At 38.2% G+C, this 144179-nt stretch overlaps 1 protein-coding gene across 1 annotated transcript; it reads right to left on the bottom strand.

The window, feature by feature from the left end:
- Positions 1-60372: 60372 nt before the first annotated feature.
- On the bottom strand, positions 60373-106392 carry LOC149259157 (uncharacterized). The gene is made up of 6 exons (XM_089453459.1): positions 106030-106392; positions 105387-105509; positions 104298-104494; positions 64087-64525; positions 62304-63571; positions 60373-60525 (listed from the first exon to the last, which is right to left on the bottom strand). The coding sequence occupies exons 1-6, from the start codon at positions 106390-106392 to the stop codon at positions 60405-60407; spliced, it is 2511 nt and encodes an 836-aa protein (XP_089309585.1). The 3' UTR covers positions 60373-60404.
- Positions 106393-144179: the final 37787 nt, after the last annotated feature.

Below are 144179 nucleotides of genomic sequence, written 5' to 3' on the forward strand. Positions count from 1 at the left end.
CATCTATAAAAAAGATAAATTGATGCAAATAATATTGTAAGATTAACATTCGAAAAAAAAATGTTTTTAATGTGATCTATCTCACCAAAAACGTATGATGAAGACAAAATGTCCTATAAAACTTTGACCCAAATTAAAGGAATTTTTTGTTCGAAAACTCGAAACAATCCACACAACAAAATTTTAATATGAAAAAATGATAACAATATCCATACAAAATTGAATTACTATTAAAAAATGTGAATGAATTACTATATATTCTTTTATCTTGAAAATTAAGCTAAATTAAATGTGTAGGAAAATGAAACTAAAATATTGTATAAGGTCATAAAAAAAAATGTTGTTGGGTATGGAGCTTGATTATCTTCTATATTGAAAGTATCACTGCATGGGGGGTCCGGGGGGGGTGGTTGTGACCTTTGGGAGGCCCCCCCGGCGAGGGGATCGGGGGCAGCACCCACGAAGCTAAGAATAGATGTAAAATTGCCTTGTAAAATGTTGTAATTTTGTAGTCAATCTGGGTTGTTTATTAGGCAAAAATTTGATGGTAGAAGCTATGTTTAATTTAGGTTTTTTTGCCCTAGAAGGCAACCCCTCGCTATATATGAGGGAATTGTATTGCGTCTATGTATATATGTATTCTGAGTGAGGAAGAGAGAGGAGATTGAGAGCGAAGAGGGAATTACAGTAGTTTTGTTGTAGGTTGTATCTCTTCAGTTTGTTGGATAATATAAAAAGAAGGATTGGCTGTTTCTCCGTGGACGTAGCCCAAACTGGGTGAACCACGTATATATGTGTCTCTCTTGTTTTATGTTATTTCTGTGTTTATATTTTTGAAATATTTTATGTGTTCCATTGCTATGTAATATATAATTCTCTAACAACTGGTATCAGAGCCAAAGGTCTATTTGGCTGATAAACTCATAGGAGAGAAGGGTTCCTGGTTCGAGTGGGAACAATGGCGGAAGATGGTAGGTTTAGGGTTGAAAAATTTAACGGCCAAAACTACCAGCTGAGGAAGATGCATATGGAAGATTATTTGTACCAGAGAGATCTATACCAACCATTGAGTGGAAAGACAAAGAAGTTGATGAATATGACAGACACAGAATGGGATATTCTCTACATAAAAGCACTTGGAACAATATGGTTGTGCCTAGTGGCATCAGTAGCGTTTAATATTTCATAGGAAATGACAACAGAGGGTTTAATGTCGACATTGGCTAAACTATATGAAAAACCCTCGGCCTCAAATAAGGTATTTATTATGAAGCATTTATTTAATATGAATATGTCAGAAGATGGATCTATTTCTAATCATTTAAATGAGATTAATACAGTTACCAGTCAGTTAAGTTCTGTAGGGGTAACTTTTGATGATGAAGTTAGGGCTCTGTTATTTCTGTGCTCATTGTTAGAAAGTTGAATGGTTTAGTTATGGCCATTAGTAACTATGTCTCTAGATCTAGTACTTTGAAGTTTGATGATGTTGTCGGTGAAATTCTTAGCGAGGAAATGCGACGAAAAAGCTCCGGTGAGACATCAAGTAATGCTTTGACTGCAAAGACTAGGGGGAGAAAAATGGAAAGAGGAAAGAGCCCTGGATACCGCCGTAAGTCAAGAAAAGGTAGATCCAAGTCTAGATCTGTTATAGACATTTTTGTGCCTTACAGCATTGAGCATGAAATGTCCATAATCTAAGGGATCCAAAGTCCCTAAACATGTTGTTCCTACCCCTAGAGGAATAAGGCTAACAAACCACAACAATTCACAGAAGTTCTCCACCTGAAACTGCTCAAAAACAAGTCAATTCAGGATCATTTCAGTGGCTACACTAGCTGTTTGCACTGAATGTCAAAGCCAACACTGGCTACCTGCGTTGAATGTCAATTGGAACAAAGGCTACCTGCGCTGAACGAGAGTGGACAAGTGGCAGGCTCATTTCTCAAGGTGTCAAAACCCAGGAAGCTTCCAAAATGACACTTGCCTCAGGGAATTCGACTGGTGATGAGTAAGAGGTTCCAAATCTCCAAGTGGAAGCAAGAACCTCCAAGTGGACTCAAGAATTGACAGAGGGAGAGGACACTAGTCAGATCTCAAGCTGACTCATCCTCTCTCCAAACATCTATATATGGATCTCTCCTCCATGAGATCTAAAGGCTGGAATTTTGTTATTGCAAAGAATTGTTGTTGGTTTGAGACTGGAATCATTGGGTGCTTAATGCTTTGAAGGGGCTGAAGATAGCAATTCCATTTGCTAGGAAGGAGATGCTGGATTGGAGCCCTCTGGGTTGTATCTCTTCCCGAACCTTGTTATTCATCAATAATGCTATCTTGGTTTCTCCTATATGATGATGTATTTTGATGTATGAATGTATTAGTGCATTTGGTTTATTTCTAATCCTAAACTAGTTATGAATGTGAACATCTGTCTTTGTGTAGTGTTCTTCTCTTGTCTCAAGTAGCTGTTCTCTTGTCGCAAGTAGCTATTCTCTTGTGATCTTGCAGGAAGTTGTAGCTGGATAAGCAAGAAGGCAAGTAGCTGTGAACACCCAAAGAGAAGGGAGATTGGATCGAGGGACAAACAGAAGACACCGGTAAGTCTATTGATCTCTCTTCTTTCACATTTCATAAAGGAAGAAACTAGTATAGCTGTACTCGTTTGTTGCTAAGGCACTGTCACACCTTAGGTGGATAGGATCGTCCTGCATAGGCATTTTTCCCCACAACAAGATCGGGGATAGTGTGCTGGAAATGCGGGAAGAAAAGACACCTAAAAAAATACTGCAAGTCGCGAAAGGGAAAAGAAGGAGACGCGCAGTAAGAAAATAATCATGAAGTGAATGTAACAGGTGATGTGTTGCAAGATGATTTGATTCTTTCATTAGAAAATATTATTGATGTCTGGATGGTAGATTCAGGGGCTTCATTCCATGCCACACCTGATAGGAAACATTTTTATGATTATGTTCAAGGAGATTTTGGACAAGTTTGATTGGGTGATGATAAACCTTGTAAAATCATTGGAATGGGTACAGTTTTCATAAAAAAGCAAAATGGAAATCAGTGGCTATTGAAGGAGGTAAGGCATGTTCCAGATCTAAAGAAAAATCTGATTTCAACAGGGCAATTGGGAGGTGAAGGTTGTGTAACTACTTTCACAGATAAAACCTGGAAGCTCACTAAAGGATCCTTGGTAATAGCGAAAGGAGGGAAGGTTGTTACATTGTATTTATGCAATGGTATTTCTAATTCTGTCAATGCTTTAGCCTCTACAGGAGAAGATACAGCATTGTGGCATCATAGGCTCAGGCACATGAGTGAGAAGGGGATGCAGATTCTTCACTCAAGAAATATGTTGCCAGGTTTGAAGCATGTTGATTTAAAATTCTGTGAGAATTGTGTTTATGGAAAACAAAAGAGAGTCAGATTCCTTAGAGTTTGGAAAGAAAAGAAGAGCGAAAAATTAGAGCTTGTGCATACAAATGTATGGGGACTTGCTCAAGTATCATCCCTTGGTGGCTCTCATTATTATGTTACTTTTATTGATGATGCAACTAGAAAAACTTGGATTTATTGTATTTGAAATAAATCTGATGTATTTGATTCTTTCAAGAAATGGAAATCTTTGGTTGAAAATGAGACAGGAAAAAGGTTGAAGTGTCTTAGATCAGACAATGGAGGTGAATATTGCAGCAAAGAGTTTAATAGGTATTGTTCAGAGAATGGAATTCGTAGAGAGAAGATAGTTCCAGGAACACCACAATAAAATGGTGTGTCACAAAGGATGAATAGGACAATCATGGAGCGTGCAAGGTGCATGAGATTGCATGCATGATTACCTTTACAATTTTGGGCAGATGTTGTAGATACTGTTGTTTATCTAATAAACAGAGGGCCTTCAAGTTCCTTGGATGGTGGTATTCCAGAGGAAGCATGGATAGGTAAAAAGGTAAACTACTCTTTTTTAAAGACTTTTGGTTGTGAAGCCTTTGTCCACATTAATAAAGAAAATATAACAAAGCTTGAGGCAAAATCAAAGAAATATACCTTTATTGGATATGGTGTTAATGATTTTGGTTATCACTTTTATGATTATGAAAAACACAAAATTATTAGGAGCAGAGATGTCATATTCAATGAAAAGGTTTTGTATAAGGATCAACTGCAGGAAAAGAAACAGGAAAAAGAAAACAAAGAATACACAGTGCTTGACGAGATCACAAAAAAATGATGGTGCTTGAAAATCATAATGATCAACAGCCAGAACAACAAACACAACAGCAACAAGCACCTCAAACACCTGAAAGTGGTGTGAGAAGATATACCAAGATAAGTAGACCCCCTGAATGATACTATCCTTCATTATATTATGTATTGTTGACTTATTCTAGTGAACCAGAATGTTATGAAGAAGTAGTGCAGGTAGAAACTAGGAAGAAGTGGGAGCAAGCCATGAAAGAAGGGATGGACTCCTTAGCACATAAACAGACTTGGGACTTAGTTAGGTTGCCTACAGGTAAAACAACATTGCAAAATAATGGGTTTACAAGTTGAAGGAAGAAGATGGAGGTAGAAAAAGGTATAAAGCTAGACTTGTGGTGAAAGGGTTTGCACATAAAAAGGGTATAGACTTTGATGAGATATTTTCTCCTGTTGTTAAAATGACCTCAGTCAAAACTATTTTAAGTCTAGTAGTAGCTGAAGATTTGCATCTTGAGTAGTTAGATGTAAAAACAACCTTTCTCCATGGGGATTTGAAGGAAGAGATATATATGCAGCAGCCACAAGGATATGAAGTAAAAGGGAAGGAGAAACTAGTGTGCAGGTTGAAGAAGAGCTTGTATGGCCTAAAATAGGCTCCAAGGCAGTGGTATCTAAAATTTGACAGGTTTATGTCTGAACAAGGTTATACTAGATGTCACTCTGATCATTGTGTTTATCTCAAAAGGAAAAATGATGGCAGCTATATTATATTGTTATTGTATGTAGATGACATGCTTGTTGCAGGTTCTAACATGCAAGAAATAAATGTGCTCAAAAGAAAATTGGAAAACTCATTTGCAATGAAGGATTTGGGTGCTGCAAAACAAATCCTTGGTATGAGAATAACTAGAGACAGTAAGAATCGCAAATTAAAATTGTCTCAAAGTGAGTACATAGAAAAGGTGTTGAAAAGGTTTAATATGCAGAATGCAAAACCAGTTAGTATACCTTTGGCTAGCCATTTCAAATTAAGTAAGGAGGAATGTCCCAAGACTTAGGAAGAAATGGCTCATATGTCTAAAGTTCCATATGCATCAACAGTTGGAAGCTTAATGTATGCAATGGTTTACACAAGGCCTGATATTGCACATGCAGTGGGAGTTGTAAGCAAGTACATGAACAATCCAGCAAAAGAACATTGGATGGCGGTGTTGGGTTGTGTTATATTCTTTCCACGACTAACCTACGGGGGGGGGGCCGGGAAAAAAAAATTTGGACCCTATATTAGGTTGGGCGAACCTACCTATGGTTTTGTGCATGATTTTGGCACATGGTATTGGACGCGGTGGTTTTTCGGTCCATGGTATTGGATGCTTCGGCATGTATAAATATGTATTGTAACATTGAAAGGAACATAATGAAAAATCAAGCTAGTAGTCCCGGTTTTGGGATCCAGGGAAAAATCTCTGTGCATATGTGTTTTATGGGTTATGCTCTCACATTGTTTATTTTCTTTGTTTAAGAATTCGTATGCAGGTAATTTCTGTACAGGGTTAAAACCTACATTTGGTATCAGAGCTGTTTTGGCTTCAAGGGGACGCCTTTGTTGCTGAGGGTTTCGCTCGGGCCTGTGGTAGACCCTGTTCAGTGGGAGATCTGCGAGATCGATTCTGGTGGTGAAAGAAGATGGAGAGCAGTGGAAAGATCGAGATTGAGAAGTTCAATGGTCAGAGTTTTGAGTTGTGGAAACTCAAGATGGAGGATCTGTTGGTCGATAAAGATCAGTGGATCGCGGTAGATCCGGGTACTAAACCATCGGGAGTGACCGATGAAGAATGGAAGAAGTTGGATCAGAAGGCAAAGAGCACAATACGATTGTGTGTCTCAGATTCAGTATTGCTGAATGTATCAGGGGATGCTACGGCAAAGGCTTTGTGGGTCAAGTTAGGGACTTTGTACCAATCTAAGTCTCTGGTGAATAAACTGTTCCTGCGGAAAAAGCTGTATAACCTGAGGATGAAAGATGGAGACTCGGTGACAGAGCATCTGAATGAGTTTAATATTGTGGTAAGTCAATTATTATCTGTTGATATTAAAATTTCAGATGAAGATAAGTGCATCAGTCTATTGTGTTCTCTACCAGATTCGTGGGATAGTCTGGTTATTGCAATAGGTAGCAATGCAACTGCTTTGCAGTTTGATGAAATAGTCTCAGCCTTGCTGACGGAGGAGATGAGACGGAAGAATATGGACAACCAGAATGGTGATGCCTTGTCTGTACGAGGACGGTCCCAGAACAGGAACAAAAATAAGTCATCGAGTGGGAGATTTAAATCTAGAGGGAGATCTAAATCTCCAGGAAAACCTACAAAGGTGGCGTGCTGGAAATGCGGAAAGGAAGGGCACTTCAGAAGGGATTGTAAATCTAAAGCTCCTGATAAAGGAAAGGGATCTGATGATGCTCCTTCTGCAGAGGCGAAAACCACCTCAGATGAAGGTGGGGATGTGTACTTGGCTTCTTCAAGTACACATGTAGATCATGAGGCATGGTTGATTGACTCAGGTGCATCCTTTCACTTCACTCCCCATAGAGAGTGGTTCTGCGAGTATGAGAAATACGATGGTGGTGATGTCTTCTTAGGAGATGATAGGAAGGCTAGAATCATTGGTCGGGGAAAAGTAAACTTGAAGTTGCAAGGTGGAAGGGTTAGAACACTTCCGGGTGTTCTACATATTCCTGCATTGGCCAGAAATCTGATTTTTGTAAGCAAGTTGGATGATGCAGGTGTAAAGACGGTGTTCGAGAAAGATACCTGCAAGATGGTTCGAGGAGCACTGATGTTGATGCGGGGAGTTCAGACTGGAACTCTGTACAAGCTGCAAGGTAGCACTGTTGTTGATGGGTGCAATAGTTCTATGGTTCCTGAAAATGGAGTAGAAAATCTAGTGGTCTCTGGAGAGAAGACCATGTTGTGGCATCAAAGGCTTGGACATATTGGAGAGAAGGGCCTTCGAATACTTCATGGTAAAGGTATGGTAGAAGGTATGAATGATAGCTCTCTGGATTTCGATTTCTGTGAAAATTGTGTGTATGGGAAGCAGAATCGAGTGAGTTTCCCCTCTGGTGGTAAGAGGACGAAACAGATATTAGAGCTTCTGCACAGTGATGTGTTTGGACCTGTGAAGGTTCCATCACTGGGTAAGTCTGTGTACTATGTATCATTCATAGATGACTTCTCAAGGAATACATGGATATATTTCCTTAAGAATATATCTGAAGTCTTTGATAGGTTTAAAGAATTTAAGGCTCTGGTGGAAAATCAGACAGAGAAGAAGATAAAGGTGCTGAGGACAGATAATGGTGGAGAATTTTGCAGCAAGGAATTTAAAGAATTTTGTAAGAAGTGTGGTATAGCACGGCAGAATACTACTCCATATACACCTCAACAAAATGGAGTCGCAGAAAGAATGAATAAGACGTTGATGGAAAGGGCAAGAAGCATGCTCAGTGGTGTCGGGTTAGGACAGGAATTCTGGGCAGAGGCGGTGGATACTGCACGTTACCTGATCAACAGATCACCCTCATCAGCGTTGGAGGATAAGACTCCACAAGAAGTATGGACTGGTAAGAAACCCTCTCTTTCACATCTGAGGGTATTTGGATGTGATGCATATGTACATGTTCCAAAGGAGAAACGAACCAAGTTGGATAGTAAATCTGAAAAGTGCATCTTTATTGGGTATAAGGATGGTTTAAAGGGTTATAAGCTTTGGAACCCAGTCACACGGAAGGTTGTGTACAGCCGAGATGTGGTGTTCAGAGAGGTAAAAGATGTTATTCATCTGAAGTCCAGCCAAAGGAACCTGAGAAGATAGAGTTTGAGCCAAAGGAGGAAGAATCAGACTCTGCAGCAGAGGAGGAATCAGAAGATGAAGAGCCACAAACTCCGGCTATGAGAAGATCAGGTCGAGAAAGAAGGAAGCCAGAAAGGTATAGTCCATCTGCTTTCAGTTCAAATTTTTCTTTGTCTGTTACTGATGATGATCCCAGAACTGTGAAGGAAGCAGTGGATTCAGAGGATGGAAAACTCTGGAAAGAGGCCATGGTTGATGAAATGGCATCTTTGCACAAAAATGAGGCTTGGGATCTGGTAGAGTTGTCGGCTGGAAGGAAACCCATTGGCAGCAAATGGGTGTTCAAGAAGAAGACTAATGCAGAAGGAAAGGTGGAGAAATACAAAGCTCAGTTGGTAGCAAAAGGTTATTCCCAGGTGCCGGGAATTGATTTTGGTGATATTTTTTCTCCTGTTGCCAAGGTAGCTTCTATTAGATTACTTTTATCTGTTGCTGTTGCTTTTGATTTTGAGGTAGAACAAATGGATGTGAAGACAACATTTCTTCACGGGGATTTGGAAGAGGAAATCTACATGAGGCAACCTGAAGGCTTTGCAGTGAAGGGTAAGAAAGAACTGGTATGCAAGTTAAAGAAGTCTCTGTATGGGTTAAAACAGTCACCAAGGATGTGGTATCAGAAATTTGATACATTTATACGGGGACTTGGCTTCACCAGAAGCAAAGAAGATCATTGTGTGTATTTTAAATTAATTGGTGATCGTGTTATTTATCTGGTCTTGTATGTGGATGATATGTTGCTGGCTGGAAATGACAAAGAAATTATCCAGGATTTGAAGACCCAATTGTCCTCCAAATTTGACATGAAAGATCTTGGTGCTGCAAACTATATTTTGGGCATGGAAATTAAAAGAGATCGGGCAAAGAGGAAGCTCTGGTTAAACCAGAGGAAGTATGTCAAGACAATATTGCAGAGGTTTAATATGCAGGATAGTAAACCGGTGAAGGTTCCTATTCCTGTAGGTGTGAGGTTATCTGCTGAACAGTGTCCCAAGACACAAGAAGAGGAAGAGGACATGTCCCGTGTTCCATATGCAAGTGCAGTCGGTAGCCTGATGTATGTAATGGTCTGTACTAGACCAGACATTGCACATGCAGTGGGAGTATTGAGCAGGTTTATGTCAAAACCTGGGAAGGAGCACTGGACAGTAGTGAAGCGGGTTTTCAGGTATTTGCGTGGCACTAGTGATTATGGTTTGTGCTACCAAGGAAGACCAGGATTGGACAGAGTGTTGGATATTCATGGTTTTGTTGATGCAGACTGGGCTGGAGATCTGGATCAGAGAAGATCTACAAGTGGGTATGTGTTTAACCTATTTGGAGGTGCAGTCAGTTGGATGAGTAAGAAACAATCTGTAGTGGCACTATCAACTACAGAGGCAGAATACATGGCAGCCACTCATGCAAGCAAGGAAGCAGTTTGGTTGCAAAGATTGTGTTCAAGTATGGGGTTAGTACAGGGAGCTATAAGAATAGACTGTGACAGCCAAAGTGCAATTTTCTTGGCAAAGAACCCTGCTTATCATTCAAAGACAAAGCACATAGATGTTCAGTATCACTTTGTGAGGGATATGATAGAAGACAAAAAGGTGTTGCTGGTAAAGGTGGACACTTTGAAGAATACTGCAGATGCGTTGACAAAATCTGTGAGCTCTGAGAAGTTCTCTTGGTGTAGATAAGCAATGGGTGTTTCAGGGCTGGAAAAATGACTAAGCTCTCCTGTGGCCCCCTGTGGAAATAAAACAACAAGTGGGAGATTGTTGGGTTGTGTTATATTCTTTCCACGACTAACCTACGTAGTTAAACGGGGGGTTAGAGGGGGGCGGTAGCCCCCCTTCGTTGCGCCGATTGCGTAGCGGGGGGGTCACAGGGGGGGCGGCAGCCCCCCCTGTCCGGGGGGTTTGAGGGGGGCGGGTAGCCCCTTTTTTGGACCCTATATTAGGTTGGGCGAACCTACCTATGGTTTTGTGCATGATTTTGGCACATGGTATTGGACGCGATGGTTTTTCGGTCCATGGTATTGGATGCTTTGGCATGTATAAATATGTATTGTAACATTGAAAGGAACATAATGAAAAATCAAGCTGGTAGTCCCGGTTTTGGGATCCAGGGAAAAATCTCTGTGCATATGTGTTTTATGGGTTATGCTCTCGCATTGTTTATTTTCTTTGTTTAAGAATTCATATGCAGGTAATTTCTGTACAGGGTTAAAACCTACAGGCGGTGAAGTGGATTCTCAGGTATTTGAGAGGTACCACAAATCAAGCATATAATTTGGTGGTTCAAACATTGCTCTATAGGGATATGTTAATGCAGATATGGCAAGTGATAGAGATAACAAGAGAAGCACAACATGGTATGTGTTTACTATAGTGGAACAACTATCAGCTGGGTCTCAAAACTACAAAGTGTTGTTGCACTCTCAACAACAGAAGCAGAGTATGTTGCTGCTACAGAGGCTAGTAAAGAAATGATTTGGTTACAAAGGTTTCTGGATGAATTGCGTAAGAAGCAGGAGTTGGGCAAGTTATACAGTGACAGGCAGAGTGCCATACATCTTGTAAAGAACTCTACTTTTCATTCCAAGACTAAACGTATACAACTCATGTACCATTTCATACGGTTAGCGTTGGAAGATGGACAGTTGAAGCTGGAAAAGATACACGCTAGCCAGAATCCTATAGATATGTTAACAAAAGTTGTAACTAGGGAGAAACTGAGAATTTGCTCAGTTTCAATTGGTCTTCAAGTATGATGAAGAAGATGAGAAATAGTCAGGTCTAAAGTGGAGTCATTGTCTAGCAAATAAAGCAACGGTGGAGTTGTTATAATCAGTCTCTAAGTGGGAGATTCTTGGGTATGGAGCCTAATTATCTTCTATATTCAAAGGTATCGCTACAGGGGTCCATTAGGGGGGGGGGGTGGGCAGCTGCGACCTTTGGGAGCCCCCCCCCCCCCCTGGCGGGGGGATCGGGGACAGTGCCCCCAAAGCTAAGAATAGATGTAAAATTGCCTTATAAAATGTTGTAATTTCATAGTCAATCTGGGTTGTTCATTAGGCAGAGTCTGACGATAGAAGTTATGTTTAATTTAGGGTTTTTTGCCCTAGAAGGCAACCCCTCGCTATATATGAGGGAATTGTATTACATCTATGTATATCTATATTCTGAGTGAGGAAGAGAGAGGAGATTGAGATCAAAGAGGGAATTATAGCGGATCTGTTGTAGGTTGTATCTCTTCAGTTTGTTGGATAATATAAAAAGAAGGACTGGTTGTTTCTCCATGGACGTAGCCCAAACTGGGTGAACGTTTCAGGATCCATCATTAGGACTTCTTGAGGAACATTGTCTTCGCATCCATCTGATGGATCTTCCAACCCATCTGAGATGATAATGCCAACATTGATCTGATAAATGAGTACCTTGATATAGGAGAAAAAGTCTCATCATATTCGATCCCCTCGACCTGTGAGAAACCACGAGCAACAAACCTTGCCTTATGTTTCTCAACACTACCATTAGCTGCCTGCTTTACCTTGTAAAGCCATCTAGAACTCACCACTGACTTGTCCTGAGGTCTTGGGACAACATCCTAAACGCAGTTTTGAATGATGGAGTGGTACTCCTCCACCATTGCATCAACCTAGACTAGTTGCTACATGTCTTCCTCGAATGAAGAAGGTTCAGACTCTACACACTCCCCAACCAGGGCCATGTAACCAGTGTACCGCTTAGGTGACCTCCTCTGTCTGCGCTGAGAAGATGGTTGTCCCACATTCTCTCGCACATCCAACATCAACTTGTCAGCTTCCCTTGAGCATTTCCACCCATCTCTGGAAGACTCAGCATGGGTGGATGTCTCCACTCTCAGATCCTCTGCATGCAGCTGCTCCACATCAGTCTGAGGCTCCTCCTCCTTAGGAACTGAAATTTCCTCCATTGCATGCAACTTGAGCTCCCTCTCAAGTGATACTCGCATTGCTTTCTGCTCGTCGAACTTCAAATCTCTGCATACGACTGTCCTCTGACTGGTAGGCAGGAACACCCTATAGTTGTGGGGTGTATCAGTGTACCTCACAAGTATCCCCAACTCAGTTATTGGATCTAGATTCTTCCAGGCATCTTTGGTCACATGGTAATAAACCGATGATCCAAAGATTCTGAAGCGACTCACATCTGGTCTCTTCCCAGAAAAGGCTTCCATTGGTGTCTTCATTCCCAACATACGGTGTGGGCTTTTGTTTTGCAAGTATACTGTATTGCATGCCTCAACCCACAAATGAAGTGGTAGGCTTTGGTCAAGCAATATCGCTTGAGTTGCTCCCAAAATTGATCTGTTCTTCCTTTTGGCTACCAAATTTTGTTGTGGGTTATGGGGTGTCGTCAACTCCCGTTTAATTCCTTCTACTACGCAGAAGTCCTTAAACTATTGGGATACATACTCTCCACCATTTTCACTATGCAAGGCCCTTATTTTCTTTCCAGATTCTTTCTCTGCCAAGGCTTTAAACTCACAAAACCTTGAGAAGGTCTGATCCTTCTTCTGCATAAAGTAGATCCAACATCTACGAGAAAAATCATCAATAAAAATAACATAGTACCTTTGTTTAGCGGTGGAGGCTGTAGAGAATGGTCCACAAACATCTGTGTGAACTCGCTCCAGGATTGCTCCAGCTCTACTATCTCGATCCTGAAAGGAAGATTTCGCATACTTACCCAAGGTACAACATTTTCATGTATCCGTCTGCTCCAGTTTTCCCTTGGGAATTCTGGTAGAAATATATTGCATGATCTTCAAGGCTCCATGGTGCAAGTGGCCCAATCTTCTATGCCATATCTCCCCAACATCTTGGCTCTACACCAACTTTGCTTTGGAACTCAATGAAGCACAGTCGTCTACCTCCAGCTTGTAGAGATTCTTTACTCGAATCCCAATCCTCTTGGTTTTTCCAGTGCTGATATGCCTCAGGAATACCTTTCCTTTACTAAATACTACATCATAGCCTTTGTCTTCTAGCATAGCAACAGAAACAAGATTCTTCTTCAGAACTGGTACATACTTTACATCAGTCAGGGTGAGAGGAGCTCCATGCTCCCTTTGAAACACAACCATACCTTCACCTGAAACATGGTACTTTCCATTATCACCCATCTTGATCCGCATCTAGAGATCCTTCTCCTCCAAGGTACTGAAAAGATTCTTGTCACCGGTCATGTGGAATGAAGCTCCACTGTTCAGGTACAAAACACATCCCACCATGGATGAAACCATGCATGCAACGAGAGAGAAATCCAATTCAAATTGTGAGGCCAGTGCCTCACCATCTGATCCCTTCGAGGATCCCTTCTTTGATTTCTTCTGTGGACAATTCGTAGCATAATGACCCACCTCATGATAATGAAAGCATCGCACTTTCGATTTGTCAAACTTCTTCCCACCATGGGAAGAACTAGATTTTTAATGGGACACCTTCCCTTTCCCTTTCCTCGCCTTACTCGCTAAGGCTAGATTTTCTTCATCATCTTGCTTTGATGAAGATCCATCTCTGGTGCTTCTTCTTATCTCCTCCTACATCAGATCCAACCAAAGTCATTCCCAATCTAGCAATTTATCTCTTCCATTTACCGAGTCTTGGTAGCTATGCCAGCTCTTAGGAAGACCAAGGAGAGTAAGACTCACCATGTCATCATCGACTATCGTGATCCCTACACTTCCAAGCTCATCCCTGCAGGTGGTGAGCTTGTTCAGATATGTAGAAATCATGTTGCCCTTTTCACACTTGATTTTCCAAAGCTTGTCTTTCAGCGCCAAATTCCTCTGATCGTTGTTGTTCTGACATAGATCTTGTAATGTTTTCCACATTGAAAATGGTGTCTCCTTCCCATGGAGACTCGAGACTATATGGTCTCGAACTCCCTCCAGAAGGATTCTCCTCGCTCTAGCCACACATTTCTTCGGTTCCACCAATTCTGTAGCATTAGATGCTGCCGGCTTGGGGACTTCTTGATCAATGAAGTCCTTTATACTGTTGTCCTCTAATACTATTTCCATGCGATCCTTCCAGGCTATATAATTCAAGTTGCCATCAAGGGCATACTCAATTCTTAAATCGTTGAACGCCATTGGTGAAATTTGAGATGTGATAATAATTCAATTTCTATAATCAGGAACTTCAAACTTCGAACTTCGAACTTCTTTCTATACTATTATTCGCTTTGATCACCTTTGCTCCGATACCATGTATAATTTCTCATTGTAGATCAACAGATTATGAAATATAGTAAAGCAAAATACAAGATCTACTTCTACAACAAACTTGCGGAAGCTTAATCAATTTTGAGCAAGATCAAATAGAACACATAAAACTAATAATGAGAAAACAATCACACATGAACACAGAAGAATACTCTGGGAAAAACCTCAGCTAAAAACCCCAATATTTGTAATCTCATACAAGTGGAAATATGTCCAAATTACACAAATCTTTAGCTCACAAGCTATCCAACTCTTAGTACAATCCTACAATATAGCTCACAGACTGAATAGACACAACATATGCCTTCCCTTAGCCCTCCAAGCCTCCTATTTCCTTGCGCATTTTCTCCTGGGGTCCAATGTTGCCACATGTGTGATGTTCCATTCACACAGCTCATCAAACTCAAAAGTAACTATGAAACTCCAAGGAATGAATTCCTTCTGCATGCAAGAGATATCCTCCATGGAATATTCCTACAACTGATAGTACATTGTCCCATCATCTGATCTCAACTGGGTCTTTGACTGAACTGACATGCATGAGTTATTTATGAGAGAATATTCGGTTATCTGAAGTGCATCAGTTACATGCATGCATGCATTAACTAACTGAACTCACAATTAGTTCCACAAACTATTGGAACTAATCTAATTGGACTTAACTCAGATAACTGAGCTAACTAATTACAACTCAAAGTACAACTCATCTTGATTTCCTTAATCAATGGATAACTTCCTCAATCAATGGAGAAACTGTTGCATGTCTTCACATAGACTTCATGCTTGATTTCCTACAACCAATTAACTCAAGATGAATTAATTACTTATTTTGCAAACAACTGCTAAGATCAAATTCGGATTTTAATTCTCAATTTTAGTACAGGGACTAACAAAAATTGGAATGTATCCCAAAATGCTATTTATGGTAGTGCTATTTTTAGCACTTCTATTTTTAGCATTTCTTGTTGCTATTTTCAACAGAAGCATGCCACATATGGGAGAATAGAGAAATACAAGGCCATATTTGAGGCCAAGGGTTCTCTCAAGTTAAGAGAATTGACTATGAGGAGACATTTTCTCTAGTAGCAAGGTACTCATCCATCAGACCAATTCTAGCACTGGTTGCACGGATGGGGTGGAAGATCCACCAAATGGATGTGAAGACAACATTCCTCAATGAATTTATTGAGGAGGAGTTGTGCACCAAGCAACCATAAGGTTTTGAGACATTTGAAAGAGAGTCACATGTGTTCAGACTCAAGAAAGTTTTGTATGGATTGAAGCAAACACCGTGGGTTTGGTACACTAGGATCGATAGCTATCTCACTGGGTTTGGATTTACCAAAAGTGAATCAAATGAAAACCTTTATCATATTGTAGTTGAAGGTAAATTATTTATTAGTGTGTTATATGTTGATGACTTAATTTTAACCGGTGATGGGAAGTTGATGATATCTTGCAAGGAGGACCTTGCAAGAGAATTTGAAATAAAGGACATGGGACTCATGCATCATTTCCTCAGTTTAGAAGTATGACAAGGAGAAGGGAAACTATTTGTCTCTCAAGGAAAGTATGCCAATGATATACTGAAGAATTTCAACATGGAGAGTAGCATACCTATGGAGACTCCTCTAACAAGGAATTGGAGGAAAGAGGATGCTACTTCAGGTGAAGTAGTGGAGGCTATCATCTATCAAAAAATTATGGATTCACTAATATATTTTTTGAACACACGACCAAACATTTTTTATGTAGTCAACCAACATATTTAAGTTATGGTTAGCCCAACCAAACTATATTGGAAGGCAACAAAGCATGTGTTTTGGTACCTCAAAGGCACCACCCAGTTTGGACTATGGTATAAATGGACAGAGGGAGTAAAGCTTCAAGGATTCAAAGATGAAAATTGGAAGGGGCTTTTATCAAACTGGAAGAGCACATCATGAAGAATTTTCAATGTTGGTTCTGTATTAGTTTCTTCATACAGCAAGAAGCAAAGATCTGTGGCACTTAGCTCAGCAGAAGCATGGTACATGTTTGCCAGTTAAACATCATGTGAGGCAATATGGATGAGAAATATTCTTGTTGGGTTATTTGGTAAGATGGTGGATCCTACTATGGTTCACTGTGATAATCATAGTTGTATCAAACTATCTGAAAATCCTATATTTCATGATCAACCCAAGCATATCAATATCTGGTATCACCATCTACGAGATTGTGTGCAGAGGTGGATTATGTCCTTGGAATACATTCCTACATAGGAACAAGATGTAGCTATTTTGACAAGGCTTTGCCAAGAGGCAAATTCGAGTTCCATGGACGTAGGATTGGGGTATTTGATAATCCCTTTCTTTCTAAGAGGAAGTGTTGAAAACACAGCAAGAAAATCTAAGTTTGACTTTGCCTTGGTCAAACTAGATTAAAATTTGAATTTCCATTTCGGCGGAAATCTTGGAGGTAGTTAACTGAGGTGACATGGCACTTGCCACTTAGTTAAATTAGTTAATTCGAGTTGGGAAAGTTTGAGTTCAGTTCATTATGATTGATTGCTAATTTCTAGAAATCTATTTCAGTTAAATTGAGTTATTATTAGTTAAAGTAGTTTTAACTGTTAGAAGAACAAGTGGAATGTCCAAGTGTGGAAGTGTAACTTCAGCTCAATCTTTGATCAACTAGTTAAGTAATAAATCAACCCAAAATAACTTATGCATGCAGAGAATTTGATTTACCAAGTTGATATGGAGATTTCAAAGTAGTGTATTATGAGTTGTAGACTATTCTAAAGTGTACATGTGGTGCATGTAGTGAGAGGATGGGTCTAGATGGATTGCATAATTCTCATTGAGGAATTTCCTAATTAATAGGGGCCTAATCCATCAAGGAAGAACACAAGGAAATAGGAGCTTGGAGGGCTTGAAAATTAGCTAAGTGTTGACCATATTCGGTTAGTTAGGCAGAGCGATAGACTATATAGTTGCAGGTTGTGCTCAGGCTTTAGAAAGCATTGTATTTCTTCTCTCTTATTTGATTAATGCAATATAGATATGAAGGGGTTTTGATTAGTTTCTTTCCCCTAGATATATCTTTGGGTATGTGTGATAAATATTGATGCATGTTTATGATTTGTCTTCTCGATCATGAATTGAATTTCGTAGATGAGTACAGTAGATTTGAGTCTTGTGTTTTAGTAAATTACATGAGCAATTTCATATCTACACATTAATTTCTACATTGTGCCTTATTTTCTAGGGATTTTCTTAGAGATAAAATTTCTTCTTTGAAGCCTTATATCTTTATTGAGTCTCTATTTCAAATGAAATCTATCTTGATCACTTTGTACCCTATACCTAGCATATCTATTCTAGGTGATCAAAATCATAATGGGACTCATTCCATCTATGAAAGTGTGTAAAGAGTAGGGGACCTTTGTTGTGATGATTGTGGGCAATTGTACAATTATTAGCACTTAGTCTAGCTCCTTTTCTATAGGATTTTCCTCTTTAGGGCCTACTATATTTTGTGGTAATAGTCTTGACATGACATAAGGCTTGCAGATCCCACTGGGTCATCAAGCTATCATGCTACTAGTCCTTCAGACAGGTTACAATGAAGGTGTGTTGATACTGATGGGCTGACTTACCATGATGTATGTCAGGGGTGGACCCAACCAGGCCTTTGGGTCTTTAGCCATCATGATTTCAAAATAATGGAAGCTTTATGAGTAGTTTTTCTCGAATTTGAGTTTTCTAAAAAAAATCCTTCATATGATATTATGTCATGGTTAATTATATTTATCTTTTTCACATGTTTTTATTCTAATACAAAATGACTAGTAACCTATAGGAGTTTACCAATTGTGAGTGAGGTGGCTATAATAATGATCTAGGTGGATATTGGTGGCCACCCGCCAATTCCACTTGGAACCCCACCATTGTTTCTTTCAGCTTTTCAGTTTCCTTATTTGTAGCACAATTTACTATTTTTGGAATTTTTTCACGTCCTAAACTTTCGGAGCCGTTTTGAGTCCCTAAACGATGTTTTTTGGGAAATTTGGGAGTGACATGGGTCTATGGATAGATTTTCCTCATCCAAAAGTTGTAGTTCTCAGATAGATCTTTCTAACGAGGTATTGTGCACATCAAACATAGATCGTATGCCATAGTTACGACCCCGGGAAGTTGATGTACCAATTTACCCAAAACGGGGCCCATAGTTTGGCACTTCATCTCCTAGGGTTAGGGTTTTGGATGTTTAGGGTTCGCCATGGTTTCTTAACAATAAATAGGCCTTCAAGCCTCATTGTAAGATATTTCATAGGCATGTAGCTACCACATCTCTCCTCAAAGATAAGCTACCATCGCCCGAGCTAGTTTATTTCCATTTCTATTTGTAAGCATATTTCATTATTTTACATTAATGAAGTGAATTATTATTTTTGTTGTATCTCTGTATTTATGGTTATCTTTTTAATTTGCTTTGTTCTTGTTTAAATTTGGATCAGTGGTATCAGAGCCATCTACTCTTTCTCTATTTTTCTTTGGATGTCCCAAACAAGGTCGGGATATAAGGAGTTAGGGCTTGTACTAGTCGAACCTTTACAATAGTAGCCTCACAAATCCCGATGGACTCCCATAGTGGAGGAAAAGAAAGATGAGGGGGCAGGAGATCCTATCAAAATCTTGCTCGAAGAGGCCCTCGAGTGACAAAGGAACACAATGATGGACAACTTTTCCCAGATCCTTCAGTGGCTACCCAGGGGTGACACATCTACTTCCAGTAGCTACTTTGGAAGTGCCACACCCTTTAAGGTACAAGTTAACTTTGACATTCTCATATTTGAGGGTCAGATAGATGCAGGCATTGTAGATAAATGGTTAAATCTACTGGAAGGGTATTTTTCGGTTCATGATTTTTATGACCGGGAAAAGATTAGTTTCGCTCTTCTCAAAGCCACCCCCCATGTCAAGGACTAGTGGAAAACCTACTGCAAGTAGAAGGATGAAAGTATGGCCTCACTATTTTCAGCCGCACCCACTTGGAATTCATTCAGGAATGCCATCAAGGAGCAGTACTACCCTGTCAGAAGCTATAAGGATAAATACATAAAGTGGACCATGCTGTGGTAGGGAAGGGATGAATATGTGTCGGAGTTTACCAATATTTTTCATACCCTTCACACAAAGTTGGGTATTAAGGATTCTGAGCCGCATTTGGTACTCAAATACTGTGGCTACCTACACAGGTACATCCAGGATGAGATGGAGTTCCTAGACATCTCCTCGCTTGACACGGCGTACCGATACGCTGTCAATATCGAGAAGAATTTTAAACAGAAGAAGCGAGAATTTGGATCTGCAAATCCGAAGCAAGGGAAAGGTGCCCCCAAACTGTTAAACAAAGGAAAAATCCATGGAGAGGTGGACCAGGACAACCCGCTAAAGCCACAAGAAAAGAAAAACACTGCGAAGCCGAAGAAGGACATGGGAGAGTGGTGTGAGTTCCATAAGAGTTCCACTCACAACACAAGTGAGTGTCGGGCCAAGCAGTCATTGATGGCCAAGCTAAAGTCTTCAAAATCATATGCATGTTCAGACTTTGAGTCAGAACCTAATAAGGGGAATGATAAAGGGAAGCAGATTATCGATGTGGATCCCAATGCAACTGTTTCCACCATGAATATCTGCAAGGAGGAACCCAAAGATCCAGAGGAGGAGGAGCACCTCTTCCACTCCCAAATGTGGGTAAAGGGATCCCTGCTACAGTTCATTGTTGAGAGCGGGAGCCAAAAGAACCTCATTTCGGTAGAGGTCATGAAGCGGTTGGGCTTACCGACCAGAGCACATCCACAATCGTACACCATTAGGTGGCTTCACCAAGGACGGGATCTTCATGTAAGCCAGAAGTGTCACCTTCCATACAACATCAAGACCTTCATGGATGAGGTATTGTGTGATGATGCTCCCCTAAATGTTTGTGATGTATTATTAGGCCAACCATACTTGTGGAAGTGACATGATGTATATGATTCAAGGCCTCGTGCTGTTATTGTTACTTTGGAAAATAAGTTGTACAAGATACCGGAGGTAGCACCACCTACTACCATGTCTTTCGTTACTGCAAAACAATGCAGTAAGCTCATTTCCAAAATCAGGAAATTTGTTTTCCTAATGATATGCCCTCAAGGAAAGAAGAAGATGGTGGCCACGACCTCCAGACAGGGCCCCTCCACACGACAGCTACAGATGGACAAGGTTATGGAGGAGTACGAGAACATCTTCACCTCCCTCGCGAGGGTTCCTCTACATTGTCAGGTCAAGCACTCCATCGATCTGACCCCAGGTGTGCCGCTACCTAATGGACCAATCTATCATCGCTCCGTTCTGGAGAACAATGAAATCAAGAGGTAGATTCAGGAGCTGGTGCAGAAAGGTCACATCCGACCAAGTTCATCATCCCGTGGGAGCCTGATCGTGTTAGTACAGAAGAAGGATGGGACTTGGAGACACTGTATTGACTATCAGGCGCTGAACAAGATCACTGTCTGGAATAGGTACCCGATCCCACGGATTGATGACATTTTGGACCAACTGAAGGGGGTAAAATATTTTAGCAATATCGATTTGAAGTTAGGATATCACCAAGTACCAATAAAACCATCCGATGTGTGGAAGACAGTCTTCAAAGCCAAGGAGGGCCTTTTTGAATGGTTGGTTATGCCTTTCGGGTTGACGAATTCTCCTGCAAACTTCATGAGGCTAAGGATGACATCTTGCAGCGATTCACCAACTCGTTTCTAGTGGTATACTTGGATGACATCCTGATCTTCATCTAGAGTTGGGAAGAGAACCTCTACCACATCCGACAGGTTCTCCAAACATTGCAGCAACACAAGTTATGTACCAACTTGGAGAAATGAACTTTTGGCATGACCCAAGTTAATTATCTGGGATACATTATTGGTGAACAAAGGGTGCATGTGGATCCATCCAATATCCAATTCATTCGAGATTGGCCATCTCCAACCACTCTGACAGAGCTCCACAACTTTCTGGGTCTTGCCAACTTCTACCACAGGTTCATGTTGGGATTTTCCCATATCACTTGGCCCTTGAGTCAAGTCTTCAAGGGAGGAGCAAAAGAAAAATTCTTTTGGTCTAAATCTCAACAGAAGGCATTCAGAGAGTTGAAACATCACCTCTTCTTGGCACCAGTTCTCGCATTACTAGACTTGCAACAACCATTTGAGGTTGAGACAGATGCCTCTAACTATGCTATTGGGGCAGTCCTTATTCAACACGGGCATCCAATGGCTTATCACAGTGAGACACTTTCAGACATAGTCAGGAAGTATCCCACTTATGACAAAGAAATGTATTCCATTGTGCAAGCCTCCTGATAATGGAAGCATTACATTTTGGGCAAGGAAATGGTCAACCACACAGACCACCAGCCCATGCAGTGCATACAGATGCAAGGGAAGTTGCAGAATGATCGCCATCAGAAGGGGTCCACATACCTACAACAGTTCCATTTGAATATCAAGTATAAGAAGGGTAGCACCAATATTGTTGCAGATTTCCTCAATCGACCACCGATCATGGCATTAACCACCATGCTCAACTCTTGTGGTAATGAGACTTCTAATTCACCACTTCTCTACAAAAGTGACCCAGAATTTAGCCACACACACCAAACACTCTTGGAGGGTCAGCATGTTCAAGATTTTCACCTCCAGGATGCGTTGTTATGCCACCTGGGTCACCTTTGTGTTCCTTCAAGCGAGCATGCCAAGATGATTTGGGAAACACAATATAGTTGGGTTGCTGGGCATTTCGAGGTGAAGAAATTGGTGGCATTACCATAGAAGTATTTCTATTGGCCGAATCTTCGACAGGATGTCGGGAAGTACATCAGATCCTACACTCCCCGCGCCATTGCCAAACTGACCATCAAGAAGAAAGGCCTCTATACTCTATTTCCTACCCCTAGTCGACCTTGGGAATCCATCTCCATGGATTACATGTCAAGCCTTCCTTCTACTAAGCATGGGAATGACTGTGTTTTTGTGGTCGTCGACAGGTTCTCAAAGATGGACATTATGGCGGCCTGCACGAAGAATATCACAACAGAAGCCACTGTTAAATTCTTCTTTGAACGAGTGTGGGTACACTTTGGGATCCCATAGTCTATCATCTCAGATCGAGACAATAGGTTACTCAGTACATTTTGGTCTAGTCTTTGGTCAATGCTAGACACCAAACTCACTAAGTCCACAGCCTTCCATCCCCAAACTAATGGCCAGATAGAGGTTGTCAACAGGATGATCGTACACATTCTGTGCATGTACAACTCAAAACATCCACGCACATGGAATGAGAGCCTCCCCTATGTTCAGCATAGTTATAACCGGGCTCTCCATGGCTCAACTGGCCATAACCCTTTTTAGGTGGGCTTGGGATTCCAACCACTATGTCCCATTGATATGGCCATGCCATTTGTAGCTACTTAGGCAGATTCAGCTCAAGTCCAGTCTGAAACAGATAAGGAAAACAACTTCATTAAGCACATCCAACATACCCACCATCAGGTCCACGACATTATGGAGAAATCAAATGCCAAGTACAAACAGCGACATGATCAACATCGGGTGTCACACAAGTTTCAAGTGGGCGACAAAGTCTGGTTGCATTTGCAAAAGGAATGCCTTATCAGACCACTTTGATATGGTCCTTACACCATTACCAAGGTTGTGGGAGACAATGCATTTGAGCTCATAATTCCCCCATTCCTTGGCCTACACCCAGTGTTCAATGTGGACTTCTTTTGGCCATACTTTCCACCATTACTAGACACATCGGACATTGCAGAACAGCTCACACCAACAGAGTTTAATCTAGATTGCATGGAACAAGCTGCAACTAATCAGATCATGGACACGTAGATCAATCACACTTGCTAGCAGGAGATCTAACTATATCGAGTTGTCAAAGCAGGCCATCACCTTCACCAGGGCAAGTGGCTCACCATGGACCGAGTTCAGCAGAAGTTTCCTCATCTCATGGAGGAACTCAACGCAGTGGGTACCATTGCTTCCTAAGAGGGGAGGAATTATCCAAGTGGATATTGGTGGCCACCCACCAATTCCACTTGGACCCCCACCATTGTTTCTTTCAGTTTTTCGGTTTCCTTATTTGTAGCACAATTTACTATTTTTGGCAGTGTTTCGGGAAACTTTCGAAGCCATTTTGAGGCCCTAAATGACATTTTTTTGGGAAAACTAGGAGCAACATGGGTCCATGAACTAATGTTTCTCATCCCAAAGTTTTAGTCCTCAGATAGATATTTCTAACGAGATATTGTGCGTGTCAAACGGAGATCGTATGCCAAAGTTACGACTCCTGAAAGTTGATGTACCAATTTACCCAAAACGGGGCCATAGTTTGGCACTTCATCTCCTAGGGTTAGGGTTTTGGATGTTTAGGGTTTTCCATTGTTTCTCAACAATAAATAGGCCTTCGAGCCTCATTGTAAGACAGTACAAAGGCATGTAGCCACCACATCTCTCCTTAGAGATAAGCTACCATCGCCCAAGCTAGTTTATTTCCATTTTTGTTTGTAAGCATATTTCAATATTTTACATTAATGAAATGAAGTATTATTTTTGTTGTCTCTTTGTATTTATGGTTATCTCTGTAATTTGTTGTGTTCCTGTTTAAATCTGATCAGTGGTATCAGAGTGATCTGCTCTTTCTCTGTTTTTATTTGCATGTCCCCAATGAGGTCGAGATACAAGGAGTTAGGGCTTTAAGTAGTCGAACCTTTGCAAGACCAGCCTCGCAAATACCAATGGTCTCCGATGGCAGATGAAAAGAAAGATGAGGGGGTAGGAGATCGTATCAAAATATTGCTCGAAGAGGCCCTCGAGCGACAAAGGAATGCGATGATGGACAAATTTGTACAGATCCTTCAGCGATATCAGACCATCCATATCAGACCACTTTGATATGGTCCTTACACCATTACCAAGGTTGTGGGAGACAATGTATTTGAGCTCATAATTCCCCCATTCCTTGGCCTACACCCAGTGTTCAATGTGGACTTCTTTTGGCCATACTTTCCACCATTACTAGACACATCGGACATTGCAGAACAGCTCACACCAACAGAGTTTAATCTAGATTGCATGGAACAAGCTGCAAATAATCAGATCATGGACACATAGATCAATCACACTTGCTAGCAGGAGATATAACTATATCGAGTTGTCAAAGCAGGCCATCTCCTTCACCAGGGCAAGTGGCTCACCATGGACCGAGTTCAGCCGAAGTTTCCTCGTCTCATGGAGGAACTCAACGCAGTGGGGACCATTGCTTCCTAAGAGGGGAGGAATGATCCAAGTGGATATTGGTGGCCACCCACCAATTCCACTTGGACCCCCACCATTGTTTCTTTCAGTTTTTCGGTTTCCTTATTTGTAGCACAATTTACTATTTTTGGCAGTGTTTCGGGAAACTTTCGAAGCCATTTTGAGGCCCTAAATGACATTTTTTTGGGAAAACTAGGAGCAACATGGGTCCATGAACTAATGTTTCTCATCCCAAAGTTTTAGTCCTCAGATAGATATTTCTAACGAGATATTGTGCGTGTCAAACGGAGATCGTATGCCAAAGTTACGACTCCTGAAAGTTGATGTACCAATTTACACAAAACGGGGCCATAGTTTGGCACTTCATCTCCTAGGGTTAGGGTTTTGGATGTTTAGGGTTTTCCATTATTTCTCAACAATAAATAGGCCTTCGAGCCTCATTGTAAGACAGTACAAAGGCATGTAGCCACCACATCTCTCCTTAGAGATAAGCTACCATCGCCCAAGCTAGTTTATTTCCATTTTTGTTTGTAAGCATATTTCAATATTTTACATTAATGAAATGAAGTATTATTTTTGTTGTATCTTTGTATTTATGGTTATCTCTGTAATTTGTTGTGTTCCTGTTTAAATCTGATCAGTGGTATCAGAGCGATCTGCTCTTTCTCTGTTTTTATTTGCATGTCCCCAATGAGGTCGAGAAACAAGGAGTTAGGGCTTTAAGTAGTCGAACCTTTGCAAGACCAGCCTCGCAAATACCAATGGTCTCCGATGGCAGATGAAAAGAAAGATGAGGGGGCAGGAGATCGTATCAAAATATTGCTCGAAGAGGCCCTCGAGCGACAAAGGAATTCGATGATGGACAACTTTGTACAGATCCTTCAGCGACTACCCAGGGGCAATACATCTACTTGCAGCAGCTACTCTGGAAGCACCACACCCTTTAAGGTACAAGTTAACTTTTACATTCCCATATTTGAGGGTCAGATAGATGCAGAAGTTGTAGATAAATGGTTAAATCTACTGGAAGGGTATTTTTCTGTTCATGATTTTTTCCGACCAGGAAAAGATTACTTTCACTCTTCTCAAAGCCGCTCCCCACGTGAAGGACTGGTGGGAAACCTACTGCGAGCAGAAGGATGAAAGTACCACCTCACTATTTTTAGCCGCGCCCACTTGGAATTCATACTACCATCAAGGAGCAGTACTACCATGTGAGAAGCTATGAGGATAAATACATAAATTGGACCATGTTGCGGTAGGGGAGGGACCAAGACGTGCCAGAGTTTACCAATATTTTTCATACCCTTCGCACAAAGTTGGGTATCAAGGATTCTGAGCTACCTTTGGTACTCAAATATCACAGCTTCGTAAACAGGTACATCTAGGACGAGATGGAGTTCCTGTACATCTCCTCGCTCGGCACGACGTATTGATACATTGTCAAGATCGAGCAAAAGTTTAAACAAAAGAAGCAAGACTTTGGATCTGCAAATTCAAAGTGAGGGAAAGGCGCCCCCAAATTGCTGAACAAAGGGCAAAGCCAAGGCAGGGTGGCCCAGGACAACCCACCAAAGCTGCAAGCAAAGAACAACACCGTGAAGCCAAAGAAGGACACAAGAAAGTGGTGCACGTTCCATAGGAGCTCCACTCACAACACAAGTGAGTGTCGGGCCAAGCAGTCACTAGTGGCTGAGCTAAAGTCTTTGGAATCAGATACATGTTCAGACTCTGAGTCAAAACCCGTTAAGGGGAATGACAAAGAGAAGCACAACCCCACCGTTGCCACCATGAAGCTCCAAAAGGAGGAACCCGAAGACCCAGAGGAGGAGGAGCACCTCTTCCACTCCTAGATGTGGGTAAAGGGCTCCCCGCTATAGTTCAGTGTCGACAGAAGGAGCCAAAAGAACCTCATTTTGGTAGATTTCGTGAAGCGGCTGGGCTTACCGACCATAGCATATCCACAACCGTACACCATCGGGTGGCTTCACCAAGGACAGGATCTTCGCGTGAGCCAGCATTGTTGCCTTCCATACAACATCAAGCCCGTCACGGATGAGGTATTGTGTGACGTTGCTCCCCTTGATGTTTGTGATGTATTATTAGGCCAACCATAGTTGTGGATGAGACATGCTATATATGAGTCAAGGCCTCATGCTGTTATTGTTACTTTGGGAAATAAGTTGTATAAGATACTGGAGGTAGCATTGCCTACCACCATCTCTTTTGTTATTGCAAAACAATGCAGTAAACTCATTTCCAAAACCGGGAAATTTGTTTTCCTGATGATACACCCTCAAGGAAAGAAGAACATGGTGGCCACGACCTCCAAACAAGGCCCCTTCGCACGACAACTACAGATGGACAAGGTCGTGCAGGAGTACGAGGACATCTTCACCTCACCCGCAGGGGTTCCTCTGCACTGTCAGGTCAAGCACTCCATCAATCTGACCCCAGGTGCACCACTGCCCAATGGACCAATCTATCGGCGCTTCATTCTGGAGAACGATGAAATCAAGAGGCAGATTTGGGAGCTGCTACAGAAAGGTCACACCTGACCGAGTTCATCGCCCTGTGGGATCCCAGTCGTGTTTGTACAGAAGAAGGATGGCATTTGGAGACTCTGTATTGACTATTGGGCGTTAAACGAGATCACTGTCTGGAATAGGTGTTGGGCCGTTAATATGCCATTATTATTATCACTTTTGAATGCTTATTCCACCCATTCTTAATCATGTCATTTATCATAATTTATTATATAATTCCATTTTACAATGATTTATGCTCTTATGAATAAATATTACTTATTCTCCTTTATTTCTAATAAATTGATGATTATGCATGATTTTATCAATGATAGTTTTAATAAATTGGTTGTAACATTATTTCACCATTTTTAGCCTCTAAGATAATTTCTAGATTGAAGATTTGATCATTAAAAGTGCCAACTCAGAAATTCGCTGGAATAAGAAGTGACAGTTTTACGGTTGAGATTCTGAGCAAATGAAGCAGAATCTGGAAAATCCGGAACATGGGTTTTGTCCAAAACAGACCCAATTAACTTTATCAAACAATGGTTTGCCCAAATTCGGCTTGTAGTGAGAGGAACGCAGGGTTCTTTGAGCACGATTTTATCATATTTGTTGTTGCGGCCGTCCTGCAAATCTCAGCTGCAAAGCCAAATTCACCTTGTTCTTGTTGATGAATTGGTTGGAAACAATCCAATTTTGTAATAGAAATCATGTTGTACTTATCTTTATTGTAACTTCTCTCTGATCTCTCTCTATTTAAATGAAAATAGAGATCAGAGATGGGGGTGGAAAAATGATGGGAAAAATATGGAGAATTGAGGATTTAGAATTAAAGATTCATGATTCATGATAGGATAGGAAGAAGAAGGGGTTGTTGCATGTTGTAATTCTCAAGCTTTTGCTGTTGTAATGATTTCACAATTTGATGATTAATACATGATTTGGGAGTTTTTTTTCATTATGTTCATCTGAAGTAACCCAGCAGCATCCGCTGGTGGCTAAGGGCCCAGCCTCTGGTGGAGTACATTGCTGCTGCTGTATATTATCTTTTTGATTTATGCGTGGTTTGTATTATCAGCTTGAATCAGTAATCTGGTGTGTTTTGTTATCTTATATTGCAGCTCTGTTATATTTCATATATCGTTCTCTACAACAAGAAAGTCGTAATGTGCATTCTGATCTTATAACGTATTGCTATTCCTTTAAAGTCGTTAATGTAACATTGTTGTTCTCTACAAAATGCTATTGCCATTTAATTGTAGAGTAATCAAGCTATAACCTTCTTAAGATGGTATTATTGTATTTGTCTATGGTTTATACTTCATACGATTGTTGTTCAATTGACATTGTGGTTCCATTATGAATTGTAATCGTTACCCTTTCTAACTAGGACTAATACTTGCGGTATCAGACTCAGATTAGTGCTTTTCTTAATATCTTTGTATGTTGTGTGTATTATATTTATTTCAGCACCGTAGGCTCTAAGCACTGTTCCGTATTTTATCATTAATCAGTGATGTTCTATTTACCGTGTGCTATTCGATTCATCTTTAAAGATAGGGGATTTCCATTTGATTTCTGTAGAACATGATTGTTGCATTTATTCTTGTAGACTAAGGTGTGGTTTCTTATTGAACTCAGTTGTTGTTATAGTTTCCTAGCTGCTGTTCCATTTCCTGTTATTCGCATTATCTTTGCTTTGGTGTTCAGAAGGTCTGAGACTGTAGCAAACATTGACATATGTTGTCTAGTTCCCAGTTTGATGATCCTTCTTTTGAGTGCCTTTTTAATTGCATCAGTTTACAAAGGGATGAGTTATTGTTACTGTAACCTTGACTGATAAATTGCTGTGGTTTCCTGAATGCATGGTTTAAGTTTCAGAGTGAAGATTTTATTTTAATTGTAAGTAGATTTTATTTCCAGCTTTCATTTACTTTTGGATTTTAAGCACTATACTGCAAAACATTACTCTTGAGTAAATAACCGCCTCAGACTGAGTACACTCTTGAAATAAAAAGTCGTCCCTGGGTTGACAATTAATGTGAAGGTAATTAGGAGTTAAAAAGACCCTTTTTATCGCTCGACAATAGGTACCCAATCCCAGAAATTGATGACCTTCTAGACCAACTAAAGGGGGAAAAATATTTCAGCAAGATTGATTTGAAGTCAGGAAATCACCAAGTACCAATCGAACCCTCCGGTGTGTGGAAAACTGCCTTCAAAGCTAAGGAAGGCCTTTTCGAATGGTTGGTTATGCCTTTTAGGTTGACGAATGCTCCGATGACATCTTGTGGTCATTCACCAACTCCTTGTAGTGGTATACTTGAATGACATCCCGATATTCAGCCAGAGTTGGGAAAAGCACCTCCACCACATCCGACAGGTTCTTCAAACACTGCGGCAACACAAGTTATGTGCCAATTTGGAGAAATACACTTTTGGCATGACCCAAGTTCAGTATCTGGGATACATTATTGATGAATAGGGGTTGCATGTGGATCCAACCAAGATCCAAGTCATTCGGGATTGGCCATCTCCAACCACTCTGATAGAGCTCCGTAGCTTTCTAGGTGTTGCCAACTTCTACTACAGGTTCGTGTTGGGATTTTCTCATATCACTTGGCCCTTGAGTCAAGTCACCAAGGGAGGAGAAAAAGCAAAATTATTTTTGTCTGAATCTCAACAGAAGGCATTCATAGAGTTGAAACATCGCCTTTGCTCGGCACCAGTCTCGCATTACCAAACTTACAACAACCATTTGAGATCAAGGTAGCTACCTCTGACTATGTTATTGGGGCAGTCCTTACTCAACATGGGCATCTAGTGGCATATCACAGTGAGACACTTTCAGACACAGTCCGGAAGTATCCCACTTATGACAAAGAAATGTATTCGATTGTGCTGGCCTGCTGACAATGGAAGCATTACATTTTGGGGAAGGAAATGGTCATCCACACAGACCATTGTCCCCTACAGTTCATACAGACACAAGGGAATTCACACAATGATCACCATCATATGTTTTCCACATATCTGCAACAGTTCCATTTGAATATCAAGTATAAGAACGACACCACCAATAATGTTTTAGATTGCCTAATTCGACCACCGATCGTGGCGTTAACCACCGTGCTTAACTCTTGTGGGCACGAGACTTCTGATTGGCCACTTCTCTACAAAAGCAACCCAGAATTCGACCACACATACCAAAAACTCTTGGAGGGTCAGCATGTTCCAGATTTTCACCTCCAGGATGACTTGTTATGCCACTTGGGTCACCTTTGTGTTCCTTCAAACGAGCGTGCCAAGATGCTTTGGGAAACACACTACAGTCGAGCTGCTGGGCATTTCAGGGTCGAGAAAATGGTGGCAGTACTGCAAAAGTATTTTTATTAGCCGAATCTTCGATAGGATGTCGAGAATTACATCAGATCCTGCATTGTCTTTGTCATTGCCAAATCGACCATTAAGAAGCAAGGCCTCTACACTCCGCTGCCTACCCCTAGTCAACCTTAGGAATCCATCTCCATGGATTACATGTCAGGCCTTCCTTCTAATGAGCATGGAAACGACTGTGTTTTTGTGGTCGTCGACAGGTTCTCAAATATGGCCATTATGGCGACCTGCAAGAAGAATATCACAGTAGAAGCCACTGCTAAACTCTTCTTTGAACGAGTGTGGTTACACTTTGGGATCCCACAGTCTATCATCTTAGATCAGGACAGCAGGTTCCTTAGTACATTTTGGTCCAGTCTCCGATCGATGCTGGACACCAAACTAACTAAGTCCACATCCTTCCATCCCCAAACTGATGGCCAAACATAGGTTATCAACAAGATGATCGTACACATTTTGCACATGTACAACTCAAAGCATCCACGCACATGGGATGAGAACCTCCCCTATGTTCAGCACAGCTATAACCGAGCTCTCCACATCTCGACTAGCCACAACCCTTTTCAGGTGGGCTTGGGATTCCAGCCACTATGTCCCATTGATGTGGCCATGTCATTTGCAACTACTCAAGTAGATTCGGCTCATGTCCAGTCCAAAATAGATAAGGCAAACAACTTCATTGAGCACATCCAACATACCTGCCAGCAGGTCCATGACATTCTGGAGAAATCAAATGCCAAGTACAAGCAGTGACATGATCAACATCGTGTGCCGCACAAGTTTCAGGTGGGCGATAAATTCTGGTTGCTTTTGCAAAAGGAACGCCTTATCAGACCACTCCGATATGGTCCTTACACCATTACCAAGGCTGTGGGAGACAATGCATTTGAGCTCAGAATTCCTCCATTCCTTGGCCTGCACCAAATGTTCAATGTGGACCACCTTCAGCCATACTTTCCATCATTACTAGAGACATTGGACATTGCAGAACAGCTCACACCAATAGAGTTAAATCTAGATTGCATGGAACAAGCTGCAACTGATCGGATCATGGACATATAGATCAAGCACACTCACTAGCAGAAGATCCAACTATATCAAGTTTTCAAAGCAAGCCAACTCCTTCACCAAGGCAAGTGGCTCACCAGGGACCAAGTTCAGTAGAAGTTTCCTAATCTCATGGAGGAACTCAATGCAATGGGGACCATTGCTTCCTAAGGGGGGAAGAATGATCCAGGTGGAAATTGGTGGCCACCCACCAATTCCACTTAGACCCCCACCATTGTTTCTTTCAAATTTTCAGTTTCCTTATTTATAGCACAATTTACTATTTTTGGCAGTTTTTTGGGTCCTGAACTTCCGAAGCTGTTTTGAGGCCCTAAGCAACGTTTTTTGGGAAAACTGGGAACAACATGGGACCATGGACCAATTTTTATCATCCCAAATTTTTATTCCTTAGATAGATCTTTCTAACGAGGTATTGTGCGCGTCAAACGAAGATCGTATGCCAAAGTTACGGCCCTGGGAAGTTGATGTACTAATTTACCCAAAACGAGGCCCATAGTTTGGCGCTTCATCTCATAGGGTTAGGGTTTTGGATGTTTAGGGTTTTCCATTGTTTCTCAACAATACATAGGTCTTCAAGCCTCATTGTGAGATAGTTTAGGGGCATGTAGCTGCCACATCTCTCCTTAGAGATAAGCTACCATCGCCTGAGCTAGTTTATTTCTATTTCTGTTTGTAAGCATATTTTAGTATTTTACATTAATGAAATGAAGTATTATTTTTTTGTATCTCTGTATTTATGGTTATCTTTGTAATTTGTTGTGTTCCAGTTTAAATCCAGATTACATAATTTAGTAGTAATTTTAATTATATTAGGTTAGAGGTGTTTCATGAAATAATGAACAAACATACATTTTGAATAGCCCTACCAGTGCAGTGAAAAAGAGAAAATGATTGCATTGTTCTTGTTCATTTACCTGGGAAATTATCCACATGATAGTACTAGAACGTTAACTTCAGTATGGTTGGTTTTGGGATGACTGAAACATTTTACAGAGCTGGGTTGTGAAATGGCCCTATCCATGGAACCATAGTCACATTACTTATTATTGAACTCTTATTTTTAACTTTCATTGGATAAGTATAATGGTCTTACAAAGAGGTCCCTTCTACCAAGATATTACAAAATCTGTCATGAGGCTTCTGCATACTCCACTTTGATTTTGACCCCTTCTACCAAGATATTACCAGATCTATCATGAGGGTTGTGTATAGTCCATTATGATTTCAATCATAGTTGTGTCATAATGTTACTAGAAGGGGACGAAATGTGGAATGTAGATGACGAATTAATATCTTACCACAAAGGCTTTAATTATCTTAAGAACAAGCAACAGGGTCACATTTTGTAGAATAAATACTTTTTGGTTACAAGTTGGACCCCCTACCTACATTCAAGGTGCTTCCAGACTATTTAGTATGAATGACTTTCTTGATATGTTGAGTCAACCTACTTTCTAGTTTTTAAGGGGTAATTACTTTCTAACTGTTGAGTGTGGAATGACAATTCAATTTGTTGTTGAATCGAAGTCCAGTGGAATAAGAAAATAAGTTATTGAGTATGGCCTCAACTATAGCAAGATAAATAAATTATTTTGTGGAACAAATAGACCCCTGATACAACCAAGTTGCTTTCCAATGATTGAGTAAGAAAAATTGTGGATGTCAAGTCAAGTTGCTTTCCAGCTGTCAAATAGTTGATGTCGTAGTGATCATAAAATAAGGCAAGTAATATCCATGTCTTTACATGACATTTAATATTGCAATGTATAGTATATGCCATTAGATTCTAATTCCTTTAGAATCTAACAACTATATACTACATATTGTGGCATTAGATGTTGCATAGCAACGTAAATGTTGGCTGCCATAAAACAGGCAGAATCATAACAGAAATGACTATAAAAGCAAAAACAAATAATATGGATATTTTTGAATGATAAATATATTAATTATAGGACGCTCAAAGTATAATGGGGTTTAATATTAATGGAATCGCCAAATATTTTACATTCATAAAAAGAAATTGCTTTGTTTTTAAAAGTTTAACATTAATTGGAATTGAAGATAAAATTCCCTACTCTATAATGGTCTTATCATTTAGTTAATAATAACAAATCATAAAAAGAAATTGCTTTGTTTTTAAAAGTTTAACATTAATTGGAATTGAAGATAAAAATTCCCTACTATATAATGGTCTTATCATTTAGTTAATAATAACAAATTTACTTTTCCACCATTTTGAAATAAATATAAATACCTCAATGTAATTATTAATAAATAAACATATGTAAATATTAATAAATAAAAATAATAATGTGAAATATAATAGTAAATGTAATCATTGAAAAACATCTAGATTATAATCAATTTTAATCTAATCAATTTGCTTCTAACTTTTTAATAGTTTAATAATGTATTTATATAATAAATTGTTTTTATTTTATTTTATTTTATTTTTAATTTTTAATTTGTTATTTTTTGTATTTTTAAATATGCATATTTTCATTATTATTATTAATCATATTATTGTTTAATTTTTAAAAACAAATAATTAAAACACATAACAATTGAAATAATAATATTATTAACATTTTCATATTATTATTTTTAAATATTGAAATAAAAATAATAAAATAAATATAAAATATAATTTTAATATTTTTTTTAAATATTAATATAAAAATAATTAATTTAAATAAAATAAATATAAAATATAATTTTAATATTTATGTTATAAATAATTAAATCAATATAATAAAGTAACATTAATATAATAAAAACAATTTTCTATTCTATTTGGTTGATTCTAAAAAAGTTTTTCATACAATGAGAGATAGCAATGGGAACATATTAGAAAAGTTAAGGGTTTTCTGTGACTCGAATAAATAAATGTTAGATAATAAAGTTATTACTAAGTTTTGATAAATCGAGGGTGTTATGATTCAGATCCTAATTCACAATTGCAATATGAAGGAAACTACTTTGATACTAATGGGATGGCTCTAAGTTTCGGTACGAATCTCTCCGACTCCCGAGACGTTGAGTGAAGTTGCTTCCTAGCTGTGAAGCATCGGTAAGTCTTTCCCAACCTAACTTTAATATTTAATATTATATGCTAGGTTTTTTTTCGAAAGATTATGTTTAATTTATTATGGATTATAGAAATTTGAATACAGAAATATGACGTATAATTTTATATATTTAAATAAATCTGAAATGATTTTTATAAAGCAAAAATTTAAATACAAAAATATAATGTATAATTTTATATATTTAAATAAACCTAAAATAATTTCTATTTCAAATTACCTAATAAAAAAATTATTTTTTACTAAAATTTTTAGTTAATTCATTATAAATCATATAAATTTGAATAAAAAATATAACGTACAACTTAACATCCTCAAATGCATCCCACTCTCCGACACTCAACTTGCTTCCCAAAAATTTGAATGCGAAAGACACTGTTGACGTCCAGTCAACATCTTTCCAGCTGTCCACTATGAATGTTTCTCTCAAGGCCTAACGTTTCCAGCTGTCAACTAAAAATGTTTCTCTTTCTCGACCTCACCAGAGTTATTCTTCTTTACTTATTTGTCAGACAAATGTTTTTGACGTTTTCCCAAGTCAAATATTCTGTGAAGAAAGGTTAGGTTTAAAATTGATATTTTGATAATAAATTAATTTTTTATTTTAAAAGTGATATTTGGTTAATAAATTAGTTTTTGGTTTAAATAAATGAAATATGTAATTCAGTGATTTATTATATATAAAGAAATAATTTTTATGTAAAAAGTAATTATAGATATTTTATATTAATTTAAATAGTTATAGAATTAAAACCTTTTGCATATAAAGTATTTTATATAATATTTATAAATTTTAATTTAAGGTAGCTTTAGATTTATAATTTTTCGTATAGTCAAATTGTTAGACATTAATTGTACAAAATATATTATGAAGGTAATGATAAACGATAATTTAAGGCATCTACATATAAAGTATGCTACATAGTAATCATAAACCCCAAGTTAAGGTGATGCAGGAGCATCCAGCTCCGAGGAGACAGAAAGCGGTTGACTATCTCGTAAGGAGAGCAAGAACAAGAAAAGACTACATGCAATAGCTAGACAGGTTATTAGACTTGTCGTTGTTTTTATTTTCTTTATTATTTATTTCATTTTTCCAGAAGGTCGGTAGAGACCATAGAATTACTATTGTGAGTTGTTTTAGTTTAGGAGATAAACAACAGTTAATTAACGTTTTTGTAAAAAGAAACTAGTTGGCAGTTGTACAAGTTCTGGTTGGACAGTTCAACCGAAAAGGGAAGCAGTTATGCTTTTCAGGTGTTAAAAACAGAGAAACAAAATAGTGAGGGGGAGAACCTCCGGCACAAGAGAAAACACACAGCAAAATAAATCCTCTGTAATACAAACAATCAGATATTTTACTTTTGCCAACAAATGACCCACTGTTAATTACTCTGTACGTATGCATAAATTCTTTCTGTATGTTTTAAACGCATTTGGAACAACAAGCTACTAGCTGTAACAGGACACGAGAAAACCAAAGGGAGATTCCACAGATATTCATTTCCAGCCAATAAAAGTGAAGAACCATTCAACTGTCGCGACAACAACCAGGTACCGAGAACACAATCTTTTGTTTCATTCCATTTAAAAGTTAATATAAGTACAGAATGCGAGGAAGGGAAAATAACTTAACGTGATTCACCACACAACCGTTGGTTGTTACAAACAAAATATATTACAAAACTTTCTGAGCACTCGCCCAAAAACAAACGTTTACAAAACGCGGCCATTCAAATTATTACAGTAGAGCAGGGTCATACAAGTCACGGAACGCCGGGAGAAGCACGGCCAGCTACGACTAAAAGAAATTGTAACCACAACAGAACCAGAACCAAGACTTCCAAACCCTCCATAGCCTAGCAACTAAACTAATGTCGGAAAAGACCCTACCCATTTTGCGAGACTGGTTGGGTTCGAACCGATGACCGAGTGTTGAACGCGGCAACCCCTCGACGGCCAGCCACCATAGCAACCTGCAAGTGAAACAGAACAAGGGTTAGTGCAGAGCATGGGTAACGAAAGGCAAGCTAACGCAAACGGAAGATTGGAACTATGAAAACCCACAACACTTACAAATAGTTGACAAGGCGACCCGGCGGAACCGAACCCAACAAGCCAAGCCTGAGACAAGGAGCAGGGACCGTAAGAAGTTGCAACAGAAGCGGAGGCAGAGTAAAACATAGAGCCATAGCTTACCTTTGGAGGCGAGGACGAACGCAGCGAACCGGAAGCACCAAGGTTGTGGATATCCTGTCACAGTGCAAACAACTAATTATCAAAGCGAGGAATACCCAGGTGACCGAAAACGCCACAAAACAATAACCTACCATTACTTATCAAAGCGAGGAATACCCAGGTGACAGAAAACGCCACAAAACAATAACCTACCATTACACAGAGTAGGGAACCAGCGAGGCAATGCGTGCCTAGAAAGTTCATATTCAGAGCAGAGAAAGCCCGAAGGCGCAGTAGACCATCAGTAACCGCAACGGAGCAGCATTCAGGAAATGAGTACAGTGAACCGCCAATAAAAACCACCGCGGAGCAGAGTCTAGGGCCGAGCATGGTGAATCACCAATAAACCCACAGAGCAGAGCTCGAGTCGAGCACGGGGAGAAAGCAAAGTGACACGAAAACGAAGATTAGGGTTTAACAAAAGGCGGGAGCAGATAGACCGGAAGAACCGACAGTTGGCAACCCTTAACCGGAGCAGAGGGACAGTAATCAAGACATACAGATTGCAACCGAGGCGTAGCATACGGAGATTAATATCATTACATGTGGATGTGACAGTAAACCTAACCGAGTGTGGTCACCGAAGGGTCGAGAGGGCCTGTAAAGTGTTGGCGGGATTCCAGTTATACACGTCACGTTTCCACACGTTGGTAAACGTTGGGGCTGGGCCATCAAAGTGGTATCAGAGCAAGGTTTGTTGAGTAGGAGCAAATGGAGGTTGGCAGAAGAGGAAGAGGAAGAGGAAGAGGGGTCCAGAGGATAGCAGAAGAGGGACTCCGTGAGGAAATTCGCGCTTTGCGTGAAAGATTGGCAATAGTGGAAGCTGGGGGAAGGAGAGACCCAGCAGATGATAGTGATGAAGAAGTGGCTGAACCAGAAGACGAGTTTGAAGGGGTGACACCAGAATTTCGATTATTAAAGTCAGTTTTGTTGTCCAGTCATAAGCCAAGGCATGAGCTACCCACTTATGACGGAAGTTTGTCTGCAGATGTGTTACTGGATTGGTTGAGTGAAGTAAATAAATATTTTGAGTTTGAGGAAACCAGTGAGGACAAACAAGTGAAGTTCGCCGCCACGAAGCTGAAAGGACATGCGTCCTTGTGGTGGGACAGCATTCAGGCGGAAAGGAAAAGGCTACACAAACAGCCTATAAAGAAGTGGGCCAGAATGGAGGCAAAACTGAAGGAAAAATTTCTGCCGAAAGATTATCAGATCATGTTGTATAGACAGGTGCAGAACTTGAAACAAAGAGGGATGACTGTCAAGGAATTTACAGAAGAATTCTATAAGTTGAATCTGCGAGCAGGGTATGTGGAAGATACCCCAGAAAAGACAGCCAGATTTGTGAATGGGCTGAGAGGGGAAATACTGGATGAAATCGGTATCCTCTCGCCCAGAACCTTGGATGAAGCTTACCAGTTTGCACTAAAAGCGGAGGAGAAAATTAACAGAAAACAAAATGCCAGGAGAGGAGGCGGAACTGGCAGAGGGAAAGGAAAGGTTTTTGGCAGAGGTAGAGGTACAGGTTCAAGTGAGGAAGGCAGCAGTTCTAAGTCTGCTGGCACAGCAGAGAAGGACAATAGCACTAGAGGAGGACGACCAGCTCAGCGAGGGCGAGGAAATGGTCGGGGCAGGGGAACTGTCCAGTGCTATCGTTGCCACAAGTTGGGACACAAGTCGTATGACTGTCCTGAAGGTGAACCGGTAGGTGGAAGAGGAGCCTATGTTGCTCAGTCAGAGGATGCTGAGGTAGCGCCTCAGGAAGTGGAGAACGCACCAGAGACGGGTGAAGCTTTGGTGTTGAATAAGGTGCTGTTAAAACCAGCAAAAGAAATTGCAGAACCTGATCAGCGAAAGGCTTTGTTCCGAACTGTTTGCAAGTCACAGGGTAAGTGCTGCAAACTGATCATTGACAGTGGAAGTACCGACAATTTAGTGGCTGTAGAGATGGTGGAGAAGCTGGGATTGAAGAAGTTGAAGCATCCCACTCCCTACAAAGTGTCATGGCTGCAGAAAGGACATCAACTGTTAGTTGATGAACAGTGTGAGGTGGAGTTTCAGATAGGCAGGTATAAGGATAAAATTATCTGCGACATTATGCCCATGGATGTCTGTCATATACTGCTAGGACGACCCTGGCAGTTTGATAGAAGCGCAGTTCATGACGGAAAAACAAATTGTTATAAGTTCGTCAAAGATGGGATCAAGCATACGCTTGTACCCATCAAAGAGGAAAGTGCAGCTGAAACCAGCGGAGTAAAAGCACTGTTGATGGGGGGAAAAGAATTTATAAAACAGATTGAGGACAGTGATGTAAATTTCGCTGTCATAAGAAGACCAAAGGCAGTGATATTGCATACACAGATTTCAGATTTGCCCGAAGAAATTCAAAAGATGTTGCAGGAATTTGGAGACATCGTGGTGGATGACCTTCCAGATGAACTACCACCCAGGAGAGGTATTAGTCACTGTATTGACTTTATACCAGGGGCAAGTCTGCCAAATAAAGCAGCTTATCGTATGAGTCCTAAGGACCATGAAGAAATCAGGAAACAGGTCCAGGAGTTGTTGGACAAAGGGTTGATTAGAGAAAGCATGAGCCCCTGTGCAGTACCAACCGTTTTGGCTCCAAAGAAAGGAGGAGAATGGCGAATGTGCACAGATTCCAGAGCCATTAACAAAATTACTGTTAGGTACAGGTTTCCCTTACCGAGAATGGACGATATGATGGACTGTTTGAGCGGGGCGGCTTATTTCTCGAAGATTGACTTGAAGAGTGGATATCACCAGATCCGAATTCGGGAAGGAGATGAGTGGAAGACAGCTTTCAAGACGAATGAAGGCTTATATGAGTGGCTGGTGATGCCATTTGGGTTGAGCAATGCTCCCAGTACGTTCATGCGCCTGATGAATGAGGTGCTGAAGGAATTCATTGGGAAGTTCGTAATAGTTTACCTGGATGATATTCTGATTTTTAGTAAGACTAGGGAAGAACATTTCAAGCATGTTCGAAGTGTGTTGAGGAAGCTGCAGCAAAACAAGCTGCTGATCAATCTGAAAAAGTGTACTTTTTTCCAGCGGGAGCTAGTGTACCTGGGTTTCGTAATTGCAGAAAATGAACTGAAGATGGACCCAGAAAAGGTGGCAGCTATAGTTAGCTGGCCTTCTCCAAAAAGTTTATTTGAAGTCCGAAGTTTCCACGGACTAGCAAGTTTTTACAGGAAATTCATCAGGAATTTCAGTGAGATCTGCGCACCTATGCTGGATACGATCAAGAAGGCAAATCAGCCTTTTCACTGGACTGAAGCAGCGGAAAGTGGTTTTCAGATTTTGAAAAGGAAGATTACCGAAAGGCCGATATTGAGGCTGCCTGACTTCAACAAACTCTTTCAAGTTCGTTGTGATGCCAGTGGAACAACCATTGGGGCAGTACTTAGTCAGGAGGACAGACCAGTCGCGTATTTCAGTGAAAAGCTGAACGAGAGTAGACAGAAATACTCAACCTATGACAAAGAGTTTTACGCAATTGTACAAGCGTTAAAGCATTGGAGGCATTATCTGTTAGGTAATGAGTTTGTTTTATTTACGGATAACTCTGCATTACAGTATATTATGCAGCAACATAAATTGAACCATAAGCATGCAGCATGGGTTGAGTACCTGCAGAATTTCACATTTGTACTAAAACATATTAGTGGGCAAGCGAATAAGGTGGCAGATGCACTGAGTAGGAGGACCCTACTCTTACAGGAAAGTATGATGCAGGTTTTAGGCTTTGAGCACCTGAGGGAACTGTATCAAACAGATGCAGATTTTAAGGAGGCCTATGAGGCTTGCCAAAACCCTCTGTTGAGAAACAGTAGCCTGTGGTTGGACTACAATTTACAGGAAGGGTTGCTGTTTAAGGGAGGACAGTTATGTATTCCCAACTGCTCTATGCGAGAGAACATTATTCAGGAAAAACACAGTGGGGGTCTGGCTGGACACTTTGGTATAGACAAGACGATTGCTCAGGTACAACATTTCTATTTTTGGCCAAAATTGCAGCGGGATGTGCAAAGGTACGTGAGTAGATGCAAAGTTTGTCAACTGGCAAAGGGTCACAGTCAGAATACAGGTCTTTATTTACCATTACCCATTCCGAGCCGACCGTGGGACTCCGTCAGCATGGATTTTGTTCTGGGTTTGCCTAAGACACAGCGGGGTTTCGATTCAGTAATGGTTGTGGTAGATCGATTTTCAAAGATGGCACACTTTGTACCTTGCAAGAAAACCAGTGATGCTACTTATATAGCACATCTGTTTTTTACTGAGATCGTTCGACTACATGGACTTCCAAGGTCCATTATCTCTGACAGGGACGTAAAGTTCACCGGTCATTTTTGGCGAACCCTGTGGAAAAAGTTGAACACCCAGTTACAGTTCAGCTCCGCTTATCATCCGCAGACTGATGGTCAAACGGAAGTTGTAAACAGGAGTCTGGGAAACTTACTTCGGAGTTTAACAGGTGAAAATTCCCGGACGTGGGATCGTGTACTAGCTCAGGCGGAATTCGCATATAACGATTCACCTAATCGCAGCACTGGTTATAGTCCTTTCCAGATTTTGTACGGCATGCATCCACGCGGAGTGCATGAATTACGAGATTTGGGGAAGCTCGAAAAACGAAGTGCTGATGGAGAAGATTTCGCTCAAGCAATGAGCAACTTACATGAGCAGGTCAAGCTGAAATTGCAGGACAGCAGTCAAAGGTATAAACAGCGAGCTGATTCAAAGCGTCGGGAAGTTCAGTTCAACGTTGGAGATGAAGTCCTTGCGTATTTACGTAAGGAGCGGTTTCCAAAACGGGAGTACAACAAGTTAAAATTTAAGAAGATCGGTCCCTGTAAAATCATTCGCAAATTTTCTGCAAATGCCTATGAGCTACAGTTGCCACCAGGGATCGGTATTTCTCCCATTTTCAACGTGGCAGATCTGTTCCCTTATGTCGCTGATTCGGAAGATAATACAGCAACACAGCCACCCCGGGACACCAGCTGTGAGGAAAGTTCATGGATGAGACAGATGCCAACGGCACAACCCCTTGAGATCGACAGGATTATTGACACACAGGTAGCTAGGCGCACGCGCAGGAAAGAATATCTGCGATATTTAGTCAAGTGGAAGAACCGTCCGATAGAGGACAGTTCGTGGCTTAACGCAACGCAGATACAGAAAGCAGGCTATTCTGTCGACGACCTCATGGAACGGAGCCATGACTTTTTGCCACCCCGGGAGCCTGATGCAGGAGCATCCAGCTCCGAGGAGACAGAAAGCGGTTGACTGTCTCGTAAGGAGAGCAAGAACAATCAAAGACTACATGCAATAGCTGGACAGGTTATTAGACTTGTCGTTGTTTTTATTTTCTTTATTATTTATTTCATTTTTCCAGAAGGTCGGTAGAGACCATAGAATTACTATTGTGAGTTGTTTTAGTTTAGGAGATAAACAACAGTTAATTAACATTTTTGTAAAAAGAAACTAGTTGGCAGTTGTACAAGTTCTGGTTGGACAGTTCAACCGAAAAGGGAAGCAGTTATGCTTTTCAGGTGTTAAAAACAGAGAAACAAAATAGTGAAAGGGAGAACCTCCAGCACAAGAACACACACAGCAAAATAAATCCTCTGTATAAATCCTCTGTAATACAAACAATCAGATATTTTTACTTTTGCCAACAAATGACCCACTGTTAATTACTCTGTACGTATGCATAAATTCTTTCTGTATGTTTTAAGCGCATTTGGAACAACAAGCTACTAGCTGTAACAGGACACGAGAAAACCAAAGGGAGATTCCACAGATATTCATTTCCAGCAAATAAAAGTGAAGAACCATTCAACTGTCGCGACAACAACCAGGTACCGAGAACACAATCTTTTGTTTCATTCCATTTAAAAGTTAATATAAGTACAGAATGCGAGGAAGGGAAAATAACTTAACGTGATTCACCACACAACCGTTGGTTGTTACAAACAAAATACATTACAAAACTTTCTGAGCACTCGCCCACAACAAACATTTACAAAACGCGGCCATTCAAATTATTACAGTAGAGCAGGGTCATACAAGTCATGGAACGCCGAGAGAAGCACGGCCAGCTACGACTAAAAGAAATTGTAACCACAACAGGACCATAACCAAGACTTCCAAACCCTCCATAGCTTAGCAACTAAACTAATGTCGGAAAAGACCCTACCCATTTTGCGAGACTGGTTGGGTTCGAACCGATGACCGAGTGTTGAACGCAGCAACCCCTCGACGGCCAACCACCATAGCAACCTGCAAGTGAAACAGAACAAGGGTTAGTGCAGAGCATGGGTAACGAAAGGCAAGCTAACGCAAACGAAAGATTGGAACTATGAAAACCCACAGCACTTACAAGTAGTTGACAAGGCGACTCGGCGGAACCGAACCCAACAAGCCAAGCCTGAGACAAGGAGCAAGGACCGTAAGAAGTTGCAACAGAAGCGGAGGCAGAGTAAAACATAGAGCCATATATTACCTCTGGAGGCGAGGATGAACGCAGCGAACCGGAGGCACCAAGGTTGTGGAAATCCTGTCACAGTGTAAACAACTAAATATCAAAGCGAGGAATGCCCAGGTGATCGAAAACGCCGCAAAACAATAGCCTACCATTACTTATCAAAGCGAGGAATACCCAGATGATAGAAAATGCCACAAAACAATAACCTACCATTACACAGAGTAGGGAACCAGCGAGGCAATGCGTGCCTAGAAAGTTCATATTCAGAGCAGAGAAAGCCCGAAGGCACAGTAGACCATCAGTAACCGCAACGGAGCAGCATTCAGGAAATGAGTACAGTGAACCGCTAATAAAAACCACCGTGGAGCAGAGTCTAGGGCCGAGCACGGTGAATCACCAATAAACCCACAGAGCAGAGCTCGAGTCGAGCACGGGGAGAAAGCAAAGTGACACGAAAACGAGATTAGGGTTTAACAAAAGGCGGGAGCAGATAGACCGGAAGAACCGACAGTTGGCAACCCTTAACCGGAGCAGAGGGACAGTAATCAAGACATACAGATTGCAACCGAGGCGTAGCATACGGAGATTAATATCATTACATGTGGATGTGACAGTAAACCTAACCGAGTGTGGTCACCGAAGGGTCGAGAGGGCCTGTAAAGTGTTGGCGGGATTCCAGTTATACACGTCACGTTTCCACACGTTGGTAAACGTTGGGGCTGGGCCATCATAAGGTAGCCTTGGGATTTATAACTTTTCTTATGGTTAAATTGTTATATATTAATTATACACCATATAATACATAATAATCATAAACCCTAGTTTAGATACCCTTCGTATTTATAACTTTCTTAATTAATGTTGAATAAAATAAGAATATGAAGTTTTTGATTCATTGACTAAAACTTTGATTAATTTGAATTGTTAGAGAGTTAAAACCTCAAAAACCCTGTAAAAGTGGAAGTTTATTCACATGACCCTTGTATATATTATGAAAATTTTAGGTTGAATAACATGAGGTTTGGACTAGCTAAAGTACCATAAGGGTGAGTCAGTTATGCACTTTGGAAGGATTTCATTGGTACAACTTCCAAGCTAAAGTTCGACTTATAAGGTTGAGACAAGTATGTACCTTGTAAAGGTTTCATTAGTATAATTTCTAATTAAATATGAAGATAAAGTGAAATATATATTTCTTTAGCCATTTAATTTATGTATGTAATTGGTTATTTATTGAGTATGAATTTGAATTGTTAAAGATTTTTAAACTATTTGATAAGGTGAAAATTTATAGAAATTTCATTAACAAAAAATGTTATTATTTAATACTAAATAATAAATAGATTTTAAGTAATTGAAATAGATTTACAAATAAATATATGTGATTTAAATATTCAAATTAACATTTATCTAATAATTTACTAGTTAACAAATGTCTTTCCCTCTTAAGTAAGTAATTTTGATAGAATCTACCAATATAAAAATCTTGATAATATAGTTTTATTATTTTACAAACTTATAATTTTTAAAATGATTCTCACATTTTCCTTATAAAACAACTCTTTATGATAATTTCAATAATCAAAATTTATAACAATTCATAAAAAAATTCCTACTAAATTTATAAATAAAGCCGAAAAAAAATATTATTCTTTTTAAGGCAGTCTCCACTTTCTCTTCAAATCATAAGTGGCAATTGGATGAGGCTAAAATTAGAATCTCAAATTATGTCTCTTAAATATATGATGGAAGGTTCATTCATTACTATTTATAAAATAAAATCTTAGAAAATCAATTATATATATATATATATATTAATATTAAAAAATAATATATAAATTAATTATAATTTTTATATTGACTAATCCTAAATAAAACTATAATTATAAAGATTATAAAAATAAAATAATCATATTCATAATTCAATCATCATAATCATAATTATAATCATAATCATAATAATGTGAATTATGAGCAAATTCATATAATTGTTTCTCCATCTATATGCTTAATTTGTGTACTTGTGGCGAAAATAATATTTGTAATTAAACAGAAATCTTTTATGGTGAGGTTTCAGCTCAGGACGTTGTAGATGGATTCGTGGGCCGCCACGTAAGATTCTTAGATTCTCCTCCACGCACTTATCACTGGCTTAATTATCTCCACGAGTATTTGTTGCAATGCAATGCTATTGTTGATATCTTTTACTATTCAGGGAAATGGTTGTAAGTTCCACAATGGAGGTATGGTTTCATAATTTATGATATCCTTTTACCACATTGGTGTAGGGCACTGAGTTATTGCTTAAATTAGATTCCAACAAGAATTTTTTGGCATGTTAATTAACTCAAGGAAGTAACTCAATAAATAATTGTAAAACTTGGATTAAAACCTAATGAGCAATTTAGTGGTGGATTGATTCGGGGATTGAACAGTGGATGTAATGGTTGTGAACTTTGTAAGCAGCACATGGTAAGCTGCATTAGATAACCTAGGGACTTCAATTGCTTATGCAGCTTCATTTAATAGTAAATACCTAAAGGTGAATGCACATCCATTAATGGTTAGTATATAGGTATATCAAGCCTCGGAGTCTCAAATATATATAAATATTAAGGAATGGTGTGCTAAACATACTTCCATATGACGAGAATGAAATGAATGTTGATTCCTCGCTTCTTAAACTCGTTATGCAGAGCTTCTTCGTCGACTACATAGTGAAGAGCCGAAGAAGTTGGCCTTTAAGGTGGACAAGCGGTACTCGTGCCTCTTGTTGGCCTTCGACTTTTCTTTTGACGAATATGTGAAAATGATAGATGAAACACTAAAGCATGTATTTCCAAAATTATAAATATGCACAATGTACATGCCATTTGTATAAGGTTTTGAAGCATTCTTTTAATTAACAAGTTGTTCTTAAAAAAACTTACAGTTGATGTTCATTTTCATAATTAAATGATTAAAAATAATAATTTATTATTTTTAAAACTGTAACCGAGCCCACTCATGTCATTGGAGTCGATACTCGACTGGTCATTAAAGGATGTGACAAACAATAACATATTGAATGACTAGAAATCGTCCCATACATAAACAAAAGGTTGTGTAGCAATCCTTTGTCTTCATATAACACTTCTTATATTTTATATACCGTTTGTTTAGTATTGTGACTTGTGAATAACATCATAAGGGATACACTGGGATAACCATGATTATCTGTCATGTGGCCATGTTTCCTTTGAATGGAATTACTTATTTTAGGCTAAGGTCAAGGTGGAACACTAAAATTGCTAAAGAGTGTTTTAGTGGTCAAGAAGGATACTAAGACATGAAACATTTCTAATTTGGAAAGAAATACTAATTTCAACAATGTAATAGTGACATATGAGGAGGTTGTTGAATCCATTGATTTATGGAGTAAGCGATAAGGTCATATAAGCGAGGGAGGACTAAAAGTACAGATGAACCACAAATCACTTTCAAATTTGAAATCTTTGAATTCAAAATTTTACAAACATTGTAAAGTGTAGACATAAATTTAAATTAGAATGTCATGTTAGTAAACGAATTATTGATTATATTGATTTTAATATTTGGGGCCATCCCAAACTACTGTTATGAACATAAATATATCAACAAATAATAATAATAATGATAATTAAAACATATAACTAATAATTATGAAAGGACATGTCTATTAGTTGAGACATGACTATTGATGAAGAGTCATCCTACCTAGGTATATATACAGGGCCCTCATTGTACAATCATCATATCACTTATAGATTCAAACATTTATATACAAATATTATTTATCATATGATGGATATTCTCATATTTTAGATATTTTGAATATCTTTTTGTGATAACGAACTTTTGTTGATATCAATTTCTTTCAAAGGATCGTCCTATTTTGTAATGCTCCAAGATGATTTCTCTAGAAAGGTGTGGATTTATGATTTAAAAATAAAATTTTATGTGTTTAATACATTTAAACAATCTAGAGTAATGGATGAAAGAAAATTGGAAAAATAATCAAATGTTTAAGAACATAAAACAAGGTAAAATTCACCACATATAATTTGAAAAGTAATGCAAAGAAACTAGGATTACAGGACATGAAACCACTATATATACTCCCAAACAAAATGGTGTAGAAAAATGCTTGAAAAAATCTTCTAGAAAGAGCAAGAAGCATGACCAATAATGTTGATTTGTAACAAGAGTTGTGGGTAGAAACAATCATACTTCTTGTTATATTGTAAATTGATCACCATTGGTTTCAATAAATTGTAAAATCCCTAAAGAGGTATGGACAAGTCATCCCTATGATTATTCAAATTTAAATATTCTTGTTTATGAATCTATGCACTTACTCCTGAGAATCAATGTTCTAAATTAGACCCTAGATCGAAGAAATATAAATTTGTTGGTTATGATGATGTTGCTATGGGAAATAGATTGTGGGATTCCTACTTCCCATAAATCATCATAAACAAAGATGTGATGTTTCATGAATTTCCTCTCATTAACTCAAAGAGTGTATAAGATGCTTTGAAACATGAACAATTACATAAACAAGTACCAATAAATCAAAGAATTTAGTTGAAAAGTCAACCATCTATGGACATAAGGAAGAAAGAAGAAGCTTTTGATAATAAATAATTTGTAGATGTTGAATATATTTAGGAAAATGTGGACATTCCATAATCAACACTATGAAGATTTACAAAAGAGAAAAAAAATTGTAAAAGGTATATCAATTTTATTTCATCTATTACCTTAGTTACTAATGATGAGGAACCTTCTTGTTATCAAGAAGCAATAGATAATATCAATGGTGCCAAATGGAAAGTAGCAATGAAAAAAGAAATAAATGACTTAAAAAAGAATAGAACTTGGGACCTGGTAGAACTTCCTAACGATAGAAAGGTTGTGTAACATACCTCTCGTACACATCATTTTTTCTTTTCCAATTACCATTGAGATATCATAAGTGTATATTTTCACAAAATTCTCAACCAATTCTATTGTAAGGATATTTACTTATTATGTTCTTAACTCATTATGGTTCCTTATGTTTAGGATCAAATCCCTTATGATATATATTCCTGGATTTAAATTCGTTATTGCAATACTGCCAGTACTCACTAACCACGTGTTATGAGTTAAATGCACTTATTAACATATATGTTCTATAGTTAACCTCAAATCGTGATACTTTCTTCCTTTATAAGTATTTTGTTGCTCTCTTCCTAAAGGTGATTCAATATGTGACTCACCTAAACGAGTATTATATATTTAATCTAGAGGTGTGCTACTCAATGATGACCACTTTTTTATACAAAATCAGAATATATGAGATTATCAATTATTCTTCCATACAAAGATAAACCATTGCATGCTTTAATTGCAAGTTTTTCATTTTTTCTATTATTCATTATATTAGACATAAGAAATGAAATATTAAACCCTTATCTATCACCTTCTTGATGTCTCCATAATGTGTTTACCCTTTTTTCTAATGTTTGACCGAGGGAAAATTTCATCGTTTGGGTGCACACGCTTTTACGTATGTAATGAATTGTTATCTCGACAGGTTCCCTCTAATAACATTGGCAAAAGCCTTTAGGAGGATTTGTGAAATGTACAACATTTATGGTGACCCCACCTAATCACACCTATTGAGGCGTCACATAGGCCATGTGGGAAAGAACCATGTGACCTCACATGGCTATCCTAGTGGGAATATTATCCATGAGCCCAGCAATCAGATCTCATTTCAGTATCTAATGGTTTTTAGTGTTTTTAGGGTTTCAATTAAAATGAAAAACCCTCCTCACATTTCATTTAGTTATTTGTGCATTTGATGGCAGTGGTCAGAACGCTGCTCCACTTTGCGGCATCTTTAGACTCTCTGTTGCAAGGTTTTTCCTTGAATTTTTCTAGGCATCATAAGCTATCGCTCCTCACGCTCTCAGGTTGACACATTCCCTCACAAAGGTAGGAAGTTTTTTATTTTTATTTACCCATTTATGAGGATCTGTTATTTCTAAATTGTCTAATGATTGTTGCACCTTCCATGGAAGAAGTATCTGGTTTCTTAATTTTAGTTGTTCGATTGTTTACTTTTGTCACCCTTTTCCAAAGCGAGAATACCTGGTTTCACTCTCTCGGGTACTATTGACTGATGGAATGCTACTCTTCCCCTCCCAAAAACATAGGTAATGTTTCTGCTGATAGGCTACCAACATTTATCGTAGTTTTAAAATTTTCATATGCCACAATTCCTTAGTTACTTACTCAACCATTTGCCTATTTCTATTTAGATTTTTTTTGTTTGTTATTACTTATATCCACTATCAATCCTTCCATTTACAATAGGAATAGACTCCTCAGAGTATTATTGTGTGTATCTTATCACATACATATATGTATATATATTTTCCTATACTTGTCCTTTTCTAGCTTATGTTATCTTCTAAAACTTTAAAGAGAAAGCATCGGACCAACAATGACTGGGTTACAAGTTTTTTTATTATAGCTAATGGCTATATCATTTGGCCTTAACAACTATATATATATATATATATATATATATATATATATATATATATATAGTTCTTCTAGATTGCTCATGGAATCTAACTTACATCTATTCATGTTTATCTTGTTGTATTATCTGAGATTGAACCTTTAGTTATTGGAAGCACATTTAACAATTGTTTAATGAAATCACAATTCTTTTGTCATTGCGAGCTCGATGAGATTTAACCATTAAGATCGTGATGTGCTTATAAAATAAAGAAATTAGAAAATTATTCCATGATTTGGTATCATGAATCTGTAACTCACAACAATTTTAAACCTCTGCATCTAGTAGGCACATGAAGTTCGAAAGATATCTAAATTCCTTTCCTATATTTGGGGCTATCGCATTTACCTCCTAGTGGATCCCCATATTCTTTAAAATGGCTTTAATCTTGCTTACTTTGTACTTACTAAATTTGGTATAAAGTTGAGATATTTCTGGGTATCAACAACATTGTTCTGAGGTGCTTCTATGTTTATTTAGTACCTCGAGGTAACTATCTTTTTTAACTGAAAATATCAAATATGATTCTCACTCAATGTTATGATACTAATCCCCTTTCCATCACAAGTTACTATAATAGGTTATCACAACTTACCTTCATTTATCTAGTTTCTTAATAAGAACTAATTCCCAATTATTTGACTTCGACAAACCTCCATGCAGGTGGTTTGCACCAATTATTATACTATTATAACCAATTTTCAGTGACTCCCTGGATGAAAACACTTCCAGGGAGGTAGGTTAATTATTTTACAACTTCCCCAACAATCCTAAAATCCAAGCTTACTCATACCAACTGGATATTACTGGATTGGACTTGTTCATAGTTGAATTATACTATTTGACATTTATTTATTTATATAACATTCTTTTGTTACCTAATGGGTACCCTGTTGTGTACTCCATACAATGTATATCGTTAACACTATCAAAATTCATCATTGCACTTACCAATGCTTAATTGGTAAAATTGATCCTAACCATTTATATTATTCACTCAATACAACCCTAATTGACCCCTATTTATATATTATATTGTAATTTTAAGCATTCTACATCTCCATTCGATATTTACAACAATTATCTTCAAATATGACCAGTCAGTCTCCTTGGGTATACCACTACACCATATATTTGCTTTATTTAATACAGGGTCGTCAGCCTCGTTTTATTCCCTTTCCTAATTCCTACATACACTTTAATTTTTGTATATTCTCTCTCTTTTTTTATTTTTTGCATTAGGTTTCTAATGACTCCTTTTAACATGTAATGCACTCAAGTGAGATTACACTTTTGTTAAGGTTCATAAATGGCTTTACTACTAATTTTTCCCCTTCACTAGATTCTTGGCCAACATCCGGTATGTGTGAGGAGGTACTTAATACCAATCTAATGATTACTTTCCAACTGTATCTAGTGTAATAATTAGGTATTATTCACCTTGGCACCTATAATATCCTTTACCTCTTTTAATACCTTCCTCCACTCTCAACAATCTATATTAGATTTTTAATTTAAACATCTTTATAATTATTAATCTTATGAATTATGTGTAAAAACATAATTTTTGCAAATTAACAAAAGGATCTTGCATCTAGAAACAGGTAATTATAATGTAGACAATCCCAACTTTTCAGGTTGATTTCACATACAACACTCCCACGCACCTATAGTATAGGAAATGTCATTTTACTGGTTTACTCTTGTACACGTATTCTAATTCATCCATGCATTCACTTCCTCATCATTCGAGATCATGAACTTCTCTCATTATACAATAGTGATGATATATAATCTACTTAATTATCATTTTTCATTAAATAAATCTTCTAAACATTTGTTTGTTCTAATAAGAATCCAATATATTAGTTCTTATAGCTGAAGGTGGCCCCAAAAATACATTGATTAATATTTAAATAACTTATTTCACGTAATGGAATTACTTCGATGTTCCCATGATAGGATTTTTCACTTTTTTTTATGAAACATAACATATTCTTTCCGTTATTTTCCCTTAAACATGCCACAATGTTGAACCCTTCAGCTCTTATACCACTTGTAACGTCTCCCCTAACTTCAACTTACCAACATAAAAAAATTGTTATTACTTTACCCTAGAATTGATTTATTATTAATATTTCAACATCAATGTGGATTAAATATTTGCATGTGCAACCACACCAAGACAGTTCCAAGTGATATATATATATATATATATATATATATAGATGCACAATTATTTATAAGATTAATATAATACCTCTCTCATTGTATAGTTTAGGACTTAGATTATTGATGGATTATGCTATAGTTCACATGTGAATTTGTTGGAACATTCTCGATGTTTAGATATTGAATTACGGATGTGACAAATGTACTATGGTTCTTAGACTATGCATTGGTTGATCCAATGACATAGGATATATGGTTTAGATCCAACGATGTTGGCGTCAGGAGTTACGAAGGTAACTACCTCCCCCCCCTTTTGCACCACCCCTAGCACATTTGCAGCTTCTCTTTCATGAGGAAAACCACTTTGCAACTATTAGTATGCCCTTCCAACTAGTTCTCAATATTTACATTGTCAGGTGCAATTTTTACCATTACGTTTTTCTTTGATATCTAGCACTACTGTTAGGTTGTGTTATATTCTTTCCACGACTAGACCACATAGTTAACCAGGGGGTTAGAGGGGGGGCGGGGGGAAGCCCCCCCTTTGTTGCATTGATTGCATAGCGGGGGGGTCACAAGGGGTTTGAAGGGTGCAGGAACCCCACTCTATGGGGTCTGGGGCAACGACCCGAAATTTTTTGGTTTTGTACCCTAGGTTAGGTTGGGCGGACCTACCTATGGTTTTGTGCATGATTTTCACACATGGTTTTGGATGCGATGGTTTTCGGTCCATGGTATTGGATGCTTCGTCATTTATAAATATGTATTATAACATTGAAAGGAACATAATGAAAAATCAAGCTGGTAGTCCCGGTGTTGGGATCCAGGGGAAAATCTATGTGTATATGTGTTTTATGTGTTATGCTCTCGCATTGTTTATTTTATCTGTTTTAGAATTCGTATGCAGGTAATTTATGTACGGAGTTAAAACCTACATTTGGTATCATAACTGTTTCGGCTTCAAGGGGACGCCTTTTTTGCTGAGGGGTTTTGCTCGGGCCTGTGGTAGACCCTGTTCAGTGGGAGATCTATGAAATCGATTCTGGTGGTGAAAGAAGATGGCGAGCAGTGGAAAGATAGAGATTGAGAAATTTAATGATCAGAGTTTTGAGTTGTGGAAACTCAAGATGGAGGATCTGTTGGTGGATAAAGATCAGTGGATTGCGGTAGATCTAGGTACGAAACCAACGGGAGTGTCTGATGAAGAATGAAAGAAGTTGGATCGAAAGGCAAAGAGAACAATACAATTATGTGTCTCATATTCAGTATTCCCGACTGTATCAGGGGAAGCTACAGCAAAGACTTTGTGGGACAAGCTAGGGACTTTGTGCCAATCTAAGTCTCTGGTGAATAAACTGTTCCTACGGAAAAAATTGTATCACCTGAGGATGAAATAAGGAGACTCGGTGACAGAGCATCTGAACACATTTAATTTTGTGGCAAGTCAGTTAGTGTCTGTTGATATTAAAATTTCAGATGAGGATAAGTGCATCAGTTTGTTTTGTTCTCTACCAGATTTGTGGGAAAGTCTAGTTATTGCAATAGGTATCAATGCAACTGCCTTACAGTTTGATGAAATAGTCTCATTCTTGCTGACAGAGGAGATGAGATGGAAAGATATGGAGAGCCAGAATGGTGATGCCTTCTCTGTACGAGGACGGTCCCAGAACAGAAACAAAAATAAGTCATCGAGTGGGAGATCTAAATCTAGAGGGAGGTCTAAATCTCCAGGAAAAATTATAAAAGTGGTGTGTTGGAAATGCGGAAAGGAAGGGGACTACAAAAGGGACTATAAATCTAAAGCTCTTGATAAAGGAAAGGGATCTGATGATGCTCCTTTTGCAGAGGCGAAAACCACCTCAGATGAAGGTGGGGATGTGTACTTGGCTTCTTCAAGTACACATGTAGATCATGAGCCATGGTTGATTGACTCAAGTGCATCCTTTCAATTCACTCCCCATAGAGAGTGGTTCTGCAAGTATGAGAAATATGATGGTGGTGATGTCTTCTTAGGGGATGATAGGAAGGATAGAATCATTGTTCGTAGAAAAGTAAAGTTGAAGTTGCAAGGTGGAAGGGTTAGAACACTTCTGGGTGTTCTTCATATTCCTGCATTGGCTAGAAATTTGATTTCTGTAAGTAAGTTGGATGATGCAGGTGTAAAAAACAGTGTTCGAGAAGGATACCTGCAAAATTGTTCGGGGATCTCTGGTATTGATGTGGGGAGTTCGGGTTGGAACTCTGTACAAGCTGCAAGGTAGCGCTGTTGTTGACGGGTGCAATAGTTCTATGGTTCCTGAAAATGGAGTAGAAAATCTAGTGGTCTCTGGAGAGAAGAACATGTTGTGGCATCAAAGGCTTGGACATATTGGAGAGAAGGGCCTTCAAATATTTCATGGTAAAGGTATGGTAGAAGGTATGAGTAATAGCTCTTTGAATTTTGATTTTTGTGAAAATTGTGTATATGGGAAGCAGAATCAGGTGAGTTTCCCCTCTAGTGGTAAGAGGGCGAAACATATATTAGAGCTTGTGCATAGTGATGTGTTTGGACCTATGAAGGTTACATCACTGGGTAAGTCTATGTACTAAGTATCATTTATAGATGAATTCTCAAGGAATACATGGATATATTTCCTTAAGAATAAATTTGAAGTGTTTGACAGGTTTAAAGAATTCAAGGCTTTGGTGGAAAACCAAACAGAGAAGAAGATAAAGGTGCTGAGGACAGATAACAGTGGAGAGTTTTGCAGTAATGAATTTGAAGAATTATGTAAGAAGTGTGGTATAGCACGGCAGAAGACTACTCCATATACACCTCACCAAAATGGAGTTGCAGAAATAATGAACAAGATGTTGATGGAAAGGGCAAGAAGCATGCTCAGTGGTGCCAGGTTAGGACAAGAATTATGGGTAGAGGCGGTGGAGACAACATGTTACCTGGTCAACAGATCACCTTCATCAGCGTTGGAGGATAAAGTTCCACAAGAGGTATGGACTAGTAAGAAACCCTCTCTTTCACATCTGAGGGTCTTTGGATGTGATGCATATGTACATGTTCCAAAGGAGAAATGAACCAAGTTGTGTAGTAAATCTGAAAAGTGCATCTTTATTGGGTATAAGGATGGTTTAAAGGGTTATAAGCTTTGGAATCCAGTAACAAGGAAGGTTGTGTACAACTGAGATGTGGTGTTCAGAGAGGTGAAAGATGTTATTAAACATGAAGTCCAACCAAAGGAACTTGAGAAGAGAGTGTTTGAGCTAAAGGAGGAAGAATCAGACTCTACAACAGAGGAGGAATAAAAATATGAAGAGCCACAAACTCTCGATGTGAGAAGATCAGTTCGAGAAAGAAGGCAACAAGAAAGGTATAGTCAATCTAATTTTTGTTCAAATTTTTCTTTATCTATTACTGATGACGGTCCCAAAACTGTGAAGGAAGTAGCAGATTCAGAGGATGGAAAACTATGAAAGAGGCCATGGTTAATGAAATGGCATCTTTACACAAAAATGAGGTTTGGGATCTGGTGGAGTTTTCATCTGGAAGGAAACCCATTGGCAGCAAATGGGTGTTCAAGAAGAAGACAAATGCAGAAGGAAAGGTGGAGAAATACAAATCTAGATTAGTATCAAAAGGTTATTCCCAGGTGTCGGGAATTGATTTTGGTGATATTTTTTCTCCTGTTGCCAAGGTAACTTCTATTAGATTACTTTTATATGTTGCCACTGCTTTTGATTTTGAGGTAGAACAGATGGATGTGAAGACAACGTTTCTTTAGGGGATCTGGAAGAGGAGATCTACATGAAGCAACCTGAAGGCTTTGCGGTGAAGGGTAAGAAAGAATTGGTATGCAATTTAAAGAAGTCTCTGCATGGGTTAAAAAAGTCACCAAGGATGTGGTATCAGAAATTTGATACATTTATATAGGGACTTGGCTTCACCAGAAGAAAAGTAGATCATTGTGTGTATTTTAAATTAATTGGTTACCTTGTTATTTGTCTGGTCTTGTATGTGGATGATATGTTGCTGGTTGGAAATGACAAAGAAATTATCAAGGATTTGAAGACCCATTTGTCCCCCAAATTTGACATGAAAGATCTTGGTGCTGCAAACTATATTTTGGGCATGGAAATTAAAAGAGATCGGACAAAGAGGAATCTCTAGTTAAACCAGAGGAAGTACGTTGAGACAATATTACAAAGGTTTAATATGCAGGATAGTAAACCAGTGAAGGTTTCTATTCTTGTAGGTGTAAAATTATTTGCTGAAAAGTGTCCCAAGACACAAGAAGAGGAAGAGGACATGTCCCATGTTCCATATGCAAGTGCAGTTGGTAGCCTGATGTATGCAATGGTTTGTACTATACTAGACATTGCACATGCAATGTGAGTATTGAGCAGTTTTATGTCAAAACCAGGGAAGGAGCACTGGACAGCAGTAAAGCGGGTTTTCAGGTATTTGCATGGCACTAGTTATTCTGGTTTATGCTACCAAGGAAGACCAGGATTGGACAGAGTGTTGGATATTCGTGGCTTTGTTGATGCAGACTGGGCTGGAGATCTGGATCAAAGAAGATCTACAAGTGGGTATATGTTTAACCTATTTGGACGTGCAGCTAGTTGGATGAGTAAGAAACAATCTGTAGTGGCACTATCAACCATAGAGGCAAAATACATGGCAGCCACTCATGCAAGCAAGGAAGCAGTTTGGTTGCAGATATTGTGTTAAAATATGGGGTTAGTACAGGGAGCTATAAGGATAGATTGTAACAGCCAAAGTGCAATTTTCTTGACAAAGAACCTTGCATATCATTCAAAGACAAAGCACATTGATGTTGAGGATCACTTTGTGAGGGATATGACAGAAGACAAAAAGGTGTTGCTGGTAAAGGTGGACACTTTGAAGAATACTACAGACACATTGAAAAAAAATTTGAGCTCTAAGAAGTTCTCTTGGTGTAGAGAAACAATGGGCGTTGTAGGGCTGGATAAATGACGAAGCTCTCTTGTGGCCCCCTGTGGAAAGAAAATAACAAGTGGGAGAATATTGGGTTGTGTTATATTCTTTCCGCAACTAGCCCACATAGTTAACTAGGGGGTTGGGGGGGAGCCCCCCCTTCATTGCGCCGATTGTGTAGTGGGGGGGTCACATGGGGTTTGAGGGATGCAGTTAACCCCACTCTATGGGGTTTGGGGAAATGCCCTGGACAATTTTGGTTTTGGACCCTATGTTAGGTTGGCGGACCTACCTATGGTTTTGTGCATGATTTTCACACATGGTTTTGCATGCGATGGGTTTTGGTCCATGGTTTTGGACGCGATGGTTTTCTGTCCATGGTATTGGATGCTCCGACATGTATAAATATGTATTATAACATTGAAAGGAACATAATGAAAAATCAAGCTGGTAGTCTCGGTTTTGGGATCCAAGGGAAAATCTTTGTGTATATGTGTTTTATGTGTTATGCTCTCGCATTGTTTATTTTATGTGTTTTAGAATTCGTATGTAGGTAATTTCTGTATGGGGTTAAAACCTACAACTACTGCATGCGTTTATGGGTTCTTTTACTATTGTAGATCAAAACCCTTACTAGGTTCTCTGTTCAGAGTATTCTTTTGTCTGGAGGATATCTAACTCTAAGCATCAACACAGTTTTGGCACCACATCATAGCTAGCCGTAAGTTCATCTCTCTATGAATCTTTCTCATGACGAGTACTAACAATATTTATACCTTCCTTATTTTCTTATTTTAATGTCAAATAGATTTTTTTATGCACAAGGTTCTGAAGGGATGAGGGCCATTCATCGTCACTCACAGGTAATTATACAACCATGTTTTAACTTACTGCAGCTATATAATTCTCCCTAAGTTTGACTCTATTGTCAATAGCAGTTTTTCATCCTCCTGACATGCATTATTCCAAGGTTGGGTATATGGAGAGCTTATAGCTTCATCCTTGGCTGTTATTTTTGCATGTTGGTGCTATAACAACCAATCCCTTATCCAAGTGCTTGGATTTTCTATTGTTTAGTTAGATTGTTAGGTACTATAGTTTTTATGGCCCCCACCGCTTCTAAAGATTGCAATCAGGTTAATGTTTATGTATATATGTATATATATATATATATATATATATATATATATATATATATATATATATATATGTGTGTGTGTATGTATGTATGTATGTGTATGTGTATGTGTATGTGTATGTATATACAGTGTATGTATGTATGTATGTGTATGTGTATGTGTATGTGTATGTGTATGTATGTATATATATATATATATATATATATATATATATATATATATATATAGGGTTTGTAAAGGAACTCGAGTTCCTGTCAAGTTTGACTTAGAACTATTTTGTTGTAAACATTATATAACATGACTTCTAGTTGTAATTGGAAATACTATTTTCTTTGGAATTTGTATATCTTTTGTTAAGAGATTGGGATTGGGCCCGTAAACCCTAGTTGACAAGTTATAATGAGGGTTTGTGGACTCTTTAATTTTTCCATTACCAGTTAATTAAATTGTATCCTTTCTTTTTTCAGAAGTTGCTAAATCATATTCCATGAAAAATTAATAGTGTTCTTCCTCTGTATCTTTATTTCAAGTCTTATTTTTTTAAATATTGAGGAAGTAGTAATTATATTTGGGTTGCAATAATTATGCATGTGGTCTTATACAAACTTTTCGTAACAAGTCCATATTAATTCTCATATTTCAATGATTCTGTGTACCTTATGATATTTGTTTCTACCTCACAATATCAACTATTATATGGTGATTTATGAGAGTTTTTATTAGCCATAATCAAGCTTATTATTATTAATTGGTTGTAATTATTAATTGCAAGTAGTTCACAGTTCTTTCTTATCGGTTTTACAAAGATTATATTCATGCCCAATCTTTGTGTTATTTCAATGGGGTTAACAGGGACTTTTCTAGGCTAGCTAGCCCAAGTCGACTTTGGCCTAGAACTAACCCATACAAAATTTTCATTTTTAAGGCAACAAGGTCTGTGTTACGCTAACTAGACCAAGTCAGTTCCGATATTTGAACTGACCCTTTTGCATGGGTACAATTTATCCAAAATATAACAAAATAAAAAGTTCTTTGTTTCCTTGCAAATCTTAAATAATGTAACCTACATAACATTATTTCTCACATTTTCTAATACACAGTCATACATAAACCATTCAGAAATCTAGCAGAAAGTAAATAACATTTTAGAACAGTATGTACCACTTATATGTTTTTTTTCTTTTCGATTAGATAATCCAACCATAAAACTACAGGGATTAGAATGTTCCTCCCAATCATGAGTATCAGTGCCTCCATTGAAACTCCCCTCGAGGCAACTTCATATCCAAAATAATTTCAAATCAGTAACCTTCACAAGTTCACCCAAGACCAGCTGATCCCAACCAACTTCAGTCTAGGGTTTTAGATAATGTTCCACTAACCAACCAGCTCATGAACTTTATATCTGGGAACGTCATGCCTCCCTCTACAACGTCCTGTCAGAGGTTCAGTTTTACATTCTCACTCCTCAAAGTTGCCTCAGGTAATGTCTATCCCCTCTTGGCTTCCTTTTTCCCATCTGAGATATTTATCTCTAGGGAAAGGAGTTTGGGCAGGCAACTACCTCCGCCCATAATTGTCTTCAATAGTTTTGGAATATGAAACTCAGTACAACATTACTTTCCCCATAATTTTATGGTTGACTATTTTCTTTTAAATAGAATTAGAACATTTATGTTCATAACTTATTCCCATTTGAGCTTTTAACATGGTCCATAGTTTGCGATGTAATTTTATGGAGTAACTCATGTGTTTACACATTACCAAGCGGTATTGCACTTAAACTATGAAATCCACATATAAACTAATTTCCTTAATTTATATATTTTTGTATTATAACATAGTTGGAACAAGCTAATAACAATATACATATTATTTTCCAAGATATTAGAATTATCTGAAAACTTTAGGTTTAACCAAAAACTATTGTAAAATAAACAAAATTCAACTCAATGTTCTATAGGACAGAATTGGCCTTCTGATATTTGTTGGGCCTCATCTCATTTTGATATTTGTTGAGCCTCATCTCATTTTGGAAGTTCCACTCACAAGAATGGGCCCTTGGAAGGACACTTGACCTGCACCATAATAAAAAAGCATTTATGGATTTAGATTTTCTCATTGATCATTTAAAAACATATAAAAGTATATTGTACATTCAAAATTATTGAAAAATATAAAACTAGATAATCATGACATATGTAAATCGACAATTTCCTTTATTATATTGAAAAATATAAAACTAGATAATTATGACATATGTAAATCAACAATTTCCTTTATTAATTGGATTTTCACAGGTATAGAAAAATTAATTGCAAATGAGAAATGAATAAAAAATAATAAAAATATATGAGAAATAATAAAGTATAAATTTTAATACGATATTCTTAATACCTTTTATTACAAGCTAAAGCTCAAAGCATGATTGACTCCTAAAGTGTTTGGTTGACGAAAAGCTAAAAAACCTATGACTAACATCTACAAAAAGATAAACTGATTCAAATATTATTGTAAGATTAACATTAGAAGGAAATAATAATAATAATAATAATAATAAATGTGATCTATCTCACCAAAATAACATATAATGAAGACAAAATGTCCTATTAAACTTTGCCCAGAAAATTTTTGTTAGAAAAATAAAAACAATTCACATAACAAAATTTTAATATAAGAAAATGATAACAATATCTATACAAAATTGAATTACTATATAAAACTATGTCAGTAAATTACTATATATATTTAAAAGGCAACACCTAACCAGCCATACATAGGGTATTTAATGCCCGGGGATATGCACGTTGGTTAACGCGATAACACGGAAGCGAGGAGTTTCGACATTAAATAATTTTTGGGCTTTCGAGTGTTATCGGGCTAAGCTGCGTGCATGTCCCCAGGCATTAAATACCCTATGTATGGCTGGTTAGGCGTTGTCTCCGCATCTTCTTTTATCTGAAAAATTAAGCTCAGCATCTTCTTTTATCTGAAAAATTAAGCTAAATTAAATAAGTAGGAAAATGAAACTAAAATATTGTAAAAAAATCATACGAAATATAATGTAAATTTTGATCAAAATATATAAATAAGTTTATTATGGTAGTAAACTAATCAAAATATAAAATCATATAAAATCGAATGTAACATATAAAATCGAATGTAACATGGAAGTAAAACTTTTTGCATCAATATCTGAGCATGTTTAAATTGAATGAAAATGTATGTGAAGATGGTATTTTTCAGGAATTCAATTTTTAAAGGTATAAATACCAAAATTTTGAAGCTTCGGCTAGAAAAATAATTAGCATTAAATATATCATAGATCAGAAAAGGCGTGAATAAACACACTCCAGACGAAATGGGTTAGAGATATTTAAATATGCCAACACCTGTAGTAGACAGTTTTGACTGAAGTGCGCGTTTCTTAAATACGCCCACAGGTATTTTGATGTTGCTAAAAATCTAGTAGGGATAGGCCAACAGGTACTGTGGTGAGGTTATGGGTTAGAGATATTTAAATATGCCAACACCTGTAGTAGACAGTTTTGACTGAAGTGCGTGTTTCTTAAATACGCCCACAGGTATTTTGATGTTGCTAAAAATCTAGTAGGGATAGGCCCAACAGGTACTGTGGTGATGTTAAAATCTAGTGGAGGGGCGTTCACCTCTTTAAATTAAATTATTGAGGAACAGTTCAGCAATATAAATATTTAATCTTGTACACACATTTTAAAAAGTGTTTGAAGCTAATTAACGAAGATATAACACCATGCCTAATAGAATCAATTGAAAACTTCTCTAGACTTGGCCTTCAGGGATATTTTTCTGCTATGCTATGTAGTATTTACATTACCCGGAGGTTTCAGCAGTCTGATTACTGGTGGGTTCCACCATTTGAATCTCCGAAGCACTCGATGAAGAAGATTGGTGAGAAGAAGATGGCTGCAAAGGTGTGTCCACAGGAAATGGGAATGGAGGAGTGGTAATGTCAACGTCTCCTTCTAACATCTGGACAACTTTGCTCATTGAGGGACGACGAGATGCCTTGAACTGTATGCACCACAGCCCAACTAAACTTAACCTTTTGGCGATGACTTGGTCTTCCTCTGACATGTCCTCTTTTCTTAGATTTTCAAACTCTCCCTTTTCCACTTGTTTAAAAGCCCACTCTGCATAGAAGAATTTACTTGAGTTACTTTCTAGATACTTATAATCGATGTTCTTCCTTCGCCCCACCATCTCCATAAGTAATATACCATAGCTATACACATCAGATTTATCAGTGACAACTCCATACAGCCTTGACCACATCTCTGGAGCAGCGTAGCCTAGTGTTCCTCTATTGGCCACAGAGACGTGACTTTCCTCTCTGTCGGATATTTTGGCAAGACCAAAATCTGCAACTTTGGGCAAAAAATTAGCGTCAAGGAGAATATTGGGGGGCTTTATATCACAGTGCAGGATGCGATTTCTGCAGTCGTCATGTAGGTATGCAATGCCGCGAGCTGTACCAACTGCAATTGAAAACAACTGTTTCCAATCCATCTCTTCCTTATGGTCTCCATGGATATACTTGTCCAAAGAGCCATTGACCATGTATTCATACACCAAAGCTCTTTTGCATCCCTGAGAACAATAACCCAATAGGCGCACCAGGTTAATGTGACAGGTCGTTCCCACTGTAGCCACTTCTGCAATGAATTGTTGCTCACTCTGTTTCGACTCATCCAAAATCTTCACAGCTATTAGATGTCCATTGGGAAGTTTTCCTCTATAAACTGTTCCAAAACCTCCTTTGCCAAGCTTGTGTTCCAAATTGTTTGTGTAAGTTATAATCTGACTATAGGAATATCTCGCAGGCGCTTGTGAGGAATAATAATTTAAGAAATTCTCAACGGAGAGAGGTCTAGAATCAACAGGGTCCATAAAAGCTCGAATGCTCTGCTGCTGCTCACGGGAATTCCTCTGACGGCAACAACTTCGACGACGAACCATAATGCAACAGACCACTACTATGCTAAACACAGCACATACTGCAACAAATATAGCTGGAAATAAAGTTGAAATGGTCATTAGAACATGAAAAAGAAGCATCCATAAAGAATGGTTCCGTTTTAAAGACTAGCAATTTACCTGCCATGAACTTTGCAGAGAACATAACATTTCCGTATTGTATTATATATCCTTCAGGCAAACAGAAAAGAAACTGCTGAGTGAGATAATGTAACGTTGATAGTTAACACAACATAACGTAAAGTAGCATAGATATATCTATAGATGGATGTAGCGAAACACAAAAGATTCTCACCATCATTGCAATCAATGGAGTGGACATCATTATCAGGACAAATGCAATATGTGTTAGACATAGCATCAACAATTAATTGTGTGTAACATCTTCCCCCACTCGCTTGACAAGAATTACAAAAGTAGTCGTCTACAAACCAATTAATTTGGAATCCTCTTTGGAGTTGTTCGAAATCCGTATCCGCGCTAATATTGTAGCTTTTGTTTCTTGGAACGACAATAGGATAGTTGTCGCAACTTGGAATTTGGAAGCCTGCTTGAGGGTAAAAGAAGCAATATCTGTTGCTTGCTGTGCAATCCAACCTGACGAGGGAGCGATTGGACAATACATCGGGTGGCTGTGTACAGTTGACAATTGACCCGAGCATGTCTGCATGAGAAAGACTGAAGAAATCACCTTTTGATAACCAATCGTAACGGTTAGAGTAATCCAGTCCTCCATAAGGGACAAATTCCAGTGGATTGATATAAGAAGGGGTGATTTGAAGGGTTCCAGTAGAGTAAGAGGATTTTGCGATCTCTCCAACTACTCTGCCTTCCCAATAGATGTTAGAGCCAGAGCTGAATAGCATAACCTGATGATCATCACAGTCAGCATCTAGAGGGCCACATGGGCCGAAGGGATATTGAATGGTTGAATTTCCACAAGTAACATGAGCGCAGTCTTTAAAGGATGGATAATCGTCGCCAGCTGCAGAGGCAATAGAGGTAAAGAGGAGCAGCATGAGAAGGGAGTAGCCCATTTTCCGATGCGCAAGCGGAGAGATGCTGTAAAAGAAGATAAACTGACAATTGAATTGGGTCTAAGCGAAACAAATGAATTGCAAAGAGGATTGAAGAGCAATCCGCAGAGCAGAGAGTACAAGATCAACGGGGAATTGCAAAAGAGTTGGATTCTTTCGACTTTAACCAGATTAGACAGAAGGCTCCAAGAAGGGTGCAATTTGAGGGCTGGAGCTAACCAGTCATATATTAGGTATTTAATGTCTTCAGGATATTGGGTATTTAATGTCTTTAGAGTATTGTTTGAATGGAGAGTCAAAGTCGGACACGGTGCCACATATAGATAAGGGTGCAACTTGAATGGAGAGTCCGAAGTCGTACACGGTGCCACATATAAAAATATCTAGAATGTTGGTCACGTTCACAAATGAATTTGTGGTCCAAATTTATTTATGGTCTAGCCAGGAAATTGCATTTATTTGACACAGAATCCGGGGTCTTAGATACGGGGAAATGAATAAATCGCTTACAATTTGATTTAAATAAATATAATAAAATATTTTTAATTTTTAATATTATATATTATATTTGCTTTTAGGAAAGGTTTTATTTTTTTATTTTAGCTTTTTAGTTTTCGATAGTTTTTTGGTTGAGATTATATTTTATTATTATCGAAAATATGTTTTTAAATATATAAATAGATTTAATATTTAAAAATAGTTAAAATATTTTGATAAGAAAAATTATATAGGTTAAATTTAAAATTTTAATAATTTTTTATTAAATTTTTAATATTTTTGATTATTCGATATAGTAAAAATAAATTGTTAGATTGTGTATTTTACTTTATATGTGTTGTATATAATGTCATAATAATTCTCTGTGTTATATATAATGTCATAATAATTCTCTTCATATTTAAGGATATGGATAATTAAGTTACTTATTTTACAATTTATTTTTATATGTAAATTAGAGAAAGAAAAATTTAAATAAAATTAATTAAATATTTTAAAAAAGATTAAATGTTGTGATTTTTGTATGATATAAATATATGTAAGTAAAAGTTTCATTGTTAGATTTCATACTTTTGTGATTTATATTGATAATCAGTTTGTCTTTCTAATTAATCAATTAACAATAGAAAAATATCATTCTCAATTTATTTTTATTAAATATCAATAAAAAAAATTATTTTAAAAAATAAATAATAACATTTTATTAATAACAAATTGCTTTGAAAAAAATAAACTCATGAATATTATTATTTTAATAATTTTTTATTTTAAAAAATATTAATAACTCTTAGATATATACATCAATCAAATTTTACAATATCACTTTTTTTTATAATTTAAATCAAAATTTTAAAAGAATAAAAATAAGTTTTTTTAATAATGAAATATCTTTTTCTCTTAAATTAAAATAATAATATAAATACTATTAATTTAATTTCACTAATTTATTGGACGCCATGTTTTTTTGAAAAATAATATAATTTTCATTATTTTTGAATCCAAACAATTATGTTATTGACTTACTTTCGATTCACCAAATCAATCGAAATGTTAAAGATATTCAAAACAACTATGGCATTCGATTCAATCGAAAAGATATTCAAAAAAATTATGTTATTGACTTCCCTTCGATTCACCAAGTGAATCGAAAACATAACCATGTTACAGATGACCCCATTTATGTGAAATTCGTTTATATTTAATTATTTTAGATTAATTTAATTATAATTATTTTTCATAATTTTCTCAACATTTTATTCCTCGTAATCTGCAATGGATATGAGTACTTGTTTGAGCTACTGGAGTTTTTCACTTATATAGACATCTAAATGAGATGATAGATAGGTTGGAAAAAAAGGGTTCTTCCATAGGCCAAGGGAAAATAATTATAGATTTCGAAATTTCAAAATACAACACCATTTCTTAATTATGGACGGACACTAATAGTACACAAATGTCGGAAAGGCTTTAGCACTCACATGGAATTTATGGTCCCTGGGATCGATCACTGAAGTTACACATCCCAGTGTTATCTTGGCACAGATTCAAAAGCTGACGGGATCGGTTGCTTGACTATCAAACACTCCTCGACTACAATTTTTTTAATTCCACTCTTGGTGGCACATCCTTAGTTTCAAGTGATAGCTCCTCATCAATTCTTTATGTCCAATCTAGTACAATCATTCGTCTAGCCATCGGCTAGAGTGGGTGGGTCTTTATTTGAACACATTTAAACATTTCTTAAGCAGTGAATTGAAGTTAATGGTGATTCTGACTTCCCACACTTTTGAAGATTTTGGCTCTGCGATGAATTATATATGTCAATCATGCTCGTGGCTCAAGGTCGAGTTTTATTTAATGGTTTGTCAAGTATCTGTAGATGGATATGAAGTTATGTTCATACCCAGAGATTGTCACAAGGGTGGTGAGCTTGATATTGGTTCTTTGTGGATGACATTAAATATGACAAAACCCTAGAATATTATAAACTATGATTCTGAGAGCAACTCATTGGATCATATTTTGCTAAAAAAGATTTACTAGATGCCTGATAGAGGCATGATGATATGGCCAGCAAGAAAAGCTTGTCATTTCATATACTAATGGAGGTGAAACTCCTTCGCAATTTGAGCGACATGGATAATTCTCTTAAAATTTTAAGGGATGAGATTCTACCTCTTAATGCTCGGGTTTCTACACTAGAAAACCTTATTGTTGGTAGCTCTTAGCTCAGTTGAGTGGTATTGGATCTGGGACAACTCCTGCAAAGAAGACTTGGTGCTCTCATGGAGAAGACTTCCTTGGAAATGGAGGTAGTTGTTGATGGATATCTTAGATGTATTTTTTTGTCCTCACATACATCAATTTGTCCTTATGTTATCATGTAAGTTCATTCCAGTCCTCGGGGGCTTTTACCATGTGTTTACTTGTAATGTCTTAAGAATTCGGAGGAATGAAGACAATTTTGATTTTTTTTGAATGGATAGACAACAAAAAATATCAATGTGAAAAATGCAATCATTTTTTGTAAGGTTCCTGGCCCAAAATCCAACCTTTATTAATACACAACTTTAATCGTCCCTTAAAAATAATTACACAAATTAAATTTTGAATTCCAACAAATCTTTATTGTGTAAAAATATTGACTAATCAACCTTTAAAAATGGATTACTAAATTGTGTATCCTCACATTATATGTGTTATATATAATATCATAAAAATTCTCCTTAAATACATATAACATCATAAGAATTCTCCTTTTATCCAAAGATAGGGATGATTAACTTACTTATTGCATAAATTATTTAATATAATAAAAATGGACTACTAAATTGTGTACCCTCACTTTATATGTATTATATATAATATCATAACAAATATCCTTAAATACATATAATATTATAACAATTCTCCTTTTATCCAAAGATAGAGATGATTAACTTACTCATTGCATAAATTATTCTCCTTTTATCAAAAGGTAGGGATAATTAAGTTACTTATTGCATAATTATTTGATATAATAAAAATGGATTACTAAATTATGTACCCTCACTTTATATGTATTATATATAATACCATAACAAATTTCCTTAAATACATAAAATATCATAACAATTCTCTTTTTATCCAAAGATAGAGATGATTAACTTAATTATTGCATAAATTATTCCCCTTTTATCCAAAAATAGAGATGATTAACTTACCTATTATATAAATTATTTGATATAATAAAAATGGATTAGTAAATTGTGTACCCTCACTTTATATATATTGTATATAATATTATAACAAATCTCCTTAAATACATATAATATCATAACAATTCTCCTTTTAGCCAATGATAAAGGTGACTAACTTACTCAATGCATAAATTATTTGATATAATATAATCAATTTGCAGTTGTAAACCAAAGAAGGGAAGATTTAAGTAAAATCAAGTGAAAGCAATAACACAATATAAGTTATGATTTTACATTATATAAATGTATATAAGGAAGGGTTTTTTTTCTATTTCCATTATAAAATTATTAAATCAATTAAAAAAATAATAAAAAATATTATTCTCAATTAAATTTATTAAATATAATTACAAAAATAAAAAAATTCAAGGGAGCAGTGTAAGTGGTGATCGAAGTAATATAAAATCTATGAAAGCTAAAAGATCCAAAGTTCAAATCCCTTGATTGTGACTAGATTTAAAGAGAGGATGACAAATTCTAAACCCTTTGAAATTTACTAAGTTCCTCTGAAATACAAAAACAAAAAACATTTTTTTTTTTTTTAAATAACATTTTTCAAACTATGAAATCAATAACTCCTCGTCTATAGAAAACTTAAGTACACTCTAATATTATATTCATGATATAATATTATATATATATATATATATATATATATATGAAATATTTTATTAATAATTTATGAAATGTTTATAATTTGAAAAATAATAAAAATTACCATTTTCTAAATAATAATATATTTTTGTTGTAACATAAATATTATTAATTTGACTTTATTCACTAAGTTATCTCATCATAATATATAACATATGAAACTTGAAATCATAAAGATAGCAATGTTACTAATGATTTTGAATTAACATAGACACATGTTAACTCTATCTCTATAAAGCAGGTATTGAACTTTTTTGAGGTGCGAACATTTTTTCAAATGAAAAACTTAAAGAAATGTTTGCATTTTTCAATTCGACAGATTTTGATAAGTACCCAATAACATGGATGTATGATGATTCTTCACATATCCGTCATGTGTCAACTCCATGCTTAGCCTGAAAAGAACTACACATCTCTTTCATCTTAAGCAACACACTAATAAAATGTTTTAGTCATATTTTTTCTCATTTCCTTTACACAATATAGACATAGTCTCTCTATATATAAATAAATAGATATTTACATTGAACTTTTTTTGTTATTAGTATTTTGTTTAGATTATACATGTGAACTCATTAGAAAACAACTATGGATCGAAAGAATTACACATCTTCCTCATATTTAGCAATACATTTATAAAATCTGTATCCATCCAACTTTTTTTATTTTCGTTTTATTAATGAATTTGTTTTATTAATATTTTTTTAAAACTTTATTTTGAGCATCAAAGGAAATACAAAAGGCCTAAATTAGAAAGAACACATCAATGGAATAAGAGTGCTCTCTCTCTATAAATATGTATAGAAGATATTGAAATATTCTATTTATGACTCACATTGATTTTTTTTAATTAGTTGATTTAAATACCATTTTTTTTGTCGATCAAACCATTTCTATTAATTCATCGAAACAATACATAGGAATTGCAATAGATTCACTTCTCCCCTGGTCTCACTCTGACTCGATTTGTTAGCTAGGAGAGATATACTAAAACTAATAGAAAAGTGTCAAAAACTATATCGTGTCCATAGACAAAAAGTACAAAGTCTCCCAAAAATAGCCACACATCATCAAGGATTATGAGGGGGGGGCAGAGTTTCAAACTGATAACCTTTACACCATGGAGTTTCTTAATAGACCACCCTATCATCATCTCCTCTATGTCTCACGGGAAATATAAATTATGTTAATCAATAAGGGCATTCAAATATTTTGATTATGGTTAACACTATTTTTTTTGTTATATATATATATATATATATATATATATATATATTACACAGTTATAATATCAATATTAATTTTAGATGAAGGATTTATAGATTCTAGAAAAGTGAAAAGTAATTATAAATGAAATTAGTATTTTTTTTAATTTCAATTATTTGATCTCTCTAAAGTTAATGTAAAATTAACACGAGAATTGAAGTATTTTATTTATGATTAATCAAATTATTTTTTGTTATTACTATTTTTTATTTGTTAATGTAAATAATAACTTTGTATTTTTAAATGTAAAATTAAGTGACAACATCTCCTCCATATTGAGCTCTAGAAAGCTTCTCAGACTAATGTAAACAATGCCATAAATGTTATTGACTTAGCTTTATTTACTAAATCATCTCATCATAACCTAGAAGATCTAGTAAATTAGTGGAAATTCCTTCTATTGCAAGCTTCTTCCTGCGTCCAAGTTGAGCCCATTGCCCTAGTTCTTGTGATCTTTATGATCTTTGTGATGTCGATCTCAAGGGTTCCTTCTGCATGTAAATCAAAGCCACAGATCTTGTCTCTTCAATTGCAACTAGAATTCAAGATCAAATGGGAAAACCCTCTAGCTGTATTTGGCTCCTACATGGATGAAGGAAATTATAGGCACTGAAATTGCTCAGTAAGTGTGTCATAGCTAAGGATGCCTACATTTCTCTAGTTTCAAGATTAAATAGTGGAGCCAAATGCCATGTTATGTCCTCTTCCTCCTAATCCAAATCCTTTAAGGATGCCCTAAAGCTAGGACTGTCACCTCTGAATCCCAAAGATCTTTTGAGGGTTGACATTCATTGTGGATCATGGAGCAGACGTTCCCTCTTGAAGTGGATAATCTTGTATCCAACTTGGCATCTATAGATTATGAATGAAAAATGATTATTTTTTGGTTTAATGAATGTTGGCCATCGACATCTGCACTACGGGAATGGGTGCATGAAAACTAGTGCCAAAATGCAAACCTGTATTTTTATTTGAAAGGATTCTTTGTGGTACAATTCAAAAATTTAGAGGACTTGCAAAAGGTTTTTGATTGGGGACCCTAGCTTTGGAGTCAATCTTGTCTCGCATTTACACCATGATTTCCCGATTTTAATCCTCTTTCCATGATGACTCTGGCCACTCTAATCTGGGTAAGGCTTCTTAACTTTTCCATTCATTTGACTCACTCACACATCTTATTTGGCGTGGGAAACTTACTTAGACACTTCATTAAGATAGATACTGAATGGCCTGTGAAGGGAATTGTTACATTTGCGAGTATTTATGTTGAACTAGATCTCCACAATAGGCTACCTATAAAATCATCCTCAAGTGGAGGGGAAAATTTTATTCGCAATTGATGGACTATGAAAACACTACTTCCCATTGCAGAAGATGTCAACTGCTTGATCATTTTGAAAATGCATGCCCCTTTTCTCAATGGCACTATCCCCATTAGGATGCTATGAGAAAGAGTCGTGGATGGCAAGATCCAAAGGTAACAAAAGGATCTAAGGATTCTTCCGCTGACAAGCACAATAACATGTATCAACAAAAGACCCCTATTTTCAAATCAACACCTTCTAACTTAGCTCAGCCACATGTAGAACCAGCTCATCCCTTAGCTGAGGAGGTCCACCTTTCAACTGCAAATGAAAGAGACTCACCCATAATATTGGTTTTGTCAATGAGTGGGCACAAACATTTCTATGAATCAGATCACTCATATAACCATAAGGAAACAACAAATATTGCAGAACTTATGACAAAGAAATTGCCTTAAAAAAATGCAGTAATTGTCTCCTCTACATCTATTCTTAACAACTCTTTAGAATAGATTGATGTCTATAAGAAAAAAGAAAAAAGAAAAAAATTCCTTAATCTATTGTGAACTCTAAAACCAACACGATAATAAATGTTCTCTTGTATAATGTGACCAATAGAATGATATAATATTTTAAAGTAATACAAATTAATTAAAACAAAAATATTGAATATACACTAATGATCTTAATATGTAAACATTAAATATAGGTGTTAAATCCTAAAATATAAAATCATAAAATATATTTAATATTAGCGTTAGTAAATATGAATATATAATATTAGCGTCAGCAAAGGAGGAAGCGGAAAAGAGAACAATGGTGTTTGAATACGCCAAAGTCAACGAATAATAAAATGGAGGATGGATGGATTGTCGTATTTCACCCAAACCACCGCACTTGGGATTCACGTGTGAGACCCACACCACGAGACGATGAGCAAAGTGATGAGACGTTAGTGTTTGAATGGACCAAAATCAGAGACTAATAAAATCAACCCGCAAGTGGAAATTCTCGTGTTTCACATATCTCTGCCAACTTTAATGACTTGAGCATATGAATTCAAATATATAAATTTCCATTGCAAGAGAGAAAAAATAAAAAGTTTTGTACTGACCATAACATGATATCAAGTGTTGTTTGATTATATGAATTCAAATATATAAATTTCCATTCCGAAATAGAAAATAGTTTTGTACTTACCATAACATGACATCAAGTGTTGTTTGACTATATGAATTCAAATATATAAATTTCCATTCCGAAATAGAAAATAGTTGTGTACTCACCATCACATGACATCAAGTGTTGTTTGACTATATGAATTTAAATATATAAATTTCCATTCCGAAATAGAAAATAGTTTTGTACTCACCATAGCATGACATCAAGTGTTGTTTGACTATATGAATTCAAATATATAAATTTCCATTCTGAAATAGAAAATAGTTTTGTACTCACCATAACATGACATCAAGTGTTGTTTCTTCCAACATGCTTTGGAGGGAGGACATGGCATGCAAAAGTAGGATACGGTGCATGATGCTATTTCGGAATATGGTTGGCAAATTTTTTAATTAAATTATGGTGAAATGTGAGGTGTAATATTTGGATATTTGAAGTTGCGGGAATATTTTTAGTTTAATAAGATGAGGTGTAATACTTGGATATTTGAAGTTGTGGGAATATTTTTAGTTTAATAAGATATAGGATTAAGTAAAGTTTTTTTGGTAGAAATTAAATAAGAGAAAAATTTTGTCAACGTGTTTCGAACCCACAAGTGTGGTCCATCATCGGGATCAGATGATGAACCACACTTGTTGGTTCGGAACACGATGGCCAAAAATTCTCTTATCTCATTTCTACCAAAAGACTTTGCTTAATTCATTATGGATCACAAAAGCTTGAATACAAAGATATAAGATATTAGATGGATGATATTTTCTACAATTAAATTGGAATTTTAATGTTTTGTGTTATTTTTCTAAGAAAATTTTAAAAATTATATCTAAAATCTAAATGTTTCAATTTTTTTCATTTTCAATTTATTCACCTTGCGAGTGTAAATGTCGGGTTATAGAATTGATATCACTGCCAACGGTGGCTCAGCTCTACACCTGGGGGGACGTATGTCAACATAGGCTCAACGGTACACTCCCATAAATCCTATCATGGCTAGAGCATCCATTGTAGATGCGAGACAATACCTCTGAACTTGTTTCTTATGGAGCTTCATAATTACAGGGTCATTCCACCTATGGGAGACTTGAGTGGTTCTAATGCATTGGTGTGTGAGGAATACATAGATCCTTCCGACTTCATGGAGAATAATACTATGTTTTGGGTTGCATCTCGAGTTATGGTGTTTGGTCAATGCAATATCACTCATCTTAGCAATTCACTCGTAGTTGGGGATGACATCCTCATGCGAAATTCTCATTTTTTCATTCGCATGGAGATTGGGGCTTGCTATACACTGGAAATGGGGAAATTCGCGACCCAAAGAATTCTTATGGGTGAGCAGGGGCTCCACCTCGGCCTTCCAACTCGCCTTGTAGACCCAGGGCATCTGGCCTCTTAGTGGAATTATCGTGTTGGGCAGAATTCACGGTGCTTAATCATCATCTCTAAGCTCAATTGTGGAGGAAACTAGTTCATGGTTGTTATATGTCTATCAATTCTCTTTGTTATGGCTTAATCAAGGGCATGGTATATAGTGTTGGAAGGTTGGCTTCACATTTCAAAGTGCGGTTGGCTAATCCCAGCATGCTCGCTCGTCAACCTGGAGTGTTTCTGAGGGGGAGCATCTCTGGGTACCTTGGAGTTGTTTAAAACTTGGTCATGTTTGACAATAGGACGTTATGGGTCATCAACTAGGTAAAAGGAAAGGTGAAACCATGGTGGTGAGATGGAAATTTATGGACATTTCTCATGAGTTGTTGTTGGGGCAGTGTCGGCATTAAGGCTTCGAGGGTGTTGAGTATGTTCCTTCTGTGCGTGGTCAAGATCACTGCTTAGGGTTTGTGGATCTTCACAGTCTAGCTGCGCAGTCCAATCATCTCTTTTCAGTCTACTCATTGGTCATATTATATGTGACCTTTTGTCCTTTATAAGTTATACTAGGTATACATAGTGTTAGCGCTGTTAGTTTTGTGACTCCAAGCCAAAATTTTGGATATCCTGTGTCATATTGCAAATCATGTTCACTCATGTATATGATCTTGAAAGACAAAAAATAATTATGAATTTAATCATCATCCATTACTTTTCAGTGAACATCTCTAGGAAGCATGATAGCAAGAACTTAATGAGGTCTTTTGACAACATTTTCCATGTTTACATCATTTCTGCAAAGAGCGGCTGAGGAGAGGCTGACAAAAAATATCTCTTCTCCATGCCTATATTTACATGGATTAGTCCATGGCTAATTGACAACCAACGGAACCAAACCATCATTTTCGTTTTTTGGTAGCTTGACCACATCATAAATGGCCAAGGGGATACAAGATGCCTTATCATCTATAAGTGATGTTGGTGCATCATCATGTCAGTCATGTGACCAAACTTTCTCATGCTCACTAACCTACATGCCTACTTTGTGTTGAGGTAAATATTGGCTTGAACTTTACAAAATTTTAAAATGTCTCTTTAAAAAGTTAGAAACACTCACCTTTGTGTCTATAACTTCTCATGTGTGGTGACCAATACAAACCATTATTTCTCAACACAAACTCCAATGAAATCTCTAGCTTAAACGAATATTTCTCTATATCAATGTTGGTTAATGACCACATAAACATTCACAAGAAAGAGGGAGAGGAATGCAGGTGATGTAAAATTTTATTAATGTAATGTACACTGATATCAAACACATATTGATTCTCTTGTCCAGAGGTTATTAAATGGACTCAGAATTGACCATCTAAACCAACATTCCATGTTGGCTAAACGTTAAGTCACTAACACTAACTAATTGATGGAAATGTCACTCATTTGGGTATTGATAGTACTCTAACCACAAGAAAACAATTACAGAGCAACTTTTTGAATGCTTATTTCCAATACTCTTATGATTTATTTAACAACTACGAATTGAAACTCATATAATAATTGGAAAGCTACATAGCAAGTTCCTCGAGAAAATAAATATCAAGATGTAACATTTCCAAATAGGTAATGCTTCCAACTTAAAATTTATGTAAATATTGTCACACCTTTTTGGAAAAGCAAATGATAGAAATCATGATTTTGAGATAAAATTGAGATGTTATCAAGATGTTCACAACACTGCAAATAATAATTTTGAATGGAAGGCATTGGAAATTGAGATTGTTAAAGAAAAGAGGAATTTCTCACATTCAAGTGATGGGGGGCCCAAATCTGGTCACTGATTGGGTAAGTGGACTCATTGAGATGTAAAACCCTATCTTGAGGCTTTTACTCAAACAAGTAAAGGGCCTGGAAATCTTCTTATTGGTCATTTTATAAGCACAGATCTATAAAGAGCTCAACTTGGGAGCAAACACTCAATCGAATAAAGTACTAGAGATATCAGAGGGTACATGGGAGATTAATGAATAGGAATATGGGGCATCTCCCCTATATTCTTTAGGATCCTGTAGTGCCCTACAACAACCCCCCATTTCATATCATTCTTATTTGCAAAAAATTGACATATGGAATGGGTCCCTTTTAAAATTTTGGCATCAATGCTTGTATATTCAAAAAAGGCCGGGTAATCAAATGGGTTTTCATGTATTTAAGCCTTTTTGAATATTAATGTTTCAATAATAAATAATCTTTTGTTATTGCGATAAAGCGATCGCAAGATCGCATATCGCAATGACATGAGTGATGCATTCAAGTGGCATGTTGGTCTCCGCCGATGCGATATCGCTATCGGCGATCGGCAATATTACACGCACATCAAGTAATGGCACATAAATCATGCCCCGACGCGACGCGATATCGGCGATCGGCTATCGGCAATACCTCATGTGAAACTGCTTTAAGTTATAAATCCCAACCCGATGCGATATCGCTATCGGCCGTCGGCAGAATTCCATTGCACTTTAGTAAGGCACCCGGTTCCTACCCCCGATGCGATGCGATATCGCAATCAAAAATCCCCAAACCACTTTATATGCACCTAGCTCTATTTCCATGCGCTAGCCCGATGCGATATCGCTTATCGGTCGTCGGCAGAATCTTTTGGTAATAATTGTGCAGCACCTATTCCCCGAAGCGATGCGATATCGCTCATCGGTGGTCAGCATTCTTAAAAGCCATTACTTAAAGCTTTAATTTTATATTGATATCCGGTTGACAAAGCGCGAATCCCAAAATGCCGTTAAATGCAAGGGATAAGGTAATGCGTGTGTATTTAAAAGATTTTTCCCCTTCGATTAACGAACACCTGCGCTTAACCGCCATAATATCTGTTACACGCTTAAGGGAGTCATTCACCCGGATAACGGTGTAATCATCACATTTAATGGGTAGCAGGCCTCAAATCACCATTAATGCATCTGCAATATCCTCCCAGCGATTGGATCCGCAGCCACTTTTGAAAATTAATCTTAACACGCTTCAAATGATATATCTATCCCGCTGTGAAGTGTCATTGTTATTGTGTTATTACGATTTCTCTTGCAATTGTGTAGAATTCGTCTGTTGAAAGAAGTCTGAGTATGATGGGGAAGAGATCTAAGAGGACCACGGGCTCTGCTGCTACACCTGTAGCAGGTCAAGCTGCCGCAGATAAAAAGAAAGGCCTCATTTCAGACACTACGTGCACTGGTCTTAACAAGACTACATGGCAGGGCACATATAATTTATTAGAAGATGAGCAACCGGAAGTTTCAGTGACAGAAGCTACTGCGGACTCACTCAAAAAGTCCGATGCTACTCTCAAAGAGTTGGCCGATTCCTTTCTTCACAGGATTGCGGCCAGAGAGCAAGTCCTTCCCTACACTGATGTAGTGCGATGGGCAATCGAAGAAATTCCAATCATCGACAGAACGTTCCACACAAGGGACGAAAGGATTTTCGGGTCGTTTAAGCCAGAGCACCTAAGGCAAATGTATCATTTGCCTGAGCCAGAGAAAATCTACAACAAAGACTTCGTGGAGAAGTTTGCAGCCGAAAATGAAGTACCATCCGAGCCCATTCGGGATTGGAGGCAGAACCCGGCCAAACACAAGCACGAAAGCTCGGGTAAGTACTCTGTTGATTCTTTGGCTTCTCCCTATTGCTATGCGGGAATTATGATGTGTAGGCTATGGGGGTTACATGACTCTGCCAATTTTGATATAGAAATGGTTCCCCTGATGGAGGCCGCTGTTAATAGTATAATCATGGATTGGGCCACCATTCTTTCTGATAAGTTGACCGTAGCTATTCGGGACTTTAGACACAAATCTGTAGTCACCGAAAGAAAAATCCCCCCATTTTATTATAGTGCCTACATTATGGACACGTTGTGTTTTAATTCTGAGTTTCCCATCCTCGGTTGGAGGTGGACCACCCAAGACACTTCGCCCATTCATTTGTACCATCAGAAACTGTGGAATTCCTCTTACAAGGACCATTTACATCAAATTTGCAATGGTTTTATGGTTCCCATTCATTATTCCATTTTTGATCGGCCCATTCCCAAAATCTCCTATCTGGCTTCCTTCGACTTACCAGCTGTAGCAAGTTGGTTTGGAGAAGAGAATTTTACCTATATTATAGTCTATGGAAGCCAAGCCAAGCCGCATGTTCTCCCTCTGTATGTTCCAGACAAACTGTTAGCCCGAGAGATCTCCTACCAGATTATGGCCGAGAGTGTAACCCAAACTCTCAAGAAAGAGAAGAAGAGTGGCTGGCCCTCTTTTCCCTTGAGGATGGGTGTTTTTACTCTGCATAATCTTCTGCATGCAGAAAAGGAGGCTATAAAGATATAAGCTTTCTCCCTGCCCACTATGCCAGCCAGACTTTATGATCCAAGGAAGACTGCTTTCCTTGCCCTAGAACAGGCCAAACTGACAAAGGTTGACCATCAAGAGGATGAGTTTGATGACCTGTTCGCAGCTGCAGAATCAATAAGCCAGACCAAAGAGCTTGCCAGGATGAAATACAATGATGAGAATTTAACTGAGTTCAATAAACTTAGAGAGCAGAGGTTGCAAACTCTGCCTCTAGATTTATTGTCACTAACCTCAGCGTCTTCCTCAAGCGAGCCTGGTCGGCAACCGACAAGCCAACCTCCTGTTATAACTAAAGAGCAAAAGAAACAACAGGAGGAAAGGCAAAAGAAGCTGCAGGCAGAGAAGCAGAGAAAGGAGTAATCGGAAAGGCAAAAGAAGGAGCAAATCGAAAAGCAGCAGAAAGAGCAGAAGGAGCAAGAACAGAGAAAGCAGAAGCAGATAGAGGAACATTGGAAGAAGGAAGAAGAAGAAAAACAAAAGAAAGAACTGGCAGATAGGCAGAAAAAGGAATTGGCGGATAAGCAAAGAAGGGAGGAAGAAGAGAAGCAGAAAAAGGAGTTAGAGCAGCAACAGCGTAAAGAGATGGAGGAGCAGAAGAGGTTGGAACAAGAAAATGAGAAGAGTAAATCCCAGACAGAGGAACACAAACAGACCTCCATAGATCCTGAATTGCTTAAACAATGGAATCAATTCGATTCCATTATCAGTGGAAAGGAAGGCTCCAAAGGCACAGACACCTCCAAGACAAGTGATGCACCAGATACCACTTCTTCTCAGGTTCTAAGCGGAACCAGCGGCCCACCCATTTCAAAGGATGTCGAGGTAATCACCAAAGACCCTTCCGATCAGATTGTGCTCCAGGTGGAAGATATTCCTCCTCTGGACATTTTCTACAGCCCTAGGCACAAAGCAGTTGTTAAGCACTCAAGGAAGAGACGAAGGCTTGATCAGCCTTCCATCTTTCCTGAGCAAACAGTCACGGGCAATGTGGTCTGGAAGAAGGAATTGGATCCCTCCGATGATCTCACAAAGCTGTCACAGTATGCGGGAGCTTATTCCGCAGCGACCATTGACAAGGCATCAGAGGTAAGTCTTCTATTGAAGACCAAAGACCAGGAAATTGGTGCATTACAAGTGGAAGTAGCAGAGGCGAAAAGCAAGGTAGCACAGGTAGAGGAGCAGTTGCTGGCACAACAGCAAGAAAACAATATATTGACCCAGCAACTGCAAACTGAAAGACAGAGGATTGAACAGAGTGCAATCCAGAAGCAGAAAGAATTAACGGAGGCATTGGCACAATTGAGAGCGGCAAATGAGCTAATGTTGAAGTCAAAAGATGAGCAAATCGCTCAGCTATTAGCAGAGCTCGAAGATATCAAAGGCACCAAGAAAGTGGAGACTTTCAGAGCAGAAGCAGCTGAAATAAATGGCGCATTAATATCTCTGGTTAGACTCCTGTGCCGAAAACTTACCGAGGTTGAGCCATTATGTGAAATATCTACAACAGTATGTAAGCAAATAGAAAAGGCCAGAAATGAGCTGGATCAAGCCGAAGAAACTATAGCCGAATATCTTGATTGGCAAGATACTGATGTAGGGAAGGCAGCGAACTTGCCTAGAATCTATGAAACATACAAAGACATACTCTTCATGGAATGGAAAACTCAGATGATGAAAGCGGAAAGGGCAGCTTCAAGGTGTAAATTGATTGCTAGCAATATTGTTGATTTAGTCAACAATACACTCTATTTGGCCAACATGATCTCTCAGTGCACACCTGGAAGCATAACCACGGCGAATATGATTGAACAAACAAGTTATCATGAATTAGAGGAAAAGAGAAAGTTAATCGCTGGAGTAAATACGTTAACCTCCGACGCATATTGGCTCTTTCTAATCAAGCCGCACACTCAAAGGTCGGCTCTTAAGTGTTTAACAGATGCTCTCGGATGCCTGATCCCCGACATTCAGGATGCCACATATGATGCACAGCTCACGTCGCGCCTCAACACTCCACCAGAAGTTGAGCCAATGCTGGCGATATGTCAGCTGAGGTTTAAAGGCAAAGAGCCCGCCTGATGAAGCATTGCCGCCGACTGCCAGATCGCCAAAGAAAATGAAAGAAAGATTTATTGATGCCTTTTAAATAGCTTTTCATTTTCTTAGATATTTAGAGTAGCTTAGTATTTATAGACCCTTTCATGTTTTTAGAAAGGGTCGTAAAATTTTGTAATAGACTTAAAGGCTGAAGTTTGCACTACTGTGCTTCAGCCTATATTCTTTTGTGAAACTCGACCGATAGTTCTTAATTCATCGAGAACGTTGTTTTATGCAATTGTGCACTATTGTCTCTTGTTTGGAATGCTTTCTGGTTTGAAGGAAGGACTGCGACATAGCGATAAATATACTGGATTGTTAAGCAGCTTACATGGTACTATTATCTGCATCTGTGTCCTTTCCTTTTATATGAATTGCTATGTTATTATTTCTTTTGCTATTGTTGAATACATGTATGCGCTGTAACAGCAAATATTCATTTCATTCCACTATTGGATGTTTTGTGATATGCTCTCTCTTTTAATCATGCATGTAGCAATGATATGAATGATAAGGTGTAGTAATTCGCTATTATCGCTCTGCATAACTAATTATGCAGAGCAATCTTAAATGGTTTAAACATCTATGCTTTAGCGCTAGAGTCATCTATATGTCTGCCTTATAGCACAGATTATCAAACGCTACACTCTAAAGATTGATAAGTCCCGGGATTAGTTTATAGTTAGTATATTTAGCCGATAGTTTTAGTTGTTTACTTATTTCCATCATACCTCATAAGTCACTCATCCATTCCGTTTACTTATAATCTTTGGGAAACTGGTCCCATCATCCCCAGTCGAAGCCACTATTCCAAACGGAAAAGGAGCTGTACTAAGGTCCGGACTGGGTGGTTTCCCTAATGTTGTTGCAACGATTTTCGGGGCCTCAACATTTTTGGCTCTAGAAGGAGGGCCTGACTGTGAATGGCAAGCAAACCTAGAATTACAAGCCATTCTAAGAGTAATTCTCCCTCCAAATCCCCTCAGTCTTCCTATTCGCCTGCTGGGTCACCAGTATCCGAACAAGAAGAAGAGGAATCAACCACCACTGCTCAAACCCATCATACTTCGGAACAATTAAGTCTTGAATCACCTGAAGTTCAATCTCTTATCCATAAACTTCAGAGTTTCTCGATTTCGCCACAACGATCTGAAGTATCTTACGGCAGTGCGACTTCGCAGTTTAAACTACCTCACCCTCTCACCAGACTACAGAGCGAAAAACTCGGTATTGAACCTACTGAGCTGCCTTTACCCAAAAGGAAGAAGGCAAAGAAAATTACTGAAGGGTCTGAAAGTGAAGAACTTTCATCCATATCCTCCATCTCAGCTTCTCATCTGCAAAGTCGACCACCCACTCCTCCATCACATATCGATATTCACCAGGGATCAAGTACTGTAATATCCCATTCTGCTCACTCCTCAATAGTATCTCCTTCTCAGGCGTCTGGAACTTCAGCGATAGTATCTTCTACTACTGCTGTTATAATGGCAGATCCATGGTCAAGACCTGGTGCAGTCAATATGCCTGCACCATTACATCCATTACCAGATCTTCCAGAAAAATGGCTACCCAAGTTTAATCCAGATAATGGGACTCAAGCAGAAGAACATATAAACAATTTCATGTTAGCGGTCAACTTGAAAGGAGTAACAGAAGAAGATGTTGTGGTCAGACTTTTCCCTTATACCTTGCAAGGATCAGCAGGATCCTGGTATTTCTCTCTACCCTCTGGTTCAATTACCAGTTGGAATACTTGCCAAGAGCAGTTTCTGACCAAATATGGAGATGATCGATCACTGGCTACTTTAATAAACGATCTTTCCAATTTAAGAATAGAGCATAGGGAACCAATAAAAGAATTTAATGCTAGATTCAATAAACTCCTGAACAAGATCCCCACAGCTTCCAAACCAAGTGAACAAATTCGCAGCGAATGGTATATAACTGCCCTACCTGCCAACATAGCCATTTTTGTAGATCGGGCTGGGAAACCAACCTTAGCTGAGAATATGAAAGAAGCACTTGCTGTGGAAAAGCGCATAAATGCTCTAGAAAAGAAAGCTGCTCTGGAAGACAGAAAAGCCAAAAAAGTCTCTTTTAAAGAAGATTCTAAGAAGAAAACCCCAAAAGACCCATATGACATGGAGGGTTTACAAAAAGTCTTGAAAACTTTGTCGAATGAAATGGTTGATATAAAGAAGCAAGTGGCCGAAACCTCAAACAAAAGACCATTTAGAACCTATAAAAGGACTGAATCAAAACCACCAAATGTCATATCTAATGCAGACTCAGAACAAGAAGAAGAAGAAGAGGAAACACCCTCACAAACAGATGATGAAGAGGAAGTAGCTGAATGCCATGGGATGTGGGATTTTATACTCCCCAACTCTGATACCGACAATGAAGAAGAAGCCTTCCCTGTCACTACAAGAAGTAGAGGTACTCCTGATCCTATACAGGTCAACTCAAAGAAAAGGAGTGCAGGTGCTGCCACAGCAAAAGAGAAAGTACCTCCAAAGAAAACACCTGCTGTTAGTCCCCAAAATCAGCCTTCAACTTCTAATTCTCCTTCAAAAACATTGCTGGTATCCGATTCAATGGAGTATAATATTGTTGATGATATGAAGAAAACTAAGGCGAACATAACCATGTTCGAACTTAGTAAGTTAAAACATCAGCAAAAGTTGCTTCTTAAGGAATTCAATGTTGTTCCTTCTACACCACTTCCCACTGCTAAAGCTGCCAATGACTCAGGCCAACCTCCTCCGAGTATGGTTGAAGCTACCGATTCAGTTCTGATCGGAGATAGATCGAATTCTCATACTCCGCCATTCCTCCTGACCTATGAGATTTATAACCGAAACCTGCACAATTGTTTAATTGACTCTGGGGCATCATCTAACATAATGCCTGCTTCAGTTTGCTCTAAACTGAACATAGAACCCCAGAAGTCTGCCATCCATATTGTACAATTGGACAGAACTAAAGTACAGGTTGTGGGAGAAATTAATTCTGTAACTATCAGGTTGTCAGCTGATCCCAGGATAGTACAAAGAATTGATATTTTGATAGCTGATATTCCTGAGTTTTATGGTTTAATCTTAAGCAAGGATTGGTCCGAGAAACTACATGGGTATATTTCCACCGATTGGTCACATATGTGGCTTCCCTATAAAGGAAAGCCGAATCAAATAAGGATCGATCGGGAGAAACATATGACCCACACAGTAACCGAATTTGAACAAGAAAATCCACCGGTAGCATTCAATAATAACATTTTGGGAAACTATTCGTCAGAATCATTCTTTGGCAACTTTGTTGCCCAACCATCTCCTTTTTCAGTCAATCATTTGTCATCACAAATTGAAAATTTCTCACAAACAGATAACTCTAGATGTTTTAATGTAAATAAGAAAGCTGTAAATTTAAGCCCTAATGTTCCTTCATTTTGGTCTTTATATTTTGATGGCTCTAAGTCCAGCGAAGGCTCAGGAGCAGGTTGCATTTTGGTTAGCCCGCATGGGGAAAAAACAATGTTATCTTGCAGATTAGAATTTGAATGCACTAACAATACGGCTGAATATGAAGCCTAGATCCAGGGGTTATATAAAGCGATTGAACTAAAGGTAAAACACCTTAAAGTGTTTGGAGATTCTGAAATAATCGTTAAACAAGTGCGAAATGCTATTCATTGTCTCTCCACTCACCTTAAGCATTATCAATCCCTTGTGCAAGATCTTACATCATACTTCTCCGCATTCAACATCTCCTCAATTCCTAGGTCTCAGAACTCAGCAGCTGACCTACTAGCCAATGTAGCTTCTAAGCTTTTGCCTTCTGATGATTACAGTCTTGATAGATTTTCTGTAGAATTGATTTTTAGGCCTTCAGTTCCTGATAATGTGACTAATTGGAGGGTGTTCAACCACGATGAAGATATTTTACAATTCTTGACCTCTGAGAAGTCCTATGATAACCAAATTATTGAAGAAAATGAGCATGACTCGCAGATGAAAGAAACGCCTCAAGAAAACTCTATTCCTAAACCAGTGGTGAAACTTGAAGACCTTTATGATATCAAAGACAGGTTTAAACCTGTAATTAATGCAAAACTTCAAAGTTCTACCCTTAGGTTTGAATTGATAAATCTAGGCACCAACGATGCTCCTCAAAACATCAACTTAGGAATAGGACTTTCCCAGGAAGAAAAGGAAGCATTCATTAGATTATTAAGAAAAAACAAACAGGTCTTTGCTTGGAAATATGATGACTTGAAGACATATGACACATCTATTATCCAGCACACCATTCCTATGCTTCCTGATCAGAAACCCATTCAGCAAAAGTTGAGGAAAATTCACCCAAACCTAGAAGGTCAAATAAAGTCAGAACTTAACAAGCTCCTGAAGGCCAAGATTATTTTTCCCGTTCGGCATTCAAACTGGGTTTCTAATATGGTACCAGTTAGAAAGAAGAATGGAGATATCCGAATTTGTATTGATTTCAGAAACCTCAACAAAGCAAGTTTAAAAGACAATTTTCCATTACCCACTATGGAACAAATACTTCAATCTGTGGCAGGTTCCGAATTAATGTCCTTTCTGGATGGTTTCTCAGGATACAACCAGGTCTTGGTTCATCCCGATGATCAACTCAAAACAACATTTAGGACAAAATGGGGAACATACGCATATCAGAAAATGCCTTTTGGACTTATAAATGCAGGAGCGACGTTCCAAAGAGCTATGGATACAGCTTTTAAAGGGTTAATTAATAGAACAGTGGTTGTCTATTTAGATGATATAATTGTATTCTCTAAAGAGAGGTCTAACCATTTGCATGATTTAAATCAAATCTTTCAACGATGCAAAAGGTACAGGATTTCTCTGAACCCTAAGAAGTCTTTTTTCGCTCTTGATCAAGGTAAACTCTTGGGCTTTATCGTATCCAAACATGGCATTTACATTGATCCCGATCGAATCAAAGAAATTTCTGAAATCCCATTTCCTCACAATAAGAAATCAATGCAGTCATTTTTAGGCCAGATCAATTTCGTTAAAAGGTTTGTTCCAGATTTTTCCCAAGTTGTTTTGCCACTGCAAGCAATGATTAAGAAGAATTCGGTCTTTAAGTGGGGATCGGCAGAGAAGGAAGCGTTTGATCTAATCAAACAATCGATAATCAACGCCCCAGCCTTAAGCACTCCAAATTTCTCCAATCATTTTACATTGTATACCATGGCATCCGATTTATCTTATGCCGCAGTATTAACCCAATTAAATGAAGACAACTTGGAAGATCCTATCTCATTCTTTAGCTCTAATCTTCAGGGTGCTGAATTGAATTACTCTGACGTAGAAAAACAAGCCTTTGCGGTTTTTAAAGCAGTCAAGCATTATAGATCCTTTCTTTTGAAAACCCACACAAAAGTTATAGTCCCTTTTTCTGCAGTCAGGCAATTATTAATTCAAAGGGAGTTGGGAGAAAAAAGAGCAAATTGGGTTACAGCGCTTCAAGAATATGACTTAGAAATTAAACCAGCAAAGATTGTTAGAGGTCAAGGTTTTTGCAGGATACTGGCAGGAGCATCCAACCTTCCAGAATCAGGAGAGACAAGCTCAATTGAAGAAGTTAATCAGCTAAGTTTCATCGATTCTCAATCTCAGTATGCAGATTTAATCTTTTTCTTAAAGAATGGCTATGCTCCCACGCATTTATCTTACACAAATAAAAGGGCCATTAGGTTAAAAGCAAAGACTTTCACTCTTATTGATGATGTGCTTTTTAGACGAAATTATGATTCTATCCTATTAAGATGTCTTGAAAAACCTGAAGCTCAAAAGGTTTTGCAGGAGCTTCATGATGGACCAGCAGGAGGACATTTTGGAGCAGACACAACAGCTCACAAAGTTATTCATGCTGGATATTATTGGCCTACCCTATTCAGAGATGCTCATGAATACGTAAGAAAATGTTTCAATTGCCAAACTTCTAGCGGAAGACAACGGAAATCAGCTTTCCCTCTGCAACCTGTCAACATTGAACAGCCATTTGAACAATGGGGATTAGATATCATCGGGGAAATTACTCCGCCATCTTCCAAACAACATAGGTATATCCTCACTGCTACCGATTATTTTACCAAATGGGTGGAGGCTATCCCATTGAAGGCAGCAAATTCAGAGGCAATCATTGAGTTTATAGACCAATTCATCATTACCAGGTTTGGTGTCCCAAACGCTCTTGTTTTTTATAATGCTTCCTATTTCTCAGGAAATGCTATATATGACTTTGCTATTAAGAGAGGGTTTAAACTGAAGTATTCTGCTAATTATTATCCCCAGGGAAATGGTTTAGCTGAATCTACTAATAAGAATCTCATCAAAATCATTAAGCGAACTGTTGAACAGAATCATAGAAACTGGCACAAATCTTTAGTGTTTGCATTATGGGCCGATAGAATAACACAAAAGGCTTCAATAGGTTCCTCTCCATTTAATCTGGTATATGGAAAAGAAGCCGTATTGCCTACCAATCTTGTTCTACCTTCTTTAGCCCTAGTACAATACATTGAAGAGATTCCTTCCTCTTCTATCCAGCTTAGACATGACCAAATCCTCAAGTTAGAAGAAGAAAGGGAAAAAGCTAGTATCACTCATGCCAAACATCAACAAATCATCAAAGCATCTTTTGACTTAGCTTCATCTGGGTCCAAACAGTTTCAAGTCGGTGACTTAGTTCTCAAATGGGACAAAGCCCATGAAGATAAAGGAAAGCATACCAAATTTCAGAAAATGTGGCTTGGACCATTCCAGATCTGTGAAAAGATAGGCCATTCAACCTTTATATTGCAAGACTTATCAGGGATGAGAGATTCTCTCCCTGTTAATGGCCTGATCTTGAAGAAATTCTTTAATTGAGAAGGCAATCCCTTCTCCTCTTTGTAGATTTGTGTAGTTTGTAGGATTGTTAGGAAATAAAACTGTGGGGTAACCTCCATTGACCTTTTGTTGTGTTTGAAGAAGCTGTCTCACAAAATAACATGAATATTTGCTTTTAAATAGTAGAATCCTCAATCAAAAGGATTAATTTCTGGGAAATTGGATATCTTTGTGTTCTGAAGTTACAATCTAATTTTTGAAGACTCCCTCAAGATGTAAAAGTTCGGTGAATCATTTTCTGTTTTCAAAGCTGGTCTCCCAAGGTTATCAATTTTAAGATAGGAACTAGCCCATTTTCAGCACCTTCAACTCTTCACCTGTCATCCATTTGCTCTTAAGGAGAAGATTGTTCACCCCATTCACTAAAGTTTATGGTTACTCAGAGTGTAATTCTAAAATATAAAAGATTAAAGATAAGAGGTCTTATTACAAGCCTGCTTACCATGTTCATAGGAAAATGGTTTGACTGACATTACCACTACTGCCTATCAAAACAGGGTGATGGCTTGAAATTTCAAGACAAGGGGTCTCATCACGAGCCAGCTTGTTCAGTCAAACTACTACCAGTGAATGGCATTGTCAACAGCTGGCCATCAAACCAGGACAATGGCTTTTTATCTTATCAAGAACAAAGAAGAAAAAACAGATGAAAATAAATTATGAAGGTATATTCTGAATTCATTCTGTTAGTCACATTCTTATGTGAATGGGAAAATGGACAATACTATGGTTAAAAGGTATCCCTGTCGAAACTATAAACGTTTGCTGGCAACAGAGGCTCTACCTGTGACAGAGGGGTTAATTATAAAAGCTGATTTGGGAAAGTTTCCTGTTTTATCATTATAAACCAACAGAAGCCTGTCTTTAAAAACTTAGAATGTATTTATTTTCTTGAAAGTAATGAGAGGAAGTCAACAGAATAAGTTCACTTGGTTCAGAATACATCGCTATCCAATTATATTAGAAGTTTCCCCTTATGATTGAATTTCTATTTTGGAAAAGTTTAAATATTTGCATTAGTTTCAGAGATAACTGGTTCTTCCAGCGAATCGCCAATTGTTGTGCCCTACAACAACCCCCCATTTCATATCATTCTTATTTGCAAAAAATTGACATATGGAATGGGTCCCTTTTAAAATTTTGGCATCAATGCTTGTATATTCAAAAAAGGCCGAGTAATCAAATGAGTTTTCATGTATTTAAGCCTTTTTGAATATTAATGTTTCAATAATAAATAATCTTTTGTTATTGCGATAAAGCGATCGCATATCGCAATGACATGAGTGATGCATTCAAGTGGCATGTTGGTCTCCGCCGATGCGATATCGCTATCGGCGATCGGCAATATTACACGCACATCAAGTAATGGCACATAACTCATGCCCCGACGCGACGCGATATCGGCGATCGGCTATCGGCGATACCTCATGTGGAACCGCTTTAAGTTATAAATCCCGACCCGATGCGATATCGCTATCGGCCGTCGGCAGAATTCCATTGCACTTTAGTAAGGCACCCGGTTCCTACCCCCGATGCAATGCGATATCGCAATCAAAAATCCCCAAACCACTTTATATGCACCTAGCTCTATTTCCATGCGCTAGCCCGATGCGATATCGCTTATCGGTCGTCGGCAGAATCTTTTGGTAATAATTGTGCAGCACCTATTCCCCGAAGCGATGCGATATCGCTCATCGGTGGTCAGCATTCTTAAAAGCCATTACTTAAAGCTTTAATTTTATATTGATATCCGGTTGACAAAGCGCGAATCCCAAAATGCCGTTAAATGCAAGGGATAAGGTAATGCGTGTGTATTTAAAAGATTTTGCCCCTTCGATTAACGAACACCTGCGCTTAACCGCCAGAATATCTGTTGCACGCTTAAGGGAGTCATTCACCCGGATAACGGTGTAATCATCACATTTAATGGGTAGCAGGCCTCAAATCACCATTAATGCATCTGCAATATCCTCCCAGCGATTAGATCCGCAGCCACTTTTGAAAATTAATCTTAACACGCTTCAAATGATATATCTATCCCGCTGTGAAGTGTCATTGTTATTGTGTTATTACGATTTCTCTTGCAATTGTGTAGAATTCGTCTGTTGAAAGAAGTCTGAGTATGATGGGGAAGAGATCCGAGAGGACCACGGGCTCTGCTGCTACACCTGTAGCAGGTCAAGCTGCCACAGATAAAAGGAAAGGCCTCATTTCAGACACTACGTGCACTGGTCTTAACAAGACTACATGGCAGGGCACATATAATTTATTAGAAGCTGAGCAACCGGAAGTTTCAGTGACAGAAGCTACTGCGGACGCACTCAAAAAGTCCGATGCTACTCTCAAAGAATTGGCCGATTCCTTTCTTCACAAGATTGCGGCTAGAGAGCAAGTCCTTCCCTACACTGATGTAGTGCGATGGGCAATCGAAGAAATTCCAATCATCGACAGAACAATCCATACAAGGGACGGAAGGATTTTCGGGTCGTTTAAGCCAGAGCACCTAAGGCAAATGTATCATTTTCCTGAGCCAGAGAAAATCTACATTAAAGACTTCGTGGAGAAGTTTGCAGCCGAAAATGAAGTACTATCCGAGCCCATTCGGGATTGGAGGCAGAACCCGGCCAAACACAAGCACGAAAGCTCGGGTAAGTACTCTGTTGATTCTTTGGCTTCTCCCTATTGCTATGCGGGAATTATGATGTGTAGGCTATGGGGGTTACATGACTCTGCCAATTTTGATATAGAAATGGTTCCCCTGATGGAGGCCGCTACTAATAGTATAATCATGGATTGGGCCACCATTCTTTCTGATAAGTTGACCGTAGCTATTCGGGACTTTAGACACAAATCTGTAGTCACCGAAAGAAAAATCCCCCCATTTTATTATAGTGCCTACATTATGGACACGTTGTGTTTTAATTCTGAGTTTCCCATCCTCGGTTGGAGGTGGACCACCCAAGACCCTTCGCCCATTCATTTGTACCATCAGAAACTGTGGAAGTCCTCTTACAAGGACCATTTACATCAAATTTTCAATGGTTTTATGGTTCCCATTCATTATTCCATTTTTGATCGGCCCATTCCCAAAATCTCCTATCTGGCTTCCTTCGACTTACCAGCTGTAGCAAGTTGGTTTGGAGAAGAGCATTTTACCTATATTATAGTCTATGGAAGCCAAGCCAAGCCGCATGTTCTCCCTCTGTATGTTCCAGACAAACTGTTAGCTCGAGAGATCTCCTACCAGATTATGGCCGAGAGTGTAACCCAAACTCTCAAGAAAGAGAAGAAGAGGGGCTGGCCCTCTTTTCCCTTGAGGATGGGTGTTTTTACTCTGCATAATCTTCTGCATGCAGAAAAGGAGGCTATAAATATACAAGCTTTATCCCTGCCCACTATGCCAGCCAGACTTTATGATCCAAGGAAGACTGCTTTCCTTGCCCTAGAACAGGCCAAACTGACAAAGGTTGACCATCAAGAGGATGAGTTTGATGACCTGTTCGCAGCTGCAGAATCAATAATCCAGACCAAAGAGCTTGCCAGGATGAAATACAATGATGAGAATTTAACTGAGTTCAATAAACTTAGAGAGCAGAGGTTGCAAACTCTGCCTCTAGATTTATTGTCACTAACCTCAGCGTCTTCCTCAAGCGAGCCTGGTCGGCAACAGACAAGCCAACCTCCTGTTATAACTAAAGAGCAAAAGAAACAACAGGAGGAAAGGCAAAAGAAGCTGCAGGCAGAGAAGCAGAGAAAGGAGCAATCAGAAAGGCAAAAGAAGGAGCAAATCGAAAAGCAGCAGAAAGAGCAGAAGGAAAAAGAACAGAGAAAGCAGAAGCAGATAGAGGAACAACGGAAGAAGGAAGAAGAAGAAAAACAAAAGAAAGAACTGGCAGATAGGCAGAAAAAGGAATTGGCGGATAAGCAAAGAAGGGAGGAAGAAGAGAAGCAGAAAAAGGAGTTAGAGGAGCAGCAACGTAAAGAGCTGGAGGAGCAGAAGAGGTTGGAACAAGAAAAGGAGAAGACTAAATCCCAGACAGAGCAACACAAACAGACCTCCATAGATCCTGAATTGCTTAAACAATGGAATCAATTCGATTCCATTATCAGTGGAAAAGAAAGCTCTAAAGGCACAGACACCTCCAGGACCGGCGATGCACCAGATACCACTTCTTCTCAGGTTCTAAGCGGAACCAGCGGCCCACCCATGTCAAAGGATGTCGAGGTAATCACCAAAGACCCTTCCGATCAGATTGTGCTCCAGGTGGAAGATATTCCTCCCCTGGACGTTTTCTACAGCCCCAGGCACAAGGCAGTTGTAAAGCGCTCAAGGAAGAGACGAAGGCTTGATCAACCTTCCATCTTTCCTGAGCAAACAGTCACGGGCAATGTGGTCTGGAAGGAGGAATTGGATCCCTCCGATGATCTGACAAAGCTGTCACAGTATGCGGGAGCTTATTCCGCAGCAACCATTGACAAGGCATCGGAGGTAAGTCTTCTCTTGAAAACCAAAGACCAAGAAATTGGTGCATTACAAGCAGAAGTAGCGGAGGCGAAAAGCAAGGTGGCGCAGACAGAAGAGCAGTTGCTGGCACAACAGCAAGAAAATAATATATTGACCCAGCAACTGCAAGCTGAAAAACAGAGGATTGACCAGAGTGCAATCCAAAAGCAGAAAGAATTAACGGAGGCATTGGCACAATTGAGAGCGGCAAATGAGCTAATGGTGAAGTCAAAAGATGAGCAAATCGCTCAACTATTAGCACAGCTCGAAGATATCAAAGGCACCAAGAAAGTGGAGACTTTCAGAGCAGAAGCAGCTGAAATAAATGGCGCATTAATATCTCTGGTTAGACTCCTGTGCCGACAACTTACCGAGGTTGAGCCATTATGTGAAATATCTACAACAGTATGTAAGCAAATAGAAAAGGCCAGAAATGAGCTGGATCAAGCCAAAGAAACTATAGCCGAATATCTTGATTGGCAAGATACTGATGTAGGGAAGGCAGCGAACTTGCCTAGAATCTATGAAACATACAAGGACATACTCTTCATGGAATGGAACACTCAGATGATGAAAGCGGAAAGGGCAGCTTCAAGGCGTAAATTGATTGCTAGCAATATTGTTGATTTAGTCAACAATACACTCTATTTGGCCAACATGATCTCTCAGTGCACACCTGGAAGCATAACCACGACGAATATGATTGAACAAACAAGTTATCATGAACTAGAGGAAAAGAGAAAGTTAATCGCCGGAGTAAATACGTTAACCTCCGACGCATATTGGCTCTTTCTAATCAAGCCGCACACTCAAAGGTCGGCTCTTAAGTGTTTAACAGATGCTCTCGGATGCCTGATCCCTGACATTCAGGATGCCACATATGATGCACAGCTCACGTCGCGCCTCAACACTCCACTAGAAGTTGAGCCAATGCTGGCGATATGTCAGCTGAGGTTTAAAGGCAAAGAGCCCGCCTGATGAAGCATTGCCGCCGACTGCCAGATCGCCAAAGAAAATGAAAGAAAGATTTATTGATGCCTTTTAAATAGCTTTTCAGTTTCTTAGATATTTAGAGTAGCTTAGTATTTATAGACCCTTTCATGTTTTTATAAAGGGTCGTAAAATTTTGTAATAGACTTAAAGGCTGAAGTTTGCACTACTGTGCTTCAGCCTATATTCTTTTGTGAAACTCGACCGATAGTTCTTAATTCATCGAGAACGTTGTTTTATGCAATTGCGCACTATTGTCTCTTGTTTGGAATGCTTTCTGGTTTGAAGGAAGGACTGCGACATAGCGATAAATATACTGGATTGTTAAGCAGCTTACATGGTACTATTATCTGCATCTGTGTCCTTTCCTTTTATATGAATTGCTATGTTATTATTTCTTTTGCTATTGTTGAATACATGTATGCGCTGTAACAGCAAATATTCATTTCATTCCACTATTGGATGTTTTGTGATATGCTCTCTTTTTAATCATGCATGTAGCAATGATATGAATGATAAGGTGTAGTAATTCTCTATTATCGCTCTGCATAACTAATTATGCAGAGCAATCTTAAATGGTTTAAACATCTATGCTTTAGCGCTAGAGTCATCTATATGCCTGCCTTATAGCACAGATTATCTAACGCTACACTCTAAAGATTGATAAGTCCCGGGATTAGTTTATAGTTCGTATATTTAGCCGATAGTTTTAGTTGTTTACTTATTTCCATCATACCTCATAAGTCACTCATCCATTCCGTTTACTTATAATCTTTGCGAAACTGGTCCCATCATCCCCAGTCGGAGCCACTATTCCAAACGGAAAAGGAGCTGTACTAAGGTCCGGACTGGGTGGTTTCCCTAATGTTGTTGCAACGATTTTCGGGGCCTCAACAGATCCATATATGTTGATGGATATACATGTTTTTCTCTCTCTTTTCCTGTTCACAATATTGACATACATGTTTTAACTGATAAAGTTAATAACGAATGGGTTTAAAGCTCTATTTCTTTTGATTAGAATCATGGAAGAATGCATGTAAGGGAATCTTATGCAATCTTTGGGAATAAAAAGGGCAAATTATGCTCATGGGCATTTTAGGAATGTTTAATAGTTGTGTATTTTTGAGGCCTGACTTTAATTTTTTTTTGAGGTTCAATATCATAGAGTTGTATGCTCTTCATGAATGTATATTCTTTTCATACTAATGTAAATGCTTACAATTGTTTCCTAGGAAAAATTAAATATAAACAATACAACCCCTTGGTCATCAAAATAGGTTGTCGAATGATGATTCACATAAATATAAATTAAAACATTGTCATCAATAGAACTATTGACAAAAACTTCAACGCTAATCATAATGATCAATAAATCAAATGCCCAATTAATACCTTAATTGATCATTCAAGAATATGGATTAGAAGTTACAAAACTAAATAATTTAAGCTATCTCATTCATAATAACTTATTTGATCTAAAAAGACTCAAGTGAATTATGTTTACTATATATTGACTCTATTGAAATTTCACCCCATGAATATTTTATTTCTCTCTCATTTCCTTTTCTTTTCTTAAAAAATGATAATAGGAAATAATAGCACAATGCTCCTATAAAAGTTGAAAAGAGCATAGATAATTAGAAAGGTAAAAAATAAATAAGCCTTGTGAGTAGATCCACAACGATTGATCCATAGCCAACCTTTAGGAAAACCAAAAAAATAACAATTAGAGAATAGAATTGCCCGGTTTCTGTCGCTGCCTGGAAAATTGTCCAGCTCCAGCTGCCGGCAATCTCTCCACCCGTCGCCACCCTCCCCTAGCTCCACCACCATCCATCCACCGCTCCGAATTCACTTCCTGACATTTCCACGCAGATTGGATCAGAGCTGGCACTTCCTGACATTTCCACGCAGATCGTATCAGTGCTGGAATTGCCGCTGCGGAGGAATAATGCCATTGCCAATTTGAAATGGAGGAATTGCGAATTCGTAAGCTGCTCACTCACCTTCCTCCTCTACTCGGTGCCTCCCACTCTGCAATTCCTCTACTCTACAGCTCGCCACCCCGGTACACTGGACTAACACACCTTTCCATGAATGAGTGCACCAAAACAATGGATGCAAGAGAAGAATTTGCATCATTTTAAAGAAGTAGAGTTAGGTGGCTGACAATTAAACGAAGAAATGATGTAGCATACCCAAAAAAATGTCATTTGTTATTGAAGTATCAGGTTTGTTCGGCTATTTAAATTTCTTCAGTCATATTAACCGCCAGTTTGGAGCCATTAAAACCCTGAATTATTTGTAAAAGTTCAACAGGTTGCAAAATTGCAAATGTCAGTTTTGGATTATTTTGCAGAATTGCAAATGTCAGTTTTGGATTATTTTGCAGAATTGCAAATGTCAGTTTTGGATTTATTTCTTTCTTGTTCTTTTATGGATAAAGTGCTTGAAATCTCCCAACGCAGGCTGACTTTATTCTCTAATGATGATATGCAATAAATCAAATTTTGCATTTCTGTTATTCCTTATCCATCGCAGTTTGAGTGCAAGGGAACGTTGGTTATCAAGCAGATACAATGTACCTATTTGGTTATTTTGTTTGGAATTTGGTAAAACAAAGTTCATGGCTTCTATCTAGGTGTTGTTTCAAAAAAAATTACTGAAAATTTTGGGCCAATTTGGGTACCTAGGATCAATAAACATGGTAAAACCATATAGTAAATCATAATCCTTGGGTTGATTTGGATACCCAATATTCTTAAACATGGTGAAACCATGTACTAAACCATAATCCAAAAAATTATGTGATCATTCTCAAATCAGGCTCCTTTTATATACAATATGTGCACCACATACAGGAGAGATCCTTCTCAACCTTGCAAACTGAAGTTAAAAGCAAAACTGAAATTTTATATGAATCGTAATCATCACCATGGAATTTCTGCCGTAAACGAATGGCCCAATGCATGTTACATACAAATGTACCTCTGTAAATAGAATTAAATTTGGAGCTTCTGTGGTAAAAAATTCTGCTGTAAATGAATGGCCCAATGCATGTTACATACACATGTACCTCTGTAAATAGAATTAACTTTGCAGCTTCTGTGATAAAAAATTCATGTCCCCGGACTCCAGAGTCATCTTCATTGCATAGAAATAAATTAAATGATAATTTTAAGAATGGCAATAGCGACTATAAATGAGAGGGCACTGTGCAGAAAAAATGAGCTTAAATGGGTTGCATCACTAGTGGAATTAGGATTAGCTGGTAGAGCATCAGGGGATATGGATTGCTTTGGAGGTGAAACTCTAGAACTACTTGTATAAGATGTGTCTGGGCTGCCAACTGAGGAAGGGCCAAGGGGAGACTGAAGTGGTGTAATATTTGATGGTGCTGGTGTTGATGCTGAACTGTTTCTATACTCCAAATCATAACCTGAAACCATAAAGGATGTGAGACAATTAGTCAAAGCATGTTCCTGAAACTCACCATCACAGAAGGCATGGAGAAGATATTCAATTAATATATCAATATGCTTTACTCCCCAACAAATATCCGTTTTCTAGAACCAGATTTAAGTGGGCACTTACAGTTGGCTTCCTTCCACCCCAGTTTAAGCTCGTCCCGGTCAAAGACAATTTGATAACCTGACATGAAATTCTCTGCATCAAAGAAGAAAATGGCATCGTAAGAGTTAAAAACCAGAGCAATGACTTACTTTAATAACAACACATAACATAGATGCTATATCAGAGCTGAAAATACATAAACTTACTGCCATATAGGAAGGGTTAATGAATGCAGTAGATCAGCCCATCCACTATTATGTTGGTGAGGGGGATGTTACTTCTCTGGACACCATATTGGGTTAAGGATCATTGTATATAGGGAATTATGTGATGCTGCGGAAAAGACCTCATAAAAATGTGGGATAGCACACAAAAGGAGTGGAGATTTTAAAGTCACATTGTGTATTTGACATTTTATCATTCATTGTTTACTCTCACACACCCACCAACACAGCAAGTCCCCCAAAGGAGGTGGGAGGAGGTCAAGAAAGCACACATATCCATCCACCAACTAATCAACCATTATGTTAGTAGGAAGGTCACTACCCCTTATCCTGGGTTGCTGTATAAGAAAGAGAGATATATGGGTCCCTTGTTTAAGTCCCCCAAAGGAGGAGGGGGAGGTCAAGAAAGCTTAAGTCTCCCAAAGGAAGATGGGGAGGTCAAGAAAGAGTACATATCCATCCTGCAACTAATCAACCATTATTTTAGTAGGAAGGTCGCTACCCTTTATCCTGGATTTGTGTATAAGAAAGAGAGATATCTGGGTCCCCTGTTTCTACTATCACCAATGCATTAATCTTAACAGGCTTCTGCATCATAGGTATAATGGATTCAACAATTATTCACATATTTAACAATGGTAGCCAAAAAATAGTTCCTGGAAAAATAAATTGAACAGGGACCCCAAACTTTATCAAAATTGTTTGAATACAGATGTTTACTGTTCATGCCAAAATGAACATTCTTTTAGACCTAGTCATAAAAGAACATTCGTCTATCTAGAAAAGGATAATAGGTCAAAAGCAAACATTCCTTTAGACCTAGTCATAAAAGAACATTCCTCTATCTAGAAAAGGATAAGAGGTCAAAAGCAAACATTGCTATGATAAATCATCAATGCATTTGAACAACAAAACTTTGGAAAGCACAAAACCAATTAGAAAAGCAAGTTTCGATGTAGCCATCAACACATGCTTTAGATGGGAATAAATTAGCCTTATAACATCTTTTCAATAATCCAGTTTACCTGTCCTAAAAAGCACAAGCAGTTTGCTGCTCTGAAATATATCTTATGTTTCAACACTAGAAAGTGTGGGATGATGGTCTGAATGAGGCACCACATTACCATGAGAAGGGAGGCCCAAGCTTGAGTGCTTGGAAGGGAAGTGGAGTTGCCATCCAATTTTGTGGGTAACAGGGAAAACTACTATGGGGAAGAGGAGGCTGCTAAGATTATTGTGAACTTAATCGTGTCCTCAGTGATCTATCACTGTTATTAGAGCTTCTTGTGAGTTTATTTAGGCTAGAGGCAGAAAGTAAAATAACAAAGAATAACTGACGAAGGAAAAAAGACTAACTAGGGTTTATTTTTTGCCTTCTTTAGTGTGTTAATTAACTACTTGCATGAAAGAAAAGAGAGTTAGAAATGAAAGGATGACGACCTAATTAACCTCTTTTTCCATCTAATTGAAGCAGCAAGCATTAAGAAAATTTTCGAATTCCCTTTAACGAGTAAGCAAACTAGGAAGGGAACCTAGGGTTTATTACTGTCCTAGGTGGTTGAAAGCCTTTAACCCTCATATACTGTAAGTCTATCACAAGCTACAAGGGCTTAAAGGAAAAGAGTCAAACAAGAAGTAGCAAAGAGGGTTAGAGTCTAGACCCTACTCTATGTACTTGTGTAGCACTTCTCACATTTTGAAAACAAGTTTAGATATGCTATCTCCTAATGAAATGAACAATAGCAATAAACAAATTACACAACTAAAGATGAATCAGGAAAATGAAAGTATGCATGACCTGTATGCCCTCAGTTGTGAAGGTTATCTCCTCATCCAAAGATTTGCATTGAAATCCATTTAAGTAGGAGAGATTGGATTACTAGATGTGAATAAGGGACCATGTCAACAACTCAATCAAACTAACCTAAGCAGCAAATGGAGGGTTAATCTAAAAGGAGAGGAAGAGAACAATTGCAGAAACCTCCAAATAGGTGGAGGGTTCATAGAGACAAAAAACACCAACAAGCCTAAGAGAGGAAGGTGGAAGGAGATCATGAGATCATTGCAGAGTGTTCAAATCGACAGTTTTGGTATTTCCAAGAGTGAGAATAGAAACCGTTGGTTAGGTGGCTTTTTGAAAAGAGTCAAATCATAGATTTTGGCTGAATGTACATAGTCAAATGGGCCTAACCATAGGTAATTTCCAAAAAGCCCACTCTCTGTAATGCAGGAAAGTGTGGAAGCTGGAAATAGGTGTGTTAGTCTTAAAATAATCTACAATTTGGAGTGCATGCCTAGACCACTAATTTATAGGAAATCTAATTAAGTGTGTGACTCCAACAGTATGCTCTAATGGATTAGGTACGTTTGGGGGACTCAAAGGAGGTTCCTCAACTAATACCCTAACAAGTGCATGAGGCCCAAGGCAGATCCTAATTAGAAAGGGAGGGATCCAAGTGGGTTGACCAAAGCATGTGTTATAGCCAGATATATAACCAAGGAAGGCCAAAGATGGATGGAGGACACACCAATGGCACTAGACATCAATTGAGAAACCAGAATCATAAATGTAGACCAAGATAAGGGACTCAAAAGGATGTTCTTCAACACATAAGAGCCATCACTGAAATGGATAGGAAGAACTTGATGTTATTCTAGGGTGAGCCATGTATAGTCGATGCACTACAAAATACCCACCTCGATGTCATTCTAGGGTGATCCATGTATAGTCAATGCACTATAAAATACCCACACATCAATATGCGGTGGGATAAGTGTGTGGTAAGAGTGAAAAAGCCAAATACTGCATAAAATAACATGAAATATATAAGCAAATATGTTCAACATTCGATAAATATCCAGACTATTTCTCTCCCGTTAGTACTTTGGTAGTACCTGTAAGTAGATTAATCATGGAATCCACACTTACCAATATTTCTTCAAGATATACTAATTGTAGGATGTAAAAGTGAAATAATGAAGAAAACTAGAAACTCAACAGCCAAGACACGAAACTGAATAAGAAACTGAATTGGAATTAAAAATGAATCTCAGCGTTTTTATTTCATGGGCATTCGATAGTTTTATATCACCAACTATCGTTACATAACTAATTATTCGGTATACAACTGTCTATTTACATTTACCTAAAGTTACTAATTCATTGTCAAACTAACAAACTCCACCTTGACAACAATTCTCCCATTCATCATCTTCAGTGCAAGCCAAGAGAAGCTAAACACCACCGCAGCTTCTTTACTGTAACCGGTTTTGTGAATATGTCTGCACAATTTTCTCGTGTATGGACCTTTTTAAGAGCTACTTTTCCGCCATCGATCACATGTATCAGAAAATGATACCTTACATCAATGTGCTTGGTTCTGCTGTGATGGGCAGGGTTTGTAGCCAAGTGAATAGCACTTTGACTGTCACAAAGTACATTCACTTTCTCCTACGTTTTTCCAATTTCATCGAGCAGACCCTTTAACCAAATTGCTTCTTTACTAGCATCTGAAGTAGCAATATATTCGGCTTCGGTAGTGGACAATGCAACTGTTTCTTGAAGCTTTGACATCCAACTAATTGCTCCACCTGCAAGAGTAAAGACATAACCTGTAGTAGATCTTCTTTTGTCCAAATCACCTGCATAGTCAGCATCTACATATCCGCAGACTAATCCTTCACTACCGTTAAAGACGATGCAATGGTCACTTGTGCCTCTTAGATATCGAAGCACCCATTTCACTGCTTGCCAATGTTATTTACCTGGATTTGCCATGAACCTGCTGACAACTCCAACTGCATGTGAAATGTCAGGTCTTGTAGATACCATCGCATACATTAAGTTGCCTGCAACGTTTGCATATGGTACATGAGACATATACTGCTTTTCTTCATCAGCTCTAGGACTCAAAACTGAAGAAAGCTTAAAATGGGAAGCTAAAGGAACATTAACAGGTTTCACATTATTCATAGAGAACTTTTCAAGTACCTTCTCCACATACGTCTGTTGTGACAACCAAAGCTTACCATTTTCCCTGTCTCTGTGTATCTCCATGCCCAAGATATGTTTTGCTGCTCCAAGATCCTTCATATCAAACGTTCTAGAGAGTCGAGTCTTTAACCTGTTGATCTCTTCCATGCTTTTGCTTGCAATAAGCATATCGTCAACATAAAAATCTAAGATAATGAATATTCCATTGGAACTTTTGAAGTACACACAATGATCATACTCACTTCTTATAAAGTTCTGGCTCACCATGAAGGAATCAAACTTCTTGTACCATTGTCTGGGAGACTGCCTCAGACCATACAATGATTTCATGAGCTTGCAAACTAATCTTCTGCTGCGACCTCGTACAAAACCTTCTGGTTGTTCCATGTATATCTCTTCGTTCAAATCACCATGTAGAAAAACTGTTTTAACATCTAACTGTTCTAACTCAAGATTAAGCAACGCAGTTAGTGCCAACACAGTACATATAGAAACAAGTTTTACAACTGGAGAAAAAATCTCATGAAAGTCTATACCTTCAACCTGAGAATACCCTTTTGCTACCAGTCGCGCCTTATACCTTTCAATACTACCATCAACTTTCCGTTTCAACTTGAAGACCCATTTACATCCAACAACACTTCTCCCTTCAGGAAGCTCTACAAGATCCCAGGTATTGTTTTTGGCTAAGGAGTCCATTTCTTCTTCCATAGCCATTTTCCATTTCTCGCTATCTGTATCATCTACTGCTTCCTGATAACAAGAAGGTTCTCCATCTTCAGTAACCAAAGCAACAAATGAAGCAGAATCTTCATACCTTTTGGGAGTTTTCCTTTCCCTTATAGACCTTCTCAGAGCGACTGATTGCTGAACTGGTTCAGAAACTTGCACTGGTTCAAAAGCTTCAACGACTTCCTTTGTGTCTTCAACACCTTTGTCTCCAGAAGTCTCTCCTTCCTTTCGACTGTCACCGAAAGATCTAGCCTCCAACTGAACTCGTTGACTCGGCGATACCTGTTCCTGTTCAATTCTTTCAACATTTGATTTTAACAAAGAGGATTCATCAAATGTTACATCTCTACTAATGACTATCTTCCGCAATGTAGGATCCCACAACCTATATACTTTCACTGCATAGTCATTCCCAACAAAGACATAACATTTCGACTTTGGATCTAATTTTGAACGCTGATTTTTCGGAATAAGAGAATAAGCATCACAACCAAATATCCTCAAATGAGAATAGTCACAAGACTGACCTGTCCAAACTTCTTCAAGAATTTTACAATCAATTGCTACTGAAGGTGATCTGTTAACTAAATAACAAGCAATATATATTGCTTCTGCCCGCAACTCCTTTTGCAAGTTAGCATTGGAGATCATGCTTCTGGCTCTTTCCATAAGAGTTCGATTCATACGCTCAGCAACACCATTTTGCTGAGGAGTATAAACAACAATTTTGTGTCTAACAATGCCCTCATCCTTACAGTAGTGTTCAAATTCAACAGAAGTGAACTCACCACCATTGTCAGTTCTTAGACATTTAATAGATTTTCCTGTTCTTTTCTCTACCATTACTTTAAATTGTTTAAAGACATTTAATACATCAGCTTTCCTTTTTAGCATATAGACCCAAACTCTATGAGAGTAATCATCAATGAACGTTAAAAATACAATGCACCTCCATATGACACAACAGAGGAAGGCCTCCACAGATCAGAATGAATGTAGTCTAAAACATCTTTACTATTATGATTTCCAACTTTAAATCTTTGTTTACACTGTTTTCCATACACACAATGTTTACAGAAATCTAAATTCAAGGATTTCAGACCGGGAAGAGATTTACGTTTCATCAGTATATGAAGACCTTTCTCGCTCATATGACCCAAACGCTGATGCCACAGACGAGTACCTGCTTCTTCCTTTTCTGACGCAACCGTTGCTTCACCGACCTGAGTACTTCCTTTTAACCTGTAAAGATTTCCGACCTTTTTTGCCTTCATAACCAGAAGGGCTCCTTTGAAGACTTTCAAGACGCCATCCTGACCTGTAAACTTATAACCATTTGAATCCAACACTCCCAAAGAGATTAAATTTTTCTTCAAATCAGGTACATGTCTAACACTAGTTAATGTCCTAACTGTGTTATCATACATCTTAATCCTAATATCTCCCATCCCAACAGTCTGACATGACATATTGTTACCCATAAACATAGAACTACGTTTACATTTTCATACGAAGTAAACCAATTTCTATGTGGGCACATGTGATGCGAAGCACCAGAGTCTAACAGCCAGCTATCAAAACTCTGAGAGACATTACATTCAGGTGAAGTTTCATCTATCATACACAACTCTTCAGCAGATAAAACTTCGTCTACCATACCTGAATCGGCCTGATTCGCTTCGTTCTTCGGGTTTTCGGATTCCTTCCATTTCCAACAGTCCTTCTTCAAGTGTCCAACTTTACCGCAGTTCCAACATTTTGCCTTACACTTCTTGCCCTTTGATTTCGACCTGGAAGACCCCCTTGGTTTTTCTCCTCTTTCCTTTGAGCGTCCTCTAGTGACCATGGCTTCTGATGCAGTTGTTTCAGTGCTAGATTTCCTTCGTACTTCTTCAGACAGAAGAGCTCCCACGACTGATTGAAACTTCAAAGAATCAGCAGAGCTGAAACTGATTGAAGTTACGAAGTGATCCCATGATTCAGATAGAGAACACAGCAAGGTTATGGCTTTATCTTCTTCTTGTATTTTGACTTCCATATCTGTTAATTGACAAATTAGTGTATTAAAAACATTCAAATGTTCTGCAACATTTGAACCTTATTTCATTCGAAGACTGTATAACTGTCGTTTTATATAAATTCTGTTGGTTAATGATTTTGTCATATAGAGTTTTTCAAGTTTTTCCCACAATCCTTACGCCGTAGTCTCTTCAACAATGTTGAAGAGAACTTCATCCGCTATAACCGGATGGTACTGAGAGCTCGGGCATCCAAGTCCTCCCAGTCTGAAGTAGTCATGGTTGTAGGTTTCTTAGTTACCCCATCCAATGCCTTGTGCAACCCTTGTTGCACAAGCAGATCCTTAACCTTCAATTTCCAAAGATAAAAATTGCTCTTTCCGGTGAATTTCTCCACCTCGAATCTTGCATTCGACATCTTGGCCATTTTTCCTCCTTCCTAGGGTTTCAGTCTTTCTAGGGTTTTATATTTCCTTTTTTTTTTAGGTTTTCCTTCAACTAAAGAGTATATCTCCTTATTTCTCCAAATAGAAAGAACCCTAAGGAGTATATCTCCTTATTTCTCCAAATAGAAATAAAAACCCTTAAAATTTTTCTTTTCTTCAATAATAAAAAAAAAACTGTCTCCTTATTTCTCCAAAACCCTTAAATTTTTCTTTTCTTCAATAAAAAAAAAAACTGTCTTCTGTTCCTCCTATTTCACTCACACATTCCTTTAAAAAAATCTGAAACAATTTCTGAATACAAGCCCAGAATTATTTAGCAATGGCTGAAAAGAAAAAATGATACCCGGTCTGGAATGCTGACCTCCTGACAGAGATAACTCTCACGCTGGATGCCTGACAAAGACTGAAACTCCTCTCACGCAAGTTCTGAAACGTGCACCGGTTCTGGAACGCTAACCTCCTGACAGAGATAACTCTCACGCTGGATGCCTGACAGAGAATGAAACGTGCACCGGACCTCCTCTCACGCAGGTTCTGAACCTGAAAGAGATAACTCTCACGCTGGATGCCTGACAGAGACTGAAACGTGCACCTGTTCTGGACTGCTTTCTTTCACCAGTTTTGGACTCTCGCTGGATGCCCTCCCTTCAAAGCGGGTTCGTTTTCTTCCACGCTCAAGGTCTGATACCACTTGTAGGATGTAAAAGTGAAATAATGAAGAAAACTAGAAACTCAACAGCCAAGACACGAAACTGAATAAGAAACTGAATTGGAATTAAAAATGAATCTCAACGTTTTTATTTCATGGGCATTCGATAGTTTTATATCACCAACTATTGTTACATAGCTAATTATTCAGTATACAACTGTCTATTTACATTTACCTAAAGTTACTAATTCGTTGTCAAACTAACACTAACTATAAAGGATGGCCAGCAAAAATGATATAATAAACCTTTTCAAAAAATAAAAATAGGTTATGTGTGCATGAACTTATGATTGATAATTGATATACTTGAGCTTTGAACCACTGCCAGACAGTAACCTAAAAGCTTCCCAGTCTGCCATAATCACTTTAGAATCATGGCCAAAAATTGTTGTTTTTAGTATGTTGTTTAGCCTAATCCATGCGGTAGCAGTCATTCATTGGCTGGTATATCTCATGTTTGTTTTATAGGAACTCGGAGATAATGACTGGAATATTGGTTTTATGGAACACAACTCACAAATTCCAGATTAATACTAACCTGTTTGCCTTTGGAATTGAAATAGGCAAAATAGACATCACATTTGCAGATGGCTTTGTTTAAATTCATTCAAGTTTTTGCTTAAAACCTGTGAAATGTCTCTCCCATAATTTTACTCATTAAATCTGATTTAACCTTCTTTCATTCGAAGCTTCATTTGTCCCTGATAGTATGACAAAAATGACCTTATCCTTCTTTGCACGTCCATGCCTCAATGCCTGGCCTGTAGCTTTGTTTACAAGGGAAAATGCAGTAAATCCTTCATTGTCCTTGGCCTTCACACTCCATGAAGTATCCATGATCCATTGCTGCGGATCAAAAACATATAATCGACCAATCATTTCACATATGCAAAATAAATACTAATCTCTATCACAAACCTTGTTTTTGTTTGGGTTGTTTACAATAACAGAGAGTAAAATTTAATCTCTACCATCAACCAGATTTGGGTCTGGCTCACACATACATACATATAAAAATCTAATCTCTCTCACCAAACTGATTTGGGTCTTGTTCAAAGAGAGAAAAAGTGATGTCACCAACTTGGCTTGGGTCTGATTCATTTGCTGGAGCCATGACAATACTTCCATTTCTACCAGCCAAGAAGAAATCAGGATTGGCTTCACAATATATCTTCATAATCTCTCCTTGAATAGGTTGTGGATACTGACTCCCATGAGGAGCCTAATATGGATGCTGGGGCTCAAGGTGGTGGTGTCCAAATGGGTTATGCATTCTCTTAGACCTTCACACACAACATTCATAGCCACCTCAAATCTCGGACAATTGAGACTTATAGGAATCCGAACTCAACATTTTCTTGCTCACATTAGTGTAAATCTCCTTGACCACAATTTGGAATGTAGACAATACATTTGTATTATCCAGAGCCGAGGTCTCAATGAAGAACCGCCCCTTTGATTCAACAAACTTCTTCCCATCTTCCACAGGAACTTCCCTTATATGAGCTAAATCAGACTTATTCCCCACAAGCATTTTCACGACATTGCCATCAACATGCACTGCAACATCAAAATTTACATGATTTTGAAAATGGCTTGCAACATCACATAGATGACAACCAAAAGCCAAAGTCAATTTCAAAGATGCTCTATAAGGCATTACAATAGTAATTGCTTGCAATGAAAAAGCCAAAGCCAGAGCCAATTTCAAAGATGCTCTACAAGGCATTACATAGAAACTGCTTGCAATGTTAGTATCATAACTAAGTAAGATGCTATCACATCAAACCCAAAGATGATCCACAAGAGGCAGTTATACAGGAATCAAAAAGGGAAATACTTGCACTGTAAAATTTAATTATCCTAAGTCTCTCGGTTCCTTCATACTGTTATAACAATTTTATATGTAAACACTATATTATTTTGTAAACATTTCCTTTGCCTAAGGCCAAAGTGGAGATTAGTCCACTATGAGCTTTTAAATAAAGAGACTGAGAACTATGTTGGGTTTAAACTTCAAATTTGAAGAAATACAGATCTTTTCAGGACAGCAGGAGAAAAAAATCATGAAACAAACTAGGTGATGCAAACACTACACATTCATTGACAACTAGGTGTGGAGCGATAAAAAGGTGTCTTTTAAACTCCTAATTACCTTCACATTCATTATCAACCCAGGGACGACTTTTTATTTCAAGAGTGTACTCCGTCTGAGGCAGTTATTTACTCAAGAGTAATGTTTTGTAGTATAGTGCTTAAAAGCTACAAAAGTAAATGAATGCTTTGAAATCCAACTATTCACTCAGCAAACATCAAGTGAGGATACAGTAGCAATAACTCATTCCTCTAAAGATTGATGCAATTGAAATCAAACTGGAACAAGACAATCAATCTGGGAACGAGGAAGCAATAACCAATGTTCTCTACAGTTGACAGTCCTGCTTTAAAGCAATCAAAAGGAAATCGAACTTGAACTAAAGCTTCCATTGGAAGTAAACTAGGAAAACTCTTTAAAATAAAACTGGTGCAATTAATCAATAGAAATGAACAACAAAGTAAATGGGTGCATGTCTACAACTTAACTACTTCAAAAGGCTAAATCACACCAAGCATTGCATCAGTCGAAGTTTCGGTAGCAATAACCCATCCTTTTGGAAACTGATGAGAACAAATCCGAGGTTTGGGAGCTAGGTAGCAGATGCTGGGGCTCACTACAGCCTGAGATCATCCTTGATGAATATAAATGAAATGGCAAGTAAAGGAAATAACGATAAAATAGAACAGCACATCAGCCAAGGGTTTGGTGGCAATAACCTATCCCTTTCATAACTGATGGGAGCAGATCAGAGGTCTGGGATCCAAATAGCAGAAGCTGACACTCACGACAGCCTGAGTCTGTCCTTAAGAAATGGCAAGTAAATGAAACAACAAATCAGCAATCTTGAAATAGACCAACAATTGAAATGGAATAAAACCTAAATATGAATGTACAACAATCCAAATCAAGCACGCAACACACTTATCATTAAAAGGGATAGTAATCCGAGCTTCGATACAATATGCATGAATCACAGTTATAAAGTAACAGCAATTGTAACGGAACAACAATCCCGAATAAACAACAGTCACAATTTAAGAATACATCATACAGTTGTACCGATTTAGGAACATACAACGCGGTTAATCTGTAATCGAATGACAATCTGTAAGGAACAACAATGTTATATCAATTATCAAAAGGAACATCAATGCGATAGAAAGTTAAAATGATAACATAGCATTCCTGTTGTAGATAACGATAGTATCCAATCAAGTATATCTAATAGCGCTGATATGTAAAATAGTAAAGTGCATCAGATTACTGAACAGAGTAAAAGAAAGAAATCAAACCACACATGAAGCATAAAGATATAATACAGCAGCAACGTACCCCACCGGAGGTTGGGCCCTTAGCCACCAGCGGATGCTGCTGGGTTACTTCGGGATCAAAGATGAAATGGCAACTAGATTTATATTAAAATATCAAAGTAGAGTTACAGTGGATTACAACAAGAAATCTCTCAATCTCTCAGCCATTATCCATTCTCTCTGCCATCCTCAATTCTGAATCTCTAATTCATCCTCAATTCCATCATTCGAATCCCTCTGAAATCACCCCCCTCTCTGATCTCTGTTGTGATTTAAATAAAGAGAGATCAGAGAGCAGTTACAATCAAGATAAGTACAACATGATTTCTATTACAAAATTAGATTGTTTCCAACCAATTGATAAACAAGAAGATATATTTCCATCCAGCTTTCAACAAGAGAAAGACGAATTTGGCTTTGCAGCTGAGATTTGGAGGACGGTCGCAACAACAAATCTGAGAAAATCGTGCTCAAAGAACCCTGCGTTTCTCTCAGTACAAGTCGAATTTGGGCAAACTGTTCTTTGATTAAATTAATTGGGTCCGTTCTGGACAAAACCCATGTTCCAGATTTTCCAGATTCTGCTTCATTTGCTCATAATCTCAACCGCAAAACCGTCACTTCTTATTCCAGCGAATTTCTGAGTTGGCACTTTTAATGATCAAGTCTTCAATCTGGAAATTATCTTGGAGGTTAAAAATGGTGAATAATGTTACAACTGATTTATTAAAACTATCATTGATAAAATCATGCATAATCATCAATTTATTAGAAATAAAGGAGAATAAATAATATTCATCCATAAGAGCATAAATCATTTATAAAATGGATTTAAATGATAAATTATAATAGATGATATAATAGAGAAGAGTAAAAATGGATGAAATAAGTGTTACAAAGTGGTCGTATTCATGGCCCAACATACCCCCACACTCAATATGTTGCATGTCCTCATGCAACGAAAACTGAATATATTGCATGTCTTCATGCAACCCAAAGACAAAAACCCATGTGTTAACCAAGCGATAAAAAAATATGTTCATCTCAGCTCATGAAATGGATAGAACAAATGAATTCTTCCTTAATTAATGAATATTCACTTTTAGTAATCTTGATAAAGGCATAACAATTTTTACATTGACATTCAATTATATGTATATATGAAGTTGCAACAAAATATGATATAAGTAACATCAAACTTCATTAACCATTTTCTCAAAAACTACAAACCAACTTTTGTTGAAATTTGGCAAGTAAATTTATAATATATGAATGCCTTTATGATCCAAAAATCAGATCGTTTTGATGCACAAATCATGAGATATAAACAAAATGGTTGTAGATGAGAGTGCATGATTTCCAAAATTTTATGAACTAATTTATCTTGAAATTGTCTGGATTTGTATTAATGATATGTCTGTGTTTTCCAAAAATCACAAGAATTGGGTGCATATTATGGAAATCAATTTCTGCATTGTGTAAAAATGAAATTGTATGCCTTAAATGAGGAAGAAAGTAGAAAACATCCATCATGCGTAGCAATTCCTCCCCCTCTCTGAAAAATTAGCATGCCCTCATGCGATGCTAGAAAACAAATAGAGGTGGTTGCTACTAGCTGTTGAATTCTATGCTTGGTGTAAAACAACATGGAAGAAGGGAGGTGTTGAGAAGGAATAAGAATAGCAATGGATGATAAAGAATATGAATGACGTAATCATAAGAAAGAAATGAATGAAAGGAACACTCCCCCACACTCGAAAATGATCTGCTGCTGAAAAAGGGGAAGTGGTAAAGATGTAGAATGAAGGATGATAAATAATGCTCAAAATGGATTTTCATTAAATTCTCCTAAATTCGTAATAAATCAGAAAATTATGCTATTTTACCTCAAGTTTTACCTCCAAAAAGAAAAATGTGAAATGACATATATGGACTGGCAGTTGTTGAAGCTGAGTTGGTGCTGAAAGTGATGCAAAAGGTGGAATCCAGGTAAGCACATCATGTCTGAAGAATTGCTCACGTTCACGAGCCTCTTCTGTTAGTTGCAATAGTGTGGTCATGCTGTGAATAGAATTCCCCATACTTCTTGTTTTCCTGTAAACAAAGCACTATGTTGCACACAATGTTCTTGAATCCATAGTGTTAGCTTTGAATAGCAATAGATAAGATGCATGCAAAATTTCAATTAGAAAAACTTATGTATACATGCAAAACTAAGATGTTGTCAAATCAAGAAGTAATGGCAAAGTGCAGTAATCATATCGCATGCAATCCCGTAATGCATACATTCCCCCCTCCAATTGGAAAAGGGATCCCATGACCATAAAGCATATGAAAGGTGTTGTGTTGATGACAAGGCAAGGGAATGAACAATACAACAGTAAATGAAGCAGAGTACACATATCAATGATAAGACAGTGAAAGTTATGGTTATATTGAGAGAAAAGTGTTAAAGATAGTTATGAATAAGAGATAGGACGCTTTGGATTGATGATAGTTTATGCAAAACGAAAAGGGACAACAATATGCTAAAAAGATGCTTTGCTGACGGTATTCTAGCTGAAAATGATGTGTGGTGAAGTGTCCTCCACAAGGTTCCTCATGGCAGGCTTTGAGGATATCAAAGACCTCATCCTCTCCAACACATCGTCTAATTTGGAAATCGGGTCCAGTGTGGTAGAGGTTCCCATCTATCTAGGTATATGTAGCACTTTGTTGTATGATTTTCCTTTTCTCCTTGGAGGACAAATACTGGGGAAACTTCCTTGCAACAAGATAATTGGCTATATCTGCATACCAAGGTGAGTAAGTAGAAATAGCAAAAAGATATTCATCAGGGAAATAATCTTCAGTAGGAGTGCAACTGTCATCAATAGTTAGCCTAGAAAGAAAGTTAGCTACTACATTATCTTTTCCAGGCTTATCTACAATAGTGATATCAAATTCTTGTAATAACAATAACCAGCGTGTAATCCTACCATTTGTAATTGGCTTATTCATTAAGAAATGAATGGAAGAATGATCATTGTGTACAAATACTTGATATCCGGTGATTTAATGTTGGAATTTATTGATGGAGTGCACGAGTGCTAAGAACACCTTCTTCGTCACTATGTAGTTGAGCTCAGCTGGAGTTAGGTTTTCACTTATGTAGTAAATAGTGTAAAGTTTCTTATCCTCCAGCTGGCCCAAAACAACACCTACAACAATATCCGATGCATCTATAGCTATGTGAAATGGAAGTTCCCAATTAGTTCCTCGCAAGACCGAGGCTGCTAATACACAACATTTCATCTTTAAGAAGGCCTACTCATACTTCCCTGTCCATAATAAATCAACATCCTTCACGAGCAAGGAAAATAATGACAATGCAATTCTTGAAATTTTTTCTATAAATCTTCTGTAATACCCTACATGCCCCAAGAAACTACATACCTCTTTCTATGTTTTGGGGGTTGGAATTTTTAGGATTACCTCTATTTTTATAGGGTCTACCTTGATTCCATCAGCAAAAATTTAATGTCCAAGAACGATCCCTTCAGTCATCATCATGTGAAATTTCTCAATGCTCAAGGCAACATTGGTATGTACACATCGTTCTAACACTTTTTCCAGATTGACTAATGTTGCTTCAAAAGCATCTCCATAAGGTGTGAAATCATCCATGAAGATTTCCAAACAGTCATTCAATAAGTCAGAAAAAATTCCCAGAATTTCCCTTTGAAAGGTTGTCGGTGCATTACAGAGCCCAAAAGGTAGCACTCTATATGCGTAGGTTCCCCAAGGAAAAGTAAAGGTTGTTTTATCCTGATCTTCCAGGGCGATCTGTATCTAATTGTAGCCACTGAATCGATCCAAAAATGAAAAGAATTTCTTTCCGGAGAGAGTATCAAGGACCTGATCTATAAATGGTAATGGAAAATGGTCCTTCTGAGTGGCCTTGTTGAGTTCTCAATAATCAACATAGACCCTCCACTTGCCATTCTTTTTAGGAACGATGAAAAGCAGTGACACCCACTGACTTTCAGATATTGGATAAATAATATTAGCACTTAGGAATTTTTGTAGTTCCTTTTTCACCACTTCCTTTAGTGCAGGGTTCATGCGGCATTGTGGTTGTCTAACTGGTTTGCAGCTATCCTTCAAATAAATATGGTGAGTGAATAGGTTAGGGTGGATCCCTTTAATATCCATATAATCCCATTAAAATTCCTTTTTATTCTTCTGCAACAGCTGTAACAGCCATTGATTCTATTTAGTAGTCAAATTGGAGTTAACATTCAAAAACTTTCCAGCCTCAATCTCAATTTGACTGCTGGCAATATTCGGAGTTGTCCTCATTTGCTAAAAATTTATATCTTCCACCTCTTCCTCCTCATTTTCATTTTTAACAGAAGCAACAGACAGTGAATTACTAATAAAACCATTAATAACATCATCTTTTGTTTCGTCTTTAAAATACTGGGCTTTCCCCAGAGTGAGGAGTGGTAGGGAAAGATCTAACTTAGGCTCAAACTCATCCCACCAAGGGTTGTACACATCCACATTTGGTTTTGGGGATAAATATTAAGGTTCTGGGTTGCCTGGCCATCCGAGATCACCATGGATCCCACCTTGCAGCCTATAAATGCATCCACAGTGGCCAGCCAAGGTCTCCCTAGGATCAAAGGATGCCCCCCCAAATTGGATTTGGGCTGTAAAATAAGGAAATCAGCCAAGTATCTCCAGGAAGCTATCATAATCACTATATCTTCTAACATCCCTTCGAGTTTAACATAGAACCTGTCTGCCAATTCCAGCACAGTAGGAGTGTGTCTAAGTCCCTGTAGTCTGAGAGTGATGAAGAGATCTTTTGTCATTACATTAATGACAACCCCAATATCAATCAATGTATTGGCTATGGGTTGATCATTAATGTAGACGGTGACTTTAGGATTTCCTGGATCATTGTACTTAGTAAGAAGAGGCTAAGCAGACATTAATTCGGATAACTTTCCCATCACATGTATGGCGGCAGGGTATTTAGGCTTTCTTCCAAGCTTCTTGATGTAAAAATCTCTCATTGTCTTGGCATAGATGGGTACTTATTTAATGGCTTGCAGCAGAGGGATTCATACATACAGATTTTGCAACTCCCTAATGAAATCATATTTAGGCTGGGAAGTCATCCTAGGTTCAGCCAATCTCTGAGGATACGAGAGGTCCTATGTAACAGCAGTCGAATATACTGTTACGGGTGTATTAGCCTTCCCCGAATTATTTGTTATAGATGTAACAGTTCTTCGTGGATCGGTTGTTATCGATGTAACAACTTCCTCTATATCAGCTGTTGTAGATGCAGTAGCCACCTTAGAGCCTCCGACTTCTCCTTTGGATGGTTCACAGTCTTCCTCCGTAATGATAGGGGAGTGACTGGGATTAATTACCATGCCTGATTGTAATTGTATTTCATTAAGTTCCATGGGGGTAATAAGGTAGGTCTGGAAGGTCGTAGGAGCCTCTATGCCCTGAGCTGCTTTATTGTTTGGGTTTGGGTTAGGTTGCATAGGTAGTTGAGGTCGCACATGTGGTGGAGGATCAAAAGCTTGGAAAGGAGGTAACTGCAGCTGTTGCTACATGGATGGGGCAGGTAGAGCTAAATTCTAGGCATTTCCTCTCCAATTCTAGTTCCACGGGTCTGTTTGGGATTGAGGATATTGGACAGGAGGAGATGGAGACCATTCGTTCCAGGGTGAAGGGAACTAAGTTGAAGGAGGGGTAGAATATTACCATGGATATGGTTGATTATTATATGCATTGTTCCACAAATTGAAAGAAGAAAAGTCTTGAGACATACCTGGAGGTCGCGATTGCCATGGCCTCCATGGTGCAATGAAGTAAGAGGACTGCACCTCTTCACCTGATTCTCTAAGTACTACCTTTAGTCTAGGAATCTCCAGACACTTCTCTGTTGAATGTTCTAGCTTGCAGATGTTGCAGAGGCTGATGTTGTTCTATTTGCATTCCCTATAAGGATGTTTCTTCCGATAAGTCAGTCAGAACACAGCCAAGGGTGTATCAGCTTCTGCTTGTGTCTTTTTTATCTGTGTTGTTGTTATCTAGGCTGAGAGAGTACTGAGGATATCGATCTCAAAATTTCCCGATATCTGCTCTAGTTACTCCTTCGCCTGCATATTTTTGTATGCGAATAGAGGTATCCTGAATTGTACTTCTTCCTCTAGATGATCCTCGAGAGCATCATAGGTAGATCTTTATAATTTCAACTAATGCCTCTTGTGATATATCCCCCTTGGCTAATAGGTTCAGGGTGTCAAGGTAGTCATCCCTCATTCCTCTGATGAATATAGTCTTCAATATTTCCAGGTCTAAATCGTTGTGTTTAGACCTTTGAAAATTGTAGTGGAACCGTTCCACATAATCTTCCATGATTTCTTCCTCCTTCTGTGTCATTCTAAATATCTCTTCCCTCAAGTCCATGGTCCTACAATAGTGTTGGTATTTTGACAAGAACATCTCCTTCATAACATTCCATGTTGAAATGGGAGCGGGACCTAATCCCATGAACCATCTCAATGTTGCGCATTTTAAGGTAGCATGGAATAGCATTAACTTCTGAGCATCTATTATATAATCATAACTTCCACACAAGACATAAAACTCAAATCAAAATGTATCTGGACCTTCCACAGTCATCCCCTGAAAGGATGGTAAGGATGATAGAGGAATATTCTTCATAGGAGCTTCAACCCTAAGATTCCCAATTGGGAACTCAAAGGTGGTGGTAGTGGTGTCTTTTTTAGCATTGTTATCATTTCTTTCCCCGTGATTAATTCTTCTAACCCTTTCTATAGCAGACATTCTTCCAACTGCGTTTGTGATGGCCCTGCAGACGTGATTAATGCCTTAGATACTCCTGAGGTTGGTTGTTTCACCGCACTACTTATATCCGGATATTGATAAGTCACTAAGTGCTTCTCCATCTCGAGTGTCCGATGTTATCCCTCAGTTTCCCCTTGGCCCTCGGTCCTCAAATTATAGCTACTAATTTCCCCTTCCTGCTCATAAATCAAATCCTTGATCTTGGAGTTATGAGTGTTGGCCTTAGAATGATATGGTCCCAAGATGAAGGGATTGGATGTTTATGCTTTTGCTATGGGAGTAACAGTTTTGTGCAGCCTTATTTTCCTTACATTCCTTTAAGAGCTGGACTATTCTTTTTCTGCCTTGGAGATTAATTCCTAGATAAATATCTTCCTTCCCAAATCTTTGTCCTTCGTTTCTTTTTTACGACCCGTCGTTCCTGTGACTTATTATAGTGGGGATGATTTCAGTATCTCTGTAAGTCCTAAAAAGTGCACACATGGACCTTATGTGTATCAACTCTAAGTATCTCAGCCTTCGACAGTGGTGAGCCTACCCAGGCATTTTAAAGCGATGTGCAGGTTCTTACCTCTCGTCTTACTGCCCAACAACTGAAGAGCTAAAGACACACTAATCAAAGCATCAAAATTTCCTAAGTTTCCTAACGGTCAAAATGGTGAGCCCGCCCAAGTATGTTAGAGTGATATGCAAGTTCTTACCTCTCGTCTTACTGCCCAACAACTGTGGACTATGAGCACTCTATATTAAACAAACGACTTGGTTGACTGTATTGTCAACTTGCCATCCCCTCTAACAATGCTAAAATGTAGTGTTGTTCTAATCAACCTTAATTGACTCATATTGCAACATTAATTGTCAACCCAGGGTAGATCTTGCTATTTCAATGGAGTTTGCACTATCTATGCTAATACACTCTAGCCAAGCATAAGAAAGTGCAGAAAAACTGTAAAAGATATCGTTGATCTAAATTGTTGAATCAAACCATGCATGCAGATATAAAAACACTCTACAGAATTAAATCACAACTCGTAGCTATTGAAGTAAAGGCGTGCCACACATGAACTAACATCTATTCCAGCTGGTTACTATTCCTCTGGTGATTGACTCTGTGTAACAACAAAAAATAGATAGAAACAACAATGAATGCAATCCACAATTTGTACAGAAACAGCGAGAAACCATAAATCAATGAACTAAATTGGAATGTACACTACCTAAATCGTTGCAATCCCTGCCAGAGAGGAGGGCCCTTCCTCCTCAGCAGGGCGTAGGATGAACACAAAAAGTGATTAAGAAATCAATTGAAAAGAAATAGCAGCGTCACTGTGCCAATTGATATTAAAATAAGTTCAGAAATTACAAAAACAGAGTAACATTACTCCTCTATATGCCACCTTTGATACATAAAAGGTTGAGCCTTTTATAACTATTACATCCCGAAAATTAGAAAACAGATCAGTCATGAGAATCTTTTATTTTCATGTTGATCCAAAAATAAAGAAGTTGCAACCGATTGCTAAATAAATATACATTAGTTACAACTGCGTGAGTCTTGTTGCCTAAAAAATAAACAATCCTAATGCCGACAGCTGTTATGTGGAATAGTACCCACATATCTAGCTTCGGTGCAACAGTATTGAGCAAATGATGGTTTAGGATGATGTGACATAATTGTTGACAGCACTGTTGGTGTAACGGTGGATCCACGCGAGGTGTAACAACACCCGATGTGTAATAGCACTGATTTGTAGCAGCAATCTGTAACAACATCCACCTGTAACAACAGCGATCTGTAACAACACCTAGTATGTAGAAATGATATGTAACAACACTCAGGGTGTAATAGCAAATTGTTCTACCCTTTCCTGCAGTTAACTCCTGCTACCTGTCTGCTTCCGCGAGCCAACACCTGAAAATATAAACTTCCCAACATGCTCCTTCAATGCTTGTCCAGTTAGCCACAAAAAAGGAATAAAGCCTCGTATTTATTCAGTAAAATACAGCAAAGTAACATGACAGTAAAATGGATTAAAAAGGTAAGAAAATAGGGAGTTTGGTCATATAAGGGCACAAGTCTGGAGGATAGAAAGGTCAAAACAAGGGAAAGAAGGTGCAGAAAATGGGTGAAAAACCACACCCAACAACAATTATGGAAGATTCATATTGAGCCCTAAGAAGAATAATCATGATCATCATCTCTATCACTAAGCAAATTTGAATCAGTTTCATTACCGATATCTCAAATATAACTCAAAAGAATATCATTACAGCTTATACCTTCAGATTTGTTGTTCTTCTTCACGGGTGGTTCATGTGGAGCTTCCCTCTTCTTTTTGTTTCTCTTCTCAAATTCTCCATCACTATTGATTTTTATGACTCCATATAGGATTCACAATCTATCCTAAATTTCCTTTGCAGATTTTAAATCTCCAATTTTCTCTAAATTTACACTATGGAGATTTTCGAAAATAATTTTCCTTGCTTGAGAATTTTTCTTCTGTATTTTAGATGCAGGCAAATCTCAATCATTTCCTTCACAAACCAAACTCCAAATGTTATAACCACAAAGAAATAATTTATTTTTCACAATTTCTTTCCATGCTTTGAAATTTGCAATAGTAATAACCAATATCTTTGGAGAGCTCATTTCAAAAGAAAAAAATATGCAATTTTTGTGCAAATCTCTGAGCTCCACTCTCCAGTGATCAAGTTGGACCTAAGATCCCCTCTCCGATACCAATTTTTGGAAACTTTATAGCTACTAAGGTGGGGGTGAATCAGTAGTGTGGCAATTTTAATCTTTTTCTGTAATTACTTAACCTTTTATACCATGCAAAAACTGAAACACAAAACCATAAATGAGAGCACCAAATGTAAACATGCAACCATAAAAATAATCAACACAAATGAAACAAGTTTTTCTCATGGAAAACTCATCTCGGTAAAAAAAAAAAAAAAAAAAAAAAAAAAACAAAAAAAAACCACCCTCCTACTGCTATGCTGCTCAATTATTTTATTAATTGATGAAGAAATTATACATGGATCAACTCACTCCTATGAGTCAGAAGACTCGCCTTCTTTCACTGTATTTTGTTCCTTTCACAAAGGAACCTACTTCTCTCTTGGATCTACAAACTACTATCCATTGAAGGCCACCACGATCAACAATCCTCGCCCAACTACCATTGGACTATCCAACTCCTATTGGATGGAGAAAACTCTTCCTTCTATTGAATTCACCAAGTCATTGTCTACTCGAAGCCTCCATGCCTTCACTTCCTCCATGCCGGCCTCATTTCATATATTTTCAAACTAGGCTCCTAAAACTTGCTCAACATGAGCATTGTAACAACCTCACATCAAAGCTCAATAAATATCTAATTTGTTGCACTAGCTTCCATCAAAAACTCCTCACCAGTTGGAAAAAAATATCCTCAAACTCTACTCAAATCAACACCTCAAAATCTCACACAATCCATAATCATAAGGTATACCACTACACCATATATTTTCTTTATGTAATACAATGTCATCAGCCTCGTTTTATGCCTTTTCCTAATTCATATATACACTTTATTTTTTGTATATTATCTCTCTTTTTTTCTTTTTTCTTTTTTTTACATTAGGTTTCCAATAATTCTTTTTAACATGCAATGCACTCAATTGAGATTACTCTTTTATTAAGGTTAAAAAATTTATTTACTCCTAATTTTTCTCGTTAACTAGATTCTTGGTCAACATCCTATATGTGCTAGGAGGTAGTTTATACCAATCCAATGATTACTTTCCAAATTTATCTCATGTAATAATTAAGAATTATTCACCTTGGCACTACCTGTGTCTACTCTCAACAATTGATATTAGATTTTTAATTTAAACATCTTTATGATTATTAATCTTATGAATTATGTGTAGAAACATAATTTTGCAAATTAACAAAAGGATCTTGCATCTGGAAACAAGTAATTATCATGTAGATAATCCCAAATTTTCTAGGTGATTTCACATACAACACTCCCACACACCTATAGTATAGGAAATTTCATTTGACTAGTTTACTCTTGTACACGTCTTCTAATGCATTTATGCATATGCTTCCTCATCATTTGAGATCATGAACTTTCCTCATTATACAATAATGATGAGATATAATCTACTTAATTATAATTTGTTATTAAATAAATCTTCTAAACATTTGTTTGTTCCCATAAGCATCCAATATATTAGTTCTCGTAGGTTAATGTGGCCCCAACAATACATCAATTAATATTAGATAACGTTTTTCACGTAATGGAATTACTTCGATGTTCCCATGATAGGATTTTTCACTTTTTTCTATGAAACATAACACATTCTTGTAGTTATTTTCCCTTAAATAGGTCATGATGTTGAACCCTTCATCTCTTATACCACTTGTAAAGTCTCCACTAACTTCAACTTACCAATGGAAAAAAAAATGTTTTTACTTTACCCTAGAATTGATTTATTATTAATATTTCAGGATCAATGTGGATTAAATCTTCTCATGTGCAACCACACCAAAACAATTCAAGTGATATATCTATATATATATATATATATATATATATATATATATATATATATATATATATATATATATATATATATATATCTGTGTGTGTGTGTGTGTGTGTGTAACTCACTTAGATCCAGTTCCATATATATATATATATATGTAACTCACTTGGATCTAAGTGAGTTACATATATATATATATATATCTATATATATATATATATATATATATATATTTAATTTATTTTTTTTGGAACTGGATCTAAGTTAGTTACATTTATAGATTCATCATTTCATAGGGTACAAGATACTCTTGGGGTTTATCTCCATTTCATTGTTGAAAGTATGATCCTTACTAATCTTCATCTATATTGTTAGAATCAAAGTCTGTGCATCAGTGATGGTATGATTTTCTTTTAGAATCGTGCAATTATTTATAAGATTAATATAATACCTCTCTCACGCTATAGTTTTGGAATTCGATTACTGATGGATTATGCTATAGTTCACATGCGATTTTTTTGGAACATTCTTGACATCTAGTTGTTGAATTACGGATGTGACAAAGGTACTATGGTCCTTGGACGATGATTTGGTTGATCCAACGACATAGGATATAGGGTTTAGATCCAACAGTGTAGGTGAGAGGAGGAGTTATGAAGGTAACTACCTCCCTCCCTTCCGCACAACCCTAGCTCATTTGAAACCTCACTTTCATGAGGAAAATCACTCTACAACTATGAGTATGCCCTTCCAACCAGTACTCGGTCTTTACACTGCCAGGTGTGATTTTTACCATTACAGTATTCTTTGATCTTTAGCACTACTGCATGAACTTATGGGTTCTTTTATTATTGTAGATCGAAACCCTTACCACATTCTTTGTTCAGAGTATTCTTTTGTGTGGAGGGTAACTGACTCTAAACCTCAACACAGGTCTAGCACCATGGCGTAACTAGTCATAATTTCAGCGCTTTATGAATCTTTCTCATAACGAATACTAACAATATTTATACCTTCCTTCTTTTCTTATTTTAATGTCAAACTAAGTTTTTAATGCACATCATTCTAAAGGGATGAGGGTCATTCATCACCGCTCGCAGGTAATTCTACAACCTTGTTTTCTCTTATTACAACTATATAATTCTCTGTAAGTCTGACTCTATTGTACAACAGCAGGTTTCCATCCTCCTAGCATGAATTATTCCAGTGTTTGGAATATGCAGAGCTTATAGCTTCATCCTCGACTCTTGTTTTTGCAGGATGGTGCTATAACAACCAATCCCTTATCCAAGTGCTTGGATTTTCTGTTGTTTAGTTAGATGGTTAGTTACCATAGTTTTTGTGGCCCCTAGAACTTCTAAAGATTGCAGTCATGTTAATGTCTGTCGTGTGTGTGTGTGTGTGTGTGTGTGTGTATATATATATATATATATATATATATATATATATATATATAGGGTTTGTAAAGGAACTCTAGTTCCTGTCAATTTTGACTTATAACTATTTTGTTGTAAAAATGATATAATATGACTTCTCGTCGTAACTGGAAATACTATTTTCTTTGAAATTTGTATATCCTTTTTTAAGGGATTAGGATTGGGCCCATAAACCCTAGTTGACAACTTATAATGAGGGTTTTTGAATTGTTTAATTTTTCCATTACAAGTTAATTAAATTGTATCTTTTATTTCTTCAGAAGTTGCTAAATCGTACTCCATCAAAAGTTAATATTGCTCTTCGTCTGTATCTTTCTTTCAAGTCCTTTTTTTTAAGATTGTGGAAGTAGTAATTATATTTGGGTTATAGTAATTATACATGCGGTCTTATACAAACTTTTCGTAATAGGTCCATATCAATTCTCATATTTCAACGATTCGATGTACCTTATGATACTTGTTTCTATCTCACAATATCAACTATTATATGGTGATTTATAAGAGTTTTCATTAGACATAATCAAGCATATTGTTCTTAATTGGTTGTAATTATTAATTGCAAGTAGTTCACAATAATTTCTTATCATTTTTATGGAGATTATATTCATGCCCAGTCTTTTTGTTTATTTAAATAGGGTTAACAGGGACTGTTCTAGGCTAGCTGGTCCAAGCCAACTTCGGCCTGGAACTAACCTGTACACAGTTTTAATTTTTAAGGCAACAGGATATATGCTACACTAATTGGCCCAAGTCGGTTATGGTCTTGGAACAAACTCTTTTGCACAAGTACAATTTACTCAAACTATAACAAAATATAAAGTTCTTTGTTTCCTTACAAACCTTAAATAATGTAACTTACATAACATTATTTCTCAAATTTTCCACTGCGCAATCATATAGAAACCATTTAGAAATCAAGAAGAAAGTAAATAACGTTTTAGAATAGTCAGTTCCACTTATATGTTTTTGTTCTTTTCAATTAGATAATCCAACCAAAAAACTTCGGGGATTAGAATGCTCCTCCCAATCGTGAGTATCAATACCTCCACTAAAACTTCCCTCGAGTCAACTTCATATCCAGAACAATTTCAAATCAGTAACCTTCATAGGTTCACCCAAGACCACCTGATCCCAACCAACTTCAGTCTAGGGTTTCAGATAAAGTTCCAATGGCCAACTAGCTCAGGAACTTTATATCTCACAACATCCTTCCTCCCTCTACAACAACCTTTTAGAAGTTCAATTTTACATTCTCACTCCTCAAAGTTGCCTCAGGTAATGTCTATCCCATCTTGGCTTCCGTTTTCCCATATGAGATGTTTTATCTCTAGGGAGAAGAGTTTGGGTAGGAAACTACCTCTGTTTGTAACTGTCTTCAATAGTTTTGGAATATGAAACTCACTACAGCATTACTGTCCCCGTAAAAAAAAAAATTGTAAGCTTGGTAGGACTCTCTGATTTTCGAGTTTACATGTCCATTATTCACCCTGTTATGGGGGGATGGTAGCACAAGATTCGAGCCCAAGATCCCCAGTTCGGTGAGACTTCATTCCATGACCATCATCACTTGAGCTACCCCAGGCGGACACTTTCCCCATAATTTTATGGTTGAATATTTTTTTTAATAGAATTAAAACATTTTTGTTCATAACTTATTCCCATCTAAGCTTTTAACATGGTCCATAGTATGGCACATAACTCTATCGAGTAACTCACATGTTTACACATTACCAAGGGGTATTGCACTTAAACTATGAAATCCACATATAAACTAATTTCCTTAATATATATATATATATATATATATATATATATATATATATATATTTGTATTATAACATAGCTGGAACAACCTAATAACAATAAACATATTCTTTTCCAAGATATTATAATTATCAGAAAACTTTAGGCTTAACCAAAAGCTACTATAAAATAAGCAAAACTCAACTCAATGTTCTATATGATAGAATTGGCGTTTTGATATTTTTTGGGCTTCATCTCATTTTGGGAGTTCCACTCACAAGAATGGGCCCTTGGAAGGACAATTGACCTGCACCATAATAGAAAAGCATTTATGGATTTAGATTTCCCCTTGATCAATTTAAAAACAAAAGTATTTTGTACATTCAAAATTATTGAAAAATATAAATCACAAAAAACTCTAAATTGATATTTCCCAAAATGATATAGATAAGTATGGAATCAATTTTGGAAATAAAACTAGATAATTATGACCTTTTTTTTTTTTTTTTTCCGGGGAAAAAAGCAGTATTTTATTATAATAATAAAAGTTTTGATCCAGTAGTTCTTAAGCCGCGCAGGGCTTAATGAAGCAGTCACAGCTCGACCCGCGGGGAGCTTTTTTACTGTATGAAAACTGAGAGAGTCTTCCTCCCAAGAGGAGGATGTGAAACCATTTGTAACAATAGTTCAAAAATATCTGGAGTCTCCATATTGGAAAACAACTCCATTACAGTCAGAAAAAAAAGTGTCCATCAGCACTGTGTAAGAACAAAAATTTACAAAAATTGGTATACTGAAAGCCGAGAATTAAACATCCGAAAAAAAACGAGATCTGCTATGGAGAAATATATACAGAAAGTACAAACAGAAAAAATATGAAAACTGATAATGAGCCGACAAAAAAGGGGCGGATCAAAAACTGAGTATATGCTACTGATCATAAGGAGGCAAGTCTGATCTGACTGATTGCCCCTGGAAAATTTCTTCTATCGCCCAGCTGTCCGGATCCTGTAGTATACCTGCCTTAGATAACTGATCGGCTTCTTCGTTCCTTTCCCTGTAGATATGACATAATGAAAACCTGTTAAAGAGAGTCTTTAGGTATAAAATCTCTTCAACAATTGTCATTAGAATTTGATTTTGACAAGCAGCTGATCCATTGACCCAATTAATAACGTTTAGAGAATCCCCAAATAACTGAATTGAGTTGATGTGTTTGTGTTGAAGCCAGCAAAGAAGAAGGCGCAAAGAGGAGAGTTCTGCAAAATTGTTTGTTCCTGGGCCCAGCCCAACTGAGGCTTTTAGAATGTGTTCTGAATTGATGTGCAAACTCATGCCTGCGCCAGCCCGATTATTTTGAGAGGCTCCGTCAAAGAAGCCACAAGGGATGTCCTCCTGAAATATGAGATTTTTTTGATTTGTTCTGGGTTTCTTTGCTTCAGGGGGAGGCAGAGTATGATAGATGGCTGCTATATTAGAGGCAATAGCGGAGGGCGGTGTAATTTGGTCATGGAACAGGCTCTTATTTCTCACGAGCCACACACCCCAACAGAAGATAATCGGCAGGTTCCGCATATTCCCCTCTGAGTATGTATACCACCACTTCCTCCAGGATTCGACTAGCGACTCATTTCCCCAATGTGCAATGACCTTGAGAAGCCCAGTGACCTCCTCCCAAATCTTCCGTGAGAAGGGACAGGAGATGAAAAGATGATTTAAAGTTTCCTCATTATCCTTACACAGGGGGCAACGCCCTGGGCCAACTAGAAACCTGGATTGAAGGATTTCCCATGTTGGAGCCTTCTTTTTTAGAATACACCATAGGAAGAGCTTTGATTTTGCTGGGCTTTTGAGTTTCCATAATGCTTTGGACCACCATTCCGGGGCACCCCATCCTTTCTTTCCCAAAAGATAAGAGTAGCCCTCCTTTGGTGAATATCCCCCCGATTTGCTGTGAGCCCACATTAACCTATCAGGTTCCTCCTTTATCCTAACATTGGATCGTTTTAATTCTTTTATAAAACCTGTCCATTCATTCTTCCATCTGATATTTAGCCCTAATTCTTCATCATCCTTCCAGACCTGGCCCCAAATGGAGAACTGCCCAACTCTTGCCACCTGATTTAATGAGGTGATATCTTTGGACTCAAGATGTAGAAGGAGCCCAGGCGGTAAGGCGAATGCTTCATTGCACCCGATCCAAGGGTCTCTACCGATCCTGATATGTCTACCATCTCCCACTTTCCAAGCTAAACCTTGCTCAATCACTGAGAAAGCATCCACTGTGGCCTTCCAAATTACAGAAGAGTTTTTTGCCTTCTTGTTTTGACTCCGGATCCAATCTTCCAAGGGCGTTGGATCGATATACTTCCTTTTGATCACCCTTGTCCATAGATTTTCTGTGGTTATAAGCCTCCAGCCAGACTTTGCTGCTAAAGAAGTGCTGAACTCGGGAAGTCTTTTGATCTCCCAACCTCCCCATTCTTTTGATTTGGCCACTTTGTCCCATGCCACCCACGGTAAACCAGAGAATTCCTTAGAACCAGCCCAAAGAAATCTGCAACAAATTCTTCTGATTTTCTCCATTACTCCTTTAGGAATCCAAGTTAGAGCGGCCCAGTAAACCGGAATGGCTAGCAAGACCGACTTGATGAGAGTTAGCCTACCAGCTCTGGAAAGCCATCTAAAGCTCCAGTGTGATATTCTAGCTTCTATTTTTGCTATAATCTAGTTCCAATCTGCTTTTCTGTAAGCGACAGGTTTTAGCCAAAACCCCAAATATTTGAAAGGAACATCCAAGGATTGGCTAGGAAACGGAAAAAGATCAGCTATAAGACTCCTTTCCCTTCTGTCCACATCTGCTAAACAAACTTGTGATTTCATAGAATTGATCTGCATTCCAGTAGCTTTAAGAAAAAGATCAAAGATACATTTTATCTCCTTTAATTCGCTGGAATTTCCATTTGTAAAGATCAATATGTCATCGACGAAAAGAAGATGGGTGATGAAGAGATTTATGGCTACCTCTATACCTTTTACCTTGTCCGCACTTCTGGCTTTATGGATCAGCCTGCTAAGACCTTCGGCCACAAGGAGAAACAGAAGTGGTGATAATGGACACCCTTGTCTGAGGCCCCTCTGGCTAGAGAAGAATGATGAAGCTGCTCCATTGACCAGAACTGCAAAGCTGACATTAGTTATGCATCCCATGATCCAACTAACAAATTGGTAGTTGAATCCCACATGAGTAAGAAGCATTCGAAGGTAGAGCCAGTTAATCCTATCAAATGCTTTGGAAAGGTCTATTTTTAGAACAGCTCCTTTCTTTTTCTTTAATTTGATACTATGGATTGTCTCCTGAGCAACCCCGATAGCTTCATGAATTTGTCTGCCATCTAGGAACCCAAATTGTTCCATAGATATGTTCCTTGATAGAATTGGAGCTAATCTGAGGGCAATAACCTTTGAAATAATCTTATAAATACAATTGCACAAAGAGATTGGTCTAAAATCTTCAAAGCTTTCTGGCTCGTTCTTCTTAGGAATGAGAGCAATAAATGTTGAATTAAATGGTCTATAAATATCTCCTTTCAATCTGGACTCCTCTACAACTTCGGTTATCTCGTCTCCAATTAGGTCAAAGAAATGAAGAAACAATTCAATAGTCCAGCCATCAGGACCTGGACTTTTGTCTTTGCCTAAAAGCTTCATGGCTGCTTCAGTCTCCGCCTTAGTGACCGAAATTGAAAGATCTTCAGATTCTTCTTCCTCAATGAATCTGGGGAAACATTGCACCGTTTTGAGGACTTCTGCTATAGTAGCTTCTCTCTGATCAGAATATAAATTATGAAAATGTCGTTTCCCTAGTCCAGAGAGATCAGAAAAGGACTTGACATCTCTTCCTTCTTCATTTTTAAGGCTCCAAATTGTATTTATTGATTTTCTTCCTTTTGCAAAATTATGAAAGAATTTGGTGTTTTCATCCCCAGACTTAAGCCAGATTGCCCTACTCTTTATTCTCCATTCTTCTTCCCTTTCCAGGAGAATTCTGGTTTGCTGCTTCTCCAAAAGAAGAATTCTTTCCTTGGATTCTTGAGTTGAGTATCCATCAGAATCCAAACTCTCCAGTTTCTTCAGATCTTCCCTAATACTGTTTAGCTCCTCATTTTGTTTCAATTTCCTATCCCTTGCCCAAGAGATTGTTGCAGATTTCATTCTTTTTAAATTTTCCATAAACAAATAGCTTTTCTCCTCTCCTGCATTGAGATCTGGGTGGATCCAAGTTTTTTTAAACAAATCACTGAAAGAGGGATCTTGTAGCCAGGCAGGATTAAATTTGTAAGGGGCGGGGGGCTTGTGAGGAGGAGAAGAAAGATCTAGAAAGATTGGGAAGTGGTCTGAATTCCCAATTTCATCAACCCACTGTCTGATTAGGGGAACTTTAGCAGAAAGTGGATCTGAAAGCAGGAAGCGATCAAGCCTCTTAGCAATCCTGTCTGCACCAACTCTTCGATTCCGCCAAGTTGGCTTTAGCTTAATCGGGAGAGGATCAACAAAGTTATTCGCTGAGATGAGATTATGGAAAAATTCTGTTAGAGGATCTTCTCTCGCCATGGGTCCCCAAGCTTCCGCACGACCTAGAGAGAAATTTAGGTCACCACCCAGAATCATCACTGGAGCTTTCATAACAGATGTTGTCATCAAGGTATCCCAAAAAAATTCCCTGCCTTGACAAGGCCCATAGATATTTATAATGGAGATTGGGAACTGGAAGTCAGGGGATACTATCTCCATTCCCATAACGTTCTTCATCCCCCAATTATTGAGAACTTTAACTCTCCCATCTTTGTACCCAATTGCTAATCCCCCCGAATGACCAAAGGCATCCATAGCACTGAAGGACCACCCTGGAAGAAGAGCCATAAGCATAGGTTCGATCTCAGTGGCCTTCCCAAGGGTTTCTTGCAGAAGGATAACATCTGCTTTAGAGTTGAGAATCCATTCTTTCAGGGCCAGTTTTTTGGGTTTGCTGGCCAAACCTCTGCAATTCCAGGATGTTAAAATCATTTGATAACTCCCTCAGGGGGATGGGCTGCTCTAAGAACCCCCTGGATGGAGAATTGTTTGCCATCTGCAACATCCATCTTTGCTTTGAGTTTTGCCTTGAAAAGATCAGATTTCCGACCTCGTTTGTTTTTGGATTTTGTCTGAGAAGGAATCAAGCCCAGCCCACCTAAAGACTCCTGAATCACTTGGTTCCCACCCTGGGATCTCAGATTGTAAGGACAAGGGGTCCGAGTCACAGGAAGAGGGAGAGGGGGCCAATTTTCTTCACAGTTTATATCCAGGAGGGGCAATGTTTCAGTTAAGGTTTCCACATTCGGCTCAGATAAATGGTCGCCCAAATTTTCAACTATTTTTATTTTTTTTTCATGATAAGACAAAGAGGCAATATTACAATTTACATTTGAAGGCTCAGGAGAAATAAAAGAGGAGGGAGTCCCCGAGCACTTACCCTTCTCAGGATCGTCGGATTGAATTAGAAGTGTTCCTTCGACCGAGCCTTTCTCTGCTTCCGGGACTTTGGCTGTTACCTCGTCGGCCCCTTCCACAACGGCCTGGTCTGTGCCATTTTCTGCTTCCAAATTTGTAGGCTTTGCGCTTGCATTCGATGGTTCTTTCTCGATCTCCTCTGCCTCCATATTCATTTGTTCATGTGGCTCCAGCATGTCCTGCTCCATCCTTGTCTGAGCATCGGATTGTGCATTTGCTCTGTGAGCAGGAGTCCTACGAAAATGTCGCCTTCTTCTCTTATGGGGGCAATCTTTTGCTAAATGGCCGTGCTCATGGCACCAATGGCATCTAAAAGGTAGGTATTCATAGTCTAAAAGCTGCTCATGGACATATTCGTCAAATTGAAGGTTTACCTTTTGTGCCAAACCCCCACTTGGTTTGAGCATTACAAGAAAACGCGCGGTTGCCAAATTGTTTGTTGTTAAGAAGGACATGTCCGCAGTCATGTATTCCCCCAGCCGGTTGCCGATTGTTCTGAAAACTTCCTCAGTCCATAGAAGGGAGGGTAGACCCGGAGCGCGCACCTAGACAGGAAAAGAATCAGTGCGTTCCTTGATAGCATCAAACAATGGAGACCATTTTTTGAATAGAACGGGGATGTTATCAATATGCCATAAACGCTGCAGAACCCAATCCGCCGTTTCTCTGTCTTCAAATTTGAACTTAAACCATCCTTTTGCTAGTACTTGTGCTTCGAAATTTACGGGTCTTTCTGGAGTGAAGCTTTTTTCCCCCCATTCTTGAAGAAAAGCAGAAGAATATGGCTTGCCTCTAACTCTTCCTACCAAAGTACAGTCAGCCACCGCAATAGCTTCTCTCATCGATACCTCCATCCCTAGAACCAGATTCTCCGCTATTACCTGAGAACCAATGGGTCTTTTCTGCTTCCTTGTCGCGCCTCTTGGCCTTGAGCATTCCCCCCCCGGCCTTCTTCCTTCACAATCCTCGGTATTATCAGATGTTATTTGAGCTGAACCCAAGAGGGTATCTGGTTCCCACAGGGGCGGGATCTGTCCTGAAAGATCCAAGTTGACATTCTCGGCGAACAAAGTATCTGCCCCTTGACCTTCATTTTCTGCCGGCCCGTCAGCTAAGGAGGTGCCTTGGTCGCTTGGCTGAACCTCGGGTAGGCCTTGTGAATCTCGGGAGAGGGAAACCCTCGTGAGCGAGCCTGGAGCGCCTGGAAATCTAGAATGCTCGACGTCCGCAGGAAACCCTAGCTGGGAGATTTCTTCGAGCCCCTTAGGGTTTGGAAACCGTGGTTTCAGAGGAAGACCCTTTGGCTCCGAGGGCTTTGATGTCGCAAACGCCCCTCTCAGATCTGTCTCTTTCGCTTGATGAGAAGGGCCGGTCGCAAAACCTTCTAGCTGGAGCTCTCTGTCCGGCACCTGGTCTTGGGAAAAAACCTGAAGGATCTCCGGCTGTGAAGCAGACGCCAGGTTGGGGGTATCTACAGATCCAAAATAATAGTCCACATTCTGTGAGTTGATTTCTTTGCCCCACATGGAAAGTATGTCCTCGACGTCTGGGTCCAGTGCTAGAAACTCGGAGGGCTTAACCATGGTTGTTATTTACGAAGGAGAGAGACCACCGACAGACCGAAATAAACGGAGACTGCTAACAGCTGACAGTTGACAGTAATAAAAAATTATCTTTACCGACCCTAGAAAAGACCAAAACGCGGTTTAACCTCCATCTGCCAGTTGCAAGGAGCTGAAGGGAAAGCTTTCGTGATGGCAGCTGTGCGAAGATCTGGCCTCGACTGCCTACCCGAACCCTGTTCGAGGTTCAAGGTTTTGACCAGGGATCGAGTTCCTTCCCCGCTGCATCCTTACTCCCTAGATAATTATGACCTATGTAAATTGAGAATATCCTTTATTAATTGGATTTTCACAAGTATAGAAAAATTAATAGCAAATGATAAATGAACAAATAAATAATAAGAATATATGAGAAATAATAAATATAAATTTTAATACAATACTCCTAATACTATTTATTACAAGCTAAAGCTCAAAGTATGATTCACTTCTACGTAGTCTCGTTGATTGAAAAACTAAAAAACTGTAATTAACATCTATAAAAAGATAAATTGATGCAAATAATATTGTAAGATTAGCATTAGAAAAAAAAATTGGTTTTAATGTGATCTATCTCACCAAAATAACATATGATGAAGAGAAAATGTCCTATAAAACTTTGACCTAAATTAAAGGAAATTTTTGTTAGAAAACTCGAAACAATCCACACAACAAAATTTTGATATGAAGAAATGATAACAATATCCATACAAAATTGAATTACTATTAAAAAATGTGAATGAATTACTAAATATATTTAAAATGACTCTTGATCTTTTTTTATCTTGAAAATTAAGCTAAATTAAATGTGTAGGAAAATGAAACTAAAATATTGTATAAGATCATTAAAAATATAATGTAGATTTTCATATAAATATATCAAGAATTCTAATATGGTAGTAAACTTATCAAAAAAAAAAAAAAATTGTAACATGGAAGTAAACTTTTTGCATCAATATTTGAGCATGTTTAAATTGAATGTTTGTAAAGATGGTATTTTCATTGTTGAATTATAGAAATTCAATTTTTAAATATATAAATACTAAGTACAAGATTTCAAATATCAAGAAACATAAGATTGACGCTATACCACAATACTTGAGCAGGTTACAGAATGTCGTGATGAACTTGGGAGTGTTGGTGTTATGATTATAGAAGATGATTTGGTAAGCCTAGCCCTTCGCAAGAGCTGGAACAACTACCAAGAGGGAGAAGCTACCAAATTCGGAACACCTTTGGTCCAATTTGGTACAAGAGGAGATAACGAGAAATACTAGAGATGGCACTTCGTCCAAGTTTGAGGATGAAGGAAACTTTTCCTTGGATGGAAAGTCAAAGAAAGGGAAAGGGAATAAATCCCAATCCAAAGGAGAATCCGGTCAAGGGGTCAAGAAGAAAAACTTGTCCAAAATCAGGTGCTTTCACTGTCATCAACTTGGCCACTATGCAACGAAGTGTCCACACAAGAAGGAAGGTAAGAAGCCCTCAGGAGGAGTAGCAGGTGAAGCTTTGGCTTCACAATTCCAGTTGGAATTCACCCTCGTTGCATGCATGGAAAACCCAGTGATGGGGAGTGTATGGTATTTGGGTAGTGGTGCCTCGTTCCACATGATGGGGACAAATAATTTTTCAATGACTTGGAGGACAAAGATCTCCATATGCACATAAAGATGGGAGATGATGGAAGCTACAACATGATTGGTATTAGTACAATCGCATTTCAGAGGGATTAAAACTCCCCTCTCAGGCTCAAGGATGTGATGTTTGTACCAGGTCTAAAGAATAATCTTATTTTTATAATGGTGTCAGAAGATTGTGGTTACGATGTGATATTAAGAAAAGGGAAAGAATTCCTGAGACACTAAAATATGGGACAAGTGAAGCAAATCAGGGTTCATTTGAAGAACCTTTACAAGATGGATGTGGAAGACTGTGTTTCATTAAGCACAAAGGTGGAGAAGGTGCAGAGCCAAGATTTCGGTGAACTATGGCATATAAGACTTGGCCATTTGCATCATGGAGCTTTGAAGATCATGTAGCAGATTACGACAGACCTCCCCAAAGTATCACTAGAGCAGTAGGATACATGCAAAGGGTGTACCTTGTGGAAGTACACAAAATCCATCTTCAATGATTAGGTAGCAAGGCACATGTAGTCCTTGAAATGATCCACTCTGATGTTTCTGAACCTTTGTTTAGATCCTCCATTTCCAAGCACATGTATTATGTTATATTTTTAGATGATTTCTCATGAAAGTGTTGGATCTTCTTCATGTAGAAGAAAGACCAGACATTCTCCAAGTTTGTTGAATTTAAATCACTCATTGAAAAAGAAACTAGCAAGAAAGTGAAGGCTCTCAGGAGTGATAATAGAGGTGAGTGCATGTCGAATGAGTTTAAAATTTTATGTGCCAAGGAAGGCATTCATCGAGAGTTGACAGAATCCCACAACCCACAATAGAATGGGGTGGCTGAGAGGAAGAAAATTAGTATTGTGGGATCAGCAAGGGCGATGTTGCATGACCAAGGCCTACCACTACACTTGTGGGTTGAAGCATGCAACACAATGGTCTATTTATAGAACATGAGTCCTCATCAGATTCTTGGCATGAGTACACCAGAATAAGCTTTTTCAGGGAAGAAACCAGATGTGTCACACTTTAGGATCTTTGGAGCACCAATTTACTGCCATGTCTCCAAAGAATCAAGGGAAAAGGTAGAGCACATAGCAAAATTGGGGATAGTTGTGTGGTACGCAGAAATACCTCACAACTATCATGTGTACCTGTCATCCATCAAAATGACATTTGTTTGAAGGGATGTGAAGTTTGATGAGGAGGAGACAATGAGGTGTTCTATTGAGAGGGAGCTTCAGTTGCATTTAGATCATGAGATTTTATCTCCAAAGGAAGAACGTCATGACATTGTGGAGAAACCAAAAGCAAAGGAGTAGAGAGTGGAGATAGCCGCTCAAGTAGAGACATCCAGAGAAGGAAGGAAACGAACCAGGGAAGCTGACATATTATTTCATGACGCTAGAGAGAATGTGGGAGCACCCACTTCATAGCACAAGCAGAGGAGGTCACTGGATCAATACACTAGATACATGGCTCTGATGACTGTGCTTGTAGAGACTGAGCCATCCTCATTTGAGGAAGGAGTAGAGAAACTTGTATGGGTTGATACTATTGTATAAGAATATGATTCCATTGTCAGAAACAGTGTTCGGGAAGTTATCCAAGACTAGAAGACAAATCAATGGTGGGTTTGAGATGACTTTACAAGGTGAAGCATGCAGTATACAGAAACATAGAGAAATACAAGGCCAAATTTGTGGCCAAGGGTTTTTCTCAAGTTGAGGGAATTGACTATGAGGAGACCATTGCTCCAGTAGCATTGTACTCATCCATCTGACCAATTCTAGCACTAGTTGCATAGATGGGGTTGAAGATCCACCAAATGGATGTGAAGACAACATTCCTCAATGGATTTATTGAGGAGGATTTTTGCATCAAGAAACCATAAGGTTTTGAGACCTTTGAAATAGAGTCGCATGTGTGCAGACTCAAGAAAGTTTTATATGGGTTGAAGCAAGCACCCCGTGTTTGGTACACTAGGATTGATAGCTATCTCACGGGGTTGGGATTTACCAAAAGTGAAGCAGATGAAAACATTTATCATACTGTGGTTGAAGGTAAATTATTTATTAGTGTGTTATATGTCGATGACTTAATTTTAACCAATGATGGGAAGTTGATGAGATCTTTCAAGGAAGACCTTGCAAGAGAATTTGAAATGAAGGACATGGGACTCATGCATTATTTCCTCAGTTTAGAAGTATGGCAAGGAGATGAGGCAATGTTTGTCTCTTAAGGTAAGTATTCCAATGAGATACTGAAGAAGTTTGACATGGAGAGTAGAAAACCCATGGAGACTCCTCTAGCATGGAATTGGAGGAAAGAGGATGCTACTTCAGGTGAAGTAGTGGAGGCTACCATCAATCAGAAACTTATGGGTTCACTAATGTATTTGGTGAACACATGACCAAACATGTGTTATGTAGTTAACCAACATAGTCAAGTTAAGGTTAGGCCAACCAAACTGTATTGGAAGGCAACAAAGCATGTGTTTTGGTACCTCAGAGGCACCACCCAGTTTGGACTATGGTATAAATGGACAGACGGAGTGAAACTTCAAGGATTAACAAATGCAAATTGGGTGGGTTTTCCATCAGACTGGAAGAGCATGTCATGAGGAATTTTCAATGTTGGGTTCACGATAGTTTCTTGGTACAGCTGGAAGTAGAGATTTGTGGCACTCAGCTCAGCAGAAGCAGAGTACATGGCTTCTCATCAAGCATCATGTGAGGTGATATGGATGAGAAAAATTCTTGTTGGGTTATTTGGTAAGATGGTAGATCCTATTGTAATTTATTGTGATAATCATAGTTGTATAAAACTCTCTGAAAATCCTGTATTTCATGATCACCCCAAGCATATCAATATCTAATATCACCATCTACGGGATTGTGTGTAGAGGTGGATTATGTTGTTGGAATACATTCGTACATAGGAACAAGATGTAGATATTTTGACAAACGATTTGTCAAAAGGCAAATACGAGTTCCATAGAGGTAGGATCGGGGTATCTGATAATCTCTTTCTTACTGAGAGGGAGTGTTGAATATTCAGCAAGAAAATCTAAGTTTGAATTTGCCTTGGTCAAACTCCCCTCTGAAACTCAAGGATGTGATGTTTGCACTAGGTCTAAAGAAGAATATTACTTTTGTCCTGGTGTCAGAAGACCGTGGTTATGATGTGATATTCAATAGAGGGAAATAATTCCTGAGACACTTCACCACGAGACAAGTGAAGGAAATCAGGGTTCCAGTGATGAACCTTTACAAGCTGGATGTGGAAGATTGTGTTGCATTGAGCACAAAGGTGGAGAAGGTGCAGATATGATATTTCAGTGAACTATGGCATATAAGACTTGGCCATTTGCATCATGGCGCTTTGAAGATCATGTAGCAGATTACCATAGGCCTCCCCAAAGGAGCACTAGAGTAGCATGATACATGCAAAGAGTGCACCTTGTGGAAGTACACAAAATCCACTTTCAATTATTAGGATAGCAAGGCGCATGTAGTCCTTGAAAGGATCCACTTTGATGTTTGTGGACCTTTCTTGAGAGCCTCCACTGCCAAGCACATGTATTATGTTATATTTTTAAATGATTTCTCACAAAAGTGTTAGATCTTCTTCATGCAGAAGAAAGACCAGACATTCTCCAAGTTTGTTGAATTTAAAGCACTTGTTGAGAAATAAACTGGCAAGAAAGTGAAATCTCTCGGGAGTGATAACAAAGGTGAGTGTGTTCCAAATGAGTTTAAAAATTTATGTGCCAAGGAAGGCATTCAATGAGAATTGACAACAACCCACAATCCACAAAAAAATGGGGTGGCTAAGAGAAAGAAAAGAAGTATGTTGAAGCATGCAATATTGCATGACCAAGGCCTACCACTGCACTTGTGGGTTGAAGCATGCAATACAATGCTCTATTTGTAGAACAGGAGTCCTTATCGGATTCTTGGCATGAGTACACCAGAAGAAGCTTTTTCAGGGAAGAAACCAGATGTGTCACACTTCAGGATTTTTGGAGCATCAATTTACTACCATGTCTTGAAATAATCAAGGAAAAAGCTAGAGCACATAACAGAATTGGGGATATTTGTGGGGTACACAGAAACACCTCAAAACTATCATGTGTACTTGTCATCCCTCAAAATGACAGTTGTTCGAACGGATGTGAAGTTTGATTAGGAGGAGGCAATGAGGTGTTATTTTGAGAGGGATCTCCATTTGCATTTAGATCAAGAGCTTTTAGCTCCAAGGTAAGAACTCTGTGAAGTTGTGAAGCAACCACAAGCAGAGGAGTAGAGAGTGGAGATAGTCGCTTAAGCAAAGACATCTAGAGAAGGAAGGAAATGAATCAGGGAAGCTAACATATTATTTCATGATGCTAGAGAGAATGTGGGAGCACCCACTTCATAGAACAGGCAGAGGAGGTCATTGGATCAGTACACTGACTACATGGCTTTTATGACTATGCTTGTAGAGACTGAACCATACTCATTTGAGGAAGGAGTAGAGAAACTTGCATGGGTTGATGCTATGGTAGATGAATATGATTCCATGGTCAGAAACAATCTTTGGGAAGTGGTTCCAAGACTAGAAGATAAATCAGTGGTGGGTTTGATATGACTTTACAAGGTGAAGCATGCAATAGATGGGAGCATAGAGAAATACAAGGCTAGATTTGAGGCCAAGGGGTTCTCTCAAGTTAAGAGAATTTACTATGAGGAGACTTATTCTCTAGTAGCAAGGTACTCATCCATCATACCAATTCTAGCATTGGTTGCACAGATGGGGTCGAAGATCCACCAAATGGATGTGAAGACAACATTCCTCAATGAATTTATTTAGGAGGAGGTGTACATCAAGCAACCATAACGTTTTGAGACCTTTGAAAGAGAGTCGCATGTGTGCAGACTCAAGAAAGTTTTGTATGGATTGAAGCAAGCACCCTATGTTTGGTACACTAGGATCAATAGCTATCTCATCGGGTTTGGATTTACCAAAAGTGAAGCAGATGAAAACCTTTATCATATTGTGGTTGAAGGTAAATTATTGATTAGTGTGTTATATGTTGATGACTTAATTTTAAACGGTGATGGGAAGTTGATGATATCTTGCAAGGAGGGCCTTACAAGAGAATTTGAAATGAAGGACATGAGACTCATGCATTATTTCCTCAATTTAGAAGTATGGCAAGAAGATGGGGAACTATTTTTCTCTCAAGGAAAGTATGCCAATGATATACTGAAGAAGTTCTACATGGAGAGTAGAAAACCCATGGAGACTCCTCTAACAGGGAATTGGAGGAAAGAGGATGCTACTTCAGGTGAAGTAGTGGAGGCTATCATCTATCAAAAACTTATGGGTTTCACTAATTTATTTGGTGAACACACAACCAAACATTTGTTATGCAGTCAACCAACATAGTCAAGTTATGGTTAGGCCAACCAAACTTTATTGGAAGGTAGCAAAGCATGTGTTCCGGTACCTTAGAGGCATCACCTAGTTTGGACTATGGTGTAAATGGACAGAGGGATTGAAGCTTCAAGGATTCAAAGATGCAAATTGGGAGGGGGTTTTATCAGACTGGAAGAACACATCAGGAGGAATTTTCAACGTTGGTGCTGTGTTAGTTTCTTCGTATAGTAGGAAGTAGAGTTTTGTGGCACTTAGCTCAGCAGAAGCAAAGTGCATGGCTTCCAATTAAACATCATGTGAGGTGATATGGATGAGAAATATTCTTGTTGGGTTATTTGGTAAGATGGTGGATCCTACTATGATTTACTGTGATAATCATAGTTGTATCAAACTCTCTGAAAATCCCGTATTTCATGATCAACCCAAGTATATCGATATCTAGTATCACCATATACGAGATTGTGTGCAGAGGCGGATTATGTTGTTGGAATACATTCCTACATAGTAACAAGATGTAGCTATTTTGACAAAGGCTTTTTCAAGAGGAAAATTCGAGTTCCATGGATTTAGGATCGGGTTATTTGATAATCCCTTTCTTTCTAAGAGGAAGTGTTGAAAACACAGCAAGAAAATCTAAGTTTGAATTTGCCTTGGTCAAACTAGATTAAAATTTGAATTTCTATTTCAGCGGAAATATTGGAAGTAGTTAACTGAGGTGACATGGCACTTGCCACTCAGTTAAATCAGTTAATTCAAGTTGGGGAAGTTTGAGTTCAGTTCAATATGATTGATTGCTATTTTCTAGCAATCTCTTTCAGTTAAATTGAGTTATGATCAGTTAAAGTAGTTCTAACTATTAGAAGAACTAGTGGGAATGTCCATGTGTGGAAGTGTAACTTTAGCTCAATCTTTGATCAACTAGTTAAGTAATCAATCAACCCAAAATAACTGATGCATGCAGAGAATTTGATTTACTGAGTTGATATGGAGATTCCAAGGTAGTGTATTATGAGTTGTAGACTATTGTGAAGTGTAGAGGTGGTGCATGTAGTGAGAGGATGGGTCTAGATGATTTGCGCAATTCTCATTGAGGAATTTCCTAATTAATAGGGGCCTAATCCCTCAATGAACAACACAAGGAAATAGGAGCTTGGAGGGCTTGAAAATTAGCTAAATGTTGACCAAATTCAGTTATTCAGGTAGAGGGATAGACTATATAGTTGTAGGTTGTACTCAGGCTTTAGCAAGCATTGTATTTCTTCTCTGTTATTTGATTAATGCAATATAGATAGGAAGAGGTTTTGATTAGTTTCTTTCCCCTATATATATCTTTGTGTATGTGTGATAAATCTTGATGCACGTTATGATTTGTCTTCTCAATCATGAATTGAATTTTGTAGATGAATACAGTAGATTTGAGTCTTGTGTTTTAGTAAATTACATGATCAGTTTCATATCTACACATTAATTTCTACATTGTCCCTGATTTTCTAGGGATTTTCTTAGAGATAAACTCTCTTCTTTGAAGCCTTATATCTTTATTGAGTCGCTCTTTCAAATGAAAACTATCTTGATCACTTCGTACCCTATACCTAGCATATCTATTCTAGGTTATCAAAATCATAATGGGACTCATTCCATCTGTGAAATTGTGTAAAGAGTAGGGGACTTTTTTTGTGGTGATTGTGAGCCATTGTACAATTATTAGCACTTAGTCTAGCTCTTTTTCTATAGGTTTTTCCTCTTTAGGGCCTACTATATTTTGTGGTAATAGTCCTGACATGACATAAGGCTTGCAAACCCCACTGGGTCATCAGGCCATCATGCTACCAGTCCTTCAGACAGGTTACAATGAAGGTGTGCCGATACTGATGGGCTGACTTACCATGATGTGTGTCAGGGGTGGACCCAACCAGGCCTTTAGGTCTTCAGACATCACGATTTCAGAATAGTTAACCGAGTGGCTAGGCTGATAGCCCTTACCCAATATGAGGTGTGCATGTGGACTCCACTAGGTTGTCGAGTTGTCAGACCACTCGACTTTTAGACGAGTCACGTGGATGGGATACATGCCGATTGGTGTGCCATATCAACATGACATGGACTTATGGAGCCTCGCTTCAGCCACCTGACACTTCACATGACAAGCACATTAACATTTTGAGCAACCTGGTGTTTAATTGTGTGGGTACCCTACAAACCACACATGGTGGTGGTGTGTTACCACATGGGTCAGGTAGGGGACACTTGCGTTCCACATGAAGTTTTAATGATGACATGGCATTTTTAATGGGTTAAATTCAAAGGGGAATCACTTTCTACTCGAGAATTAAATTGAGGAAAAATGTATACCACTAAAAAACTCTTGACGATTTGAATGCAATGAATGCATTATTTTTTGGATTCAAAGACTTTGAGAAAAGAGGTTGTTGAACCTCATCTTCATAGCAGACCTTGGATATTGGGTTAAACGAGTAACGCGCCCACAACCCGGGAAGCTTTAAAGGGTTGGAAGGTGTAAGAAGTAATGGAAACTTTATGAGTAGTTTTTCTCGAATTTGAGCTTTCCAAAAAAAATCCTTTATATGATATTATGTCATGGTTAATTATATTTATCTTTTTCACATGTTTTTATTCTAATACGAAATGACTAGTAACCTATAGGAGTTTACCAATTGTGAGTGAGGTGGCTATAATAATGATCCAGGTGGATATTGGTGGTCACCCACCAATTCCACTTGGACCCCCACCATTGTTTCTTTCAGCTTTTCAGTTTCCCTATTTGTAGTACAATTTACTATTTTTGGAAGTTTTTCGGGTCCTGAACATCTGGAGCTGTTTTGAGGCCCTAAACGACGTTTTTTGGGAAAACTGGGAGCAACATGGGTCTATGCATAGATGTTTCTCATCAAAAAGTTGTAGTCCTCGGATAGATCTTTCTAAAGAGGTATTGTGCACGTCAAACATAGATCGTATTCCAAAGTTACGACCCCAGGAAGTTGATGTACCAATTTACCCAAAACGGGGCCCATAGTTTGGCGCTTCATCTCCTAGGGTTAGGGTTTTGTATGTTTACGGTTTCCCATGGTTTCTTAACAATAAATAGGCCTTCAAGCCTCATTGTAAGATAGTTCATAGGCATGTAGCTTCCACATCTCTCCTCAGAGATAAGTTACCATCGCCCAAGCTATTTATTTCTATTTCTATTTGTAAGCATATTTCATTATTTTACATTAATGAAATGAAGTATTATTTATGTTGTATCTCTGTATTTATGGTTATCTCTGTAATTTTTTGTGTTCTTGTTTAAATCCAGATCAGTGGTATCAGAGCAGTCCACTCTTTATCTGTTTTTCTTTGCATGTTCCCAACCAGGTCAGGATATAAGGAGTTAGGGCTTGAATTGGTCGAACCTTTGCAAGACCAACCTCACAAATCCCGATGGACTCCCATAGTGGAGGAAAAGAAAGACGAGGGGGTAGGAGATCCTATCAAAATCTTGCTTGAAGAGGCCCTCGAGCGACAAAGGAACGCAATGATGGATAACTTTTCCTAGATCCTTCACCGGCTACCCAAGGGCAACACATCTACTTCCAATAGCTACTTTGGAAGTGCCACACCCTTTAAGGTACAAGTTAACTTTGAAATTCCCATATTTGAGGGTCAAATAGATGCAAGCACTGTAGATAAATGGTTAAATCTGTTGGAAGGGTGTTTTTCTGTTCATGATTTTTTCGACCAGGAAAAGATTACTTTCACTCTTCTCAAAGCCACCCCCATGTCAAGGACTAGTGGGAAACCTACTGTGAGTAGAAGGATGAAAGTATGGCCTCATTGTTTTCAGCTGCACCCACTTGGAATTCATTCTAGAATGCCTTCAAGGAGCAGTACTACCCTATCAGAAGATATGAGGATAAATACATAAAGTGGACCACACTGTGGTAGGGAAGGGACCAAGATGTGTTGGAGTTTACCATTATTTTTCATACCCTTCGCACAAATTTGGGTATCAAGGATTCTGAGCTGCATTTGGTACTCAAATACTGCGGTTGCCTACACAGGTACATCCAGGATGAGATGGAGTTCCTGTACATCTCCTCACTTAGCATGGCGTACCGATACGCTGTCAAGATTGAGCAGAAGTTTAAACAGAAGAAGAGAGATTTTGGATCTACAAATCTGAAGCAAGGGAAAGGCGGCCCCAAACCAATGAACAAAGGAAAAAGCCAAGGCGGGGTGTCCCAGGACAATCCACCAAAGCCACAAGCAAATAAAAACACCACGAAGCCGAAGAAGGACATGGGAAAGTGGTGTGAGTTCCATAAGAGCTCCACTCACAACACAAGTGAGTGTCAGGCCAAGCTGTCACTGGTGGCTGAGCTAAATTCTTCGAAATCAGATGCATGTTTAGACTCTGAGTCAGTACCTGATAAGGGGAATGATAAAGGGAAGAAGATTATCAATGCGGAGCCCAACGTCACCGTTTCCACCACGAATATCCAAAAGGAGGAACCCGAAGATCCAGACGAGGAGGAGTGCCTCTTCCACTCCCAGATGTGGGTAAAGGGCTCCCTGCTACAGTTCATTGTCGAGAGTGGGAGCCAAAAGAACTTCATTTCAGCAGAGGTCATGAAGCATTTGAGCTTACCGACCAAAGCACATCCACAATCGTACACCATCGGGTGGCTTCACCAAGGACGGGATCTTCACGTAAGCCAGTAGTGTCACCTTCCATACAACATCAAGCTCTTCATGGATGAGATATTGTGTGACGTTGATCCCCTTAATGTTTGTGATGTATTATTAGGCCAAACATACTTGTGGAAGTGACATGATGTATATGATTCAAGGCCTTGTGCTGTTATTATTACTTTGGGAAATTAGTTGTACAGGATACCAGAGGTAGCACCACCTATTACCATATCTTTGGTTACTGCAAAAAATGTAGTAAGCTCGTTTCCAAAATCGGGAAATTTGTTTTCCTAATGAGATGCCCTCAAGGAAAGAAGAATACGGTGGCCACAACCTCCAGACATGGCCCCTCCGCGCGACAGCTTCAAATGGACAAGGTCATGGAGGAGTACGAGGACATCTTCACCTCCCCCGCAGTGGTTCCTCTGCACTGTCAGGTCAAGCACTCCAACGATCTGACCCTAGGTATGCCACTGCCCAATGTACCAATCTATCAGCACTCCATTCTGGAGAACAATGAAATAAAGAGGTAGATTCAGGAGCTGCTGCTGAAAGGTCACATCCAACCAAGTTCATCATCCTGTGGGATCCTAATCGTGTTGGTACAGAAGAAGGATGGGACTTGGAGACTCTGTATTGACTCTCAGGCGCTGAATAAGATCACTGTCTGGAATAGGTACTCGATCCCACAGATTGATGACCTTCTGGACCAACTAAAGGGGGTAAAATTTTCAACAAGATTGATTTGAAGTCAGGATATCACTAGGTACAATCGAACCCTCTGATGTGTGCAAGATAGTATTCAAAGCCAGGGAGGGCCTTTTCGAATGGTTGGTTATGCCTTTCGGATTGACGAATTCTCCTGCAACCTTCATGAGGCTAATGCATGACATCTTGTAGCCATTCACCAACTCCTTTCTAGTGGTATACTTGGATGACATCCTGATCTTCAGCCAGAGTTGGGAAGAGAACCTCCACCACATCCAACAAGTTCTCCAAACATTGTGGCAACACTAGTTATGTACCAATTTGGAGAAATGAACTTTTGGCAATGACCCAAGTTCAGTATCTGGGATATATTATTGATGAACAGGGGGTGCATGTGGATCCACCCAAGATCCAATTCATTCGGGATTGCCCATCTCCAACCACTCTGACAGAGCTCCGCAGCTTTCTAGGTCTTTCCAACTTCTACCGCAAGTTCGTGTTGGGATTTTCCCATATCACTTGGCCCTTGAGTCAAGTCACCAAGGGAGGAGCGAAAGAAAAATTCTTTTGATCTGAATCTCAACAGAAGGCATTCACAGAGTTGAAACATCACCTCTGCTCGGCACCAGTGCTTGCATTACCAGACTTGCAACAACCATTTGAGATCGATACAGATGCCTCTAACTATGCTATTGGGGCAGTCCTTACTCAACACGGGCATCCAGTGGCTTATCACAGTGAGACACTTTCAGACATAGTAAGGAAGTATCCCACTTATGACAAATAAATGTATTCCATTGTGCAGGCCTACTGACAATGGACTGACAATGGAAGCATTACATTTTGGGGAAGGAAATGGTCATCCACACAGACCACTTGCCCCTGCAGTTCATACAGATGCAAGGGAAGTTGCAGAATGATCGCCATCAAAAATGGTCTACATACCTGCAACAGTTCCATTTGAATGTCAAGTATAAGAAGGGTAGCACCAATAATGTTGCAGATTTCCTTAGTTGACCACCAATCATGGCGTTAACCACCGTGCTCAACTCTTGTGGGCATGAGACTTCTAATTCACCACTTCTCTACAAAAGCGACCCATAATTCAACCACACATACCAGAAACTCTTGGAGGATCGTCATGTTCCATATTTTCACCTCCAGGATGCCCTGTTATGCCACTTGGGTCATCTTTGTGTTCCTTCATGCAAGCATGCCAAGATGATTTGTGAAACACACTATAGTTGGGTTGCTGGGCATTCTGAGGTCGAGAAAACAATGGCAGTACCATAAGTATTTCTATTGGTCAAATCTTCGACAGGATGTCGAGAAGTACATCAGATCCTACACTACCTGCGCCATTGCCAAATTGACCATCAAGAAGCAAGGCCTCTATACTCAGTTGCCTACCCCTAGTCGACCTTGGGAATCCATCTCCATGGATTACATTTCAAGCCTTCCTTCTACTAAGCATGGAAACAACTGTGTTTTTGTGGTTGTCGACAGGATCTCAAAGATGGCCATTATGGAAACTTGCAAGAAGAATATCACAGCAGAAGCCACTACTAAACTCTTCTTTGAATGAGTGTGGGTACACTTTGGGATCCCACAGTCTATGATCTCAGATTGGGACAACAGGTTCCTCAGTACATTTTGGTCCAGTCTCTGGTCGATGCTAGACACCAAACTCACTAAGTCCACAGCTTTCCATCCCCAAACTGATGGCCAGACAGAGGTTGTCAACAGGATGATCATACAAATTCTACGCATGTACAACTCAGAACATCCACGTACATGGGATGAGAGCCTCCCCTATGCTCAGCATAGCTATAACCGGGCTCTCAACAGCTCGACTGGACACAACCCTTTTCAGGTGGGCTTGGGATTCCAACCACTATG

This window comes from Pinus tabuliformis, chromosome 6, assembly GCF_031772625.1.
Source record: "Pinus tabuliformis cultivar Carrire ecotype Pingquan chromosome 6, CPIR1, whole genome shotgun sequence".
NCBI classification, from domain to species: Eukaryota; Viridiplantae; Streptophyta; class Pinopsida; order Pinales; family Pinaceae; genus Pinus; species Pinus tabuliformis.

Excerpts from the sequence above, each read along its gene's own strand:
- LOC149259157 (XM_089453459.1), bottom strand. The coding sequence starts at position 106,392 with ATGCCTTGTAGAGCATCTTTGAAATTGGCTCTGGCTTTGGCTTTTTCA. Across the intron at positions 105,510-106,029 it reads TCAAGGAGATTTACACTAAT|CAATGGATCATGGATACTTC; the intron begins GTGAGCAAGAAA and ends TTTGATCCGCAG. Across the intron at positions 60,526-62,303 it reads CAGACTGCTGAAACCTCCGG|GTCAAGTGTCCTTCCAAGGG; the intron begins GTAATGTAAATA and ends ATTATGGTGCAG.